We start from the raw sequence: 142,938 nt of genomic DNA, 5'->3' as shown, positions 1-142,938 counted from the left end.
CTCATTCTCTATCTCGGTCAAATTAGTCAGTGAGACTAATTTGTGACCTTTAGCTCGGAGCCAGCTTGTTACAAAGCTCTCAACAATATCTTTCTCCCCCACACCTCTCCTTCCATGACTGCCAAACTGCACCTTTGACAGTTCTTTCCTCCAGAAGCTGAATGGCACCATTTTATTTGGGTGAGGAAAATAAAGGAAATGTTCTGGGATACCTTCATCATCACCATCAACACAATGAGCTGCAAATCAGTTAAATGGCATCAACAACTCAGACTGTGGACTTATTTCTCAGAGTGCAGCACTGGCTGTACTATCCCTTGAAACTGCAGATGTGCTACAATATTTAAAATCAGTTTGATGCAGACAAAATTTGGAGTCAAGCATAGCAAAAATAGGTATTTTGCATTATTTCCCCTGGTGTGTAAATAGAGATGGTGTTGCAGCAATTACGTGAGATTCTGGGCAGGACAGGCTCCCACTGCCCTTAGAGCCACTGCCCCTTCACATCATCCTTCTCCCAGAGAGCAGCCCCAGCCCTGCTGTTCTAGAAACACAAATACAGGGAATGCAGCCTGGCATTAGCAGGGAAAGACATGTCAGCTTTTCGGTGCTCCATCCCTCTGCCTTAACATCCTTACATACTTCCTGTGATTTTAGACCCTCAAAGTTTACAGGTTTGGATTTTCTTGGATGTAAAAGAAAACTCAGTGTGATCCCTGGGATGGGAAAGGGAAAAGCACCAATGTTGTCCCTACAAAAAAGAAACAAGTTGCTTCTGCTGATGATTGTGGAATGTGAGCAGCTGTGAGGTTCAGATTTCCTCCCACAGTTTCACGTCCCTCATTCACAGAATGAATAGGCAGTCACACTATTTCTTTAATAAAAACCAAACCCTGGCTCTCTCATAAAAACCTGGTTTCAGTTGTGACCAAGGTAAATGCAGAAATGCATGGAACAGAAAATAGTCTTGGAGTTTGACTCAGCTGTATGGCCAAATCACCTGAAAGCAAAGCCCTCACAACTATTGTAGGCATTTGGAAACGTGTCTGTTAACTTAGAAATTAATAATGAAAAAAGTCTATTTTCCTAAAAGGACAGTTATATTGTCATGTAATAAAGAGCAGATGTCAAAAAGGATTTCAAAGACTTAGTAAAAAAAACCTTGGGAAAACTGCACTGCTCTCCCTGACTTCACCAGAGCTGCTCCAGCCCCCCCAGTAAACATGACATACACGTGTTGTCACTTTGCTTTAATTTGGGAGCACAGTCCCTGGGAGCTGAGGCATGTTCTGAGCAGGGAATCTCTTCCCAGCAGCAGGGAATTTCCTGGAGTGCAACTGGCAGCAAAGGGCCAGCTCTTCTGAGAGGGAATGGCAGGCCAGATGTGGAGGGAAACTCATCGCAAGGAATAAAGTGTGAGGCACAGCCAAGGACATTGGGCAGCGCCAGACGTGGGCTCAGCCCCAGCTCTGCTCGTCCTCATCCTGCAGGGACACCAGCCAGGACAGTCCCACAGAGAACCAAGAGGGGGATCCTCAGCAGATGCGGCACAGCAGCCTTGCTTGGGCTTCAAGGAGTGTCCAGTTTACGCTGCTGAGCAGCCAGCTCATTTCTTAAAATGTTTAAAATACAGCACTGAGTTCAAGGGTCATGTGCAATTTTATTAGAGCACAGACTTGCAGCCGACTGTTTATCTGGTGTCTGGCCTAAGTGCTGATAAAGACTTGGCTGAAATTTATATAATCTGCCATTAATAAATGCAATTTATTACAGTCTCAGGCAACGACCACTGCAGGCTCTGTTAGTGGTGCACTCAGCACAGGCCAGGAATTTGGTTTGAAGAGACAAGATTTATTTCATTTCTCGTCCCTAAATGCCTGGGATACAGGTCAGGCCCAAGGCAAAGGATGGTGTAAATCTAGAGGCTCAGAATGTCAGAACTTTCAGGCTTTGCTAATATGAGCTCAGGGTTGTATTACTTTAATACAACCCAATAGTGCACTTTGTAATCCCAGCACCACGTCTAAAGCAAACTCTGGCTGCAGTAACCACACTGTAGCCCAGGGACAAGCCCTGGACATGACAAGATGTATGGCTGAGCTTCACTCTGCTCACTGGGAGAAGCTCTGAGGTGCAGCAGGACAGAGCACAGCTCACAAACACCTTCTCAGGACTGGAGTCATGAGATCAGACACACACAAAAACTTTCACAGCAGACAGTCCAGGACCCTGTCTGCTCACCCTTGTCCTTGTGCTTCCCCTTTGCCCAAAGCCCAGCTCAGGGCCAGCCCCAGCCACAGATGGGGTGGAGGGGTCTGTGGCGAGTACCCTGCTGCAAACTCTGCAAGGACAAATGTTTGCCAGCTACAAAAAAAATACACATACAGGAATAACTTTGATTTCAATTCATGTCTGATCAGAACAGAATTAATTCAAGGAAAACAGTTTATTTGGCAAATTCTGGCATATTTAAAACCAGCATAATATAAAGGTGAGGCCCTGGCACAGGGTGCCCAGAGCAGCTGTGGCTGCCCTGGGATCCCTGGAAGTGTCCAAGACGAGGTTGGACAGGGCTTGGGGCACCCTGGGACAGTGGAAGGTGTCCCTGCCCAGGGCAGGGGTAGCACTGGGTGGGCTTCAGGGTCCCTTCCAAACCCAAACTAATCTGAGATTCTGTTATTCTATAATGCACTGCCTGTAACAGATTTTAAATTTACACTTACAATTAATGCATTGTGTGCAAACCTGATCCTTAGGGAAGCTCTTCATATTTAAAAGAACCTATATTTAAATGTACATACACTTTGTAGATCCAGTTCCTCCTTTGAAAAATTCCATGGTCCTATCTGAAAACCAAGGGACATTTCTTTTCAAGATCTGTGATGAATGAGATCCAGACCTGGGACTGTTTCATAAGGTATCATCGATGCCAAAATCCTCATCCAAACAAAAATTCCAAGAACAATTATGAGCATTACAAATATCTAATACCTAGTTCTGCTTCATTTAAACAAAAGAGAAATTTATAAATGCATGGATAAATCACTCAAAAAGTATATGTCAAAAGATATTAAAAGGCAGACACCTAAAATAATTTCTAAAATATTACTAAATGAGTGCTTTTTGGCTTATCTTTTCAGTGTCTAAACAGTGCCATTGTGATTTAGTGCTAAAGGATCCCAATGCATTTACTCATCTTAACCTGGAATTTCATCATTAGAGTTGAAATCCTCTGGAACCTGACCTCCCCTGGCCCAGCTCCAGCCGTTCCCTGGGTGCTGGCTCTATCCCAGGCAGCAGAGATTGGAGCTGCCCCTCGGGAGGAGCTGCAGCCTCTGGTGAGGTCTGACCTCAATCTTCCTTTCTCCAGCTGAGCAAACCAAGTGCCCTCAGCTGTTCCTTGTGTGGCTTCCCATCAAGACCCTCCACCAGCCAATGCTCAGCTCTGAATTTTGCAGAGTCTCCCAGGGTTGCTCTGCAGCCCTCACGGCACTGAGCAAGGAGCTCGGGTGTTCACTGTCACCTGGGGCAGGGCAGCACAGCTGCCTTTGGGCACCAGTTCAGCTCAAAGCAGAACCTGAGCATATGGCAGCGCTGTCACAATGACAGGGCAAAATACAAAAATCTATCTTATCCAAGATGCAGTTAAAGCAACGCCCATCATCTGGATTTCACACTTGCAGTAATTCATTTCCCCAGCAATAATGAGGCACTGTCCTCCAGTGGTTACAGCTCTGGGCATGGAGTGAGGAGCCCCCCCAGGCACCTCCTGCACAGCCCTTGGCCACTCAGAGCAGGTGTGCTCCAGGAAGCCACCGAGGTGCTTAACATGCCCTAAAATAGGCCGAGAGTGCCCAAATATTTTCAGAAATTTGGATGCCTGTCAGCACATTCTGATGTCCCACTTGCAAGGTCAGGACCTTTTCTTTCTTTAAGAAGCCATGAGGACACAGAGACACCTCCCAGTGTCAATACAGCGTTGCTGTGGGAACAGGACAGGCATGGACAGGTTTTCACCACATGGAGAAGCTGCTGGGAGGCCCAGAATGTGGAATATTCTAACTCTGCCCTCCAAGATTCTTTTGAAATAAAAGAACATCAAGCCACTCACTGTGAAGACTGCTGAAATCAGCTCAAATTGAACACATCTAGAATAAGTGGGGTCTAAGGGATCCAGCACATCATAAACTTTGCCTTCAGCTTCTTTGACAGGGATTGAGAGGGAATTTGTTTCCCTGATCATCATAAATACTGAATACACTGATACTCCATGGAACATTAGTGCCCTTTTTAATATAAAACTACTGTATTATCAATGTCTTTGGGCAGGTAAACAAATGAAGAGCTTTTTGGTTCCACATGCAAATCACACTGTACTTTCAGCTGAAAATGAGTCATTAAACAATTTATTGGAATATCTCTGAACAACTTAATCAAAAGTGCCAAAGCCAAGAAAGGTCTGGGTGAGACTTCAGCCCTGCTGTCAGCCAGAGCACAGGGCCCTGCAGGTCTTACCTTGGCTAAAGTGAACCTTTCTGTATTTTCCCCAGCAAAGTGACAGTCCATAATGAGACCAGCTGGACACAATTCTCCCAAAGGTTTGCTGTAGTAAACTGAGACACTATTGAGTCCCAGTCAGCATGCTCACCACAATATAACTAGGTCAGGGATTTTTAGGATCTCCTGTCCTGTCCACAATGTTTTGATTTATGCCAAGTGCACTTCTGAAGTACAGCCCATTTCTGCTTCAGCCCAGACTTAAGTGGCTGGATCCTGGATATACTATCCCAGGTTAAGCTGATTAAAAATACTGTAATTAATAGAATTAGACTAGATAACTACTCAGTGTAACTAAATTAATCTCACCCAAATCATGTAACACAGAGTAAAACAGGAGTATCAACACAAATGGTGTCTGAAAGCAGAAGGGATGGAAATTGTTTTAATCCGACCTCTCTACCTAGAGAATGTCATCCGGTACATGTAACAAAAACTCTCAGCTCATTGCAAAGTTGGTGGCTTTAAGGATTGTGATACATGGAGACATGTTACCAGGAAACTTGATCAAATGCTAGGGTTGGGAGAAAATTTTTTGGCCTGGCGGGAGTCCTGGAATTTCATAGAGCATTGCTTATCTGGAGCTGCATTTCAGCCAAAAGCAGCAGGCCAGCCTTCAACATTAAATGGTTCTCCAGAGCACTTATATCCTCTACAGTGGAGACAGAAAACCTAATCACATTTTAATTGAGCCACATCAGAATTCCAAATGCAACACGCATTCAAGAGACATTTACTCCAATTACAATATAAACCCACTAGGCCCTTCTGCATAAGCAAGGAACTCAGCAAGGACAGAGTGGAGGGTTTAAATGTGACCATGCACACAATGTCAACGCTTCATCTGACACCATTCCCATGGAGAGGCTCACTGGCATCTCCTTCTCCTCGGGGCACTGCATTTCCCACACCAAGGTTATGCAATCCCACCAAAGCAGCTGGAATTCCCATTAGCTGCTTGTAAACACTGGTCAAGTTTCCCACTGTTTTTTCACTCTTTGCTTCAGGGAGAGCCTGATGATGGTGAGATTGCCACAGGACCAGAGAGGAGATTTCCTGGAAACAAGCCCAGCCACATAATTATGTTGCATAGTGAAATGGACCAAGAAAGGGCTCATGGAAGGATTTACACAGTAGCTCACCACTTGTTCAACTAAGCACTTGTGGGTTGTTCATTGGAAAGCACTTAATCTGTTGTAAATGCAATAAAATTTTAAACAACTTCATTTGAATACCACATCTCTTACAACATTACTGCACCTGTTCAATAAACCTGCACTCTGTTATGAGGTGATGCTGATCCAGGACTGCACATTCCTAACAGGATCATCCTTCTGCTTGCTCCTGCTGCAGCTGACAAAAAAAAAATTTCTGACTCTCAGCACGCAGATCACCCCACACAGCTGAGGAATAAGGAACACTTTGGTGGGAGCAGGTTTTAAGCGGGTCACTGGAAATTGAACATCTGCTTCAACACAATGTAACTGAGTTTCCCTAATTCAAAATCAAACTGGACAAACCAGGAGGAAACCTGTCTGAAACCAGTCCTGCTGACCCCTGGCAGTCACTGTCAGCAGGACTCTTCCCTGTGGGCTCCAGTTTGCAGTGCTGCAGATGGTGATCCTGAGCAGAGCCCCAGGACTGCTCCACAAGCTCCAACACGGAGCAGCTCGCTGGCCACAAATTCCCTTAGCATCCCCCTCACACTTTTAACACCCCAAGCAGCACCCAAAGATCTTTTTTTACCCCAGGCTTAAGAGATATAAAGGCAACAGTGATAATTATTGCTTTAGCTGTATTTATTCCAAGTCCTCATTGCACCCAGGGATGATTCTGCACTATTCTTGTCCTATCAAAGGCTCTTCCCAGTTATTTCCATGTTTAGTCCAACACAGAGAGCTCAAGATATATTTCATGGCAACAGAAGAACCAAAATGGCCTTTTCCTGCCACGTTTCTGTATGACGTGAGGTTGGAAAGATGTTTTTATTACATGCTGAACCTCATGCACTTCAAGGGCAGGCTGTCCCATGGAGCACCATGGGACAGTGGAAGGTGTCCCTGGTGCTCCAAGCCCATGGTAGGGAGTGGCACTGGATGACCTTTGAGGTCCTTCCAACCCAAACCATTCTGGGATTCTGCAATTTCAAACAGTGTCAAACAGCTCAAAAGCAGAAACACTGATGATGCTGCCCCTCACTTCTCTGTTGAAGGAAAAGGTGTGGGTGTGTCCAAGACTGAGTCATGCTTACAACTGGTCTGACAGTGCAGCGACCACAAATCCAATTCAGAGTCTGATAATTTTTTTATGAATTTGACAAACACTTCTATCTCTTATTCTAGGCCTGTTTAAAAAAGCCTTTCTAAAGAGGAAAAGTGCAATCCTCTTCTCAGTGACTAATGGAACCATGCCCTGTAGGCAGCAGTGGTTTTAAGACACCCAACTTTGCCCTCAGCTTCTTTGATAGTGGTTGAGAGGGAATTTGTTCCCCTGATCATCACATGACTAAGTTTAAAGGAAATTTATCATTTGCTTCAAGTAGAGCATTGCTATTTCCTCTATGGAAATGGAAACACTAAATCATACATTTTTCTCACATACCGTATTTTGAAAGGTCCGCATTCTTTCATGTCTCAGCCTCAAACGTTCCCACAGCTAAAGCTGAATATGAAGGTATTCAACTCTTAAAGTACTCCCACCTCCAGCAACTCAAAAGACACCCCAATTCTACTTGCAGCCTTGTTCAGCCAATATAAATAACTCAGGTTGCTCACTGGAGATTTATTATCTTAATATGCTCATTTCACTGCTGGCCTTGGCAGACATCTCCAGGTTTAGAGTGAAAGATCGCAAAACTCGACAAACCTTAAATCCCAGTGTTGCAGAATTCTATTAGGTAACAGATGGAAAAGATAATTAGCTGACAACTCAACCATCACATGCTTCATTAGGAGCCTCATTCCTCTCCAACACATTCTCTCCCAGATTTATCTTCAGGACAATAAAGGCTATTGTTTGACTTGAACTGGCAAAAAACAAGGCAAGCTCATGATACTGAAGGAGGAACAAGCCTGTGTTCCTCTCTAAATTCAGTGCTGTGCTTAGGGACTTCCAGCTGTAAACTGGCCTGGGAATGCTGGGTTCAGGATATTTAGTGACAAAAAGCTCAAGAAGTTTCCTCACCAGCCTCTCTCTGCAAGGAAGAGTTAATACAATACTTGGTGCCAGGAGAAACCTGTTAAACCACCACCACGCAATGCAGAATAAAGAGATTTACACATACCAACAGCAATGGTAGCTTCCTCTTTAACTCTCACAAAGTCAAACCCAGAGTTTCACTGCCTCTGCTTGTGTTTGTAAAGAAATACTGAGACTGTGAATCTTGGCCATCTGCAGCACAGCTCTGCACTTCATGAGAAAATACTCAAAGCAAATGTAAACAGATGAAATGGCTTTTAACACTAAAATGGTTTGGTGAAATGTGTATCTTTTTTATATAGGTTAAACAAATTTTCCTCTGGAAACCTCTCGCAAAAAAAAAAAAAAAAATTTCTAGGATTTGCAGCCTCCCTCTCCCTCCAGGAGTTATTTATTGGTAGTTCAAACACTCTCCAGCTGTCAGACTCCAGGCTCCTCAGCCCCTGACACCTCTCTAGCTCCTGTATAATTTTTGTGATGGTGTCCATGACCAGCCATATTTACAGTCCATTTATAAACAGCTCATGATTAATAACTGCATCTTTTGAAAGCATGGTGCACTGATTTATTCATCTAAGAGATGACTGCAGCAGAGGAACCAATTAAAGCACAGAATACCATATACATGTATATATATCTGCTAAGATACAGGAACTTTTAAAGATAAAATTACACACACAGTGTTCTTCCTTTTCTGTATTAAGGCACCAAATTCTTGAAAATATGAAGGAATGGTGTGTTTTCCAGCTGCAGCTTTACAATAACACTGAAATGCAGGCAATGTGTCTGCTGCTTCTCAGAAATTTCACAGGTGAGCCTGACAGCCAGCAAACTCTACTGCAAACATTGGGCTCTCTGAAAAGACTGATTTATAAAAAGCCTCTAAAACTACTGAAGCCTTATCAGAAGCTCAGTTACCAGTTTAACACCTCTAATACTAAAATACTTGGATTAGGACTTACAAGGTAGGTAATGAAATAGAACTTGGAAGTTAGAAAGTGACTTTAACCCCTTTTAATAACAATAAAAAGTATTTGGACACAAAACTTACAAGCTCTCTTCAAGGAATCACCACAGAACTCTCAGAGAAGCTGTTGACAAACCTTGTACTACTCACCCTTGAGACTCTTGTAGTTCCAGACACATTTAAAGTATGAAAAATACATCTTCTTGTCTTTTCAATAAACTGCTCCAGTCAAACTTTTTGACAGCCAAGATCCACATGAAGTGACAAGAAGTCATTCAGCATTGTTCCACATAATTTTAATCTCCACTGAGGGGAAATTATAAAACATGTTAACACAGACAGCAAATGTTTGGGGAAAGACCATATGGTGCTATGACGGGGGTTTAGTTCATAGAAATGTAATCTAGAATTTTATTAAAATTATATGAAAGAATAACAACATCTTTCAGTAATGTCAGTATATAAAAAATAAATCTCAACATTAGTCATACTCTGATGGTCCTTCTAGTAAGAAATTTAAAAAGTGCTCTTTAATCCCAGTGTAGCAACTCAAGCTTAGTGCAGTAGGTCAGATCTGGTTTAAAGCAGGTATTTATAGTAGTTGTGCAATTCCTACAATAGACAAACTCCATGATCTAAACATGAACACTAAATGAGGTAAGTATTAGAATTAAACATTCCTTAAATAGCTTACACAACAACTCCACTACAAGGAAAATCCTGGTGCTCCCTCACAGGACAGCTCCAACCTAAACACAACATAAAACTTGTAGTACAAATCAGTGACAGTTATAAAAGCTCTTGCAAAATATACAGTTTAGTACATTTACAACCCACTGCTACAAACAGTACCTAATGCAAAATATACCAACTTGAATAAAGTCAAACTTCCCAGGTAGTGCAACTGAATTTGCTTTTGTTTTGTTCCCAAATCCTCCAAAAAGCTCCATATAAAGTTAGCACATTATCTTAATGTAGAAATGTCACTGCATTCCTTGATGAACAAGAAAAATGAAGGATTTTCTTACCAACTACGATTGCAACTAGAAGTACCATTGATCTCTGAGCAAGTGAAAAACACAGCACTAGCTGGGGAAAAATAATTTAAATCTACTCCTCACTGTTTTATACATGGCAAGCTGGCAATAGTAAGACAGCCTATATTTCTACATAGTTTTTTCTGCAGGGTTGCTGAGAACTGTAAGATCAGCTTTCATTGGACTGTAGTTTCTCTGTCTGTGAGTTACAGTGCATAGGAACTACTGCCTTTCACATGCAGAGCTCATTTGGAACACCAGACTGGTAATGGTGAGCCCTTATGGCTCATTTGCATAGAGAGCCAAAGGTGTTTCATATTCTATTTCACAAGGTGTTTATGAGCAAGATTTAAGTCATTATCAACAACAGGAATAAACTATGAATTTACAAACATTCCTTCTAACTGTCTACAGCTTCAAAGCCATAAACAAACTGCCCTGGCTTTTACAGTATTGCACTTCCCTTTAGTGTTAAACTGACAGTTGAAGTCTGCACAGAACTCGTTTTATGAAGTATTTCAATTTAAAAAGCAATAAATAAAATGCAGTATTTTAAAAAACCCCACAAAACAGTAGCTTTAGTCCATATTCCTCCTACTCCAGACCATGCTGCACCATCTGAACCAGGTCTGGGACAGTCTTTGGATACCAACTGCATAGTTCTTCCAACATAACAGACCAACCCCGCCCCGCTCTCCCATACCCATACTTCTTTAATCAGAGAAGCAAATTAAGCTTTCTACAGCAATATTAGACACAAAGACAGTACCCTTGAGTGCATATCTCAATTAGTTTAAAAGGATGCGTTGCCTTAGCTCAGGATGAATTCAGCAATTAGACAGAGTTACTCTGTACTGCTGCTGGGTTATGTGACCAACACTGAGTGACCTGTCACTGCAGTGACAAGTTGCTGAGGTCCTTGGCAGAGTCTGTGACCATCTGATCCAGGCTGGGGCTCCCAAGAGCACAGGCTGGCCGCTGCCTGCCCAGGAGCCCCAGGCTGTGCAGGTTGAGGATGGAGTCGGCGATGATGCGCGCCGTCCTCTTCTGGTACCCGCCGGATGTCACCATCAGCACGGGCACCCCGCGGCTCCTGGCAGCCCTGAACACCACCTCGTCCCTCTTCACAATGCCCTGCAAGGTCACCACAGCAAAAAAATAAGTGATAGCAACACGATGCTTCAGTTCTAACCTGTGGTTTATGGAGTTAGAGTATTGGATGCTTGCTAAGTGTTTAAGCCTTACAGCTTACAGCAGCAATTAAAAATTTATTTAGAAGTCCTGTTACCTGGTTTGCAAGCCTCATCATTAAAAACAAACCAAATCACACCACCCCCAAAACACCCAGCAAATCAAATATCCTTGGCTTGTTTTAGAGGACACAGCAAATAAAAGTCTTTAGTACAAATTCCTGCAAAAAATTCTGATTCAAAGGTCATAAAGTCTAAACTGATTGCAAATTTTACACCTATTTACCAGGTGAGGAATTGAGGATAGGAAGGACTATCTGAATTCACAATGCTTTAATTTGTGCTCAACTTGTACAGCACTGTCTGTCAAAAGTTTAGTAACTTGATCAAAATTTCACAATCCTACAGAAAAGCCCAAAATTCAAATCAAGTTTTACACATTCATAATCACTGGCTGAATCTTAAGTCCCAGTTTCTGCAATAAGAGCCTGTGATTAATGCCACAAGAATCTATGGCTGAAGGAGAAGTTGCAGAATGTAAGCAATGGTAAATGCATAAAAAGAAAATAAATTCTAAGTAATTTCTTACTAAGAGAAGGGTATGGGATTGAAAAATAACAAAGACTGCTGACCAAAAGGTGCTGAACTGTCCTTGAACCAAGGCGAGAGCAGAGTGTGAGTCTTCTGGGTTTGAAATAAGCACATGAGGGTGAAAACTACTTCAGGAATGAGTGAGAATTAAAATCTACTTTTGTAAAAGCAGAGTTCCAGACACATGCAACTCATTAGAACTCCTCAAAAAAAAAAAAAAAACCACAACCAAAAAACTTGCAACACAACTGACAACAGCTTACAATGGATAGCTCAAAATAAATAACTGCAAAGCTGGTGAAGGGAAAAGGCATCACAATGCAATCAAACACAAAAAACTCAAGAAGCAGCAGAAGTGTTTCAAAATGAACATGCACTTCCCAGGCTGGTTACAGGAAAAGTGGAAGAACACCAGAAAATAACACCCTGCCATTAATTTGACCACAAACAGATGGTAAAGGGAAAGAATAAAACACAAATGTAGCAGGAAAAAAGTATCTTGTAAAACCATCCAATAATATTGCTCACTGCACAGTCTGACACAGTCCTGGGAAAGAACCAGGAATAACAAAATGAACAGTATGACAAAGGAAACTGAAGAATTCTATTAGAAACAGATCCTTAAAGGAAGCAACAGAATTACAGAAGGAGCTGCAGGGCCCTGGGGACCCAGCAGAGGATGCATCACTATTATCCCAGACCAGAACTGGAAACAACCCCTGCTCTCAGGAGCCTCACTGCTCCAGGAGCTCCAGGGAGAGCCTGCAGGAGCTGAGGGGAAAACATGGGCTTATTCCCACATTTCTGTGGAAAACAAGAACCTGGCACAGCTCCCACTTGCAAACAAAGGAAGAGGGACTCAGTTGATTCACCACAGGCTTTTTTACAGCCTCATGAACCAGGAAACCATCACCCAGAGAGCCCCACTCTGGGCACAACTAACACTGCAGCAGGAGCTTAAAATGTAAGTGACATCTTCAGGAGCAGAAGTGAAGCCTGCACTAAGGACCTTTGAAGAGAGGGACTGTGTAGGCAAGATGCCTTTCCAGCACTGGGATTTCAAGCCTGCACACCAGACACAAGAACCCTGCCCTCAGAGCAGACACTAAAGCCTTGAGCTCCCTCCAGCTGTGCAGAGAATGCCTTTCACCTCTCCTTGTGGCCAGGGAAGCTGCTTTACCTCTCTTCCCCCATCCTCATTCTGTGTCTGCACAGAACCCAGCAAGCTACAGCAACTCATTTTTCATGGCAGTTAACACTGCTCCTTATCAAAGTGCAGAAATTTGGGGTATTTTTTAGAGGCAAATCCAAAGTATCTCCCTCTGACCAAGCTGCCACTTCCCTTGGTTGCCACTGCACTCCAGAGGGCTCTGCCTGAGGTGTGAGGTGGGGTTTGGTGAAGCAATCTCCTCTCCAAGGTCCCAGTCAAGTCCAAGCCCCTCAGCTCTTCCTTCGTGCAAGAGAACTGAACAGAATTAAAACTGAACAGATCAAGTGGTGGCTCAAAGAGGGCAATCTGAGAGCTCACAGATCAAACAAGCACTTTTCTGTATTGATCTGGTGGCCATTAAAGAGACCTAAATGTGAAACAGGAGAGAGATAGCACAGAGGAACTGTCAGAAAAGGAATTGCCAAAACCCACAAAGGAAATAAGAGGACTGTAAATTTTTGCTTGTTTTAAGAAAAGCAGAAAGGTGAAGACTTCTATGAAACTTTACAGAATAAACCAAAATTTGAGTCTGGTAGCAAAATGGGGAAAGTAACTGGTACCTAAAGAAAAAGATCAAGAAAAGGAAAATAACTGTTCATTTGCTGAGAATACACAGCCAGGCTGCACAAAATTGTTATAACCATGAGGGTAATTTAAAACAGCTGGGAGTGCTACAGGAAGAAATTAAGCGTAAGATACACACTGAGGGCAGGTGACAGAAGAAATACATTGCAAAATGGGTCATGTGAGGTGAAAAAAGAACCAAAGAAAGAACAAACCAAGCAGGGAAAATAGAAGTCAGGTGAAGTGTGAAAATACACCTATCTCTCTGGTTTACTGTTTGGGTGTTGGCAATCAGTGTATTTTAGAGAGAAGAGAATGGTACTGGAACAGGAACCAGAAGAACAAAAATATTCAGAGTCAGGAGAGGGAAGAAAGAAGAGAAGGGTGAAGGGGCAAGGGAGATGTGTGTCTGTGACAGGAGAGTGCTGCTGGAGGCTGACACACCTGGGGGGAAATGGCCAGGCCTCCCAGGGGATCCCCATCCAGAATGTCAGTGCCAGCGTTGTACACAACGATGTCAGGCTTGAATTCATTCAGGGCTCCCTCCACGTGGGTCTGCACCTTCTGCAGGTACTCTGTGTCCTCTGTGCCCCACTCCAGCTCCACTTTGCGTTTTATGGCACCTGAGGGACAACAAAGCAAGCGCTGCTCAATAAACAAAGCATTGCTTTGAAAGAAAATGCACAATTGAGGTAAGCAAGCGAAAAAAATTACATTTTTGGAAGCTCTCTCGATACATTGCATTTTCACAGAAACATGAATTAAAGAAAACTATTCAACTGCTTGTTTTCTCAGCAAATGCAAAGCACAATGACCTTGAAAAAATTCCAATGAAGAGAGAAAATTAGATGCAGGACAAAAAAAAAATCTGAGATGCAAATGGAAAATGTTATTGAAAAATAGCTGATCTGCAAGTCCAGTTACCAATCAGCAGAGAAATCATAAAGAAAATTATTAACTTAAAAGCAACCTAAATCAGGTGCAAAGCAAAGAAAACACTGAAAAGCTATTGCAGAGGAAACAGCTGGGGGAAAAACAAGATAAATATCACTGAGAAATTATGAAGATGTTTTATTTTTATCACAACACTCAAAACTTCACAGCAAGGGATCATGAATTTATGTGAACTGCTTTATGAATGTATAACAAGATTCAGCTTTGCCCCAAGCATTTTCAATTTAATGTTCTTACCCTGTAATCCTACCAGAAGAGCACATATCAATTCTTAATTTAAATCAAATTATTTCTAATGCTTCTAATAAGGCAATAGAAGTAGAAAATGAAGGCTGAGAAGGTAAAGGAAAGAAACCCAAGGTTATGCAGCTGAATTTTGGGTGTTTTTATGGAGGGATGTGTGACTCTACCTCTGAATTAATCAAAGCCATGCCAGAGCTGTTCCAAGGCATGACTTCTTCCTCACACTAAATGATGTGGATCTCACATCTTAAACATTAATTTGGCCCCCACCAAGTGTGCAAGAATGCCCTCAACACAGAATGACAATTACTCTTGTGATTGCTGCATTTTGTTCTGCTTTTCATCTTTGTTCAGCATCAGTGAAGCTTTTCTTTTTCATCCTCTTATTTTATATTGCATCAACATTAGTTTCAAAGATTTTTGCTTCTTTACAGTTTCTCAGAGTTTCAGCCTTTCCTGCTTACCCTTCAGTGAACCAGTCCTATTCTTCATCCCTCCTTTCTCCTCCTAAGCCTAATTCCACACTGCTTTGCCCAGGAACTCAACATGCTTATGGCTTAGCATTGGCAAGGTGAAATCCTCCCTTACATCCCCTCCCTACTGAAGCCCATGGGGCAAAAAATGTGTTGAAGAGGTTCCTGCAATAAAACCTGGAAAAGACGGGCAGGAAGTCCAAGGAGACAGTGATCAATTGGAGTTTACCCTAAGGATTCAAAGTCTCGTGTTCAAGCCTCTGCCCCTCTACAAGGAGATTCCCGCTGTGATCCCATCTCTGCCTGGTCACCTATTGGAAAGGGTTTAAGGGACTTAGCCACAAAAATCCTATTTAGACATTCTTGTGCAAAGTGCAAGGAACTACATGGCTTTGGCCCAGCCCTGTGCACCTCATCCTTCATCTGCAGAAAGGGAATGCTGGAACTCAGTGGGGTACTGCAGCTCAGTGCTTCACACTTGCTAACAAGAACTGACTCTGTTTTGGTCTTAATCCATCTGTTCAAATGCTGCTATATGAATAAAAGGATGCTTTTCTTGGGGGAAAACTCCCCATATTTGTCTGCCTCCAGACATGGTGTGCTTTACATGGTCATTTTTTAGCTTACAACCTTGAAGTACTACAATTCTTAGTATCTTTACTAGTCAAAAGACAGCAGTGAAATGCACTGCACCTAACTCTTGTCAAGAATCCAAATGAAGTAGGTTTTTCAGAACAACAGCATCACTGAAGCAATCCAACAGCAGAACAACTCCCCCAGCAACCCCTGACACAGTGAACAAATTAAGCTTGTAATAAGTGACAGTGTAATAGAATCAAACACCAAATAAACTTGGGGCTTTTGCATTCCAATTTAACCATTACCGAAGCCCCACTAATGAATTGTGGCAGGCCACAAGACACAACAGACACATCACAGCAGGGATAAACAAACCACAAGCAAACCAAATCAAGCACCAGCTCTTAACATGGGGATGACAGGGAAGGGGGAAGTCCCCATCCCTGCAGGGACTGAACAGTGTGGATGTGGCATTTAGGGACACTGGCCACAGGGCTGGAGGAATGGTTGGACTCAACCTCAGAGGGACTTTCCAACTTTAAATCCTATGGTTCTGTTCCAGGACTTGCTTTGCTTCCCACCTTGTGCCACATTCAGATGCAGATTGTTTCCCTCATGCTTCTCAAATTCTACTGGCAAGGCAACACCTGAATATGTTATAACTTCACTCTCAAAAGAACATGAAACCTTTTTACTCACTATCAGCTATTCCTCTCATAAATATAATGTAAGGGAAAGATGAAGTTCTAACAACTCTCTTCAAATCAAAGGATTATTCAACTTGCTGCTCCAAGCTCTGGAATGGACTGCCAACAACATCCACTGACACCTCCCCACACCCTGCACTCCAAAATGTCATTCCTGAAGTGAGGGAAAACACTACAGCATGAACACTATTATCATATATCACTGTGAGCAGTGAAAATTATGTGAAATTAAAAATAATAAAAGAAAAGAAGTCTAGGTAACAGTGTTGCAAGGAAGCTTTGCAGTAAATAAAGGAGTTAGGTAACAACATAGTAAGTCTGGTACATTTGGGAAGATGAATTTCAATTATACTCACGTTTAGCAAAACCATCACCTGGGTAAATATATCTATTGTATGCATCCATAATATAAACCCGAGGATCATCCATAAAGTCCCTCTCATGGCCATTTCCCTGAAGGAAATTTACAGTTAGCTATTCCTAGCATGGCAACACAGAATTAAATACACTGCGAATTCTAAAGTAATTAACATTAGAGGTTCTATTCAGAACTCCTGTGTCATTCTCTTATTTAATAATAGTCCTGGAGATTATTTTGAGGTGTGTAGTTTTGGGGGGCTTGACAGGATCACGCTGAAGAGTGCAGGTATTACCACAAATAAAATCCTTGTCTCTCTGAAGGTAATTTGCATGGATCTCATTATACATGTAAGAAAAATAAGCTAAAATCAGAAGCTAATTGTCCTCAGGAGCATAACAAAAGCAACTGTGACCACCAAACAGATCTATTATCTTCCAAATGTGCAAGAAAAAGTCACTTTCAGCTGCTGCAGGAATAATGAATATTCTTACGTAAGAATTAATAAATAAATAAAGCAGACTACAGCTCTCCTGATAACTCCAGCCTTGGTGAGGTAAGTATTCCATGGAAAAATTACAAACATTAATAATCCAACAGTTTAACACTGGAAATTCCCTACAAAAAATTGTACTGGATGTGAAGAGAGATGCTCAAGAGAAAATTCAGGTTTGGAATAGTCCCCCCTCCCCATTTCTGAATTTAAATACTATTCTTTTGGCTCTCACTTATTTTCACTAATATATAAATCATTTTAACACAGCAATCGCTAAGATAAAATTATTTAAATCAGTGTATCATAAAGGACTACAGCCTCTCTCCCTAGAATTTCACCTGAAGTACAGAAACAGACATTTCCATAGATACATCTGCTGTAATTCAGTTTTAATGCTTACAAATGGCAACTCTATTTATTTCTTCAATATCTTTGGTCCACAAATAAACAGTTCATGCACACAAGCCTAGAAATATGAAAGCCTCTAGGGGAACCATTTCCTTATGAGAGGTGAAACTCACCACTGCACTAAGAATTGGAACAGTCACAAGATGAGAGTACCTGCATCCTTAAACAGGATCTGCTGAGCTACTTCAGACACCTCTCATCCCCCAAAGAAAGGAAACAACAGGTGTTTTAATGTGCACACTGAGACTACCAGCACATCTGAAAACCAAAATACATTCCAAGAGTTTCTCAAAACCAAACTATCCCCACATAGCACAAAACAAATCCATGGCCTCACAGAGAGGCTGAAGAGAACCATGAACACAAAACAACTTTCTACCACATCATCTGTGTCCTGCTACCATGGTGATTTTAGGACACGTAAGAGAAATGAGAGAAGATTAAAAACTTGCAGCCATTAGGCTTCCTCAGTGCCACAGAACTGTGTAAAAATGGTTTATTTACACATAACAAATCACCTGAAATGCCTCAGCTTGGACATCACTTTGTGCATTAACTGCCTTTCTAAAAACACTATCTCTGGCCTTTCAGGATTTATTTTGCAAATCCCACCAAAGCTGAGATTTGATCTCAGTACCACAGTAAATCACTCCATCAGCTGAAGAGGGACAGATCCTTTACTTCATTAGCCTGAAGCTAGGCTTAAAATTAAACCACCGAAGGTCAAATCCCTCCCCTGCCGAGGCTGCTGCAGTGACCAGGCCTTGGGAACCAGCTGGGATTGTGTCTGGAGAGATCCTTGTTTCTCATGGGAGTTTTTACATGCAGCCACATGATGGAGCTGCAACTCAGGTTAATTTTATTAAACTGGCTTAAGAGGCTTTTGGGCCATAAAATAATAGAAGAATCAACTCTTTACAGTTTTTCATCATGTCTGATTAACTTTGCATTCTGTGATTTTATGTTTGTGTTAAAAAAAGGTATTTATCACACACTTTTTTTAAAGCAAAACTTGCACAGCACTGGATACAGGTAAACGACTCACCTGATGGGCATCCAGATCAATAATTGTGGCTCTAGACACTCCTTGTACTCTCTCAAATAAGAACTGGATATATAACCAAGGAAAAACATGGAAAAATGTATCAAGTTAGGTGACAGATTGAACTGGAGGCTCTAAGATTGCACAGTGCATGACTGAAGGAATTTGAATGTAGGGCACATCTATTTGTTTCAGTCACCAAAGAAACTGAGACATGATTCTTGTACATTTAATGTAAACATCTCATTATTTGACATAAAAAGATATTTTTTGTTAAAATAAACCCTATATATATTTCAACCACATAAAAGAAAGAGGTCAGGCCCACCCAGGGATCACAGAGCTGATGATGACAGCATCCAACTGCAACAGCCTAAAATTCGGTGTTTAAGAAAAACTGCTGTAAGAACTGTGTGTCTTAGAGCCACTTTTAGTGAAAGCATTAATTTCTTATTCTGTCTGGGAAGAAAAAAGTGGCTTGTACTTCTTTGAGTCTTAACTTTGCTGCTAAGTTGCCACCTTTAATACAGACATGGTAAACCCCAAGGATTTTGTACAAACTGTCACCCACTGTAATTTCTCAATCTGTATTTTAATGGTAGGTGAAAAAAGAACACTGTGGATTACTTTTCTGCAAATTACCATGTACAGAAATTAGGATGTTATGTCACAGGTGTGCTGCAATCATTAGAGCTCTTTAGTGTTTGATTATTACTGATAGTTTATAAAGATTCTAGTATACAAATATACCATAGCTCAATTGATAAAAATAAACCCTAATTGCAGAAGGCTCTTACTTCAGCCATTCAACAGCTAAATACTAAATGTATTCATTCCCATTTGGTGATTATTTTGGAGTCGCTTACATTTTTATTTATGAATCTGAACCAGTCTGAGCCCTGTAGGGTGCAGTTTGATTCAGAGAGATGGTTTTTGTCTTGACTGTCACCACTGAAATCAATGTGGAATGCCCAGCTTCACCTGCAAGGCCAGGAGAATTATCACTGAGGATATTAGAAATCCATCTGGTTTGATTTGGAGTAGTTTTCGCAGGACAACATCATCAATGCAATTACAGTGATGCCTATTTACATTGATAATTCTGACCCCTGCAACTCTTCCCTTCCACTTTGCAACTCTCCATATCCCTACTCCTGCCCATCTGGAAACAGCTTCATTTTCTCCTCTTAAGATGTAAATTACTTCTTAGGAATTTACATGGATTTCTCCTCCATTTGCACAAACAGCAGAAAACACTGGATTAAGAGCAGTTCTTACCTTGATGGCCAGTGTGATATCAGCATATGCACAAAATCCTCCCCCTTTGTCACTGGAGCAATGATGGAAACCACCCCCTGGACAGGAAAGTTGAAGGGGTGAAAAGCTACAAACTAAACACAAGCCAGACGCTAAAAACGTTGATGGGCTTTGCAAAGAGATGTAAATGAAAATCAGATGCTCTTAACACACTATTTAGGGTATCACCAAAATTGTACTCACCCACGTTGATGGCCCAGCCTTTATCCACAGCAAGCTTTCCTGCCTTAAAAAAAAATTACAGTTGGAATTCTACAAATGAATGAGGCAACACTTACATTCTGCTTCCACCCCAAATCACTCCTGGCACTCCGACAGGCCCGTGGAATTTTCAGATCTTTTGCCACTGAACCAGATCCCTGAGTACAACCCTTAACAAAACAATCTTCAGTGTAAGGAGCTGAAAGAGTATTTGCTATTCATCATTTCCTTCTCTGGCAGCTGGAAAAGGGAAAGAGCAGTGCTGGCAAAAGTAAAATATTACAAAGAAGCTCCTGATGTCCTTCCTGTTCATGCACTAGTAGTGGAATGTAAGCTCAAAATCCTGGAACACAGACATAAAAAACCATAATTCCAGCTGGGGAATGGGACCAGACAAGTGCACCAGTGTGGAGTGTCCTGGTACTTTCTACTTTTTATAGGATAGAACATGCAGGATATAGGTTATTACTGATCTTTTCCCCTCCAGTACAGGGAAACTGTGCCTGTACCTCTCCTTTAAACTCAAGTGACACTCAGGGAGGGGAAAGTATTGACAGAAAAGAGATACACAAGGCTTAAATTATGGAATTTTAACTGAAAATCCTGATTATTTTGGCCAGGAAGAGTCAAACAAGCATTTAAGTGCAGCATTCCTTAACTGGTCTGTTAAAAGTAATATTACTTTAAGATATTATTAGTTACAAGCGGAAAAAAAAATGGGGAGACCAAACATTTAAAAATTGATTCTTTTTTGTCTATAGTCATGGAAAGAAAAAATTACATATCATATCCAAAATAAAGTTTGGATAGTTATGAAATCTTTATAACCAATATTTACATTTGAGCAGTTTTAATTCAGCACTAAGACAACTATTGGCATGGTAAACATGATCCTGCTATGATCATGCCAACTTACACAAATTAGATCTTGGGGAAAGATTGCAGTTTCTGAACTATAAAACCCATTAAGTCCCAGGGAGAACACATTAGCTCCGATTTATCACACTTCCTAGGGATTCCTCACCAAAACCCAATCTTCCCATATTGCTAAAATATCATTAAAAAGTAGAGAAACTCAACAGGAATTTTTGTAATAAACAGGCCCATCAGGAATAGCAGAAAATTGCACTTCTGACTTGTCTGACTTGTACCATACAAATTTTATTGTCTGATGAATCAAAATTGCTTTTAAAGTACATTCCTATTTCCCCATAATGAAAAAAAAGAAAAAAGGTAAAAATAAGAGCACATGGCCTCAAGATGAATCCCAAAGTGCATCCAAAGTGCAAGATGAATCCCAGGAGTGGCACCTCTGTTTCAGGAGCCATGAGAAAAAACGGATCATTGGTAGGTGCCTCCTCTACCCGAGCACATTTCTAACTGGTGAACACACACCTGGGAGTTGAAGATAGCACAAGCACAGTGAAAAACATCACCAAAGTAGAGAAAAGTATTGCCTAGCTGGAACCAAGCTGAAAGAGGCTTCACACACACTGAGCTCCTGTCAAGAACATCCAAGGCAGAGCATCAGGAAGCTCTAAACTCTTCCCAAGCCTTCAGACCACTGCCTTCATTCCTGTGACAATCTTGCAGTGACAGCATGGCTGTAATGAGAGGAAACTCTGCAGGCCCTGCTCAGTAGGACTTGCTCTGAGCGACAACCAAATATTTTTAAGCACCTTGAACTACATGAAATTCTCTTTCTCCCTCCCCATCTCTGCTTTTGCCAGTTCATGCCTACCACAGGAGGCAGCACTTTTGTTACCTGGCCTATCGCCACGATCTAAAGACTTAACCAGAACCCAGCAAGTTCTTTCAGAATTCAAATCCTTAAACAGTCCTTAAAAAAAGTTGGTTTAACCTTTGTATTTCCCAGCCTAACTCACCTCTGACATCTAGGACCTGCAATAAACCCTGTTCCTGTATCTGGCATGGCAGCACTGTCCAAGGCTGACAATCTCAGTTACAGAAACACCACAACTCCCAGGTTTACAGTGTTTGATGAGCAAATTTAAACATTATAAAAGTGGACCAGGAGCACCTTACCATTATTGTTCCTCCTGTCTGAGTTCGTAGAGGTTTCAGAACTTTTCTCTGAACAACAAAATTGGGAAGAAAGGCAACTGGAGGAATTTCTGTGATTGTAGCCACAACAAATGACCACTGCAAAGGGGAAAAAGAGAGTTCCAATTAATGTATTGTGGTTTGATGATGACACTTAGCTCTCTCATTAGTTATTTACTGAAAAGGTGCTCACAGGTCCTTAGGAAGAGTTTTATTATTTTTAGATGGGAGCAACCACACCAGTTCTTATTAGTGACCTCTAAATAGGTTCATGCTCAAGTTTTTAACTATCAGCATCATCGCTTTTCAGATTTTAATATCAAACTGTATAAAATCAGCAATTTTCAGGAAAGTAGTATTTCAGAAAATATAATGTGCCTCAGATTGGGAGGAAGAATTGTAAAATGCCCTTCAGCTACACTTGATATATTGTTCAAACCTAAAATATCTATTCCTCTGTGGAATCAAAAGGATATACCAAGGAGAAAGCAAACACAAACAAACAGACAACTGAACTAAGAAGTTCAAACACTTAAGTGAACACACAGTACAAACTTTAGCATGGAGAACTGATTAAAATTTATTTAGCATATTAAACACTTCTGGAAAATGTTTGAAGGAAACGTTTTGTTCAAAAGTCTTCAAGGTTAGAACACAAAATATTTGCAATATGGAAATGCTTTTTTTTGCAAACACATTGATTACTTCAAAGAACTCCCACTAACACTGCTACCAGTGATAACACTGCTAAATATATTTCAAAGCCTAAGTCACAAGCAAGACTATACCTGTCCAACCAGTACTGAAACACTGAGGGACTGAGGATTACAACTTGCCACCATGTACAAAGAGTCTGAACAGATCCTGTTTTCTGCAGCATTAGGAACAGTAATGAGACTGAGGGCATTGGCTGCCCCATTCTTGAGCTGTTCACAGCTGGCAGCGTGCACAGCTGAGCAATTTGAACCAAAGGCAGTCACATTCCCATCTCAGGGTCCTCTGATGCTCAAAATAACTTTCCAGTTAGCAATATTTCAATCACCAGGTACTACTGGGTGGGTGAAGGGGTGGCATTGTTCATGAAGTGCCAAAGTTTTAACTATGTTTTGCCAACAGTTAATTTCAAAATCTCTCTACTTTTATATTTACAAGACATTATTCTGTAACCATCTTATCAGCTGTCCATCACAAGGTGCTTTAATTATTTTTTAGTACAGACAATCTTGATAAAGCCCCTTTGCAAGACATTTTAGCTTTTGAACAAACACATTATTAAAAACTGAATTCAATCCTGTTGTTCTAAAATGGAAATGAAAAGGTCACATTTGGACAAAAAATAAATCTGACCTCAAATGTGAATGATAATCATGAAGTTTTAACAAAGTTTAAAGTAAGATTAATATCAACAGGGAGATGTGGGAGCCATCATGACTCAAACCAACAATTAGGCAGCTGCAGGTTTTTAAGTGGAGGCGAGAAGTCCAGGTGTGGTGGGAGTTTTGGAGTTTTGGCTCCCAGGCTCACTGGGCACAGCTGGGGCCATTCCTGTTGCCACTCACTGCCCACACCTGGGCCTGAACTGGAATTAGGAATTCCCAACAGGGGGAGTCCCCAACTGGGAGCAAAGTCTAGGGGTTCAAAAAGGCAGCTACAGGTGAAGGAAAATACTTCTCCGCTTAGTAACTGAAAATCTGTGGAATGTTTTATGCTTTTTTCTTCAGCGTGCTGGTTATGTTTTCCAGCATTCCCCACAACAAATTCGCAGACCAGCTTTACCCTCAGCATTTGCATTTCAGTGTTTGCTCACGTCTGTTACCACAGAACTTCTCATAAATAAAAAGGGAAAATCGCAGTCAGAAACTGGCTCTAACCTGATTGCCTATCTCCTTCCCAAAGGCCAGAATGCTGACACTCAAGAAATTCATTATTTCACATAACACTAGAAAAAGACAGCAAGTGGAAAAGTACTGCAAGCAAACTACCCACAGTCCAGTAGTAGTCCACCTTGAAGATCCAAATTCATCAGAGGAATAACTGAGGGGGAATCACCTCAATTCAAAAGGCCAGAATTTGTTGTGAGGACTGAGCAGGGAAACAGGGAGACCCTTCCTGCAGACCTAATTTCCAGCAGCAGAAGTACCTTGTGCACACCTTTTTGTTTCTCTTCTGCCAACACTCAGCTGGCCTTTCATCTGCTGCTAAGACACCAATCACCACCTACTCTTGCAAGTGTAGGCTATTTCCTACCAAATTCAAGTTCAGATTTTAAATGAACACTGAAGTAATCCATTATTTTAGGAAACCTAGGCATTCTGAGAAAGGCAAGCAACTTTGTAGTCTTTCCAGCTGATCTAATACAAAACTATACCATTTATACCTATTTGTTGGGATTTAAAAGAAAAACAGCACAGTAGACTTTGGATAAGGCAATAAAGAGCTTTCACAGGGCTTTTTCATGTCTGGGACATAATTTTGCTTTTGCAACTAAGCACTTTCATCTTTGCTGCTTGGCAGGAATGTGCTGGTGTGACCAATACAACTTCTCCCATTTCCTATACTTGCAGGAAATAGTCTCTCAGGAAAAGGGGGAGAGGAGACATCCAGTTCATTCCATCTGGATACACACAATAGTGCTGGACTTGACCACAAGACACAAGTTATAGAAGTAAAGCCATCCCATAGGTACTAAAAATATTATTATGGCATTCCAATCTGAGCTATGCACATTAAACCCTGCTTCAAAGAAGTGATTCAGGAAAAAGAGGTGGGTGGTTCTATGGAATTAAAAGTTCAATATCAAGAATAGCTGCAATAATATCAAATCTAATGATGCATGAAATTGCATGTAACTTCATAGCACAGAATGAAGAAGCATAAGAGAATTCAGAAAAGCAGTTAAGAGTGAAAAAGTTCACACAAATAACAGATCACTTATACAGAAAAATAAAACATTCCAGAAATAGCAATCCAAGGACTCTTCCACTGTGGAAGGGCATGGGTGACTCAAAATAACTTGTTTTGAATTATGAAATGGAAGAATTCTTTTTTCTTACAAATCCATTCTCTGCCCTCCAAGCAGAGCTGCCAAGCAAAAGTAATGTCATCTGCACTCATCTACTACCCAATTCCACCCACAGATGACTGGATAGGTTCAGAACCAGAAATCTCACATGTTTAAGCTTTAGAGTAACACCGAAGTTAAACAAATGGATGTTTCCTTTAGAAATATACAAGGAATGTTCTTCATCCCCCCTGCAGTCCTGTGTGAGCTGGCTCTGGAAACCTTCACAACAGAAAATGTGCTTGATTATAGCCTTATGTTGATATTTCAACTCTCTCCATGTTCCACTGATACAGGCAGTGTCTGACTATGAAATCAGTACTTCCCCCCCAACAGACTGACCACAGAACCCTTACACACATGCTCTGTCAAGATTACATAACCCCCAACCCCATAAAGGAATCCCTGCATTAGAAAATATCCAATGAAGCACTCTCATGTTAGTGGTTTCTATTGTATTTTCAGTTGCAGAACAGTATTTTATCCGAGTACAAAAAAACTTACACTGCTCAACACTAAAATCCTGGCACTAACAAGAATATTACTGACATCTCAGACATTCTAATTTTGCCTATGTTTAATTTCCCTGAAATATCCTTTCAGGTCACTTATTTAACATGGTAGACCTTCTTTCCCCTCCACCCCTCTGTAGTGTGAACTGCCCAGTATTTCTGTGGTTTTCTTTCAGTATTCTCAGTAATAATGTTATTAGTGTGATCAACAGATACCACTCTATATCTGTAAGGCTGATTTAAAACAACTGTAAGAGACATCCACTGCCTTTGACACTCACTCTGGACAGTTTTCTGGAAAAACACATGAGCAGGTACAGCACCTTTAATTTATTAAGGTAGCGCCTGGTGTGGACAACCAAGAGATCTTCATCAGTCGCCTCCCGTGCCTGCACAATCAAGTCGTCTGCAATTAGTTTTTCTTCTGCAACAGGAGAGAAATAAAAATTGGTACAGCACTGCTTAGCTCCCCATGTCCCCCCTCCAAACACTCTGCTCTGACCTCAGTTATTGCTGGAAGGACTTCAGGTTGCTCAGAGTTTGCAAGTTTTCCAAATACACCCCCTCTGTCACAGGTAAGCTGTTCAGGTAGTGTGTGTTTGAGAAATATTGTGTACAGAAAGTTTTCAGAGTGTGCTAAGATCACGGGAAGTTCTCCTCTGAACTGAAAGAACAGACAGGTAATGACAGAGGATGAACACACACTGGAATCACACACCTCCTTCACAGTTTAAGGCTTGGTGTGCTAGGGAACTCTTGGTGCTTGTACCATCAAACAACCACCATTATTTGAACATGCTTTAAGAAATCACACCATTTATACTACGATTTAATCCCCTAAATCACAGAAGAGTAAAGTAATAAATCAAAATTCAAAACAAAGTAATAGCTTGGATGTTCATGGAAGCAAATAAGCTTAATTAGGATATTTCTATTACCCCCTACCTCAATCTAATTTCAAGAAAAAACAAAGAGCAGCTATTAATTCTTTTCCTTAGAGGCTGAAAGATTATTTTAAAACTTCATTTTATAAGAGCAAGTTACTCCAAGAATTCAGAATGGGTGCATATGATCACTACAAACAACAATTATAAGGAATCCTGCTGATCTTCCCCGGCAAATTTTGATATTTAATTGTTGCACAGCTGTAGCCTCCTAAGCCTGTATCTCTTCTTTAATTTTATACTTGGAGGAGGGAAAAAAAAACTCCAAAAAGCAATAGATTTTGCTCTGAAGTGTTATACAAGAACAGCACCTGCAACAACATTTGTTTTGGCAAGCTTCTGTTTCTCCTGACTGAGGCTTGAGGAACAATTCATTCATGCACTGGTGTCAACAGAGCCAAACTGCTGCCAGCCTCTCTCCAGGAGGAAGGGGCTCTCCAAAGATGCTCACTGCTGACCCACACAGTGATAAGGCACAGGGGAGGTCAGCTGTTGCCAGGAATTGCTACACAGCTACAGCAAACCTAGTGCTCTGGGGCATCCTGGGGCTTCTTCCTCCTTTCAAAGGACAATAAAACAATTGGGAAAATGAATTTTCTGTGAAAGCCTGAGACACTTGAGAATAGACATGTCACAGAAAAAGAGCTAGAGGAAAAGGCTTTTTCACACAGAAGAAACAGAAAGGCAAAAGTTCTGATTAACTAAGAAAACTGTTGTGGAACCTAAATTTAATTTAAGGTTAGCAAAGGAAAAAAGCCAAAACTCAGCTACTAAGTTGTCAGAATATTAAAATTATTTGACCTCAGCTAAAAGGATACAAGTCAGCCTGCAGTGGGAAAGGCAATCCTGAACTGCAAATGACCATCAGCTGAAGGACCACAAAAAGAGAAGAGGCCTGGCTTTGGGACAACCAACAGCCTTTGTACTGGCAAGAGAAAAAAACCCCTTTTTTTTTTTTCACCTTTGATGAAAGTTCGTGCTTTAAATGAAGAGATTTAAACAGGGCCCTGTTTCCTGCCCCGGTTCTTACATTTGCATCTCCTTAAAGCATTGCTACTTGTATCCTACAAATGGTTTAAACAGCAATAATTAGAAGCATCATAAAAAGCTCTGCCTGTACCAGAGGGGCCTCAAAGCTCTTTCCAAACATCATGAGAGCAACAGGATGAGGCAGCTAAAGAATGGACAAAAGTGCTACAGCTGCACTTCTCCCTCAGCCTGAGGAGGCCCTGTGTACAGCCCAGGTTGAGCAACCAAGTTACACCTGCAGCAAACCATCATTAACAGCTGGTGTTCCACCAGCCACAGGAATGCCCCAGCTCCTGCCACACCAGGTGTAAAGGCAGGGAAGCACAAGGCTATGGGAAGCCACACACTGCAGTTCAGGTCTGGTAAGCTCAACACAACTCTGTACTAACCACATAATTTTTTTCAGGTTTTGTGTAAATGTTGGCTTAAGAGGCACCTTCTGTTATGTTTTTACCTTTCAAGAAATTGATGACTTTCCCCCATTTCCCTGCATCAAAGGGGTGCAGCTTCTCAAGTCCCATGAAGGTGATGTTGTAGTCTGGGGAATACACAATGGGCCAGCATCCCAGTGGGGGCTCCTCGTATAGCTCCGTCCTGTGAGGCCTTGGCAAGCAAACACACACCAGTCACCACTTCAAAACCCATTTACCACTTTTACAATGAAGGCCCAAATTACAAACTACTCCGAATACCAACTTTATAATTCTTAAAGATTATTTCCAACAGAAAAATTGAAACATTTGGTTCTCTCACCTTGTCTTTCCAGGTGTGCCAATCAGCACCTCTGCCTTCAAAGGTGCGCCCAGTTTGCAGACAACATAACCTTCATTACCTGCACAACTAGACTCCTATTTTAAATTCTGTATCAAAACACAAACCACGATGCTTCCAACAACAGAAGCTTGGAAAGATTTCTATGCTCCTTTCCTAGAAAGCAACAAACTATGCTGTGACCATCTGAGCAAACTAATAATAATAAGCCTTAGGTTTTTAGTTGCAGAGCACAGAGCCAGAGGACATGCTCTTAACTCCAGATATCACACCTATAACCCTTAACAAATATTTTCCTCAGCCTCCTCCTCCTCCAAATCATTGTATTTTCCCAACACCAGGAAACACAGCAGAGCCAGCTCACAGCCCTCCTTCACAAGCCATTCACAAACCCAGCAATGTTTATCAAATGCTCTGTGTTTACAAACACCAACACGGATTGTTTGTGGACACCTGTGTGCACACAAGGGTCAAACCTGAGATGGGATTCTGTGTTCACACTTAGCCTATTCCACCACCTGCTGGTTGCCTGAACTCCCCGTCACTGACTCATGCAGAGACCTCTCCTGCTCCCCGAAATTGAAACTCTGGAAAAGGCTATGCAACGCACTGTGCAAGACACAAGGGTCTTTTGTCAGGTGAACAATACAAACAGAAGCACACTTATTTCCAGCCTGAACATGCCCAAAAATACCCTTTCTAAACCCTGTTAGAAGCAAACCAAACGAAACACGAGGACAACGGCGGTTTCTCACCCTTACCACCAGCCCGGCGCCCACACTGCGAGCCGGGGCTCCGCAGCCCTCCCTCGCTCCCCGCGGTACAAGGCGGGCTCTGCGGAAGGCGCAGGGACACCCGCGGCTCTGACAGCGGGGCTGGTGCCCCGGCCCTGCGGCAAAACAGGGGCATTTCTCCGCAGCCCCGGTGCTCGCGGGGCACACCGCCTTCCCAGCGGGACAGCCCTTTCCCAGCGGGACTCCTCCCGCCAGGGCGGGGCCGGGCCGGGCCGGGCCGGGCCAGGCCGGGCCCGCAGGGGCTCCGAGCCCTGCCGCAGCCCGGCCCCGCGGCCCCGCGGCGGGGCAGCGCAGGCCGGGCGCTCCCGCCGTTATTGTTGTTCCTGTTCCCGGTGCCGCTCCCCGCGCCCCGCTGCCGTCCCCCGTGCCCGTACTCACATCCCCGCCTGGGCCGGGCCGCGCAGGGAAGGGGCGGCCCCGGCTCCGCCCGGCGCGGGGCGGGCGCACGGCAACGCGGGCGGGGCTGGCTGCGGGGCCGCGGCCCGGCCGTGCCACAGTGTGCTAACACCGGTTTGTAAATGGGACGGACGGGCTCTGCGCCATAGGCGGTGTAGTACGGCCTCTGACGGCGCTCGTAAAGGGAGCTGGGAGGCCGCAGGACAAGCCGCTGGTCTGATGTTGGGGGTTAGAGAAACGCAACGTCAGGGGCCTCAAGGCCATTCCGCGCTAACGGTATCTTTGGATAGGAAAATATGTTCCTCGCTGTAAAATGAAATTAACAGTTCGCACCAGCAGGTCTACAGCAAAATGAGGAAAGCAAAGCTGAAATGGTGATCCTGCCTAACAGCAGCGCAACTGTTGGTGATTTTGAGTGGTCAGGATTCACCCCGGGGACAACATCACTGAATTCGGGCACACAAGAAAAGAGTTTCAAGTCAAAACCCCACTTCTAAGCATAGTTAATTAATCCTGCTTGAATATATACGACAAGCATTTCTTACACAGTTTTACAGCTAAATCAATAACATAATGAAAATGGTCCATCAATAGAAGCAGTATCTATGAATCCCAGGATAAATGCCCAGCAGCACCTTTTTCACTGGAGGAGAAATGTCTGTTGATGAGAGTCTCTGATAATTTTTTTATTTTTTTTTTATTCTTAAAATATGCTGGCTTTAGCTTGGCATTCAGTTTTGATGGATGCGTGGGATTCACCTTGGTATTTATTTAGCAGCAGGAGACTGTTATACCATGAAAACATTCTATTGCTTTGACATTGTCTTTTAATTAACATTTATTTTGTTCTAGTCCTTTGTGTGCTCACCTCAGTATTCCTCCAGCACATTTACCTTTTCTGCCTTTTTCCTGACTTCTTAGTACTTGGGACTTAATTAGAGTTTGAGTGTTTGGCTAACAAGCTACAAACATACCTTGTTAATGTTTCAAGCCCTTCACGGGGCTAAATTTCTACTATGTTCTTATTTCATTTTCATTTATACTATTACTTAAATTACAAATCCACTGATAGACCAGTTTCCATGTTTCTTGGATATCATAAATTGTTTTGGGACACTTCCAGGGATGGGGACTCCACCACTGCCTTGGGCAGCCCAGTGCTTCACGACCCTTTCCATGAGGAAATTCTTCCTGATATCCACCCTGGACTTCCCTGGCCCAGCCTGAGGCTGTTCCCTCTCCTCCTGTCCCTGGTCCCTGGGAGCAGAGCCAGAAGGGCACCCCTGAGCCTCCTTTTCTCCAGGCTTTCCAGCTCCCCCAGCCTCCCCTGGTGCCTCAAAACCCTTCCACAGCTCCATTCCCTTCTCTGGACACGCTCCAGCCCCTCGAGGTCTTTCTTGTCCTGAGGGCCCACTGCAAGAAGTTGTGAAGTTCTGTGATGGTTAAATCATTTGAATATGATGAATGCTGAAACAGGATAAGGGATTTTCCCTATCAAGAAACAGTGAAGTTACAGGCTAAAGCCAGTGGTAGCAAATTCATGCCACGAAGAAAGTTGGGACTCTGGATCACTGACATAACCTCTGGGTTGCCTCCTGCAGATGAAGCAGAGTGATGCCAAATTAAGAGCTGACGCAAACCCACAGCATTACTTCCTTGAAAATTCCCACTTAGTGCCTGGAGCTGGAATCCCGCAGGAGGCGGGATAAGCCCGGTGGATCTGATCAGGCCTGACATGTGCAGCTCTCCTCCTCCACTGCACGGAGGCAGCTGAGCTATTTCCAAAGTAGTTCTGTCCTCTCTTGTCACGACAGCCTGTCCTCCGTAAAGGAAAAAAAGCCAGCTCCAAAGGGAGCCGTAAAGGAATCAGCTCCCTCTGGATGAGATGCTGATTACATATCATTAAAGGGCAAGGCACCCTCAAGACTGACATAAAAGCCGTGTCACTAATAGTTTGCTTTCAAACCTCTTTGAGTTGAGGCTTTTAAGACAGGTAACATCAAGAAATCTGTCGATAAAATCAGCAATGAAACATTTGTAAAGAAATATATAGAAAAGGGATTTTTAAAATTTACACTGGAACTTGATTTTCCTGTAAAAAAATTTGAACAGTAACTCATTACATGAATTTTTACAGTAATATAATCGGTGTTTTTCAAACAGGAAATAATATTTTGAGAGACCATGCTACTTTAATCTCTTTGATCCTGGGGCCTTTGATCTGCCATGGGGTGACGCGACTGAGATCAGGCATTTTCTTTGGTGATGTGTTGAAAATGTGAAATTACTGATTCCTGTAATCCAGCAGAGCAGAAAAAGGTCTGTGCTTTTTATAGCTCAGAAACTGATACAGCTTTCTTCCCTTGCTCAGAGCCACTGGAAATGTAAGGCCTGAATATTCCTTAAAGATAAGATTCTTTTCCTTACAGTGTTATCTTCACTCTAATTAGCCTAAGGCCGTCTCCCTCTCTGAATTACACCTAACTGAAATCCTTACTTCTTAACGATTTGGCATGATCCACAAACTACTGCTCTGTGCCTTCAGTGCTCTGCAATTTTCAAGATGAGAGACATGGGCTATTGCAACAGAATTCAGATGATACAAACCCCAGCAAGGGTTTCTCCAAAATAGTCTGTAAATGTCCATTTCAGATCCACTGGAGGGACTCAGCTCTGTGCCTTGAGCTGATGGCTAGGGGAGGAAGCCATGAGACTTGATTTATTCTCATACACTGTAAACATCTGTTCTTTGACATATCTGACCTATTCTGATCTTTAAGTACTTTCATAATCTGAGTGATATTTAGTCTGTTTATAATATGCAAGTGTTGAAGTGCAATGCACATTTCTGCCCCGCCTTTTCCAAGTATATTCAAAATAAACACATTGACTCAGCTGATGGGAAAACTAATAAACACTGGGAAAATGGTTAAAAGTTCACTATTATACTACATAGACTACCAGGAAAACGTTAGATCTCAGATTTAATTACATTTTTTTTTCTGATGGCCTCCTGCATCTTTCCTATTTCCCACTGCTACACAGGTATTGGACTTGATGGAAGTGGGGCTGGGGAGGGAAAAGCAGTTTTACGTTCTAAAGATATCACAGACTGGTTTGGCTTGGAATGGACCTTAAAGGTCACCTTGTTCCAGCCCCCTTCCATATACTGGGATATCAGTCACTGGATCAGCTTGCTCAGGGCCTCATCCAGCCCACTATTGACCACTTACAACCAGGAGCAGGGACTTTCTGCTACCAGCAGCACAGTCATCACTTGCAATGACTTGGAACACCTCTGCTGCCCCAAGAGAGGCCCAGGGCTCAGGAAATGAGGTGTGGCCTGTGGGAAGAACCAACATGACACAAAACATACTCAACACGTTTCCAAATCCATTACTGCTTTTCACTATTTTCTTATTTCTATGCTAGTTTTAGATTCATAAATTGCACTCTAACAATGCCTCCAGAGATATTCTGGAGGAATTTCAGTCTCGGTGTTCAGCTGAGCACAGCTGAGAAAGCAATGTGAACCAGTGCTAAAGAACCTGGAGTTATTCCAACCTTTGGAGTTTCCTAAGCTCAGAACTATTTAGAAACTCCTTCAAAGGCCTTCAGCTAAAATTCCTCACTGGCGCCATGAGGTGCTCACAGGTGTAGATAGGGATGTCTTGTGATAACCAGATGGGACATTTTACTTGTTCTCAACTATCACAGCACAATTCAGGCACAAATTATCAGATAACTGGCTTTATTTATTGACTTTATTACTATTGAACCAGAACTGGATGTAGTGGTCACAGAAATTAGAGGGAAGAGACAGGATTCTGCCACTCTGCTTTGTGCCGAGGACACTCTTGAGGAAGCCAGGGATCTGTGAAGTGAAGGTAATCCCCAGCAGCAATAAAAGGAAGTGCCAAGGAGCCCGCAGCTCTGAGTAGCTACAGCAGGACTCTGGTGCGTGGCCAGAGGAGCTGTCAGAATCCACCCACAATCTGGTTGTGACACGTATTGCTGCACTCCCACATGTGATTTGTGTTTATTTTCCTGAAAACAAGATAACATTTCATAGTTGTATTGCAATAAAAATTCCTACTGGTGAAGAACCATGAGATAGATAGAAATATGCATATATTTATATATAAAAATAGTAGAGGTGGTATCAAGAAATACTTGCTTTTTAGAAAGCGTGATAACCAGGAATCCTTCATAAATTTCTGATAAAGCTGATCCCTTCTGTTTTCCTCACCATCTTCCATATGTCTAATAAATGCAATCAAAACAAAAGAAAAACATGTTTTTCAAGCATCTCAGGAAAAACTCCTCTTAATGTGTAAGGAGCAGCTCATTTGTTGTTTTTATTTCTTAGGCAGATATTTTGATGAAGAGGTTCTGATCACACAGCAGTACTAAACCTCTCTCATTTCTCAGGCTAGTAAGCTGCTCATCAGCTGAAGGGTGCCAATGACCAGCAATTAGCATCCTTCTCATTTAGGAACCCTGATTACACCTTCTAACACCTTCTTGTGTTAGTGCTGCATTAAGGGTAGTTTATACCATCTTGATTTGGGGTGTGAGGTGATTTAAAGCAGCAGCAGGGAGCAGAGACTTGTCTTACTTTTCTCAGTACCTAAAAAGTCACCAAAACAACAGGTAAAAGCAATTCATCTCCCTGCCTGCTCACCTGCTGAGTATTCCAGGCTTCCATTTCTGCTTCCCCAATCAGGCTTCCATTCTAATCAGTACAATTCAGGAGAGTATTTTTTGCTCCCTCCAATTTAATTATTATTATTTTCTTATGAAGAGATTAATGTCAAAGTGAGTTAAGTTCTGCTGTGACAGCTTGGTCTTTTCTACTGCTCCAGTTAGAATTATTCACTTCTATAAAATCCACACTGTAATGTCCCAGCCTGCTCCATGTTTGCTCCTGGTGGGTTGGGGAAATAAGAGCAGCTCCATGGAGCTTTATTTCTACCTGGCTTTAAACCACAACAATGATACATTCATGGAAAGGGTAATTCTTAACAAAAACAAAAATAATTGAAAGTAAAAATAGAGGGGGTGGCTGAAATATAAAAAAGTATGGACTGAAAATTATGAAAGCAAATTCAGATGCTTTGCATTTCAAAATATGGAAAGTGCCTTTTTGTATGACAGTGTCTGTCATATAATATACCTGGTTAATTTTTATAGTGAGAGAGGCAAAACCAGATGGCAAATTAAATGCCATGCAGTCACTAACTGAAGGAGTTTATGGGCGTTTATTGTCTGTGGATAAAAGCCATTAATTTCTGTGGGACTTGAGAGCACTGTAGCAACTCAGCATAAGCACTCCCAGACAACACCTGTACCTGTCAGTGCAGATGGAAATCAGAGTTTCTGCAGTCCAGTGGGGAAGGGAACTGTTTTTCTTGCTTTCTGAGCCACCGTTTGACCACGAGTTTCTTCATCAAGGTCATGACCAAGTTTCATTTCCTTCACTATCAGTGTCTTGTGTCACTGGCTAAATTTGAGGTGCATCTTGACTTCTCATTGTTCTTGATGAGCACATGCAGTGTTGTACTTGTGCTCTTTCTGATGTTTCTTCAAGTGACTGGACAAGTGCTTCGCTGTGATGCCATCGTTGATTTAATTCATGGCATCCAAATGGTATCCACTGATAAGGACAGCAGAACAGCATTTCACTCTGAAATGGACAGTAGAACAGAACAGCATATCTTTGGAGAAATAGATGAAGGTATAACTCAGTCAAACAGAAGTCAAGCAAAACACAAGCAGGACGCCAGCTCAGCTCTGCGAGGCTGACCAAGCAGAAGTATGTGCAAAACAATGATACTGTGCTTATTCAAAAGTGGGAGTCGAGAAACAGCCCTCTAAAAAGGATGTTGAAGACAGACCTCAAAGAACCACATGAGAACTTCCACTAAGGGGTATGACTATGTAAAATAAACTAATACATATACATCAAATAAGCAGACAGAGCTAATGAATATGTAATCTATGTGGGAGCTGGGGTTGTTAGCCTGGAGAAAAGGAGGCTCTGAGGTGACCTTATCACTCTACAACTTCCCCAAAGGTGGTTGTAGTCAGGTGGGTTGGTCTCTTTCTCCAGGTAGCACTGACAGAATCAGAGGACAGAGTCTCAAGGTGTGCCAAGGGAAATACAGGTTGGATATTAGGAAAAAGTTTTCCACAGAAAGACTGATAAAGTTCTGGAATGGCCTACCTGGGGAAGTGGTGGAGTCACCATCCCTGGATATGTTTAAACAAAGCCTGGATGTGGCACTTGGTGCCATGGTTTAGTTGAGGTGTTTGGAAATGGGATGGACTCAATGATCTTGAAGGTCTCTTCCAACCTTGTGATTCTGTGAATTCTGTGTGTGATAAAAACTCTTTACACAACACTCGGGGCACTTGATTAGAGGGGGAGTCCTCCGAGTGACCACAGCACTGCAATAAACAGTGCCTACTTTCTAACACTCAAACTGTGTTGGATAGGCTCTATCTGGTCGCTTTCAGTATCACCACAAGGAGAGACCTCTATCACAAGGATTCATCACTGCAGCTCAAGATTCACATTTTGTGTTTTGAAGATAAGAGATGTACTAGTAGAAGATTACATATATATTGAAACTTCTAATTGCCAATGTGTGCACTGGCTTTATTTGCAACACAGTTGATTGAAGCCAAGTGGAGTCGTCTACCAGTCTGGAGTGGGCCAGGGGTCACTCTACCGTTATGGGGCAGGCCATAGGTCAGTCACTGTCCCCTCTTTAAATCCATGACCCACAGAAATTGTTTGGGTTGTTTTTAAGGCAGACCTTTGATTTCTGTGCAGCAGTAACAGCAATCCTGCTGACACAACCCAACTACCCCACAGGTCCTCCACATGGCCAGAGGTTATGAGCACAGAGCCGCTGGGGCAGGATGAATGCCCCCAAGGCAGGGGGGAATAAGGAAACGGACATTAAGGTCCTTCAAATCCAATCCATTTGTGATTCTCTGATACTAAATCAGAATTCAGAACATTTACCATCTGTACCAGATTTCTGGAGATTCAAGCCTGCTGAAGCAGCATCACTCAGTCTGGAGAAGGATTCTCTCGACTTCACTCTGTTTGCAGTGGAACCTTCTGTCCTTTGTATGTTGACAATGTCTGTTCTACCCAGAACAACAGATATTATGCAGGAGTAGCTCCAGCTTTGTTTTATCTTTGAGCCTTTACTCTTTTTTGTATAATGTTCCTCATTGGGGCTCATTCAGTTCATGGGCTCATGGGAGCAGGGGTCCCAATGGGGCTATTAATTTTTCTGAGCATGTATCTGCCAATGTAAAGGTCATTTATTTTTCTTAATTGATTGAGAATAGATTTGGGGATTTTGCATTCAATGTTGAATTTCCCCCATGGTCACTTACTGCTTGTTCCTGACTTTTTTCTCCCCTGAGAAGGAGAAGGGCTGCTGGGAATGTGTCTGTTCCGAGGTCCAGGTGTTATGTCAGTTGAAATGTCTGAGTTTTTCACGGAACTAAACAGTGCCAGCTCAGGCCCAAGCCCCGATCCTTTCCTCTCCAGCAGGAGATTTGGTGTGAGCCGACAACAGCAGTTTCAGTACCTCGTACTGGTACAGGGACGAGAGGTTTTTGTTTTAAAAAATAAAAAAAGCAAACCCAAGCAATGAGTAGTGAAATCACTGAGCGAACGCCTGGGCTGTCCTCACAAGCCAGGGTTTTGCCATCGCTGAGCCCCCGGCCCAGAGGGCTCCACGGCAGATTCCATGTTCTGGGAAGTGCCCGTGTTGGACACTGCGAGATCTGCTCAGGGCAGAGGCTTCCCCGTCGGAGCTCCAAAGAACAGAGAACGCCCTCACAAGAAGTTTTTCCCTCAGCAGCTGGAAGCGACCCCAGCCACGAGGCGCTGACTCGGCACGGCCGCTGTTCGGGAGGCGCGGGGCGGCGCGGAGCTCTTCCCTCAGAGCTGCGCTGCTCCGCCTCAGCTCGTGGAACAATCACCGCTACAGTTTCTAACAAAGTCCAGGCTTTATCTCTGATGTGCTTCGGCACAAGTGTGTGTTCTGTCATAAACAATTTTGTGTTGTAAATCGCCGCCGGTCGGGGCAGCGCCACAGAGCCGCTGAGGGGAGGCGGCCCGGGACAGCAGCTCGGCCAGGGCCAAGCAGAGGGGGCTGTACAGAGCTTTCCCCCACCTTCTTCTTACTTCTCATTTCTCGTTAAAATGATCTAGTACAGGACGGGGAAACCCAGAAATACCCTACTGTGTACTTTCGAGTTTTTTTAATCTATCAGGCTTGGAGTGTGAGGAGTCATTTCAAAGACTCAGGTGTGATCAGCAACTGGTGTCCATGAGGGTTAAGGATGAAAAGGAAACTCCATCTTTAAATGAAAATGCTTGAAATTCTGGGCAAGTTGTGTTATTTCTGTTGAGGGAGGGAATTGATCACTGAGGGAGCAGGAGATGTCACCTCTCAAAAAGGCACTGTGAGGAAAAAAACTCAGAAACCGGGTACTATTTAGAATTTGAGAATGCTGCTGCCATTGCTGAAATCTCTCTTCTAATCATTAAAGTCAGCCCCAGGCCTGCTGTGAGTCTCTGAGGCAAAGCTATGGAAGGACAGTCTCTGCCCATCTCATGCTTTTTGGTCAAGTAGCTCCGATTTTTCTCCTGGTTCCTGTATCTGAATCACAGTTACCAGGAGGATGCTCACTGGTGGCAGCAGATAGAGTGCTGAGGAAAATGGGACCATTAGTTAGAACTAGAAGTTAGAACTGTACATTCCCTCATGTTTTCACTGTTAGCTGATGGAGGGGGTGAGGGGGAAAGTCATGTCTTCCCTGAGCACCAACAGTAGTTTGGTTGCCAGAGGCTGCAGGCAGAGCAGGGAGTGCATAATCTTAGTATTTTTTCCTCCACTGTTGAAAGGGGATGGCTTGAATAGCATTACTTTTCCTCCTTGCCGAGTTCTAAAATCAGCACAGGCTCCATTGTCCACTGGTGCATTTAGTAGTATTAACATCATTACTCCTATAACTATGACTATAACTACCCAGGGTGAAACTCTGCAGGCAAGAGTTTGGAAAGCTGTGTTTACACTGACCCATCTTACTATTCCTCCCTCTTGCATAATACCTGTTATTCTAATGCATTTTTTGTTATTACAACCATCAAGTGATGGTACCCCTGGCCCTACTCCAGTCTGGGTTTGCAATTTGTAAACACGAGCCTGGGAGGGCCCATGGGATCTTGTTACCTGGGGATATGGATATTCTTGTGTCTCCACAAATGCCAGGAGTTTGGTGAGTGCCTGCTCATTGTGTTTGGCCTGTGTTGGATAACACCCCTTGGAGCCCAGACCTTGCCATGGCTCACCTGGCTTCCTGGAATAGTGAGAATGTTTGGGTGACCCCACTGCACTAAACCAAACAAAGTGGCGCCAGAAACTGAAATATTACACTAATCTGAAATATTACACCTGCTGGGTGTAATACTTTGATTTATCAAAATCACACTGCTAGGTGTCAGCAGTTAGGTAGAAATCAAAGCAAGCCAGCATGTGGCTTGGCAAAATCCAGAACACTGCATAAAAATCTGGTTTTGCTTTGTAGAGACTGAGCATGGCCAGGAATCCCCAGCAGAACAGTAGGGAGGCCTTGCACCATTGGTTAGGTGTGGTGATGCCCAATACACCACTCCTTGTAAACCACACTGCACACCACAGATTGCACAGAGCACTGGACACACTATCAGTAGATTGTCACCATGACATACATTTGTGGAACGTATGAGAACACATAGCTGCTAGCTTGTTTCTGCACTGGCCACTAAAGTAGATAGCGTTTGCCACACTGCCTCACAAAACTACACAGCTATTGATTTTTGTTATTATCCCATGGGCATGTGTGTTGTGTGTGAAAAATTTGATGGTATGTGCTGTATGAATTTAAAAGATTAATCAAAATCAAGTCACAAACGCATTCAAGAATTAATGGAAACTACACAGGAGATACCTGTACCAAGTTTGCTGTCTTGTCTGCAAAGGGCCCTGCAGAAAATGGGAAACACGGCATTTGTGGTTGAAAAGCAAAAAAGTGGAATTGTAGGAGAATAGGAATGGAGAATAGGGCTACAGGCAACCTCGGCCTTGATGAGTTACAGCTGTGTCTTTGAATAAGACAAGTAAACAGCTTTGAGGGAGAAGAAGCATGGAATGCCAATGTCTGTTGACATTTGATGTTGCAATGTGTTTCTCTAGGTTTTATTAACAAGCCCACTGTTTATTTGTGATTTTATAATTCCTTTATATTGTCCTCCCCCTACCTTTTGGAGTGGTGCAGGTTCCCCATTTTGTATCCAATGTTCTAAAATTAGGCTTGCACCCTCATTGTTATTCAGTTGTGTTAAGTGTCAGTCCTCCTGTTTGTTACCCAGCCACTCCTTGCCAAGCTTCAAACTCATCCCTTTCCCAGCTGTCAATCTCCCCTATCCCTACCCTTTTCCTCAGAACCTTCCTTGCTCCTCCTCCCATTAGATGTCAATTATTCCCCAAACCTGTCCTCTCTTCCAGAAATTTCCCTGTCAATTTTGTATCCCTTAGAACCCTATTGGTTTACTTAAGTTATTCCCCTCCCTGGTGTCCCTCCATTGGTTCAAGCATAAAATACCCCACCTCAGGCCCCTCCCCAACCATACCCCTACTGGTTTGTTGCCCTAAACCCCTCCTCCCGAGAAACCATACCCCTACTGGTTTGTTGCCCTAAACCCCCCTCCCAAGACATGTCATTAAAAAAAAAAAATCTCTGTAACCCGTGAGTCTGGGTCTTGGGTGTCTTGGAATACTGGTTTGTTGCCCTAAACCCCTCCTCCCAAGAAAAAAAAAAAAAAAAAAAAAAACTCTGTAACCCGTGAGTCTGGGTCTTGTGCATCTATGGAGGCTGCTACCAAATAAAACTACCCCAGTTCCACCCCGAGACCCATGTTGCTGTTTCTTCGTTCCCATGCCGGACCATCATTAATAGCTGGGATCTGTGGAGCTTGCACGAGGGTCTGTTGCGCCCGTGTTGTCACCAAGCCGGGTCACCTTGACCTGAGCAGCGCACTGTGACAATTTACACCAAGAAACAGAGAAATTTATGACCAATTACAAAAGAGTAGAAGGCACGTGCATGTAGTTTGTTAGCCAATTTCCATGCAAAAACGAGCATGTATTATGCATGTAATATAGCAAAAACGTATAAAAAGTTGTACTGAAGGATAATAAACTGCTGATGCTTGCCACCATCTCCAGTGTCAGTCTTTTGGCCGCCGTCACACTAAAACTTTTTCTGGCTTGCAGAAATGTTGAGATCTGTTCACCAGTGGGGAGTCTTGGATGGGTGGATGTGACAAAAAAAGAAGTTAATTATTCTTCAACAGACCATGGTTTGAATTACATGCAGTAGATAATGTTTCAGGGCACACTCTTAAATAATGAGGAGAAGACAAACTGTGTTTTCTAGCAGCCTATCTTCTGTCAAGCTGTTACTGCTTTATTTGAATATCTGCACGACTGAACAGTAGCATTTGGAAAAATAAACAACTTAAATAGCGTTCTGGGGTTTTTTTTCTGAACAGATTTATAAGGAGATAAAATCCATATTTCCCTCTTCACAGTGCCAAATTTACCCAAATTGGAAACCACCTTCACATAATCCCATCTGAACACTTGTAGTATGTTTAATTTGTTTAAATTGCCAAGACAACCAAGCCTTTGGGGAGGCACCTTCTTCACAGTTTCAAGTGTGTTTCAGCTGAAGGCCAGAGGCATGACATCAGTCATCACAGATTACTTTTATTCCACTGTAAACGCTCCATTCATTTGGTGCGATGCCAGCATCCTCCAGAGAGTTGCACGAAACTTCCCTGCATGCTTTGGATTTGAGATGAACTAACAGATACCTGAAGTTACAGATCATTAGGAACAAACTCCCTATCAAATACCTCACTCCAGAAATAGAGGATTGGGAGTTACCCTGCCTGGGTTTGAAAGCAGGTGCAGGTAACATTGACAGGGATTGATGCTGTCTCCTGGCAGTGCAATACTCTTTGGGTTTCACTGTCCTTGCTCTTTGCCTCTTCCTGGAGTGCTTGGGCAGAGCTGCTGCCAGTGATGCAGGGATGCAGGGATGGGGACTGTTTGGCCCTGGCATCACACACACTGATTTGACCTCTCCAGAGGCTGGATTCATTCAGAACAGTATTTCCAAAATGCCAAGCCTTTACTGTTTAAAATGCAAGCTTAGGCAGGCTGATGTGAACTCCAGGCCATGCATCTACTTCAGATACACTCATCTTACAAATCTGGATGAATTTACAGCAAAAGATCAGATTTAACTATGAGGATTTGGAGAGCATGCAGTGTCCAAGGATAAGGACATGCATAAATGTGCTGAGGAGCAGAGCACCTGTAATTGGAAAGATGCATTTCGAAAAGAATTTAGAAAGCTAATAAAATTTTTAGATCCTTACAGCTGCTCGTTGCACTGAAGGAGTATCTTATGCTCCACCAAATTAGTTTTTAATTAAAACATGTCCTTTATAGGAAGATCTAGGATTTTAAAAACAGCATAGTTGAGTGACTGAGATACTACTTCACATTTGAATTCTGAAGCAAATACGTTTTCTTGCAAATATTGTTCTTGCCCACAGTCCTGCAGTATCTCATCTGTTTTGTTCACTGCATGAAGAAAATCAGACATAAGCTGGAAAGAAAAACCCTTTATGGAGTTTTCAGCATAATTTTTTTAGTGGAATAGAATTACAGTCCCTAAAGCTAAGCAGGTCCAACATCAAATCTGAAAGAGAACTCCAGAAAGGTCAAACAGAATGTGTTCTCAGCTCACAAACAATTACTCCATCTTATTGCAAAGCTCTAGAATGGAGAGTGTAGGGTGGGGGTTTTTCTTGTTTGTTTCCTTGTTTGTCTGGTTTTTAATTTGGTGTTTAAATTTTAAAAACAGGGCTATTCATTATTTACACAAAAAAATCTCATTTGTCTTCTGCTTTTCACCAAGTGCTTTCCAATTTAGAAAGGGTCACTTGATTGTAATTAAACCAAATGCTAGTGAATAATTCAGTACCTTTTTTCTTCGCCCCATCCTATTCATTAGTTAGAGCCAAAAGGCTGCAATTTTCAAATAATAACAAATCTTTAGTCAATAATTAGTAATAACTAAAGACTCAAAGCTGTTATAGCAGCTAGTTGGGAACAAAGAAGATTCTGTTTGTGAAATGGGAACTAATATGGAAAAATTAATTTCTCATCAACTTAAATATTTCTAAAAATGTAAGCTTTCATACAGTACTCCTGGTGTACTCCTGGGAATCTCTTTGTAATTTCATTTGATAAACACAGAGCTAAAATTGGCATCCTTGTAATTAATTTACACTATTACATACAAGTATGGGGAGAATAATTCACAGAGAGAAACTGCATGGTGCAGAGTTGCTTTAAAACTTTTTTTCTCTTTCTATGAATTATATCAGATATGTAGTTACATAAGTCAGAATGGCACTTTGGGGGCTCTTACAGTCTGAGGTGCTTAAAAGATTTACAAATTTTAAGTAGAACTCAGTGATTGTAAAATTAGCCAATGTTGGGCTATATGGAGAATCTTTTTTTTTTTTCCCCTGTATCACATAACTTTTCACAAACCTCTAACATGAGGAAAAAAAATAACATTCTACACTAAAAGTAAACTGAAATGAGGAAAAAAAATTACAAATGGCATGAAAATCTGTTGACAAACATTCTTCTGCTGTTTTGGGTCTGGGTCACTACCAGAACTGTAAAGAACTGTTTGGCACTTCCACTGGAGGAAAAGTTTAAATTGCAGTTTTCTGCTGGAGCAGAGTTCATCTGACAAAAATCTTTAGTCCTGTAGGATTCCTGTGCTTCCAGTGTAACTGAGCCTGGTTCCAGTCTCAGCGTGGGAGATGCTCATGACCTTCTAAGGGGATCCTCCTGTCTCTTCATCACCTCCTTAGCAGTGCTATGCAGAGAACTTATCTGAGAGTGACAACTTACTCAAAAGGACCCACAACCAACAAAGAAGGCCAGTGGGGGAGAAATGAGAACACAAATATGTTCCCAGGATCCCAAGAGGAAACATTTCTAAACAACATAAAACCTGGTGGGGCCAAGCTGTCGGCTGGTGAGGAGAAATAGCAAGGCAGATGGGTAGTATCCCACATGGATGAAGGAGAGGCTGAGATGCCTTGGGAAGATAGCATGGTTGAGTTTATGGGCACGCCTTGGAGCTTTTCCCCACAATTCTCTGGATTTTATGTTAATAGCACTTGTGATATCACTCTCAATCCCTATCCCAAGTCTGGAAAGGTCACTGTTCCCTATCACCCCATTGGTCCACATTGTTGTCACTCCTCCCCTGTTCCCTCATTGGTTGTTCTCCCCTGATCCCGCCTTTGTACCTCCCCTCATCCTTTCAGTACCTTGGTCTTCAGATTGTTACACCCATCCTACTCCAGGGTGGTTAAAATCCTGTGTCGTGCCCAAGCCTGTTTTGCTGTCCCCGGACCCCTTAAATGCACCTGTCAATTAACAGCCACTGGAACCCCATACAGAGAGCCTCTCCTTCTTCCTCCTGTTGGTTTAACCTCAGCAACGGGCACTACAAGTGTCTGGTGCTCATCTGGGCTATCCATCTTCTCGGGGCAGACGCTCTTGCATCTGCTGTGCAGCCACACAGATGGATGTCAGTGTGCTCAGGGAGATCACACGGGAGTAAAAGCAGAGTGATGACACCTTGGGGAGAGCAGCACATCTCTGGGTGAGAACAGTCACCCCAATTTCCCTGCCTGCACTGATCTCCAGAATGGAAAGCAAAGGGAGGCAAATAACCTTCACAGGTTCCACACAAGCCAGCGTGAGTTCTGACAATGGGCTTCCTGCCTCAGCAACAGAATACACCTGACAATGGATTTAGGAAGAGAGACATGGCCCTCTCCCATGGTAGATCCCAGGTTAGCGGGAATAACCCCGGCTTATTGTGAAGTTCAGGGGAAAACAGGAACAAATGTTTTCCCAATGTATTTTCAGTCTTTTCTAGGCTATTTCTTTTTGTATTCCAGCACCTTATTTAGCTTTTGAGTGCTGCTGGGCATTGAGAAGAGTCTATAATTGTGCTGGGTGTTCTTTTTCCCTTAGCAGTTAGTGAGAGTTAGAACAGGGCCCTGGGTACAGGCAGTTCAGATTTGCCAATCTCCCGTACTCTCCCCTGCATTTGTCAATGTCTGAGTTTCACCAACTATTATACTGCAAGTTTGCCTAGTTTTGTTCCCATGAAGTTCATCACAGCCTTCTCTTAGGAAGATAAATAATTTTGTTATCTGCAAATCCTGCTGACCTTATTTTTCTGTTCTACACCTCATTTCTGCCTTTCTGGATAAAGAATGAACATATTAACTGCTAACTACAGTCCAGCTCCTTGGGACATACTAATATTAACCTCCTGCTGAATTGAAAATTGACAGCCTAATGAATTAAAACTCCTTGCATGAGAACAGTGTTGACAGAGGGAAAATCAGGATGACTTGTGATTTACTCCTAAGCTGAAAAAAAAACCAAACCAAAGCCCCTCCCAAAACTTTGCAAGTGCTGTGATTTTCACTGATTTAATTATGGGTCTTGGGGAAAAAAACAGGCTATGTGAGGAAAAACCAAATCTAATTTAAAAGTGGTGGGGGGGAACTGTCTTTGTATTCCTGTTTCCTTTGCTGTTTATGGAATCCTTGAACTACATTTTCCCCCTGTGAAACTGCTAAAAGTGCCTTGGCTGGAATATCCTTGGAACATCAAAGCTTGTTTAGGTATTTGATCCAGAGGGGACAAGGTAAGCATTTATAGCTAATCAAGCCTGAAGTTAAAGATGAACAAGATGAACCAAACTGATGACTACTGTAGCTTTAATCATGCTGGCAGGACATGCTGCCTTGTCAAAGTCATTTAGATTTTTCTGGATATCAGAAAAATTCCGGCATTTTTCCGACACTTTGGTACAGTACCTATAGTGGATATTTCTGATAGCAAAAAATATATTTGGAACAAATATGACCAAGCCACATAAAAGGGCAGTTTTTTAGTGTTCTGCCACTGTTACAAAAACTAATATATTAAAACTTACATGTGTTATAAACTTCCGCAGAAAATCTAGAGTTATTCCTGGAACTACGATACTTCAGCATCTAAAAAGTGAGTAATTTATACAGCAGCTTTAAAAACTCTAGTTAGTGTCTTCCAAGTACAAATAATCTTGTTTGAACTTTGTCCCAAAGAAGAGGTAGAATACAAAAAAATTAAATGAATATTCACATGCTTTTGAAGTGAACCTCATGAGCATTTTGAGGACCAAATTTTCTTAGCACAAAAAGTGTGCTACTTCATAAAAAGTTTGCAAATGTAATAATGCATTTAATTAAAAATTTATTGAACTAAACCTGTATTACTAAATTAATAGGCTTTTCCATGGGAAACCATAATGTTCTTTGGGAAATCTGTCATGTTTTACTAAATTTTTCAGTAAGTTCTATCAAAGCACATTCTTTTACTCAGGTTAGAAGACCTTACAAAATGCCTGACCTTTAAAATCACTGTCCTATGCCTCATTATCTGCAATGAATTTGTCTCAGGGACATTGTATTTAACCTTTATATTTGCTACAAATCTGAAGTTGGAAATTCATACCAAAGACAACTTTCTTGCTCCATAAATTAATCCAGTTTTTCAGTGTTGAATAGTCCATTCCTCACAGTAACTTGATTGGTAGGTGGATTACCTGGAAAAGTGACCCTGAAAGGATTTTAGGAGACAAACTAGAAATCCGGGCACCTGGGTGCAGTGTGCACACAATCTGTTGTATTCTGTGGTGTATTACAGCACCTCCTGGTTTTCCACTAACATTCTACTGCAGGAAGTGATGCCTCCTTTGAAGGACTCACTGTGCATGTAATAATTTAGGTTTCTTTAAGGTTGGCAGGAGGAGTTGAATTTTTAGTACGTATGTATATATTAGAATGAAAAATAAATATTTTTAGTGAAGAAATGCAATTTTACAGTTTAAATGCACACTTTCTAGTGCCTCTGTAGATGGAGAAGTCTGAGATCCTTGTTCTTTAGGCACAGAACCCTCTAGATCACTGACAGTGCTGAGATAAATAAGATTAGAAGACTTCTACATGAAAAGAATGGGAAAAATAGAAAAGATGATGGGATTTTACATGTTGTCCCATGTTGGTGTTTAATGCATAAAAAACAGCAAACCAAGAAGAGTGTTAATGTTTAAAAAATATTTAGAATTATTGTACTGGACTGCCTACTTAAGATTTGTGAAGTGTACATAGCATAATTTGCAACCAAGTAACCTTGAAAAGATTAAATTCACTTTTGTTTGTACTGTTAACTAAGTCATTAAACATATTCACATGCCTGCTCATAAATTGTATTCATTGTTTTCCAGTTTTAAGACTTCTGTGTTCTGCTGAATTTCCCTGATGTATTTAAAGCAGAAACAAAGGTTGGGATTTTTGTTTGTTACTTGTCTCATCTTGTGAATTCTCCTCACTCCTGCATTCATTGAGTTGTTGGGTGAATAGCTCATTAATGTGATTTCTATCTGTGTACAAAGGCACAGGGCAGAAGCACTGTTATGTAACAGTTTCAAAAGACACCTATAAATAACCTCCTTTAATAACCATAAATTTACATGAGAAAGGTAGATAAATTCTGAAGTGAAAACTGTTTATTTTTATCTGATGCTGCTATTTCATAATCGCAATGTTATCAGACTCATCCTGCATAAATTAGTGAGGTTGGTTTTATCCCATCTGGGAAAGTCTTGCATATCGAATGGATTTATGCAACAGGAACAGGGATCTAAAGAGCTGCATTTCTCTGTGAGGACTCAGTTGCAACCTGGTACACATTGGAAAACTCCCAGCATCATCCCTGGCAGATGAGGCTGTGCAAAGAAAGCAGGCTTGCCTCTCATTTTATCCATTTTCTAAAAACACAAGTGCTCTTGTCTCAATAACCTGAACTAACTCAACCTCGATCAATTTTGAATATTCCTTCCTTGACACCAGTAACTGCCTCCCTTAATTTTGGACATTTTTTGAATTTACGCCTTCCTTTGGCCTAACACCTTGGAAGGAAGGAAAATCCTGGCAGGATAACCAAAATGTTCAGTTTTATATTGCTGTCAGTCCATCCTTACCCCTGTAGAAATCAATAGTAAGGCTGAGAGGATGTTCTCATAAAGCCTTCCATCGTTGTACGAAGATGCAAAAGTCTAATACAGTAAATTGAACGTGATTGCTGGTGGAGAAAGTGATAAAAAAATAACTGGGAAAGGACTCTTCCTGTACTCTGTAAGTCTCCAATACCAATTGTGAGGTAACGCAGTGTAATGGCTCCTCTTACAGCTCAATTTCTGCAGGCAGCAGGAGCAGCTGAGCACACACCTGACCCCGAACTGCTCCACGTGCAGCTGGGGGCAGGATCAACGCCAGGCTGGATGGGGCTTGGGGCAGCCTGGGGTACTGCAAGGTGTCCCAGCCCATGGTGGGATGGGATGGGATGGGCTTGAAGGTCCCACCCAGCCCAAACCATTCTGGGATTCCCTGAATCTTTTGCTGGCGCTAAGGGACACCAGCTGAAGTGCTGCTCCTCTGTTGTTGGGTTTTAGGTACTTTTTAATATATTGGATGCTTTACGTACCTCTTTGACTGAAGTTCCTTTGGTGGAGATACTTTTCAAGGATTTGCAGCTTTTGGGGTGGAACCAGGAAGTGAATTAAGCAAAAAAAAAAGCCTAGCAATGACAGCCCTTGAGTTGTTCAGTTGGGAAATACATGTACTTGAAGCTCAGTGATGGGTAAGATGGACAAGGGGAGCAGCAGCCTGCCAGGGAGGAAGGAAGCTGACCATCTTTCCCAGTGATTTTTAAAGGATGCTGTTCTGTTCTGCAGCGTAAACATATAAACCATCAGTCAAAAAAAGAGGCCCATCACTGTTATTCTGCTCTAAAGTTACTATTCCCAGACCACCTTCTTTGTCAAGTCTATTGACCTGCCCTTTTCATCTCCTCCTCAGCATGGTGTAGGCAGCTCCACATTCTCTTCCCAACCAGAGCTGCATCCCTACAGGAACAGGCATTTCACTAAATGTATTACTAGTGCTTGTCAGTCATTCTTCAGCCTTTAAATCAAATATTATTTTATTTGAGAGGTTCAGGAGTGTGATAATGGAGAGTGTTTTTCATCATTCTGCTGGGTGAGCCCTGATTCTTTCAGCTTAATGAAACTGCTCTTACAAGTAAATTGTACCTAATGCATTAAGCTGCCGAAGCTTCCCAGAGTGGCCTGCACTGTTAACACACAAGTACAGACATACCTGCAGGGGGTAGGATTAGAGCTGGTTTGGGTCAGCCTCACCTAGTGCACTTTAAAGTAACCCTCCATACCTTGTTGCCTTAGCATTTTGCTGAAGTTTCACCTTCTAAGTTGCTTTTATTCAGAGTTGGTTTTGTTGTTTAGGTTTGGGTTCTCTTGGGGTTCTTTTGTTTTGAAGATGAGTATTTAAACTATTTTAAATTATTTAGACATTTAAAAATATGAAACGCCTGAAAAGTAAGCCAAGTGTTTATTGTCCAGATGGTCCTTTTTCACTGTGCCATTCAAATACTTCTTTTTCTTGAACAAGGATTTAAAAGTATTTCACTGCCAACAGATCACCTAATAATGTATTGATACACATTTTATACACATTTTAGCTTTATGAAAAATATATTTCCCTCAGAAATAGATAGATTTAAAATATTTGATCAGAGTACATGTTTCTTTGGTTCATTGGCAGTGTTTTCAGACCTTCAGACCAGCCAAGTGAGTTTGTAAAATCTTCCAGTAATTCTCTCCCTTTTAGTTTCATATTCCAGTAGAAACATGGTCAGCACCTGTTGTTTTGTTATTTATTGCATGTATTTTGATTGCCTCTGAAATCCCTTGAAATTCTTCCACACAAGGCTCAGCTCCTTAGGGAACAACCATTTATTGTTTGCCTATCTCCCTCCTTAAGCAGCTCGTTAAAGCACTCCCTCTTATCGCTCTGTAATCGCATTCTTTGTGACCAAGACATTTCCATTTGTGTTCTTTATCAGACTTACTCCGGCGTACATTGAGATGTCTGTAAAATCACCTCACATTCCTGGTGCGTGTATCATGTTCCCAGTCTGCAGCACACCAGGTAACCCTGAGAGGAGGTGTTGTTCTGGGAGGAGGGATGTGCTGGCTCCTATGGATCTCACAGCAGCATGGAAGGGGAAAGCAGAACAGTGCAGCACCGCTGCTAAGTCAGCCGCTGATGTTTTAGTGACTCCTACCCCCGAGTCAGGGTCACCGAGCACACACTGCACTGGCTGCCTCCCAGCTCACCCTCCTCTGGCCAAAAGAAGTGCTAACACAGTGCTGCAATGCATGACTTCCAATTCAAGTGAGCACAAAATTCACGTGGTAATTTTCCCATATAATGGAAACTGCAGATTTGCTCATCAGTGTCTCCTGCCTTACTCTGCTCTTAAAATTGCTCAGTATGCTCTGAAAGATGTGTTGGATGTTTACTTGCAGTACTTCACTGTCATGTTTCATCAATAAGCTTTAAGTAACTAACTGCACCCTGCTGGTCCTCATGAAAATAACTCTAAGAAGTGTTTGTGACTGGAAAATTATTGTTCTCGCATTGAATACTCATCACCACCACTGCTGATGAGAGAAAGGAAGTAAATTCTGAGATTGCACACCCTGCTTTTAAAGCTAGGAAGTACTGGGATAAAGATATTTCCTCACCTCATTCACAACACAGGATGCAAGGTACTCACTATCTACCTCTTATTTACTCAGTTGTAATTGTACCAACTGTAAACACATTGCACTCTGCAATCGTGGGCGATTTTATCAAATTCCTCCCTAATATTCCAGTCTTTACTGAACTTATCTTCCTAACATGCCTACAAAGAAAGGTTCCAACTTCAATGAGAGAAAAAGTAAAGAAAATAAACAACCCTCAGTATTTTGGGGAGCAATTTAAAGTGCAGGGGCTTGATTTGCCAAACCTTTAACATTACACATCTCTCTAGGCCCAGCTCCTATTGACTGAAATTGCAGCTGTAAAGTTCAGCTCTTCTCTAAATCAGACCACACAGTTTCATGATGTGCAATCAGAAAATGAGTAATACACACACATAAGCTGCAGGGAGAAGTGAACTGTCCAGGACTACACATTCTTCTGGGACAGAAAGTGGAACAGCATTGCTGAGGTACTGATAAATAAAACACGAGCTGAATAAATAGTGCAAAAAGTGCTCCTATGTAAAGAGAACATCCTGTATAAGTTTACTTGCTTAGCATAAATGAGAACTGGTTAACTTCGATAATACCACCTAAATTAGAGCTGGGTAAACTCTTAGCTGGTGTCCCTGGACAGGAGCTGACCTTCTGGGTAGGATTTAATGATCTTTACTCCAAGAAGCTTTTGCCCTTCCCGAAGTCAATTTTCCTGATGCATACATGTACCATCCCTCTGTCATAGGTAAGGACAGGTGGATCCTCCACACATGGAGCATCTTTCATACAAGGAAAAGCTGGGACAATTGGGTTTGTTCAGCCTGGGGAAGCTTTGGTGTAATGTAATTGTGGCCTTCCAGTACCTTAAGGGGCTGACAAAAAAGATGGGGAGAGGCAATTTGCAAGGGCCTGGGGTGACAGGGAAAGGGAGAATGGCTTCAAACTGAGAGAGAGGTGTTTGAGATTAGATGTTAAGAAGAAATTCCTGCCTGTGAGGGTGGGCAGGCCCTGGCACAGGGTGCCCACAGCAGCTGTGGCTGCCCCTGGATGCCTGCAAGTGTCCAAGGCCTGGCTGGATGGGGCTTGGAGCGGCCTGGGACAGTGGAAGGTGTCCCTGCCCATGGCAGGGGTGGGAGTCGGTGAGTTACGGTCCCTTCCAACCCAAACCGTTCTGAGATGCTATGACAATGAATGAACCATAGGTTAGTGGGGCTGTTAGCACCCGTGTGCCCGGGGAGCACGAAGGGGGCCGGGAAGGCCAGGGGCAGCAGGACTAGGGCCGTGACCGTCCCCCCTGTGCTGCGCTCGGGAGAAGCCAGGCTTCGAATCCTGCGTTTAGCTTTGGTTCCCCCAGGACATAACAGCCATTGAGGTGCTGGAGCCTGTCCGGGGAAGGGTCTGGAGCACGACTCCTAGGAGATGCTTGGGGTTAGGCCCGGAGAAAAGGAGGTTTTTCAAACGACCAGCGCCTCGCAGTCGGCGCCGCTGGAGTTCCCCCGAGGGAGGGCGGTGCGGCCCCGGAGGGCGGAGGGAGGCCCTGCCCCCGGGCCGCCCTGCCCGGCCCCGCCGCGCCGCTCCCGCCGCACTTTCGCGCCCCTCTGGGTCCCGCCGGCGCGCAGCATGGCTCTGCCCGCGCCCGGGGCGCTGCCTCTGCTCCTCCTGCTGCACCTCGCCGCCTCCTCCAAGCTCAACACCCCCAAGGTGCTGCTCCCCTTCACCCGCGGCACCCGCGTCAACTTCACGCTAGAGGCCAGCGAGGGCTGCTACCGATGGTGAGTGCAGGTGCCGCCGCCCTTTGTCCGTTCCTCCCCCCGCCGGCACCTGCGGCGGCTCCTCGGCCCGCGGCGGAGCCTGACGGCTCCCGAGGCAGCCGGGCCCTCTCTCAGCACTTTTACCTCGCTGCGGGTGGGTTTGGGCGGCCCAGCAGTGCCGGAGCAGACAAGGAGATAATCCCTAAGGGGAAAGGTTGATTGTTTTGCGCAGTGTGGGTTAAACCCGCTGGAGGAGGGCAGTGTCTGCAGGCCGGGCCCTGAGCAGAAGGTCCCTGCTTGTAAAGGAAGCTTCCCGCCATGGCTCCGTGCCCGACATGTGCTTCACAGCCCGTGTGCACCCACCCGCACACCCCGTACGTGTCCACCTGCTTCTGCTCGTTCCCCGCACACACGCTCCACCTGCTGCTCCGTGTACCCTGCCCACTCTGCCTCCACGCACCCCCATGTGCTCGCCCTGCTGCCCTGCGTTCCCGCAGTGCCACCCCACACACACACAGCCTCAGTGCCACCCCACACACACACGGCCTCAGTGCCACCCCACGCACACACGGCCTCAGTGCCATGTGGGGACAGCAGCCACTCTGCTGCTGGTGTGGAAATGGCCCTTTCCTTGCAGTAGTTGGTAATGAAGGTCCTGACAGCTTTGAGCTCAGGGTGTGGACATGATTCATAGCTAAGTCAGGAGCCTCTCAGTGCTGCTGTAAGTGTAGGTAACAGCACCCTTAAAGACTTCACCTGGGGACAGTGAAGTCAAGTTTTAAAAGTGAAAGCTTTCCTGGTTTTCTGTGTTGAGCACATGGGATGTACTCCAGGAACATCTGGCTGGGAGCCCCCTTCCTGCCTTGCACAGGGGGGAGGACTGGGTGGTGTTGAGCACCGAGGCTGAAGGCAAATCCCACAGCATGTGCAAATTTAGAAAGCTCACGGTAGTCTTCATGTTAAACAAATGTTGCCAACTCCTTTCCATCGAGCTCCAGAATGGCAGCTTAATCAGTAATGAGAAGGAGGTACCCACCTGAAAAAGAAGCAGCAGTCGAGGTATGTCTAGGATGATACTTCCATGTGTGCCAGATGGATGTGTGTAGCAGTTTGCAGTTGTTCTGCATGTGGCAGTTACTGAAATAAATCCTAATGGGCTATATTTTGATTCTGTTTCTTTGCTCAGTTGTACATTTCTCATCTCTGGGCTGGGTATAAACCTTTGGTCTGTTACAGTTTATATATTTGAGGGTGCTTATGCAGAAGAGCAGTAATTAATTTTATTCAGAAGTCAACTAAATGAAAGTTATTAGATGAGCTGTCTGCTTGTGGTCGTGTAATTTAATTTTTAATGGATCACTTCAGTGAAAATCTCACAACTGTGGGTTTTTTCTCTTTCCTTACTCAAATTTTTGAAGGCTGCTGAGCCTTTAAAAGGGTTTGGTTTGTGAGGTAAATTACATTGCATAAAGCTAAACCCCAAAACTCATCAAAGCACTAGTAAAATCTGGAAGTGTTGACTCCCTTTCCTGTTTGCCAGCGAGCTGTGAGGTGATGCTGGGTTGGCTGCAGCCATTCCTGCACATGCCAGATGCTATCCTGCTGTCAGAAGCATGGAGATCGTTGCTAATCTCACTGAAGTCTGCAAATGAAAAGATGTAACATTGTTCTCCAGGGAAATGCCATATTTTACCCACATTCATATCTCTATTGGAGGTGATTTTTGTCACTTCAGAGTGTGTTTGCCAGTATGCAATGACTCATATCCCTCATGGAGACAGGCCTCAACATCCTTTTCCATCCTTTTCCTCTGCCCTTCAGAGATGAATTTTGGTTGAGATTTAAGGAAATTACACCCAGTTCACCTTCTGCGTGCTCTTATTTTCTGTGGCTTGTAAATGGGCATTTATTCACTTCTGCTTTGGAAGGCCTGGCAGGATGTGGGTTGTGAAACTTGAGGTGTGCTCAGCAAACCCCCTGGAGGAAGCAGAAGCTGTGTGTGTGTGTGTGCCTGAGCAGAGGCAGCAGTTGCATCTTGGCTCTCTCCCTCTGCATCCTTGTCCCACAGGCCTGGAGCTGTGGGGGTTAGAAGGAAATGTGTCTGGAGGAGCAGCAGCACAGCCACTCGCTGACAGGATTCCTGCCCTTCCTGTCTGAGGGAGCTCTTACTGGACAGGGGCTGTTGAACTGAATGAGTTTGGAAGTACCAAATGCAATGGCTTGGGAAGGAGTGACTGCCTCACATTTGGGAAATAATGGGTGTGTGTGTGTGTGCGCGTGAAAGCAGGGATTTGAATGGAAATGGTCAGATTCAGGCCCTCTGTGTCTGGAGAAGGGACTGGGGGTTTGTAACATGGGAGATTGGGGTGTTAGAGGTGGCCTATGAGAGCTGTTCTGGTTGTACAGCAGCATCTGATGGCAAATGACACCTTTTGAAGGTCTGCATTACTCATCTCAAGCATTCAGAATTCAAAGACAAGTGTCCAATTTCCCAAAAGATCAGTCTATAGCATGCTGTGACCTTCTTTTTTTCCCAGTTTCCCTTTCAGCCTTCAAGTTTAGCTCTGAAAGTAGGATATTTTCAAAGCGATTGTAGTGGTGTCTGAGAGTTCCACTGATTGAGAGGGAAAAGGTCAAGTTCTATCATCATCCCAGCAAACTGGGAGTAGTGGTAAAGTTACAAGCATGGCTCTAAAGTATTTTCTGATTTTCAAGATGCTCATGCCTTCTGGAGTTTGGGTTGCCTTTATATTAAAATTAATTTTTGGGTAAAGCTTTGTTTTCAAAGCACACTGTTTCTATCTGTAAATATTCTATGTGGTAATATCTTCAGGCATAAAATACAGTCTGTGCAGGATTTATATTGCATCTGTATTTGTCTTTTAATTACCTTAATCCAGAAATTACGCCTGAATGAAAACAGTCAGAAGCAGAATTTTCTCCTTGAAACCTGCCATACCATAGTAACACTTTTGTGGGGAGGATGGGGGCACACACACACAAAATACCCATTTCCCTGCAAGGTACATTCTGTGGCTGGGTGTTTGTAGGAGAAATTACCTTCAGTGTACATATATGTTTACCTATGTCATTATTTCATGGAGTGTAGAATTGAGATACATGGTGAGGGCTGGTGGAAATGGAGAGGAGTTTATTGCCACCGTAATGAAAGGTTTGTGTGTGCTACTGGTAGCCCTCACTGAGAGGGTTGTATTGAGGTAACTGCCATGGGAGAGGAGCTGGTGGCAGAGTAGTAAAGGGAGAGGTGCAGGGGCCAAGTGGTGTTGGAGCTGTGGGATGCACAGATATTTCCAGAGAGCCCAAACCCACTGCACAGTGTTGCTGTCACAGTAGTTGGCTGGCAAAGCTCATTTTCTAGCTCCTTACCTTATTGTGCTTTTGCTGTAAATTGATCTTATTTCTCCATGTGCTGGCTTGTGTGCTTTTAAAAATCTGTATCAGTAGTGTTGTTCCTTGAGATCTGTTGCTTTGCTCTGAGACCAATAGTTTCATCCCTGGTAATCTGGAAATTGTGTTGCTTCCTGGATCACCTGCTTTACCACAGGTCTAAAAATACCTGTCTGACTCTCACTGAAACATGTTTTGTGTGAGATACTGTTAACTTCCATATTGTGAAGTGACATCTTAAATGTTTATCCCCCTCTATGCCTCTCACCTGCTCTGTGTTTCCCTCTTGTAAGGCATTGCAGTGGGCAGCAGGATGTTATCCCTCTCCCTGATACCTGGCTGTGCTTTCCCAGCAGGGCTTCAGGCTCTTGGAAGTGGCAGCAGGAGCTCAGAATTGGTTTGAGGTGTGCTAGGTGGTAAAGTGAGAGGGGCTGTGCTGCTGTGGCTCAGGTGTGTGTGTGTTACCTGAGAGTGTTGGCTCAGAAACAGAGCAGGGGGTGTGAGTCTGTAGCAGAAGTGTTCTGACAGAGCCCAGGAGGCACAAGAAAAAATACTGTTTTCCTTAGCTGATGTGTGAATATCAGTGCAAGTTTACTTTTGAAAAAAGCTTTTTCTCAGTCTGAGCATCACCTGCCTGCAGACAGAAGGATTTGGGACTTGTTGATTTTGGGCAACATTTTACTGCTGAACACTCATGAAATAAATGTTTTAGACTTCTTCACTTTAGACTTCTTAGTTCCAAGAGTATATAACTATATAAGTCCAATCTTCCCAAACTCTTGGAGACTTTTACTACCCAGTTTCCCTCTGACTGCATACCAGCCCAAATGCCTGGTAAAATTCTAAAAATCAGATCAACTGACAGTTGTGGTGCAGCTCCACAGAGGTGGATTTTTGCTGACTCAGTCAGCTGAGTTTAGTCTGAAGAGCTGGCAGAACAGCATAAAACACTGGAGCAATGAGAATCAACAGAGGATTGCCAGGGAGAGAAACAGGAATGGGTGCCTGATCTTTGAACCAGCTGATAAATAAATGAAGTATAATCTGGTGAGGTATTGATATGTGGTGTTACAGAGCAGTCAATGAAGAACACAGGTATGGGTTTGGGTAGATGTGTGGATACAGTCTTGGCACATGGCTCTGTCTGGGGCCCTGGAGGGGAAAGGAAATGGTGAATGAAGCAGAAGTTGACAAGAGGACTGGCAGCCTCTTTGCCGGTGCCATTCATTCCTCAGCAAGGAGGATTTTGCTCTGAGGGAAATACAAATTGGGGAGTTTTGTGAGCTTTTTTCCTCCTTCCCTCCTCACTCTTCTTTCAAGTGCTTCCTCCCTGCCTTACTGTTTCTTACAGGCGCTGGCATGGGATCCAGAGCAAGTGCCAGAAATGCTTCCCATTGCTGTCTTCTCAGGATCTAATTTTGCCTTCTGACAAGCCCAGCTCTCAATGTCACACGCTGACACACTGCTGAAGAGCTGCTGTAGTTGGCAGGGGATATAAATTGCGGGTTTTTTTCACTTAAAGCTGAAGTTTCTTTTTCTTGCCGATCTAGGACCCAATAGTGATCCCAGCATAGTGCTGCTGTAATGCCCAGCCTGGCTGATTAACGCCTTTGCCTCTCTGTGCTTGGCCCTGCATCCAGGTAGCTGTAAACAGAGTGTGCTTCTGATATTGCTGAATGATAGAGGGGTCATCAGATACTTCCTGTGTTCTGCTGGAAAAAACACTACTCGTGCAGATTGTTTTTAAATATAAATCAATACAAAACCAAGCCTCAGAAAGGCCCACTTGAGTAAAATTTGTATTAGAAAAAAAGACATTCAGCTGATATTCTACCTCTTAAACTACTGCTAGAAGCCAAATGGTGTCTAATCTCAGTTTCTTTACTGCAGTGTACTGCTTTTAGCTGTAAAAGTTTGAAAGTTCCTTTAAAATTGGGGAGTGTATGTATGTTTACAGTTACAATTTAATTTTTGTTGATCTTTCTTCCTCCCTTTTTCTAGTCTGAAAAGTATCCTGTATTTAGATTCCGTTTTACAGCTCTGCTATTATGCAAACCACAGTGGTTTTGTATTACAATTCATAGCCAGATATTAAAAGAACAAATACAAACCACAGTGAAACCCCTGTTGTGTTGTAAACACAATCAATACCAGACTGCAAGAATGCAAAATCCTCAAATTAATAACAAAATATCTAATGGCAGAGAGCATTAAGCAGTGTAAAGAGCTAAATAAAAGTCAATTTCCTACATACAGTACTTATTTAAAAATACCTGCATGCAGACTAAGTCAAATGCACATGCTCAGCTTCAAAAGCCAACCAGGCAAGTACAGGAAAGCCTTACTTGTTGTGAATGCTAATATTGTTTAAAGAAACTTGCTCAGTGTTAGAAAACTGTTTCATGGTTGCCTGTGAACAGCAGAACAGCAGGAAAATAACTAATTGCTCAATTTTAATCTCTAAAACATATTTTAATTTTTTTAAGCTGTATGCTGCTAATACAGAAAACTATTATTTTAGAAACAGTGTAACCCTACTATAAAAAATATGCACATTATTATGTACATTGTTTAGGTATATAGACCAGATATAAACAAACAATTTTCAGGTTTAAGCTTTTAATTGGTGTTTAAATTGCTCATTGCATACTGCTGTGGGCTGTTTTTTTCCTTGATCAGATAAAGTACTTTGAAATTCTGGGTCAGCAGTTGGTATTGTTTAAAAATCCTCTAAAATTACTCCTTATGTAAGCAAAATACTATTGGGAGCTTAAGGTTCCAAACAGGATTTGCAGTTTTATTGCAGTGGCTACAAGCAGAAGTCCATGCTCACCTGGGCTGCAGCTGTTAACTCTCATATAATTGAGTGCAGTGTGAAGTGTTGTTTTTCAATACATACGATTTTAGTTAAGGAGAAGTTCAGTTTTATGCTGGTGTGGATTTATTGGTTGTGCCAGTAAGAGAAGGAGGTGAAACCTGTGACTGGGGACTCAGTCATACATGACATTGCTGTTAGTTTGGATCTCCCATCCTGCTCCTTGCTGGGTTACAGAATTTTCCCCACATATCCCAGATAGGCATTTTTGTACATCTTCCAGAAAAAAGGTCCAAACCCATCCACCTTCCCCATCTTTACCAGGGGGGATACATGCCCAGATTAGGTTGCATTTACCAGATAGCACAGCGTTTTCATCAGTTGCTGTCATCATCTGGAGAAGCAATTCCCGAGCAGCTTTGTCACCCATCAGTGCTTGCTTTCATTGTTTTAATCCTTCAAAGGGCCCTTGTGAGTGGATCCCGAGCACACAGCGGGGGCTGTTTTGGGCTGGGTTCCGGCGCTGCCTCCCTCCCTCCCTCCCTGCCCGGCTCCGTGAGCGCTGCCGGGCAGCAGCAGCCGGGACCGGCTTGGGGCACGGGGCTGAAGGCCCGGAGTCATTACCGAGGGCTTTGGCTGCTGGAACTTTTCACTGCAGTTACCCCTCAGATGTGTATTGCTGCTGGCTCAGATTTACTTTCAAGAGGCTTCGTTTTTAATAACTCTCCAACTTTTGTTGTTGTTTTATCTTGACGGTTTTGGTGCAGTGGAAGGGAGAGCTGGGCTCCACTAAGTAATGCCCTGGCTTGCTCCGTGGGTTTAGGGGAAGGTTGTTTGATTCTGTAGTGGAGATAATGCTGAGCTTGCCTGCCCTGCCTCTGGCCTAGGCTTTCCCTGTCCTCAGCCCACGCTTGCCTTGGCTGGGGTCCTCGAGGAGCTGCTGCCATCCAGCTTTTCCCAAAGCCAGCTGCTGACCACACAGCACGTCCCAGGTGAATTGCTGGGGCAGCTTTGAAGGCAGAGCTGTGATGCCTGTTGAAATAAGTGGGCAGGAGATCTTTCTCCTTTTTAATGCCTTTATTAAAAAGAATCAGCAATCGACGGGTCGCGCCCACGCCGCCGGTGCTCCCAGGAGTGGCACGGAGGAGGAGGAGGATGATGCAGCTGTGTCTGCTGGTCTGCAGGCAGAGCTGGGGATTCCGTCCTCATGAGAGATTAGGAGATTCCGCCTTTTCGGTCCAACACCTCGGGTCCTCTCTCTAGTCAACATCCTTTCAGGTTAGGGTGAAAAGCAAAAAGGATCCAAGCATGCACTGGACTACGCTCCCATCCTTAGACATCGCTTAGGTCACTCAGTTCTATGTTGGCTTGTAATTTTTGGGGGTTTTCCTGGAAAACTGCAAAAATTAGTGCAATGCATTTCTCATCTGCATACTAGCTCTGATGCCACTCCCATTCTCCTGGTACTTGCAAGGGTCCCTGGCAAGCCTCAGGGGGACAATGGTTAATCACCAGCCATTAACAGGTAATTGAAGAAGAACTCTTAACAATGAAGCTAACTTAACAGCACTGGTCCAATTTGTTTTAACTCTGCGACCTTAAAAAAAACAGATAACTTTTTATTCATTGACACCCGTGCTGACAGCTCCGCACCCGCAGGTCGTCCACGCGGCCGGAGGTGGCGAGCATCGAGCCGCTGGGGCCGGCCGGCTGCCGCTGCTCGCAGAGGGCGCTGGTCCAGGCACGCTCCTCGCAGCCCACGCGCCTCACCGCCATCATCTCTGCCGAGGACACACGTGAGTCTGAGCAAAGCACTGCCTCTGCGGGCATCCTGCCGGCCTCCGGCAACACAGCCGAGACCTAGAGGTGCACAGGCACATTTCAGTTCCTATGCACAGTCATTTTAGACTTTCTGTGGGTGTGGTTTGTAGCTTCTGTTTGCCTCAGAGAAGTGTTGATGATTGTAATGATACACCGAGGAAAAAAGTAATTCTTAAAACCTCCAACCCCCAAAATCTACAAATAGAGGGGGTGAGTGAAATATAAAAAAGTGTTTAATAAAAATGACTAGCGCAAATTCAGATGCTGCACATTTGAAAAAGGTGGCAGTTGCTTTTGTGTCAGTCATACAATATACCTGGTTAGTTTTTATAGTGACAGAGAGACAAAACCAGATGGTCAATTAAATGCCATGCAGTCACTAACTGAAGGAGTTTATGGGCGTTTATTGTCTGTGGATAAAAGCCATTAATTTCTGTGGGACTTGAGAGCACTGTAGCAACTCAGCATAAGCACTCCCAGACAACACCTGTACCTGTCAGTGCAGATGGAAATCAGAGTTTCTGCAGTCCAGTGAGGAAGGGAACTGTTTTTCTTGCTTTCTGAGCCACCGTTTGACCACGAGTTTCTTCATCAAGGTCATGACCAAGTTTCATTTCCTTCACTATCAGTGTCTTGTGTCACTGGCTAAATTTGAGGTGCATCTTGACTTCTCATTGTTCTTGATGAGCACATGCAGTGTTGTACTTTCTTGTGCTCTTTCTGATGTTTCTTCAAGTGACTGGACAAGTGCTTCGCTGTGATGCCATCGTTGATTTAATTCATGGCATTCAAGTTGTGTCCACAACGAGAGAGCTCTACCTTGAGGATTCACCACTGGAGCTCAAAATTCATGCTTTGGATTCAGAAGGTAAGAGATCTGTTTTTAGGAAATTAAATATATATTGAAAGTTCTAGCTGTGTGATACATGCACTAGCTTGATTTGTCACACTGTTGATTGTTTGAAGCCAAGTGGAGAATTTTAAGGTGTTTCTCTGGATAATACGTTGTGAAGTTGAGTGTTCTTTTTTCTTTTTTTTTTTCTTTTGAGCTGAGGTAGTCTAAAGAATTTTGCAAAAGGATGTTTTTGTGAACGGTCAGGTATCTGACAGCAGGTTCAGAGGTGATGTTTGAGACCAACCACCTATTGTTCAATCTGTTTAATTACTACACAAACACTCATTTTTGGGACACACTATTTGGGCTCATAAGAGTCAGTGCATTTGGACTGAATGCATTGTTATTTAACAGGAGCAGAAAACTTCTGCTTTTTGTAGTCTGTAGCATCAGAAAAAGAGCAATGATCTGGTAAGAATTCTGTGCTTTCAACAGTCAAGTTTTGTGCACACATAGCACTCCAAGCAAGGGACTTTTAGGACAACTACTGAAGGGAAATAATGTGTCAAGCTGCTGTAAAAGGTGGAATTAATTGTTTTGGTTATTGTGCCCATCCCACCTGTGTTTGTAAACCATGAATGCCAGGTGAAGTATGGTGATATATTAGTAATGAAAAGTAAATTTGTTTTTATCCTATATATAGTGCTGGATTCATATAGTAGCAGCAGTCCCCTGACAGGGAGTAATGAGCATTGACTCCATGATTGCAGAAGGCTGATCAATTGCTTTATTATTACTATACTATACTATACTACGCAAAAAAACCCATTACCCTTGCCAGACAGGGCATGGATCCAATTGGTCAGTGAATCCAAAACACCATCACCAGAGTCCAATTAAGAAATCTCTCTTTGGTGAATAAACTCCATAACACATTCCACATGTTCACAACAACAGGTGCAGCAAATGGAGATGAGAATTGTTTTCTCTGAGCTTTCATACAGCTGGATTCATATAGTAGCAGCAGTCCCCTGACAGGGAGTAATGAGCATTGACTCCATGATTGCAGAAGGCTGATCAATTGCTTTATTATTACTATACTATACTATACTACGCAAAAAAACCCATTACCCTTGCCAGACAGGGCATGGATCCAATTGGTCAGTGAATCCAAAACACCATCACCAGAGTCCAATTAAGAAATCTCTCTTTGGTGAATAAACTCCATAACACATTCCACATGTTCACAACAACAGGTGCAGCAAATGGAGATGAGAATTGTTTTCTCTGAGCTTTCATACAGTTTCCCAGGAAAATCCTGGGAGAGAATTATGTCTCTCTCTGTTCAGAGGATGTGTGATTACCACTGATTCGTGCCTTTGTGTTGTGCAAACTCGAGGGTGCTTTATGGTTCTTCTTGTAGGGGGAAAATAGAGAAATTTCCCAGGGAAATAACTAATGGTTTATGTTCCAGGAAGACTCTGTGCTTGGTCTCCATTTTTGTTTTAATCTAGTTGTTTGATTTGTAGGAAACACTTTCAGCACTCTGGCAGGGTTGGTGTTTGACTGGACAGTGGTGAAGGACCCAGAGGCCGATGGCTTCTCAGACTCCCACAACGCTCTACGGTAAAGTAATTTCCTTTGGTCTCAAAGGTTTGTTCAGTCTGATGTGTAAAAAATACTTCCCCACACCTAGGCAGTTTATTGAACGGATGCCTAAAATTATAATGTTACGGGTCAGTTGTTTCAGGTTGGGTTTTTTTAACCTACTCGACAGCCTGGGCACTTTGCTTAGTTTAACTGATAGTGAGCAGCTCTGGGAGCTCTGATGCAATAATTAGAAATAAACAGATGTGATTGTTGATCTTGCTGAAACATCTCATGCAAAAAGAAGATTTATCAGTAAGATTATTATCTCAGGATTTCAGCAGACTTTTATTTTTAGCTTTTTAAGGAAAAAAAGTCCCCTTCCATTTCAGAAAGGAGCTCTCCGAACGTTAAGAGTTTCAGATGTCAGTGGACAGCTAGTTCTGGTGTTGAAATAGGGGGATTCCTTGTGGGGAAACCAGTTCTTCTACAGAGCAGAATGGTTAACAGCCAGCTTCCATCCTCATACTGACACTCCAAATACAGTGCAGGTGGAGTGGGGGGAGCCAGCAAGACTTCGCTCCTGGGCAAACACAAACTGATTTTGCAGCCTTAGAGAAGCAGCACTGGCTGGGGAAAGCCTGCTAAGCCCATAATACACCTGAAGCTGCTCTCTCTGAGTGAGAGCCAGAATGAATGGCTTAATGGGACTGGATATCCCAAGTCCTGGTACATATTGAGCTTTTTCTTTCAGTATAGGTACTTGCTGATGTGGTTTTAACCAAACTAGTATTGATATATGCTCTATTGTTAGCATAACTATGATTATGCTTAAAAATGTTCTAAAGGTGGTGCAGTTTTGTGAAATAAATCATAAATTGTCATGAAAGTGTTAATATCCGTAACTGTTCTCCATATGGTTCTACTGGTTTTTCTCTGAAAGTGCACATGAAGCCAAACAGGTCATGTGCATACAGAAGGTGACACCCTGAAAAACATGCTCCGCTTTCCAAAATTTCCTGTCACTTACCCATTCATGGCGAATTCCTTCCCTCTCTTCTGCCACTTTTCACTGAAATTTCTAACAGTTACTACAAGGTCTCTCTTTGTAGATGATTTTCGTAGTAATTTATTAAATACATCCTGGCTTCTTGAGGGAGGTCAGAGTTACGTTCTGGGTTTGTTGAGCTGGTGCTTTTATAAACATAAGCTTTGGGTCTTGCACATCAGTTCTTCTACAACATGGAGAGTTTTTGCAGTCTCACCTACTGAACAAACTGGAGGGGTCATTATAGACAACATGTGCAGTCCTCTGATAGCTCACAAGCAAGCTTCAGACAAACTTATCTGTCACAGAAATTAGCTGCAGATATCTCAAAGAATGAGTAAAATTTGGATATCTGGTCCCAAGCAAACATCTTAAATTGGCTTAGAAATGGAAGTGGCTGGGAGTAGATGCTGGTGGTGTTTCTCTGTGGGTTTAAAAAGGTTGATTAACAATTTTCTATTCACTTTGTGATTCACTTTTCAGTATACTCAAGTTCTTAGAATCCACTTACATCCCACCTTCCTATATATTGGAAATGGAAAAAGTTGCCAAGCAAGGAGATACCATTTTGGTGTCTGGAATGAAGACAGGGAGTTCTAAATTAAAGGCAAGACTTCAGGAAAGCATCTATAAGGTAAGATTTCAGCTTGTTGGGGAGAAGATGGATTTCTAAATTTCTGAATGAGCATCTGTCTCAAGGTTTTCTGTATTCTCCAAACTGATCTTCATACCGACGTGATTTTTTTCTTCATTCTTGCACTGTGTGCACAGAGCAGATCTCTGTACCATTCACTGTCCCTTGCATTGCCCTGTTGTGACAACAGTTGGGATGAAACTAAAGAGCCAATTGCAGCAATGGTTTTCACTTCCAGATTCTAAGTTCCTGCTGCATGGTCTGTTTCAAACAAATGAGCTGCTTTTAATGTGGTTACTTTTCTTTTCCCCTCTGTCAACAGGATGTACACCCTGCAGAAGTTAGATTGCTTATTTTGGAAAACATCCTTTTAAATCCAGCATATGACATTTATCTTCTGGTAGGAACATCAATTCAGTACAGAGTTCAGAAACTGAGGCAAGGGAAGATCACAGGTTTGTTCTGTTCTCATTCAGTTTTATTTTTTAATGCTTTGTGTGAATTTTTAACTGCTGAGAAATTTTAATTGTGTTTAAACTGCTTTGTTAATGTTTAATACTGTTTTCCTAAGGCACACAATGATACAGCTGTGTAGTTCTTTCAGTAAAAAAAAACTAGTGAATGTTAAGAATATACTCTTGCAGATTTGTCAAGGATGTAGAGACAAGGGTAACTTAAAATAGGAGCTAACACTGTCATTTTAGAGTTGACAGTCACTAAGGAACTGACTTTCTTACTTAAATCAAATTTATATTAGTAACTTTTCTAACAGAAAATGTTTTATTGGCAAATGGATTTGCTTCACAAAGTAAAGCCTGAATAAATGTGAGTGAGCTGGCTTTATGCCCATTTCAAAATGCAGTGCCTTGAGTTTTCTCTCCTCTCTCCTTTTTTCCTTTTTTTCCCTTTTGTCTTTTTTTTTTCCTTTGAAGCTGGAAATCAGTTGAATGTTAGGTCTAAATACTGAGATGATATTAGTTGGGAATTGCAGTTTCACAGACATCAAATTTGCCAAGAAGCTCTTTTTTGTGTGTGTGTGTTGATGTGATGACAGAAGCACTATTTTTACAAGACACTAAAAATATTGATTTAATATGTGCACTAAGCATCAATAAAAAATAATCACCAATAATTAACAACAGCTAAACATTGCCACACCTGCTTTTATTGTTTCCTGTGTTTTGTTTCACCTCCAGAAATAGCAATGCCATCAGAGCAGTATGAGCTGCAGCTCCAGAACAACATCCTCCATCCCAAGGGAGATCCCTCCCGGTCAGTTGCCAAGCTGGACCAGGCAACATCCACTGTGACTGCATTGCAGCAGGGCCAAACCAACCTCATCCTGGTGCACAAGAGTATCCTTCCTCAGGAATGCCTCTCCAGCCACCACTTTGTGGTAGGAGAAAAGCTTTCCACCCTTGCCAACACAGAAGAATCAAGTTATCCTCATTTGTACTGAGACTCTGGAAATCAAGAGCCATGGAAAGCAGTACTGCTGTGAATTCAGTCTCAGCAGAGCTGTTTGATGCCTTGGAATGTTTTAACAAATTAGGTTGGCAAAAGATCCCTTAAATCCTGTCTGTTCCCCTCTGTCACTTTAGAAATGTATGGGGCTTTATTTAATTTTTATATTTCAATCATTATATTCTCTAGTGAGATCTCTCCAAAGTGCTCACTGTCTTGCAGTGAAGTGGGGATAATGTTTATTTGCAGTGTACACTTAGCTTTAAAATAGCCAAGGAGGCATGAGGAGTCCCAGGAGAATGCTGATCTTGATTGTGCAGAAGCTGTGTGTTCCTTGACTGAGCCCTCAGGTATCCGCATGCAGGGGGTGTCCAGGCTGCCCAACAGCACTGTCTATGTGGTACCTCCTGCATATTTGGGTTGGTATTGCTGCAGTCTTCCTGATTGCTTAATGCAATTTCTGGCCTTGTTTCTGATTTTCACGCTGTATCTCCACACTTCCCGTTGAGTGTTAGTTTTCACAGAAAAGTAATTTTATTCATAAAAGTAGCTCAATGGGAAATAGGTTTTATGTACTTTCTTTTATCTCTGTAGTCAGCAGTTTAAAATAATGAATGTTCATCTGCAGAGTGTGGGCACCAGACGCAAAATGCTTTTCTCCATTAGATAAAGAGGCTGTTGGTTTGTGCTGTTCAATATTTCCTGTTTTGCAGGATTTACAGTTCATCCAGGTGACAGATGGGTCCTGGAAACGGGCAGGCTTTATGAAATTACAGTTGACGTGTATGATAAATCAAGCAATAAGGTGTATTTATCTGATGTAAGTTGAAATGTTTAGATACTTTTCAGTGACTGTCTCCTAAATCCTGACTTGCTTTGGAATTATTTGAGTGGTTTCTTATTTACATTGAGACAGGACAGTGCAAAGCTTGTAGTTTCTTGCCTTTTCATTCTTTCCATTTGTTTTGTTGTTGTTACTTTTTAAAAATAAGGCACTCTGGGTGATTCATGTGATGTTATTGGAGTCTTAAGTGCTGTAGGAAAAAAATGGAAGTTAGACAATGTATGTCAGGTTGCGTGGAGCTTGGAGCAACCTTAAATCATCCAGCGCCACCCCTGCCATGGGCAGGGACACCTTCCACTGTCCCAGGCTGCTCCAAGCCCTGTCTAGCCTGGCCTTGGGCACTGCCAGGGATCCAGGGGCAGCCACAACTGCTGTGGGCACCCTGTGCCACAGCCTGCCCAACCTCACAGGGAAGAGGCTCTTCCTAAATTCTATATACTAGGTACCAAATATATATAGTTCTTAAATTCAGAAGAAACTGAATTTAAATAGTTCAGTTGCAACAAGAAAAATGTTATTAAATTACTGCTTTTCAGAGTATTGGAGCCAGGGGAGTATTATTTTATTTGCACATAATTGCTTTTTGGGATACAAATCTGAGTTTCAGCTAGAGCTCAGCAGTGTGCTGTTGAGGCAATATATTAATGTGTTCTTTCGTGTGAAGAAGGAAAAAATTAGAAAAATACTGTAAAATATTAATTATTTAGTGGTATTAATATGAGTACTTTAATGTTAAATTACATGTTGCTGATAGTTTTAAAAAAAACTTTCTGTGGAGTTAATGTTACATCTAAAGGTAAAATCTTACTGAAAGCCTGAAACTTCCATAGGGAGAGTTCTGATCAGTTTTAGCAGCGTGTCTTTGAACTGTGTTATTAAGCAGTGGTTTGCTCACTGACTTGTATGTTCAGGGTTTTCTGTCCTCCATTGATGTCAGTTACCTGTGGCAATTTCTGTTTCATGTTTTGATTTTAGAGTATCCGAATTACTACAGAGCTGTCCAAAGAACACTTTGAGGTGCTGCAGTCCTCTCTGAATGGGTCCTACCATTATGTGATGGCTGTGAAGGCAGGTCAGACCACGATTGATGCTGCGCTGACATCAGTAGTTGATCAGGTGTGTCTTTGTGAAAACTCCTCTGCTTCACTGGGAGGCCTAAAAATATTTGAGCTGTGCAGTAGTAACTTCCTAGCAAAAGGAAACCTGAGAATTACACGGGTCTGAGCTGTCTTTCTTTGAACAGATTAAGAGCCAAATTCTAAAATCCTTTCTTCATGGAAACTGTCAATTGAGTCAACAGAGGATTTGCTTAAATTAAAGACTGTGGGATTTTCCTCCTGAGCATGTGGCAAACTCCTGTTAAGGCAGTGGTGCACAGCACTGATTTCTTTTCTCGTGGCAGATCCTTGTGCTGGGCAAGGGGCCTCTCACAGGCTGAGGGAATTTTACACTTTATTGTGGTAGGATCCTCACTCATACCCTGGCCTTGTTCTGCAGTCAGTTACATTGGGGAAGTTTGCTATCAATTGGTAAGTGATCTTAAACTCTGGAATGACAATCTGCCAAATGTATTAGCCTGCACATTTCTCCAAATTAATATTTATTAACTTTCTGCTGGTTGGGCAGGCTGCTGAATGTATGGCTAACTAGGGCACGTGGTGTGGAAGTGAGTTAGTTGCTTTTGCTTGAAAATTCAACACTTCAGCCCATTTGCTGTGAAATCATTTTAGTGATTCCTTGAGCAGGATTTAGTAGCTCCTTCAGTGTGATAAGCCACGGTCATTTTCTGTGTCAGAGATGTTCTCTTCAGTGGAAAGGCATCCCCTGAGAGCTGTTTTTCCCTCAGAACTGCAGTAACAGTGTGTTGTGCCAGAGGGTTGTGGCACTGCAGTGATAGCAGAGCTGTGAAGGCCAGTGTTTGGGGGGCTGAGCAGTGGCTCTTTCAGGCTGAATTTTGTACGCAGTGGGATGAGCAAAGAGTAAATATAGGTGTCAAGCCTCCAGATTGGTTCTCCAAATGAGGTCTCAATATAGGACCAGTGAAAGAGGGTATTTCTTCTTGCTTTTAAATTATTGTGGCCACCTGGATCTTCATAGCAATAGCACTCATTTAATACAGTGCTCATTTAATACCTTGCTGCCAGGAGCTGTTTGCTCACTAGGAGCTCTGTTCATAGGTGGTCCTAAAGAGTTTTCCTTCCTCTCTGAGGTGTTTTCAAGGACTTGTCTGTACCTAAGGACTAAACATTAACTCTGGGAAGCTCTGTGTCGCCATTTATAACACTGTGCTTTTGCACTTTGCAGGATGGAGGTGTTCATACCTTACCAGTTCCAGTGCAAAACCAGCAGGATTTGGAGATCTATGTTCCAATACTTCTTGTACCCAGCATTCTGATGTTTCCTTGGCAGCCAAAAGCAGGAGTCTACCAGTACACCATCCAGGTATGCCAAAGAAGTACCCAGGTGCAGGGAGTGTAGCTCAGGCAGGCACACTGGGGCCTGATGCCTTTGAGCTAGGGTTCACTTTGGATGCTTCAGGCATGGTGACATCCAAAATGTAACTTGGAGGAACTTCATGGGACATTAATTACAGGAATTAATATACAGTTCAAAAAAAGCACCAAGAAACCAACAAACAAAAACTCGTCTGCCTTCCACCTCTGGTCTTCCCTTCCTGTCTCCCTTTCATGCATGCACCACACACCTATGCCTGGAATGGTTTGGAATTCCAGGAGCATCTTATATCCAAAGATCCACAGCAAACATTAGAGGCTGCCCTTTGCTGGCAAGGATGGGAAATATGAATGAGTGTGTGAAGTGACTGCAAAAAGGGCAGGGCAGGATTAATTAGCAGCACTCTGCCAGCTTTGGACATCAGTATTCCTCACTGGCCATACACCTCGTGCTCCTAATACAAAGTTCCAGGGAGGCAAAGGCCACAGCTCGTTTACAGAAGGGATGATTTCCATGTTTACTAGGTGTGTCTGCTCCCAAGGTGTCAGTTATTCCTTACGCTTCACGAAGCAAATGGTTTTTGTTCCAATATCCAGTATCTCCAATCTAAGTAGGGAAAAGGAAGTTGTGCTTTCTCAGCCCAGACTCTTATCCCAGGCCAGTGATACCCAGATCCTGCACTCAGGTGTTGGATGCACAACTCCTGCCTCTCTCTTTTAGCATAAGTGGTGTTCAGTTTTGGATCTGTGTTAAGTAAACCATATCCAAACAGGCAGCAGGACACTTGGTGCCAGGGTCTTCTCCCAGGTTAACAAGGGACAAGATGAGAGGAAACATCCTCGTGTTTAGATGTTTAGACAAAATTTTTTCACAGGAAGAGTTGTCAAACACTGGCACAGGCTGCCCAGGGCAGTGGTGGAGTCACCATCCCTGGAAGGGCTCAAAAATCATGGAGTGTGGCACCTGAGGATGTGGTTCAGTGGTGGACTTGATAATCTCAGAGGTCTTTTCCAGCCTTACTGATTCAGTGACTGCCTGGAAAGAATCAATCTCACAGGATTAAACTGCATTCTCAGTGGAAATCTAAGAGCAGCTTCATTGAATTAAGCCCTGCATCTCTGGTTGTCTGTTCTGTGGGATTGTTTGGTTTACTTCATGCTATTCCTGACCACACCAGCAGAGTGTGGTAAAATTTCTTAGTATTAAATCTGCATTTTCAGTACTTCATAATTCTGCTGGAGTTTTACCAGTAAGGGAGAGGAAATGTAGTTTTGTTTCCTACCTCTCTCACAGTTCTATTCTCACCTTATCTTGCATATATAATGAAGTATTTCACTAGAGAGCATTCCTTCATGGTGCTGCAATAGTTGTGTTGCTGTTCTTACTCTGATCTTTTTCTATAAAAACATAGAAACATTTTTCTCCCAAGATTAATATTTTGCTGAAACATTTCTTCTGGTCTCTACATCCCACAGTACCAGTGGTCAACAGCATACACACAGCTCAACTGTTCCTGCCTCTCCCTTAGAGTTTGGCTTCCCCTCCATAGCTTCAGTCAGGCTATTTCAAATGGGTGGATGAAGTTTTTCTGAAAATAAATCGAAAGGGATTTTTGGATCTAGACAAATTGTGTTTATAGCTGAAGTAACTCCCTCCAGATGGTATCAGAAGGCCTGGCAGGTTTTCCTTTGGCAGCTGTCTGGTTTGTTGGGGGTTGCTTTGTTCATATTTGTGCTAATGAGATGGTTTGTGTTGCCTTCCTTCCATTCACGCACGAGAGGTGCAGTGCCAGCTGTGTGAGGCTCAGCATGTGGAGGTTCCTGGGGAGGGCATTGCTCACAGGTAGCAGTGTGGAGCTCCCTGCCAGGCTCTGGGTAATGATGAGACTGCAGGGGAAGTTGCTTTACCCTTCCCCTCCTCAGTGCAGACTGACTGCCAGAGAGAGAAAATGTAGTGAGGTATCTGGGGTTTATGGCAGGGACCTGAGACTTCATACAGTTATTGAGAAGTGGGTATTTCTGTTTTATGTTTTCTGCTCATCTCCCTGTTTCATTTAAAGTACCTTTACAAATGTGCTGAGCTCTTGGATTCTTTTAGCCTTTCTCACCACATCCCATGCATCTCCTGTAACACATCACTACCTGTTTATTAATTTGTCTGTGTCCTTCTGTAATCAGGTTGTGCATGTGCTCAGAGGAAGGAAGAAGGGAAATTACCCTCCTCTTCATCTTCTTTTTATTCTCTTTTCCTGGTAAAAATTACTAGCTAAGCTCCTGCATAATTTAGATTTGTTTGTTTTTCACACTGTCCCTCTAGACAAGATTTATCACCTTGTTCATTTTTGATTATGAAATAGGTTAAAGGAAATGTTTAGGAAGTTAAAGAAACAATATGCATTAAAAAATAAGTCCAGAGATCACCTGTGTTTTACTCTGATGGAACTTTTGATATTTATTTTGGTGTATGAAAGAAGCTGAAATTAAAATGAATGAAGGGTAGAAATCTTCTCATCTCTCTCTTGCTTATGAAGTTCTGAGGTGTTATTTTATTTGTATGTCCCATTCTCAGGCCATTCTTGGTTTTCATGCAAGATATCCGAAGCTGTGGAATGTGAGAACCGTGTACTTGATTAAATGTTTGAAAGATTTTTCTCTCTGTGTTTCAGGCTCAGGGTGGAAGTGGCAACTTCAGCTGGTCCTCCTCTAGCCAGGCAGTAGCCACAGTGACAGTCAAAGGGGTGATGACCACGGGGAGCGATGCTGGGGTCAGCATTATTCAGGCACTTGACGTGCGGAACCCCCTGCATTATGGAGAAATGAAGGTAAGGGATTCATTGTTCAGTGACTGTTCTTGAATATGGGTTTTGGGAGCAGCAAAGGCACTGAGAATGCCATAGGCATTCCCCTTCCACTTCCTCCCCTGCAGCAGGTTAAGGGTTTAGTTTCAGTTTGTGCTTCAGGGCACCAAACACTGTCCAGTGCATTAACTTTACTCCCATTTTTGCCCCTTCCTGATTTAGGTAAGTCTTTTTCCCTGATGGAAGTTTTAAGTGCAAGAAGGAAATGGTTATGGACTCCAGGCCTGCCCATCTAAGCAGACAAGCCAAACTAAAAATTCATTCTGTAGGGTGATAGGTAGATGTTCTCCCTTGATACCAAAGGGTGACAGTTGTTATCAGGATGTGCAAGGAAATTTTTGTGTGGAGAAGTGACTGAAGTGAGCACAGTGCTGCAGACTGACTCCAGAACCTGAGCTGGCCAAGAAAAAACAGTGTTTTATGAAAATTAGGAGAAAATGGCAATGAAAAACATAGCTCCCAAGGGGAATTTTGTGGTGTCTCTGCAGACCTGTTCTTAGGTCATGGTGGTCACTGTGTGTTGTGGAGTGAGGAGAATGCAGGAGCAGTACATCTGGTGGCCGCAAAGAGAGGGGTGTGACATTAATTAAAATTTGCTCAGAATTAACCTTACACACTCGCTCTGAAATAATTCTCTGAACAACCCAGGATGCTGCTTTTTAGCAGTGCAGCAATTACCAGCTGGTGACACAGGAGTGAAGATTTTTTTCAGCTAAAACTTCTTATCCTCAAACATAAGTCAAAGCCTGAAGACAGAGAGAAACCTGCCCATGTGAGCTTTCAGAGCAGTGTATTGCACAATCTGAATAGGTTATTTTTAATGCCTTTGTTCCTGTGTTAGGAGCTGCTTTCTTTGTGGAACAGCTCTTCAGAGTTATATTTACTGACCTCAGTGAACAAGTTGTTAGTAGTAGTAGTTTTAGGAGTAGTTAATCCACACAGATTACAGCTTTATCTCTGTCCCATATGGTTTGGTATCCTGAAGCCAGTTGCAGAAGATTGAGTAGTTAAAAGATACTGCAAATAAAAGCTTTCACAATAGCAATCACAGTGATTGCTATGAAATCTGTGGTCTGAGGTGGATTCTTTAATGAATGCTAAACCTCTCCCAGCTGGTGATGGTACCTCCTGGAGATAGCACACAACTTAGTCTACGCTTCAAAGTGTGTAAAGCAGAAGAGAGAGATACAGGAGCAGCAGTAAATGGGAGGCTCACAAGCTGCTGTGGGCTTGGGCTGGTGTGGGAGCAGAGCACTGACCCACCCTGTTCCTGTTCCTTCCCTGGGGCAGGTGTACGTGAGCGAGCCCAGCGCCATGGAGTTCACTGCCTGCCAGGTGGAGGCACACGTGGGGCAGGTGCTGGAGCTGCCCCTGAGGATCAGTGGCAGGACCAGTGGGGACAGGGGCGAGCTGGTCCCCTTGAGCAACTGCTCACAGCTGGAGCTGGCCGTGGAGCTGGAGAACCCCGGCGTGTTCAGCCTGCTTGAAGGTGCTTAAACTCCCTGCCTGGGTTGGAAGTTAAGTTGGTGACAGGTCACACCTTTCCCAAGTCACCACGTCACACTTCTCCCTTAAATCACTGATTCATAGCTCTGTACAGTATCCCCAAAGTGCCAAACCTCAGAAGGGAGGGGGGTCCAAGTAGTTTTATTTTGAGGATATATTTGCTTTTTTATGCAGAATGGTTTGAGTTGAAGAGACCTTAAAAGCTCATCCAGTCCCACCCCTGCAATGGGGAAGCACACCTTTCACCTGTCCCAGGCTGCTCCAAGCCCTGTCCAGCCTGGCCTGGGGCACTTCCAGCGATCCAGAGGCAGCCACAGCTTCCCTGGGCACCCTGTGCCAGAGCCCTACTGCCCTCTCAGCCAAGAATTCTTTCCCAGTATCCCATCTAAACCTTCTCTCTTTCAGTTTGATGCCTTTCTCCCTTGTCCTGTCCCTACATGTCCCTGTAAAAAGTTCTCTCCATCTTTCTGGTAGGCTCCCTTCAAACAGCCGTGTTGAATTTGATGAACATGCCTGGGCATTTCTTTCTAAATAATTTCTAAATAAAAATTTTTTAATTTATCTGACAGGAAGACTTAAGCCAAGTGCTGATTTTTGCAGTGGACTGAGAGTGAAGGCTGAATTTCAGGGGTACGCCAGGCTGGTGGTTGTGTACGCCCACGGGCACGTGCGCCTCAGTGCCAGCATCACCATCGCCGCTTACCTCCCTCTGAGAGTGAGTCTGCTTCCTCTGCTCCTGGAGAGATCCAGGATCCAGCACTGGGACACCTTGACATGACAGGGAACTGGTTGTGTAAGGAATAGGTTTGAAAAACCGAGGTGGGTGGGTTTACGTTCCAGCACTGGCTGGTTCAGTGAAGAAAATAAGAAAGAAGGTGAGTCTGGGGTCAATAGATGGAAATAAAAAAGAGGTTGCTTTGTTACCTCATCTGCAGAGGCCTAGCCCTGACTGCAGGCTGAAGTCTGAGTATTTCACCATAGCTTTCCCTCAATATGGAAAAAATGTTAGTGTAAATCCTACAGATTTGTGGTTATAATGATGTAATGTGATGTTGTGAAACACGAACTGGAAATGGTTTTTGTGTACTAAATGTTAGGTTAATTGCTGTGGTGGTGAACAGCACAGGTTGTCCAGGAATGCACATCAGTGTAGAATTTGTTAGATAGGTTTGAAGTAAAACTTGTGTAGGAGAATAACTACATACACAGAACTGTTCTGGAGAGAGCACTGTCAAATGAAAGTACAATTTGACATAATTTCATTAACTTTAAATACTTCTTTAAAAGTGTAGCAGAATACTATCTCTCTGTGCTCAGAAGAATATATTAAGGGTCTCCCTTTTGCTGTAATTCTTCATGAGAGAGATGTGATTAGAATGCAGCTAAAACTTGTCTTTGGATCTGTGGCTTCCTTTGAATCTAATCCAGCTGGACAGAATCCTTGTGGATTTTGGTGCAGCTCTGTTTTTCACTAAGTGTGCTGACAAAGCACTGCATGGGAGAAACCACAGCCTTATCCAAGTGTAGCTGTTCCATTCACAAGGAAGTTTATTTTGCAGAGCACAACCAAATGGTGTAAATAGATGAGTAATTTTTGATTAATTAATTGATTACAGGCTATTGATCCACCGTCTGTCGCTTTAGTGACTTTGGGTTCCTCTAAGGATGTGTTGTTTGAAGGAGGACCAAGGCCGTGGGTCCAAGAACCTTCCAAGTTCTTCAGGAATGTTGCTGCTGAGGATGCAGAAAGCATTGCCCTGTTTTTACTTGAACCTCCCACACCTCGAAACAACAACCAGCACTGGGTTAGGGTGCTGTGCAGGAGCCTGGGAGAGCAGGTGAGTGCCAGGAGGGCTCGCTGTTGTCCTCCATCAGGCACTGAGAACTGGCTCCAGACAGATTTATGGTGCCATATGCCTGTTATGTAGCTAGATGTTTTTATAATGAGCCAGTAAAGAACTTGGGTAAGTACATTGTTTATGCATTATGATGCAGATTTTTAGAGTGAGCATTTCACAACACTATGTTAAAAAGTGGTTTATGATGGGTTTATTGCAGTATAAGTTCCAAGTTGTGGAAGCCTTATGTGGTGGGATGTATTGAACATCCTGATGAGTGCAGGTTCAGTTTGCATGAACAGGATCAGAGCAGAAGTTACTGAGCTAGCTGACTCCTCTGTCTGACCTGCTCCTCTTAACTATGTTACTTTCCAGTGTAATTTTCTTTATCCTAACAAATGGCAGCCACAGGAATTGACTCTGCAGACTTGGTGAGCATGGCTGTGCTCATTCTCCACCTGATTTCGTGGTCACCAACATACAGAAGTGATTTCTCCTGCTTTACTCGCCCTCCTCAGCCCATGAAGCTTTTAGCTTCGATGTAATGTTTTCTTCCTGCAATTCTGCAAGGCCTAAGCATTTTGGTTGGGCTGCCAAGTTCCACTGATTTCCTCAGTGGACACATTGCAAAGTGGAGCTGTTTCTGTATGTTTTGAATCTGCAACTTCAAAAGGAGTGTGTTGATGTGCAGGTCTGTGCAAGGCTGGCTGTCCCAGCACCTCACAGGTGCATGGCTCTGCCCAGCACCAGTGCACTGGGGGATGGGGCAGAGCTGCTTCAGCCTTCTCTGGTTTTGTATCCAAAACTTCACTTTGCTGAAGGCTAAAAAAGGAGTATAAAATAAAAGATGAGATGTTTTTAAACACACTGAAGTGACTATAAATGTTGCCTTTGGGCTGTTCTTTTCTCACTCTGCAAGTGCACCTGCTGTTTCCTTTTTCAGTTACAAGAGATTTGTTGTTTGAATCAAATTTGATAGTAATGAACATGAACACCGAGGAAGAGTTCCCAGGAACAGTACTTTCATAGAGATAAAGACCTGTTCTTGAAACATGCTCCCTCTTTTACATCTTCCTGTGTCTTAATAGTGCTGTAAATCCCCAAGAATTATATTTTTGCTTTTCATTCTGATATCACAGTGTAACTGAGACCTGTGGAAATACAGCATGCCTGAGCTCAGCTCTTTCCTCATTTGCTGTTTTCAGGTTATTACCTTAACAGTTGGGAACAGCCCCACAGTCACCAACCCTTTCCCAGTGGTTGAGCCTGCTGTGGTGAAGTTTGTCTGTGCTGTCCCTTTCCGGCTGACTTTGATTCCTGTTTATGGCAGCCCTCAGCTGGATCTCTCCTGCCCTTTGCTCCAGCAGAGCAAGCAAGTGGTAAGCCTGGGAAGTGTCAGGAGAACAAGGTGTTGTTACCTCTGAAATATCAGTGTTTGGAGCTCCATGTGTGAAATAAAGCATCTGAGCTGCTGCAGGAGGACCACTAACTGGAGCTGTGGCCACACTGGTGCCCTTGGGAGCTCCTGCACAGAGCAGGCTGGGGGGTCCTGCAGTAAATGTAGATTGTAGATGTGTAGATTATCAGGCACAAAGAACTTTCTCTTTTTATTCCTGATGGGTGTGTCATATGTTGGCTGCTGAGTAAACCACGTTTTGTCGTGTTAATATTCCCAGGCAAATGTAAAAGTCATCCTCCTTCCCTAAAATGAATCATTTTAAAGAGCTTCTATGTAATAGCAAGAGGAGAAGGAGACTTTTGTGTATTATTAGCCGCCTCAGAGCTCACCTGCTTTTCTGGCTCCATTATGTGTCAGCCTACCTTGGCGCACTGCTGTTGCTAATGCATTTCACCAAAGCAACACCAGAATTTTGAGCTTCAACAAACAGCAGTGTTTGTCATAATTTCTTTGAATTCTAAAAACAATTTCATTGAGCTGTGGTTCAATTTTGTTGTTGTTGGTTTGGGGGTTTTTGTTTATTTGTTTGTTTTAAGGTAATTCACTGGCTTAAAAATACCCAAACCCATGGTCCAGTAAAACCTCCTTAGAGTTCAGAGATTCACAGAATGCTCTAAGTTGGAAGGGACCCACAGGGGTCATGGAGTCCAACTTTAAATGGCCCAAAAAGGACTTGAACCCACCTGGTGTAAGCAGCACCATGCTCAGACCAACTGAGATAATCTCAGGGCTGTTGGAGCACAGCTTAATGCCTTGCACTGATGGCTCCTTTTAGTGAACATTCCTCATGTATTGATGTTGTAACAAACCTCATGGAACTCAGCATATGTTTCCTTTAATGATTAAAAAATCCTGTTGTATCTGTTCAGTTCAAAATATTCCTTCTTTTTCAGGTCCCTGTTTCCAATTACCGCAATCCAATACTGGATTTGGCTGCCTATGACCAGCAAGGCAGGAAATTTGATAACTTCAGCTCTCTTAGTGTTGTGTGGGAATCCACAAATAAGGCCATTGCTCGTATTGAGCTGGAGCTGCCAATGGAGCTCACTCTGAAGGAAGAGGACAATGGTCAGAAGAAAATGCACGGTATGAGCGGGTTGAAATGAGCATTTCATTGTTTGAAGGTCAGGATTAAATCTGTTTGGCAATGTCTCATCTTGATTAAAGAAATTACTGTAATCTGCAGTCATACTTCAGTTTAACATCAATGTGCATTTTTTTAGTGTGTGGTATTAAAGAGAGGAGAAAAAAAGGAACCAAGTCCAGTGCCTAGAACCTGTTTTGAGAGAGAAAGTTCTTGTCTGATGAGAATGATCCTAGAGGAACTGAGTGTACTTTTCATCTTTGTTGCATTCTAGGCTTACAAACTGTGGTAGTTGACCGTGAGTTTGGAACTGCTGCCATCTCTGCCACTGCCACTGGATTCCAGCAGCCCCACCTGAAGGCAGCCAGAGCCAAAATACCGGTAACAGCACCCGGGGGCGGGGGGGGTTTGCCATTTCCCTGTGGTTAATGCCCAGTGTTCTGGTGGCTTTATTTCCTCCACACACAGCACTGTACAAACGAGGCAGCTCCCTGGTGGAGTCTGGTTCGTTCTGCAGAGGTCTGATACTGGTTCATGGCTTTCCTGCTTTCCTCTGCACTAGGTGCTGCTATCCACATCAAATCTGTCTAAGTCCTTGGGAGTTTTTTAACCATCTGAGCAAGGGCATTACAGAAAAGGGTTTCGGTTGGTTTTGTTTCAGTTTAGGGTTTTTTAATGAATTGGTGAATCTCTGCTGCTTGTCCTTCACTAAAGCAGCCATGTGCTTTGTGCAGCTGTCACTGGGGAAAGCAAATGGGTTATTGCCCCTGCAAAGCTGGGTGGGAAAGTTCTGCATGAGCAAAGCAAAAGCTGACTGATTCCTCATATGGACCATATGTTCATCTGGGCTCTGACTAATGCTGTCTTTTTTTTTCCTGAGAGACTCCTCCGTTATACAATGCCTGCCATAAGCCCAGGTTCTCATTTTCCAAGTCATTAGCCACTCCCTGAAATACCTAGTGTGTAGATACTCAACCTAGGGCAGAAAAACAGCAAAAGGTAGTGATGATCATCAAAGAGGGCACATGTAAACAGATGGCAGTTTTCTATTTATGTCACTATTGTAAGCTGAATGTAAGGGCAGTTTTCAGCCTGTGGAATAACCTGACATGTGCAATAACCTGGTCTTAAAATATTCTGCTTCCTAACTGGAATTTCTATTTAATCTTGTTAAACAAGATTTAAGTGGGTTTGAACTATATGCAGTACCTTGAAGACAACTTGAGGCAGAAAGAAAAATATGCAATGAGAGGTCACAGGATTTAACTCAAAGCAGGTAGTAGATGGGCACCAGTAATGTGAAATACCCTGTGGGCGAGGTTCTTCTCAGCATGGCCCAGATGTGGCATCTGCTTAGGGAATTCTTTGAGAAGTGATCTTTTTTGCCACTTGGTTCTTGACTTTTCCATGAGGTTTCCACTCTTCTCCTGTTGGGAAGTGTGGTGCAGATGCATTTCCCCGAAGAATTTGACTACAGCTTAGTGAGAATTACTGCTGCAGGAGTTACTTCAGATATTTGGTTGTGTTTATTTTTTTCTCTCTTAAAAGTTGAACTGTAATATGAATATGTTGTACAGTCCTTTTGTAGTTCACTGTGCTCTGCTTTGTTAAACCAATATTACATATTCTTTCTTAACTCTTAGAAATAAAGTGAATGCTCTAAACTTTGCAGAGAACACTGGAGTTCTCTTAAGTTCTGTTCTCTGTGTTTAAATTTGGGGGGACTCTGGTAGCTGTAGATGCTAGTCCTTCTACACTTTGTGGGCTCATAAGTTGTTTTTTTCAAATGAGGTGACCTGCTTGCATTTTTCAAGTACATCAGCAGTGGGCTGCTCTGTTCTGCTTTCAGACCTGCCCATTCTCCTTTCTTGCAGCCAAAAACACAAACAAAGTTCTAGTAGATGGGATATTAAGATGTCTTGACTGTTGTTCCATGTGGAACAACATTTAAGTGGAACACCTTATTATGTCATTAGGGAAAGATCACATCCTTTCTACATCAAGGAAATAATTCTACTAATGAGGTGAAATGGGTACAGAGTAGTGACTTCCTCTAGAAACCTTTTTCCTTTTCTGAGCTAATGTTGTTAGGAGTGAGTGATTAAACCTTCGTTTTGTCCAGTGTTCATATACTTATATTTAAGGAAGAATTTCTCTTGGTGGCCTGCTAAGTAGAGTCATGAAAAGATGAGTTAGAGCTAGAAAACTTTCTGTGTTTGCCTTATCATTCTGTATGAACTTAGGCCATAGCTCAGAGTTAATACCCTGTCTGTGCTTGTCAGACATCCTTCACTGATCCTGCAGTCCTGGGCCCTTGTCCTCTGCCTTGGCCAGGGGTGCAGAGCAGACCAGCCCTGAGGATGCCCTTCCCTGTGCAGGATGACTGTCAGAGTCCTCTGGATCTTGTGGGCATCATCCTCATCCTGTGCCCTGAGCTTTGGCTGCCTGCTTTAAACATCCTCCCTGCACACACAGGACTCTGGCAGTGCTGTGCCTCTTTGCTGTAACTGCTGACATTGTTCTTGCAGCACGAAGCTGTGCTCCCAGGGCCTGCCACCATTGAACTGATGCTCGTGGAAGATGTGAAGGTGAGCCCCACTGGGCTCTCCATCTACAACCACCCTGACGTCCAGGTGAGGAGTTCTCTGCTGCTTTCCACCTGCAGGGAGGAAAACATCACACATTACAGAAGGTGTGGGAGGAGACAGCTTTGCTAGAAAGATACAGTCTTAATTCTGGATGCTTTTTTGGTTTTGCAGGCAGAACTTCTCATCCAACAAGGTTCTGGGTATTTTTTCATTAATACCAGTGTGCCAAATATTGTAAGAGTGACACATGAGGAGACTGAAGGCATTGCTTTGGTGAGTGCAGTATTTTGTGGTTTTACACCTTTTTGGCAGCTAGGTTATGGTTCTGCAGCTTCAGCACTCCTGGGCATTTTGCAGCAGGTGTGGATAGAGAGGCAGTAGCTGCATTTTGGATGCGTTTGCTTGTCACAGTTGTGCTTCAGGCAGGAGATCTTTGCACTGGCCCCTTCAGGCATAGTCTCAGGTACAGGAAATTGTTTCAATACAGATGTGATGCACTTGTGTTCTCTGTATAAGATAAAAGCCAGTTCCAACTACTTCACCCATTACAACTTTGCAGTAAAATGTTCCTGATTTCACAAACACACCATGAAGAATGACATGACAATTATTCAGAAGCTATGCAGAAGATTAATTGGTTTCCAAAGCAATACTGGAGTATTTGCTGTGGGCCAGTAGTTCTGAAGGCTTCAAATTTTTTCTATCCTATAGTGCTGTTTCAGGGTATTTTTTAATCACAGTATTGCATTCTGATTTTGTGAATTAATATCTATTCAGTCATTTATTCTGATCTCCATATGAAGTTTCTAATGCACTTTTCCACTAGAAGATGCCACTAAAGTGCAGGTATGCTGGACTTCATCAGGCCCAGGATATGAAATGCATTCTGCAGTGAGCGCCAGTAAAATTGTGTGTTTGCATTGCTGCTTTCATAAGGCAGGAACTTGAAAGGAAACATGTTGCTCTAAAGAGTGGTTTTTATAAATGTATAATTTACAGATTTGCCTTTTAAGAAGTATAAAAGTATAAAGTTAGTGAAATAATGATAACTAAGCTGGAAATACAAATAACAATAGAATTTGTGAAACATTTTGGTTGTCTGTAACTGTTCTAAGTGTGAGGTGAGAATATTTTTTCCAACTAGGCACAGAAGTGAGAAAAAAATAGAGATGAGGGGTTTTTTTGTACATAGTACACTGTTCAAACTCTTAATAGTTTTTTAGTCAGGTCTCCCTGATGGGTTTAAGTGATGTACATGAGATTGGTTCAGTGCTCTCGTCTGGAATTCAGGAGTGGAGCAGTGACAGCAAGATAGGCTTTGTGAAGTGTAGGAAGAGATTTAACTGCCTGTCAGATTAAAGGAGAGAAGAGTCCACTTTAAACACTTTTTTTTTTTAATGCAGCCCCACACACATTTGGCAGGTTGCTAGCCCTGTGTGCTGTGCTTGGGTTAAATCCCAATACCAGCCCTGGGTTTCTTTCTCCATGGAAGCAGCAGAATGGCTTGGGGAATCAGCAGGCTCTGTCAGGCTGCTGCTATGGCAGGTACAGTGCAGCCAAGTTGATAGAGGATGAGTTGGCAGTACACTCTTCTGAGAAACTAAATTCAAGTGATCTGGGGCAGTGATTCCCAGACTTTTCAGTGGGGCTGCCAAGGAGAAATTCTGTGCCTCTCCCTCTGGTTTTGACACAGCAGCTTCTCTGGGCATGGGTGGGTGGTAGCAGGGGAGGAGTGAAGAGTGGTCACCAGTGCAATATACCTGGATACTGGGAGCCACTGGACACCTCATAGGAGAGGAGAACAGCAGAGGTGGCTGAGACAGGAAGTGTTTTAAAAGTTGCAGTAGCCCTGTTTGCCCTTTTCCCTGTTTGCTTTCTCTGGTCTCACAGCCCATCTGAGCTCCATTCCAGCTCCCTCCCCTGGCCACATCCCCTGCCCTGCTGCTCAGCCCCTGTATTAGCCACCCTCTCTGGGAACTGCTGCTGTTCTAGAAGCTGACCTTTATTAAAACTTCACATCCCTTTCTATTTTGAGGCAGAAACAGGAGTAGTGCCCTCACAGAACAAAATGTCAGATTTCCTCACTGCTCTGCTGCTGACTCCTGTAGTGCTGCTGGGCAGTGCTGAGAGTTCACTGAGCTCCTTTGCACTGGGGAGTCTGGCCATCTCCCCTTGTTCAGAGTTCAGAGCACACAACAGGACACCAAACTTCTCTGCTGTCCTGGCCAAAGGGAGGAGAACAGAACAGGGATTGTCCTGAGGTCTGTGACAAGGTCAGGGAGTTGCAGGAGAACTGCAGAGCTGATGTGAGCAAGGTGTGGATGCATGGCCTTGGGAGAGGGGACTTTGGGATGTGTTCTTAGTTCTGAGGGTTTGTGTTTGTGATCAGAGGTCTTTTTCTTCATTGTTTTATTCTCTTTATCCGTTAAGAAGTGTAACATTCTCTTTTGTTTAAAACTAATGGAATAATAGTTTTATTAAAGAAACACCTGATCTGCCAGTTGTCCTCTTACTTGCCAGGATCTACCACCAGGTTTTGGATACTCAAATGAAAAGCAGTGACAGTAGAGTACAAATCTTACAGGAAGCAATAGCAATGCTTTACAGGCATAATCTTTGTCCTCGATTTTTTTTTCCTTATCACTTTGGTTTTCACTCTACTAAGAAAAGTTTTGTTGCTCTAGATGATTTGTGTGTTTTTTCTCCTGATGGTGGGAGAGTAAGGATGCCAGACTGTTCCTGATGAAGAGCTGTTAATTCACTTGGTGCCTGGGGGCTAGCAAGTGAATTAGCTTTGCACTAGCTCAGTAGCGTGATACTTTTTACATACATTTTGGAGCTTGATTTTTATTTTGGTGGAAGAATTCTCTGTGTCTGAGCTTGGAGATTTCTGCATCCAACTGCTTCTGCCTTGAAAGTGATACAAATTTATCCTGTGAACAATAAAGAAAAGAAGTGCTATAATGCAGTTTTCTTTTGGCATTGCAGGTGCAGCCTCTGCTCCCAGGATCAGTGACTGTAATGATTCATGACCTGTGTCTGGCTTTCCCTGCCCCAGCTGAAGCTGAAATTCATGTATCTGATATCCAGGAATTGTACGTGCGAGTTGTTGACAAGGTCAGTGCCTTGGAAGCAGCATTAGGGGCTGATCCAGCCTGCCCTGACTCCCTGTGCTGGTCCTGAACACAGAGATCTGACGTGGACAAGGTGCTACAACAGAGAAACAACTACAACCGCCCTGTGTCTCTGTTTCTCTCTCCCAAATTTATCCCTTTAGGTTATAAGTGTCTCAGAGTATCAGGTATCTGTTCATGTTACGTGTGGCAGCAATCTCAACTTTTACATTTACACAGCAGTATTATTCCATAATTTATATGGACATGGTCATTTACATTTCCTCCTGTTTAAAGTGCATGTGAACAATTCTTTTAGGAGTAGGTTTTGCCCCAAGGTCATTTTCCATATGTCAGGTTTTAAAACTGAACAGAAAAAAGTCCAGTTCATTGCTCTTGCCAGCTTGGGTGCACCTTAAACAAAAGAAGTGTTGATATTTCTGGATGTTTTAATTATGCCCTTGCCAGCTGAAGGACCTGAGTTCATTCATTTCATCTGACACTAACTCTAGCTGGCAGGGATTAGTCTTTAAAATCAGTGCTAGACTAACCTTGGAGCTCTATCTCCACTACCCTACTACAAGTGTAATACAAAATAAATTGAAAATATTTATGCTAATAAATAAGCGTGATTTGAATGCAGAATGACTGGATGTGTCTGTTTCAGGTGGAGATTGGAAAAACAGTTAAGGCTTATGTCAGAGTTCTGGATGATTCAAAGAAACCTTTTCCAGCAAAATACTTCTCTGTCATGGATCTCAGTCTCAGAGCAGCATCTCAGCTTGTCTCACTTGTGTAAGTTAATGGATTTTTAAAATTAATCTGTGAATAAGAATTGGTAAAAAATTAATAGAGGTATTAGGTTAAAGGCACGATAATACACAATGGCTGAGATTCTATTTATTTTATTTTTGTGAGTCTTAATTACCTGGTAAAAGGTTAAAGATTGTAATTTTTGAGGGAAATTGCCTGAACTAACCTGAAATAGCCTGAATGTTACTGGCTGATGAATGAGACTGCATTTCTTCAGTGATGATGAGGAAGCTTTGTGCATCTTGGAAGAAGTGACGTGGCAAATAATGTCAGGTGAAGAGTGCTGTGTGAAGGCACATCTGAGGTTATCAAACTCATTGTGTCTGCTACTTGTTTCATTTTCATTTCAGGTATTTAATGTTACAGTAAAGCATGGGTTGCAAAGAGCCATCATGTGCGAAAATGTGATAATTTCCTTAACTTTGCATCAGACAGAGTCACTTAGCCTTGTGGTAAAACTGCTGGGCACTAAATGAGTCCTTTGTTTTGCTATTTGTAATTTACTCAGTAATTTATTATCCCTTGAATGGATTTCTTTGCAGCCCCCTGAGGGAGGCTCTGGATGACCACACTGCTGCTTTCCTGGTGCGTGGGATGACCATTGGGCAGACGAGCCTGATGGCAACTGTGGCTGACAGAAGAGGACAGAGAATCAACTCTGCTCCACAGCAGATTGAAGTAAATAATTTCAGATAAGATACATCATGCATAAATAAAGTCTGTGCTACAATGGAACAGGAATACATAAATTATGGTTACAGTATGGTAATCAATTTGCCATAAAATTAATTCTGTCTGGAAGCTGACCTAATGCCGGTCAGATTTCAGTGTTGTTTAACTGCATATAATGAGTTAAATTTCTGCATGCTCAATTTACTGTGATTAAGCAACTAAAGACTCAGTTTTACACTTGTACTGTTTTGTGGCATAATTTATCTGTCTGAAGGAGCCTAAACACAGGTATTCATACATCTGTTTTTAGGTCTTTCCCCCATTTAGACTGCTGCCAAGGAAAGTGACCCTAATTATTGGGGCCATGATTCAGGTGAGGCATCTTCTTATATATTTTCTTTACTTGGTAATTTCTGTTGTAAAATGAATCTTCATATCTGTATTTTCAGCAGTACATACTCAACTTGACATTTGTCTGCATTCACACTGAATGGTCTGACAGGATTGGTGGAGAGGGACTTTGGGCAAGGGCCTGGTGTGACAGGGCACAGGGAGTGGCTTCAGCCCTGACGAAGGGCAGGGTCACATGGGATTTTGGGAAGCAATTGATGCCTGTGAGGGTGGGGAGGTCCTGGCACAGGGTGCCCAGAGAAGTTGTGGCTGGGCTGGATCCCTGCAAGTGTCCAAGGCCAGGCTGGACAGGGCTTGGAGCAACCTGGGATAGTGGACGGTGTCCCTGCCCTTGGAACAAGATGAGTTTTGAGGTCCATCCCAACCCAACCCATTGTGTTTCTGTGATGAATGCTCCCATGAACAAGAACAGGATCTCATTCTTGAGCCAGCTTCTGTTTTGCTCTATTGCTGGATCAAAGGATTTGTATTTGCTTTTGTCAGTTGAGTGTCAGCTTTTCTGGTGTTAAAATACCAGCACAGCATGAATAAATCTGCCAGCTCCATGAAGTTAGGCATAGTGGGTTTGTTGTACACACTGAAACAGAGAGCAGAGCTCTGCACCAGGGTGCTGAGGAGAAGGGGAGGTAAAGTTTACTGAAACTTTCTGGAGTGGAGGTGGCATGAGCCTGTGACACTCTGTGAGGCACAGGGTTCATTGTGTGCTTAGCTCACACATTTCCCAGGCTGACATCCTGCTAGGACCAGGGGGAATAGTCCTGGAGCTGTCCTGGGAAGGTGCAGGCAGCACTGAAGTCACTGTGGTGCTGAGCAGGGAGGGTGTGTCCTGTGGTGACTAGAAGAACTAACTGAAGGATTCTTGTGCTGTTCTGTGTGCTGTTTGACAGATCACTGCTGAGGGAGGCCCTCAGCCGCTCTCCAACATCATTTTCTCTATTGACAACGAGCACATTGCAGCAGTGAACAGCTCTGGGCTGGTCAGAGGAGTGGCCATTGGCAGTGGGGTGGTGACAGGAGTGCTGCAGGCTGTTGATGCAGAGACAGAGAAGCTTGTGGCTGTATCCCAGGTAATGTTTGTTGTGCTGTTGGGGGCTGAAAGGGGCTTTCTGACTCATGGCTTTGGCTCTGAAAGGGGGCACAGTCTTTATGCATGAGCAGTGTTACCTCATGCACTCCTCTGGTTTCCTGAAGAGGAAAACTCAAGAGTTCCTTCTCCCTGGCCCGTGAACTTACACAGGTGTTGGCACAGGTAGTACTTTGAACAGGTGGGTAAATCTTGCTGTGCCTTAAACCAGAGGCTCACAGATAACCAGGGAGGCTTTTTGACCAGTCTGATATCTTCAGGATTGGTTAATGCATCTAGAAAAGCCCACCTAAAGAAGCCTTTCCAGCAGAGCAGAAGGTTGTCCTTGTCTGCATTCCCTCTTAGGTCAGGAGGATCCAGAAGGTAGCTGTTGCTGAAAAAAAACACACATTGTCTCCTAAGCTGCAGCAGCCTGTATAGAACACTCACCCCTTGTTGTGGTCTGAACCCATCTGTGAGGTGCAAATAGTGAATCCCTGATATTCCCTCAGAGTCTGTGTCCTTAGATTTTCCTGCAACTGAGTGTGAGGGAGGTGGGCAGGCCTGCAAGGGAGCAGAAGTCCCTGGGACTTGCATGAGATTCAGAGCAACAGAACTTGGGCCAGATCTTATGACTTCCTTCCTTTGTGCTCAGGGCAGCACAGCTGCTGTGAACCACAAAGCTCTGCTGCTTGAAAGGTGTCAGCATGCTCCAGAAAGACACAAAGTGAGTTTTTTAAAAAAATAAAATATCAAGAAATCTCTGCTTTTTAATGTATGGGCAGCAGTCTGCCCTAATGGTGTGACAGGAGGCAAAGTGAACTTGAAATGTCAATCTGCTGCTCTGTGAGGCCCAGGTCTGACCTTTCCTAACCCAGTATATAGCAGGAATAAAATCTGTCAGGAGTGCCTGGATATATTAAGAGGAGATATCAGAGTCAAACATCATCCTTTTATTCTCAGTTGTCCCATTAAGTGCTCTACAATCCTCATTTCATTCTAACTCCGCATCATGTCTTCCTTGACCCCTGGATTTCTTCATCCCTCTTCTGCTGGGGTCCCCTGTGATCTTGTCTGCTGCTGTCTCTCAGCTCCATCATTCATGTCATCAGTAATTTTGAGCAGATTTTTTTTCAATTTAGGGGGCATTTTTAAATGCTTATCAATCAAAATTTAATCCTTTTTAGTTTTTTACAGTCCTACTGAATTTGTCCATCTATGTTTCCTCTGGCAAGTCATGCTAATCACACAGCAACAGTGATTAGATAATGGCAAAATAGTGTCTATAGAGCCTGAAAGTGAAATCTGGTTTCTGTTTGACAAGTGCTTACAGTGACTTCCCTTCTTCCCAGGACAAGGTGGAAGTTGAGGTGGTACAGCTGACAGCTGTGAGAATTTGGGCACCCATCACACGAATGAAAGCTGGTACTCAGGTGAGCTAGTTTGGGATTGGCCTTTGTCACCTTCACATGTTGGAACTGCATCTTGTGCTCATTGCAGTCACATTGTCTGGTGACAGCACCACTGCTCTGGGAGGAACCATTTTGTTTGTAAGAGGCCCTATCCCTTGATCAGTGAATTTTAATTCCCTTTGCTGTGGGCAGGTGTTTGGTTTGCATGCTGGCAATACCTAAGCAGGCTGGTTTCTCTCTTTCCAGATGCCAGTTTATGTCATGGGCATCACCAGCACTCAGACTCCTTTCTCCTTTGGCAATGCTGTGCCGGGGTTAACGTTCCACTGGTCTGTCACCAAGAGGGACACTCTGGATGTCAGGACAAGGCACAGTGAGGTAAAGTGTGTACGTTCCTCATTGGGGCTCATTCAGTTCATGGGCTCATGGGAGCAGGGGGAGTCTAAAGTAACTCAGGTGAATATGGGGTTCCCAGCACTTTTTCCCTTGAGAAATCTTACGTTGTCATGCTGAAGAAAATTCCTGAACTTACTACAAGCCAGTTTAGCCATAACCCTGGAAATAAATACTCTCACAATATCTTGTAGAAGGTAGTGGCTCTTCTATTCTCGAATAGTCATGTTCAGTTGTCTTATTTTACCGTATGTATTATACAAGATAAGAAAGAGAGTTATAGCTCTGTTTGTGTTTGTTTGTTTGTTTTGAAGATTAAATAAATAAATTACTGTCTGCACACAACAGTGGGCCAAAATGCCTCTTATTTTCCAGGTGTTTGAAAAACTTCATCTAGTCACTCCAGAGGCAGAAGCAGAGCAGATCCTCATGTCGCCAAATTCCTTCATTAAACTTCTGACCAACAGGTCAGTGCTCAGTTTCCATACTGTGGCTTGTGTCACCCGTTTATCCCAACCATAGGGCAGTTGTGTTTAATGGAGCTGTTTCAGTCTCTCAGCAGCACTGTTCATCTATTTAATACACAACTTACCTGCTGGTTCATGGTATCTTACTGTTCTCTTGGGTTTTGTCAAATCTTGTATTAGATTGTGGCTGGAAAATTCATTCAATATTGGGAACTTTCAGATCCTTTTTTTTAAAGCAGCTGAGCCAGTTAAAGCAGTATCCTGCTGCCTGCTTCCTGTAGAGGTTTTGATGGGTGATTGAGGCTTTGTGGAATATAATTCTGTGTATTTCGCACACAGAGGTTATGGCTGGATTTTCAGATTAAAATGTCATTTCCAAATGAGAAATTCTTTTTACATAATCTGTTTTCAAAGACTGACATTTTAGACTCATACCAGGCTTGAAATGTAGTTTTCCTAGCATAACAGTGGCCACATAGAGACAGTAGGATGCACACTGAGGGCAAAGCTTTAGAGGCATTTACATTTAAGGGGGAGAGAACCTTTAGTTTCATGGAATCACAGAATGGTTTGTATTGGAAGAGACCCTGAATAAGTTTTTACACATTTAAGGGGTTCCTTACTTTGTTTTGCTTCAGGGACCGAGTGGCCTCCCTAAGTTACCGTGTCCTGGATGGGCCAGACAAAGTCCCTGTAGTGAAAATCGATGAGAGAGGATTCCTCATCTCTGGGTCTGTCATCGGATCCTCAACCATTGAAGTGACTTCACAAGAGCTGTTTGGCATCAACCAGACCATCATAGTTGCTGTTAAGGTACTTTCTGCTCCCTTCCTTTGCAGTTTCCTCAAGTACATCTTCACTGCTGCAACAGGGTTTGTTGGCTGCACTTCTTGAATTTCACTTCTGAGAAATGAGCAGTGTAGGAGTTAACAGTTCTGAGCTTTGAACTGTGGGACACCAGGGAATGTAAGCCCATCATTTTTGTTGAAAAACTCCTTGAGCCAAGAACTTTCTGCATCTGGCAGCATGAGCCTTGAGATACCCACTGCTCCACTTCCTCCTATCTCTTTACTGTCAGCATCTTCCCTCTGTCCCAGCTAAAGGAGAAAAATGTACAATTGAGAGTTTTAAGTTATTTCTAAGTTTAACTCCTGTAATCACTGTGAAGGGGATTGGTGGATTTTTTAATTTGAATTTTGGTATTTACCATGATGTTCAGTTTTGCCTGTAGGACATGGTGTGGATCTATCCTCCAGGGTGGGGAATGAAATAGCAAATGGGGCCCAGTGTCACTAAAGCCACCTCTGCTGTGAGGTGGTGGCAGTGAATTCTCCAGCTCTGTTACTGATGACCTTGTTTCTTCCCTTTAGCAAGTGAAAGATGTCTGATGAGTTTGGGGTGGCTCAGATGCCATTTAGTCAGCACCCAGTGGGACTGAAGTCAGATCCCCCTGTGTGAGTTTGTCCTGTACACAGGGTGGTGATACAAAGCTCTCTGTAGTAGAACCCATCTCAGTTCAGCACCTTGTGCAGCTCATTTGTTTTCCTGTACTCACTACAACTGTAGTGCCTTAATGGAAATTATATTTTTAACCTCGGGAGGTAACACAGTTCATTTTATGGCTGAAGAGCTGAGAGAGCTTGAGAGAATTTGCCGAAGGTCATGTCAGAAAACTTGTGACAGAGCTGGAGATGAGCTTGAATCTATTGTGTCATTCTAAGGCAAAGCTCTCTCCTTCACTTTGTCCTTCTGTCATAAGGTCTGATGTTGTCTGTTTACAAGTGTACACAATTAAGAACCAAACTGCTGCACCAGCATCACTTGACACTTAGACCTTGAACTTGGCTCAAAGAAGGGCTCTTACATAAGGGTGGGGGAAGAAGGAGTGATAGTGAGGTTAGCATGGGGCCAAGCTCAGCACTTGCCTGGACCTGCTGCACTCAGTATTTTATTTTATTTTTTCTTGAATTAAAAAAAAAAAATACATCAAAACCTGAGATGCTTTAACAGTAAAAGGCTGTTTTCATCAATATTAAATTTAGCAGTTGTCCCTTGTGGGACAGTTGCTGAGATTTTAAAGTAAAGCAAGCTTGATAATCTGTCAGGGAAATGGAGTTTTTGTTGGCTTCTAACCAGCTTGTTGGGCAGCTATCTCTATGCACAAAGATTTTAACTGATGAAACCAGCCTGTGGAGCAGACAGTGGGATATACTAATGTTATAGCCACTTTTTTCTTTTTTTTTTTTTTTAAGGATTTACCAAATATGTATTTTGCTTGAGGCCAAATTTGTCCTTTCCTTTTTAAGTTCTGACATGTACATTTTCAGATGGCAGGGTTTTACGTTTTAGCTGAGCCTCTGAGGTCAGGAAAATAAAGGGATTTTTCTACAAGATAAGCTTGAGGCCTTCTTTTAAAATAGTTTTCTCAATATATTTGAGGGGTTTTGCTTCCTCTGTCCATCTATTGTTTATTTTCCATCAGCTTTAACAAAAAGAGCAGCTATAGTTATTTTTGTTGGGTAATTTTGCTCGTTAACTTAGGTAAGTTAATCAAAAATAGTAATATGCTATTTAAAAGCCAAAATATTAGGTTGTCAAGTCTTTGTCTTCAGAAAACCTTTCTTGACTGAAGTGTTACTGCAGAAATGTGGGGGTGTGCACATATGGTTAATGGAGCAGACTCTCCTGAGGAGTTCGGAGCAGTTCCACCTTCTGTCTTGGCTGAGGGGAGGCACTGAGGGAACTGAGCCCCAGGGTTTGTCAGCTGCCAGCTCTGCCTGGAACAGCTTGGCTTTCACCTGCTGCAGGGTAGCTGGGCAACAGTGACTATTCCATCCCCTTACATTGTGAGTTACCCTTCTTATACCTGGGCAATGAATTGCACCTTTTATTTCAGGAATTACTAGGAGACAGGTCATGGGGCTGCTTCTTCTCTTGCATAGCCAGGGAGTCCTAACAGTTTGAGTTGAGAGGATAGTAATGTGTTCTCTGGAGTCTGATGTGATGTATGTTTCTGCATGGCTATAGCTTGTTTCAGTTCCCAGTGATACTAGAAAAAAAGGACTAAGAAATGTCAGCTGTGAGGGTACAAAGCAGACAGGGCCAGGCTTTTCTCTGCCATGGCAGGACAAGGGGAGCACACAGGAGCCACAGTGTGAACATGGGACAGCAGGACAAGGGGAGCACCCAGGAACCACAGTGTGAACATGGGACAGCACTTTGTACTGGGGTGGCTGTTGAGCACAGAGTGCAGGAGGCTGTGGAGTCTCCATCCCAGGAGATGCCCAGCGGCTGCCTGCACGTGGTCCTGGCCAGCTGGCCCTGAGTAACCCAGCTTGAGAGGGGGGCTGGACTGGACAGTGTCAGAGGCTCCTTTCAGCCTGTGAAGTGGAGATACTGATAACAACAGCTTCATGTGTTAGTCCTGGCATATGGCTAAATGCAAATGACTTATAGAGGCAGCTCTGGATATTTACATAAAAAGAACTCTTTCAGATTATTTTTACGGGCATCATAAAAAGCAATTTAACTTTCCTTCTCACTGCTGATGTTTTTCCAGGTCTGCCCCATCTCCTACCTCAGGATCTCCATGAGGCCTCTTCTGCTGACCCAGAGCAAGGAGGCACTGCAAGCCCTGCCCCTGGGTGTGACACTGACATTTATAGTCCATTTCCACGATAACTCTGGAGATACTTTCCATTCACACAATGCTGTGTTCAACTTTGCCACCAACAGGTAGGTGTCTGTCACGGGTGATAATTACAGAGAGCAAAAATAGGCCAGACACTCAGAACAAAGATTGTTCCAGAGATACCAAGTGAACATGCAGCTTGGGCTGGGATTAGCAAAGCAAGGGTTTGTCTCTGTGGCCTTCAGAGGCAGTGGCAGGAAGGAGAGTTGCATTTAGCAATCGATATTCCCTAGCCATGGAAAGCTGCCCAGATAAGCATGGTCCCAGCAGGGCCTGCAGGAGCTGTGCTCTGCTCTGAGTGACTCTGAATCATCCCCCTGCATGCAGCAGTGGCCCAGAGAGACAACTGATCCATCAGCATCTGCCTCTCCCAGTGCTGTGTTCCACTGACTCACTGAGGGTTTATGTAAGGTGGGGAATGTTCTGGATCAGGGGCTGTCTCCTCATATAGTCTTGTGCAACCTTCCCACAGCAGGGACAAGCCTTTGGTCTCTGCCTCCCAGAATAAATGTTGTGAAGCAGCCTCCTGTGCTCGTCAGTAAAATAACACTAATGCTGTTACTGAAACACGGTTTGTTTTCTGCAGAGCACCTTGCTCAGTTTGGTGAATACCAGAACTGGCAATCCAATGGCATTGTGTCTGGGAAGTTGCATATTGGTGTTCAAATTTCTTGGCTTCCTAACTCCCTTGAGAAAAGGGAAAAGAGACAGATTATGTCATTCTAAAGCTCTACAATTCTCACAATTAAGAAGTAGTTTTCATGCATAATTACAGTCTTGGTATTCCCTCGGCATAGTGGTGAACTGAGAACTGTAATTTGTCTCAGTGGCACCTAAATAATTTTTATAATTTCCTTACTTTGCTGGACTTCATCAGACGACTGTTCCTGAAAGCAAGCAGTCAGCCAGCTGAAGGGGTTGATACCTCTCTAGTTGGACAGACAGTGCCATTCCCAAGCCTTCCCTCATGCAGCAGCACTTGTGTTTGTGTGCAGAGACGACTTCGTGCAGATCGCCAGGGGAGCCACCAACAACACCTTTGTGGTCAGGACTGTGAATGTGGGGCTGACCCTGCTGAGGGTGTGGGATGCGGAGCACAGTGGCACTGCAGACTACATCCCACTGCCTGTGCAGCCTGCCATCTTCCCAGAGCTCCCAGACGTGGTGGTGGGGGATGTCCTGTGCCTGAGGACCTTGCTGACGGACCAGGAAGGTGAGTGGCCTCCATCCAGCTGTGTGGGTTAGCAGCTGTTCCATGGGACACCAGTCTCAGCAAAACCAAATGCATAATTTACCATGTTTGTTCAGAATAAAATGTCACTGTTCTTGTTCATTATAAAAATAGGTTTGATCAACTCCTCTAATTTTAATTGCACCATGCAATACGTCTCTTGTTTTGAACTCCTGAGCATCACACTTCAGACATTTCTATTCTATTAGCTGTGAAGGCTTGGTTCTGTGGGACTCCAGCAGAGTCAGGCCTGCCTTCACTCACTGTGTTTGACTGTTGGTATTGCTGGGCTTGTGCCAGAGTAACTGCTGGGCAGTGGCACTCTCAGACACCACAGTGGTTCCTGGGCACGGGGGGGGTGTGCCCTGCCTGGCAGTGGCACTCTCAGACACCAGTGCCCAGGAAATGCTGCAGCTGGCAGCAGGGTGTGAGCAGTGCCCCCGTGGTGTTTTCCAGGCCTGCCAGGTATGTGGAGCTCCTCCTCAAGTGCTCTCCTTCTCATGGACTCCAAGACTGGTGTGGCCCTGGCAAGGGACTCTGGGATGGTCACTGTTTACTATGAGATCCCTGGGTTACTGAAAACCTACAGAGAGGTGAGGCACTGTTCTGGTCCTGCTGAGATTGGTTTGTTTGAATGCTCACCAAATTGCATTCTGTGGATTTTTTTTTTTTTTTGTTTTAGAAATATTTAGAAATGTTCTTTTAAAAATGCAGATGGTTGGGAAGTATTTGGTACGTGGCCAAAAACATAATGTTTTTTTAAAGCATCTGTGCTAAGGAGGTAAATGTAGCATAGCAATTTTGATTTTTCACCTCTACTGTGCTTATATTGAACATTTTGATTCCTTTGTTGGCTGAGTTGTTTCCAGGTGCTAACCGATTTTTGAGTATGGCTGCTGTTATGAATGAAACTTCAGTGCAGTATGAGATGCCAGCAAGAACTTGCTCAGGTGTTGTGCCATGCATCACTGATCAGAAGTACTCCATTAAATTATTTTGTTTATCTGCTATGCAGTCGTACTGTTGACACAATTCACTGCATCAACCAGCATAAACACTAGACATTCTTTTAAAATTAAATTTAGACATAGAGCTTTATGCATATTAACTTCTAGGGGCTGGGCAGGAAGACAAAATGTTTTTGCTCGCTTAAATTGCTTGGAAAGGCAGTTTCTAATATTAGAGAAATGTGGGATTTCAAAGAAAAACATCACCTCACCTCCTGGAGTCTTTCACAACCAATCCAGTCTGGTTTTGCCTTAATTTTTATTTGTTGAAGCACTTTTTGGTAACAATGGGCTTCATCCTTTTTTCAGATCTTGATTAATGCACCTCAGAGGACCACAGCAATGCATGTCAGTGGCATGCAGGCAAGCTTGCAGGGAGTGGCAGCCTCAAAAGTCATAGTTTTAATTGGGGAAACAAACAAAAACTTGAAAGGTATGATTAAAAACTACTTATGCTGATGTTTATTGTGTGTGTGTGGATTAATGATGCTTTTGTTTGTGTTATGGGGTTTTTGTTTGTTGTTTAAGGGTAACAAGATCCCCAAGAACCTCAAATGCCTTTCTAGAGTCCCAGGAGCTCTAGGAGCTGTGGGATGGAATTTGGAAAGTGTTCTGGAGCACTAGTAAATTTCACAACTAAAAAAAATCAGTAGATTTCAATGGAGGTACCATTCTTAATCATATAAACAACAGTTAATGGGCAAACAGCTAATTGCTAGTATGTTTAATTGCAGTTGCCTTCTTGGAGTTGTTACATTTTCTTACTTAGTTACCATCCTTAAATCTTTACAGAACTTGTCACCAGTCAGAATCAGTACAAAGATTAACCATCACATTGTGTCCTCTATTCAATGTGCTGTATTTTGTGTGATGATAGATACTTTTAGCTTCTAGTTTAACAATTAGCACTTCTACCAATAGTTTTTTATTTTGCCTTTTCTAAATTATTAGCCTACCAAAATACCATCTCACCAGATACTAAAATCTAACTTGAGGCTCCCAGGATCATGTAAGTTATTCAAGAGACATCTGAGCAGAAAATTCTGTGCAGCTTATTCTTTCCTCTAAATAAATTATTCCTGTAAAGAAAACCCCATAACATATAAAATTTTCATTGCTGTCTCTTTGGGATTAGACCCTGAGCAAGGACAGCTGTCAGTGATTTCCAATGATTTTAATATCCTCTTAACCTTGTGAAACTATTTCAGAAGGTGGTAGAATAACCCAATATTACAAATCATGATTTTGCTTTCAATTAATTCAACTTAATTAGTTACAATTTTATTTTGTAATGAATTATAGATGAATTGTTTCCTTCCTCCTAGGGGAGTGCTCACCTGCTCAGACTGAAGCCATTGCTGAGTTACAACCCCAGTCCATTATCAGTTGCCATCTTGATTTCAACAGTGATGCCTTTGACTTCCCAGCACAGGATATTTTTGTGGCAGAACCTGGATTTGATGCAGTTTCAGGTAAGGTGTGACAAGATGCCACGCTGCAGACAAGCACAAGCTCTTTGGTCCAGCAGATTCTACAGAATCCCAGCATCATGGGTTGGGTTGGGTTGGAGGGATCTTAAAGCCCATCCAGTGCCACCCCTGTCCTTGCAGGGACACTTTCCACTGTCCCAGGTTGCTCCAAGCTCCCAGCCAGGCCTGGGACACTTCCAGGGATCCACAGCTGCTTTGGGCACCCTGTGCCAGGGCCTCCCCACCCTCACATGAAGGATTTCTTCTTAACATCCAATATAAACCTCCTTTCTTTCCTTCTGAAGCCTCTGGGCTTTGCTGTGTAGGAGCTCAGGCCTCAGTGAGTTGCTCACATGGACACTTCTTGTTTCAGTGGTTTTTCTGCCTATGACAAAATCCTGTGTTGGTTTTCAGAGAAGGCCAGAAGTCAGTGGTGGCCCACTTCATGTTTTGTAGGAAGTGAAAGAAGCAAAAGAGCACTCAGGTGACAAGTATTCCAAAAGTGGAATGTACCCCTGCCAAAACGTCATGAACTGGGTCTTAAAATGGGGGGAAATTGCCAGACACTGTGGAGGAGGTGGAAATAAATTTGTTAAGTGTACAAAGTGTAAAAAGTTTTGAAAGTATAACGTGATTTAAAGCAGCACCAAACTACAATGGACTTAAAGAATATTATTTATCTTTTAGATTAATCCCTGAACCCATTGTGTAAACCCCTATTCTGCCCTGCAAATGCCTGTTTTACTTAGCTAGGGGAAGAAAATAAGGGCAAAACATGCACCTGGCAAGTTCTCCTTCTTACTGATCCTTTTTATCTTCTATTCTCTGGGAAGTTTTTACTACCTTTACTGCTAATTACAGATTAATTGGTCCTATGTGAGACTAGAAACATGATGAATATATAACTTTGAAAGGATCTTTTATAAATAAACTACATCTTCACGGACTTGATGATGGTGATGGTAGGTGGCTAAAATTTTAACACCAGTTGAAAAGAATATGAAATAGGATTTTCAATCTTGTTTTCAGTAAAGCTTTTCAGTGCTAGTGAAATGGAACTGAGTCTCAATAGCATATTAGAATAAAATATGACTGGAAGTTACCAGCATAATGCTTTTTTCATGACGTTCAGTTTGGGACAAGGAATAATTCTGTAGCTGTAGTGCTGGGATTGTGATGTTTGACTCCACAGACACACTGTCCCAGTCCATCTGTGCACCCTCATCACTGCTGGCTGAGCTGTACCACCTTTTCTAGCTTTTCTCTGAAGGCGCCCCAGCAGTCTCGCCGTGCATGGAGAAAACCCTCAAAGGTGAGCAGCACACAGCCCAAGCTGTCTTGTTCCTGCAGGCCACTACACGTGCTCCATCAGGATGCACAGCCTGACCGACAAGCAGCTGAGGCACCTGAGCAGGAGCCAGGCCGCGCTGCGGGTGACGGCGGCGCTGCGGGGCGGCGCGGGGCCCGGGCAGCAGCTGGGCACTGAGGTGCCCTTCAGCCGCTGGTTCTACGCCGACCAGGCCGAGATGCTGCTCAGCAACCAGGACGTGAGCTCCGTGCTGAAAATCTTCGGTGCCAGCGACATCCTGGATAGCCTGGAGGTGAGTGTGTTCCCAGGGAGCGTCTCAGCACAGCTGAAAGCATTCTGAGCTGTCACATGCAGCTTCCTAGTGCAAGGCGCTCCCTGCCATCTTCACCGTGTCAAGATTTGTTCCTGAGATTATTTGGAAATGCTCATCTTGGAATGATGATTCTTCCTCAGTTTTCACTTCTCACGGGATCCCAGAGTGGTTTGGGTTGGCAGGGACCCAAAAGCTCATTCTGTTCCAATGCATTGCCATGGGATGCCCCTCAACCCATCCAGCCTGGTCCTGGGCTTGGGGCAGTACAGGTGTGTCAGGCTCACCTGGGCATACAGCCTGGCACGTGAGAACCATGGGTCAGGAAGCAAAAACCTGCTTGAACCCTGTGGTGGGGGAGTCTTGCCCAAGTATTTGTGTGGCTGACTGCCCATAGCACACACAGCCCATTGAGGGTCTGTGGGTTTTGTTTGGGGTTAGCCCAAACCTGTGGAGGAGGCAGGTGAGAGGGGGCACCCTTGGCAGTAGGCAGGGGGAAATGCTGCCAGTGTCACTGTAAGGGTACACCTGACTCCTCTGGAGGGGGGAATTGCTCAGTGTTTCTGTGGAATCCCCCACTGCTGGCAGCTGGCCTGGAAGAGGAGCTGTGCTGTGCTGTCCCAGCAGTCTGTTCCAGGTTGGATGTTCCTTGTGCAGGTGAAATGCGAGTCCCCAGCAGTGAAGGTGCTGGAGAAGGAGAAGTCCTATGGGCTGCCCAGTTACGTGGTGTACACTGTGAGCCTGGCTGATCCCAGAGTTCCCAGCCAGGGCTCCCTGTCCACCACTCTCACTGTCTCCAGTCCCCTGACAGACCAGTCCATCACCATCCCAGTGACAGTGATCTACCTGACTGACAGAACCACTGCACCCGTGAGATGTAAGTTTAGCTCTGCATTCCATATGCCAGCAGGAACCTTTAGCTTTTCTGATGTTTATGAGGTTAACTCTTAAAGCACATTGGAGAAGATGCTCCTTTTAATTCAATATTGCCTCCTCTTAATCAATTCTGCAGATGAAGCCACTCTCTTCCAGCAGTTTGTTGAATCTTACCAGGTGATGATCTTCACACTCTTTGCACTCTTAGCAGGGACAGCTGTTATGATCATAGGTAAGAGAAGGAAAGATTGCACAATAATTTTTTTGCATAGCTTCTTACAGTGTGTTAGCTGTAAGATAAAAAGGAATGATTGCCAAGTGAAATTATTTTGTTTTGTTTTGCAACTGTCTTGCAGCCTACCATGCATTTTTCTCGCCAAATGAGCAGCACAATCAGCCAGTGTTCCACCCAAAGACAAGTCTTCCGCACACCCCTAACAGTAAGCAGCTGTCACCCAGTTGGAAGTGAATTAATTGATTAGTCTGGCCATTGCACTGGAATTGAATGTAGGAAGGTCTGTAATCAGGAGTGGTAATGAAAAATCATTCACATTCTTACAGATGTGTCCAAGTTACAGTGAGCTGCAGGCCTGGGTGTAAACACAAGTGCCTGATGCTTCAGATAAAATGAGGCAAATTCAAGTGAACATCACTTGCTGAGGGGAAATGTATTGTGCCCCCCTGAGACTTAAGTCCTGAGCAGGAAAACCCACAAACTTTTGATACTTGCAGGATACCTTTTGAAGAGGCACTGAGCTACAGGGATGATTTCACTTGGGATGGATCATCAGGTTCATTGCCAGTTTTCAGCAGATGATCAAGAGCAGTTGTTTGTTCCGTCTCCCACCATTCCCAAGCCTGATTGTTGTCTTCTCCTTCCCATGTTTCAGGCTCCATCGTGTCACCTGCACATTCCTTCAGCTCCCAGGCCTCCAGCAGGCAGAGCAGCCCCTCGTCCCCGCTCTGGAGCACGGGCTACGCCTCTCGCTAGAGGCAGCACAGCTCCTCCTCATGGCAGAGAAAAATAAATGTACAACTCAGTGCCTTAGCAAGCTCAGCAGCTTCAGCAGTCGGATTGTAATTCAGGTTTGCTCTGGAATACAACTAGGTCCTTAATTTATTTAATTTTTTTACTATTTAGGGCTCTTTGAGTTTATTTTTTTAGGCCAGTGCTTCAGTTCTCAAAAGCTTGTTTTATCTGTTGTCTTTTACTGCCTGCACAAAAAGCAGAGTTTATGCTAGTCTGGCTTTCTTGCACTCTTCAAGCAACAAGAAGTTATATCTAAGTTAGAGTGACAACAATTTTTTATTTACTTTTTATAAAAATTAGATTTCTTTCTAATGAACTTTTTTAAGAAAAGGGAAATGAGAAAAACAAGTGAAATATGAGCCAAAAATTTGAAGGATTGTATATTTCGAAGAACTGGTTTTTATTTTGCGTTCCAAAAACTCAGGAATGTATTGCACTGATAAGTGTTCTTATATTTAGCCTTACACTGGGATTCACCAGCACAGTATGCTGGTTTAGCATGAGGAATGCTGGAACAACTGTGAATAATTTAGAAGGTTTTTTTACAACAACAATTAGAAAAGGAAAAAAAATAAAGCCCAGAACTTAGTGTGAGTTCCTTTGGGTACAACTGCAGTATTCCTTGGTACTGTAAGCACTTTTCTGAACTGGGAGTGTGAAAGCATGTGCCTTTTAAGTGCACCTTTCTTCTGGTAGGAATCCTTTATTTTGAGGATATAATCACATCCCAGTCATTTGTATTTGTAAGCAGGGTTTTGCAGCTATCAGATAAGGGGTTTGTTTACATATAAAAAACATCCCAGTTTTAACTGTGAATACTATTCTGGCTGTCTGAACTTTCCTAAGGACCATATGGAAAGTGAAATAACAAAGTACTTAATGCAAAATACTTTTGTGTGCAGAACTATGCAGGCAAATAGATAAATGGAATGCAAACCCAGTGTATGGCAGAGTTTTGGTTTCTCACAGTGTTAAAAACAAAAGGATTGTTACATGTAATTGTACTGAGTCTTGTTTAACTTACTGGCTAGTTCTGGAGAAATTGTGCCTTAAGTGCTAGTACTACTTACAAAGGTCAGTTTGGATGTAGATAATAATTTGAATCTGTATTAAAGACTTTTAAGACTCCTTTGTTTTGAGTTTTCTTGTGGTATGGCTGTTCAGAGTCTAGAACTGGACTATATTATTTAAATCTGTGTTATTTAATAAAGCTTTTAAAGATTCCTTTATTTTGCTGTTGATGGAATTTTCTGTGGTTCAGCTGTTCAGAATTTAGCACTGGGATGTTGTTTGAACTTTCCTTACTACAGCCCCTCAGTGTTTGTAATCATGATTTTCCAATCTTAATTTTCTCTTCTGTTGACAACGTAATGTTTTTTAATATTTGACAGTTTTTGAACTAGTATTTGTCGTCAGGGATTTCTCCCAGGGTTCACTAAGCATCTTCAGTTCCTGCTGAAACCAGTGATAACTGTAGAAGCAGCTCTTAATTTTCTAGGTTTGTTGAAACTTCCCATTTTGCTCATTTGGGTTTTAAAGGAAAATGTGATCTCTTTTCCACTTGCATTCAGCAAGAAACCAACGGGCTGTGAATGTGTCAGTGCTACTGTGATAAGCTCTTCAGAAATGATTAAAGGAGAGATTTTGCTCTCCTGTTGTTTCTCTTTCCCATTCAGCAGTCTGGCACTGAATGTTCTGAAAAACAAACTGCTCCAAGTGGTGGGAGTACTTCAGCAAATGCTCGCTGTTTATTTCATTTCTTTAGGCAAGTAGTTGCAGTCTCCTGGCAAGAAAAAGAAGAAGTATGAAGTAGGGAGCTGGTATGACTCAGGAGCCAACCTCCTGCAAGCAACAACCAGACTTTTGCCTCCAGGAGCTCACCTGACTTGTGGGGCCATTCCTGGGGCCGAGGGCATTTGGGAATATAAATTTTTCTGAGCAGGTTGCTGCCAATGAAAAGATTTTTTATTTTTTAATTTAATAAAGTGAGATTTGGGGGTTTGCATTTAATGCTGGCTTTCCCTCCTGTTCACTTAGTGCTTGTTCCTGACTGTTTTCTCCCCTGAGAGGGAGAGGGGCTGCTGGGAATGTGTCTGTTCCAAGGTCCAGGCCTTACGTGAGTTGAAATGTCTGAGCTGTGCCAGGCTGACTTCTGCATCCAGAAAATCCCTGCCTGCCAACAGCTGATCAACAGGTGTGTCCCAAGGAATTACTCAATTAGATTAGCAAGGCTAGGTTAGTGTTGCTCTTCAAGCCAATCTGCTGCCTAACACAACATCCCAAACACAGCCTAATCTTTATTTCTCCATCTGCCCCTTCAAGGAGCAAGGCAGATGATGAATGAAACATTGCACACACCTTTTCAGCAAAGAGCTCTTTCTGGTGGGCAGCCAGGGTTATGGTGTGCTGCTTCAGGGGAAGGTTTTCCTGGCAGCATGTTAGCTGCCTGTTTCAGTTTCTATGAAGGATTAAAGTTCTCCAGGTGTCAGTCCACTCTTGGCTAACCCCTGCAGATAAAGGCATTCTTACCTTCTGTATTTGGTTGTTGATTTGGGCATTTATGAGCACATGTCAGTCATTCGTGAACATCCTCTGACCATTTTTTTAGTACAGGGCTCCCCAGGAAGTTGGGGAGCTTCCCCATCCCAGGTTCCCCTGTTAGAGACACAGCTGTGTTGGGCTGTGTCTCCTTGTGTCCCTGGGATTGTAGCAATCCTCCCCAAGGAGCTCTCCTTGGAGCAGCCCTGGAGACAGATGGTGTTTGGTTAACAGGCAAGGTACGTGCTCTCCAGTTAATTCCTCTTCTTTAAAATGCTTTTTTTTTTTTTCTGGGAAGGCAACTAGAGGCATGTTTATGTATTTAGCTTTATGAGTCTGTAAGTCTGTTGTAGTATTGGTGATTTGATTAAAACCATTCCTTTTCAGCTGTTACTTCCTTGCATCAGTTTCAAGTTTAAGGTTATAGCTGGCCTTAAACTCCAGCCTGTGTTCTCCACAGCACAGCCCCTGTGCTCTCATAGGAATGCATCCATTTCTAAGCTGGAAAAAAAGGCATTTAGCAAGTGATTACTATCTGACATAAGGTCTTTGGGTGCTACTAAATATTCTATTTTTATTTGTTTTATTGGCAAAACTCAAAAACCTCTGCTTTATTTTCAGTTTGAATAAAGCTGGGTTCACTTTTCCTCTGTCAACTTCAATGACACAACTTCTCCGTGTAAATCTGGCACGTGGTTTCCCAGGACCTTCTCCTGGAGCTTGCAAAATTAAAACAAGAATGGGAAACTAGTTTTTCTCCTTGATTCATAGTTCTCACCAGTGCACTGAGCTGTAGCTGTACCACCAGCAAGCTGCTTTCCACATCTTCCCCCACACCTCTTGTCCTCTCTATCTCCAGAGGAGTTTTTAACCCAGGTGCTGCATTCACCTCTGCAGGTGGCCTGCTCCAGAGCTTTGTGAATTAATAAATTATTATTATTAATAAATTATTTCCTGCCATTTCTACCATCTTCACCCTTCAGCACAGCCTGGTGGTGCTGTGCTCTGTGTGCTGCTTCCCTCTTGGTGCTTTGCCATAACCCCCAAACAGATTGGTAGCTGCAGTTGCTGTTTTCCATGGAGCAGACGTTGTGTACATGTTTGCAATTCACCCAGTCATGCATTCTTCCCTTCTCACTTCTTACTTGCCACGTTGTGTTTGAAAGTGCTGTTCTCATTCTGCTCAGTTCAAAGCTTTATCTCAGGCCTTACTTTTGCCTTTAGCATAAATAAGTTTATTTCAAGCTGTTGTGCTTATGAATATGCCAAGGTCTCTTTTGTGACCCTTTTTTCATTTTTTAATTTCATTTCCAAGCAAGCCAATTCCCACCTAGGGACATCCTTTCACACTTTGGGTGGGAAAGCACCACAAAACTTCACTGAAGAGTCAGACCAGAAATCCCTGCAATGGAGAACTTGAGGCTGCCTATGCCAAGGGCAGCCCTAATAAATAATTTTAGGCCAGCATGTGCTAATGGCTTACAGGGACCATCTTTAAATCAAACGAGCAGTATTGTCTAGATAAAATCTAGTGATTGAAATTTAGTTTACTGATCAACAAGTTCGGAAGTTCTGGAACTAGTTTTAAATAATTGTTCTATTTCACATGTATTCATCTGTGAGAGAGACAAGAGGTGGGAGATGCTTTTGTCTTTTGTGGCATATGCTTTACTTAGAAAATAAAGTTCTGAGACTCTCTTAAGTAGTAGGAAGCTGCCCTTAGTAACAAAGTAGTGAAAATTGTCATATTTTATCCAAAAGGAAGGGGAAAAAATAATTTTCCAAAGTAATAGCTTGTAATTTGACAGCATGAGTCACTTGTGTCATTATGAGTGAGTCATGAATAGAAGAGGCACCAAAAGAATTATTTTTCAAAATGTACAAAGATAACAGAGAAACTGCGTCTCCCAAAATGTTGCTAAGAAGGCACCAAGCCCTTGAACAGGCTAAGCTTATTTGAAATACTAGCTCACCAAAAGTGCTCTTTAATTTATTTTTTTTTAATAATAGAACAGGCTGCTATCAATTATCTTTTTCTGTAAAAGCCAATTAGCTTGTCTTTAGTGGAAGGTGGGTCAAAGCTCTCCTTAGAAGAATATTAAGAATCCTGGAGTTTCAGCATTATGGTCCAACCTTCACCAGCTCCTGAACTCTCTGGCCACACACAGGTTGGTCAAGTCACCAAACACAGCCAATAAAGCTGATTTGGCCTCAGTACTTTGTCATTCCTCCTATGCATTTTTACCTCTCCAAATTTTCTTTCCTCACACCTCACTGGTCATCTTTGGATCTGAAGCTGTGGCCATGTCCTGGTGGATATTTGGGGGTTTGTTAGATTAATATTTCATTTCATGCTGGGTTAAGACTGGGCAATAGAAATAAATAGCCTTTGATTCTAGCACAATTAAGGATCTCTTGTGAAGAAAAAAGAACTCTGTTGTCTTGAACATCTGACCCCAGCTGGTGCATTCTCTCTGCCAGCTGGTTCTTGCATGGAAGGAAAATTAATAAAATTGCCAAACAAAGAAGTATTTTCAGCAAGTCCACAAACATTGAAGGCTAAACATCCTTCTTGCAATGCCAGAAGTGGATTCCAAATAAGCAGCTGAACTGAAGGATTATTTTGACAGTGTTGTAGAAATATTGGTCTACTGGAGATATTTAAAGGTCAGCTGGAGTGTTTTGTGGGGGTTTTGTTGCTGTTGCTGAGTGGTTTTGGTGCCTGACTCCTTAGTTCTGGGCATGCTACTTTCATAAGGCGTCACTGACACACTGGGCTCTAAGAATCTGTGTTACACAGATTATCATCACCATTGCTGCAGCTTCCATATTCCTCCTCTGCTACAAAAAACATGACCTTTGTGTGATTTTTGTGTGTGTGTCTGGTATGAGATTTCACCTCCTTCCGCAGGAAGAGATCGATGAATTGAGATAATTGAAGGAGTAGACAGTAGTTGCTACCACTCTCAAATGATTTCATTAAATTATTAACAATTTGCTCAGAGCTGTCTTGGGAGTGCTGGGAGAGCAGAATGTAGTTTAGGCATAAAACATGATACAGCAATTTCATTTTAGTTCCAGCTTTACTGAATGTGCTTCTGAAAGCAGACAGGTACAGATCACACTTCTGTCTGATTTTTAGATTTCGGGTTACAGTGACAGTGGAAAATGTCAGAATTATGAGTAAGTTAAAAAGCAGTTCTGAGTTGTAAGGTCACAGATCCCTGTTAGTGCTCACTCCATTTCCTGACTTAGCAAATCACAGCTTCATATTCTCGGTAGTGATGGCAGAAATCACTCCCTCTGCTTCATAATATTCTCTTCTTTTATCCTGACTCTTTCAGTTGCTGTTTACAAAAGGTCTGAAGTGCTTTGTGTCCTTGACCCAGGTGACTGACCAGCCTGCAGGGCTGGGAGAGCTGGGTACAAGTGTAAATACAGTGCAGATGCAGTGACTTATCAAGCAGTAGGATTGACATAAGAGAAGCTATTGTTCCATGAAACACAGTAAAAGCAGGGTGGAAATACATCAGGTGTTTTCAAAGCAGTATTTCCCAAGGGGAATCCTGGTCCAGCAGTGAATCACAGAAGTAGGTTGGAAAGCACTGGACAGTGAAGTTTCCCTCCTAAACAAAGGAGGGCAGGGAAAGGCAGCCCGTTTGTGCATCTGGAAATGACCCTAGGCCCCAGTTCAGAGTTTAACTGTGGAATGTTTGATATTGATGAACTTCAGATTTGTGACTTAGATAAAAATTATATTCACAGAATCCCAGAATATCCTGAGCTGAAGGGATCCCCAAGGATCACCCAGCCCAACCCTGGCCCTGCCCAACAATCCCACCCTGGGCACCCCTGGGAACTCCTGGAGCTCTGGCAGCCTCGGGGCCGTGCCCATTCCCTGGGCAGCCTGGGCAGTGCCAGCACCCTCTGGGGAAGAAGGGAAGGACTTTTTCCTGATCTCCAGCCTAAGCCATCCCTGGCCCAGCTCCAGCCCTTCCCTGGATGCTGTCCCTGGCCAGGGAGCAGAGATCAGAGCTTGTCCCAGTCTGGAATTTCAGGAGGCCCTTGGAGTGAGCTGTTTTCCTTCCAAACCGAGCAGGATTTTGGTCTCTGTTCTGCCTGTGTCTGGCCTCCTGCCCAAATTCAGCATCTCTGTGTACACAAATACTCATCCTCTGGGCATTGCTCCTCGTGCACCTGCCAGCAGCACTCTTCCCTCTGCCTTAGCAGGTGAGCTGATCTAATGATACAGGAGCACCTGGTTCCCAACCCTGCAAATTCAGGGCTTTCTGGCAAATAGCACTTCATTTAGGTAATGACACTCTTACAGCCCAACAATGATGGCTTTGTGTCCTTCAGACTTATTCAAATATCTCTGCAACCTTATTCAATGACTACACCTTGTCATTCAGACCCCAACAGAGGAGTTTAACATTTTGTTAAAGGAAGCTTTCTCTGTGCTTTGGTTGATTTGCCCAGGAGGTGGAAGTGCAACTATTTTGATAGAGCTGGACTGTGTACTAGGATGAACACATATTTTCATGAAATCTCTCAAATGTCATTTTAAAAGTCATTGAGTGTGCTCTTCAACAAAGCAGGCAGAATTACAGAGCAGAATGCCTTTTGTGAATGCTATTGTAAATGTGTCACAGCTCATTCTGGCTTTTGCATGTGGGCTTATCTTCAAATAGCATCCTGCTGTTATGATTAGTGATTGCTATCGTGAATAAAATCTCTTTGGTTTCTGCAACAAAATAAACCTCTTTATATATAGAACCCACTGTTGAATAGGACCCTAAATATTTATTTTCCCATTCTTATTGCCAAATAATCTTCAAGGTGAAGCCTCTTGTCTAATGAAACAATGTCAGCAGTAAAACCAGGACTTGAGGCAGTCATGGTCTAGAAAGGGCAGGCAGCAGCAGAAAGCAAGCTCCTAATGTTACCTGTCTAAATGAAACATCCTTGGAACCCTGTGAGCTTGGAATCAGGCAACTGTGTTTTACTGGGACGAGCTTTGTGGTGTCCCAGTGTCCACCAGCATCACCTCCTGCTCCAGGTAATTGGTAACCCCATGGGAAGTGCCCTGTGTCACCTGCTGCTCTTCCACAGAACTTTCAGTCTTGCCACTTTCTAAATTATTCGTGTCAACTTTGAGGCTTTTGTATTGGTAGAGCACTCACAAAAATGTTTCTTCATGTGATTTGGCATATACAATATTGTATTACATGATACAATATTGTATTATTATATATCATAAGCTATATGGCAGGGATTTGGATTAGAGGATCTTTAAAGGTCCTTTCCAACCCACACTCTTCTCTGGTTCTATGATTCTGTAAAATATGAATAATCTAGTTGTACAGCTCATATCTTTCCAAATTAAATTCTGCAAGAGAAAGCAAAGCTTTTTGCCTCTTAGGCTCACTAGATTAAGACTTTTTAGGCTTGTGGAGGATTGGAATAGTTCCAGTTAAGACTAACAAGCCAAAATTTAGAAATAGCTGGAGCTAACCTTTGATGAGAGAGGAAAGAAAGAGTCTCCTGAAGCAAGTTCCTAAAGAATTCTCATTTAGGTAATAGTACATGAGAAGGCAAAAATCTCTGAAAGTGAAATAAATTCAGGGCTTCTGAGAAGAAGCCCCAGAAGCACAGCACTGGAGGTGTTGGGCAATGCATGAAAATGAGATACAGAGAAGTAGGAGACAACTTTCACTACATCAGTGTGTTTGCATAACACAGTGAGACTGGCAAAGGGAATTATGCCTTCATTTCCCAGTTTTATGAGAGCCTGCATGTGTGGAATAAAGCTCTGGGAGAAGACAGCAAGGAGAGAGAGGAAGGTTTCCTGTGAGTAATCTAACTTAAAAATTGGAAGTTGTCTTAAATTGTGCATCATCTTTCAGGGTGAATGGTGAATCTTTGTGTCAGCCAGTTTGTTTTGCTGCTGGAATCTGACCATAAAGTTCTTAGACACAAGGTCTGCAGTACTGTGTGTTCAGTTGTGCTTCAGGAGTTCTCTTATCATTATGAATGTCTCTCATTCCATCTGCCTGAACAGATAGGGCTGTGCTAAGTCTGTTATTAATTTTTTAGGTTGTTTCATTCCAGATGAATAAAATATTTAAAGTGAATATTTTTTCCCAGCACCTGCAGCTGCTCAAAACCCCAGCACATTATGCAGCTGAATTTAAGCAATAAAGACTACTAACTTAAAACACTTCTGGTGCCAATGAGCTTTAGGAATGTTGTCTGTGAGAACAGGTAACTGCTAAGTCACTCTTTGAATACTTCAGATCCACAGATATATTGATGTACTTGTACCTCTTGTGAGTGACTAAATGATCTATTTATATTAATTTGCTTATCATCTTGATTAGCCTGTTGTTCAGGCTTCTAACTGAGCAGATTTTCCATTGGTTTAGTGTCTGCACTCTCAGATAATCTCCTTTTTGCTCAGTCACTGCTGCTGTCCACAGCCAGGCTGGACAGGGCTTGGAGCCACCTGAAGGTGTCCAGGATGAGCTCTGGGGTCTCTTCCTATGACATGGTTGAGAGAGAAACGGAACCAGAAACAAGTTTCAAAAGATGGCCTCACAAATAAGACTAGATGCTTTGGAGAAGTAGAACTATGAAAGATACATTGTAGTGAGACCTACAAATAGTAATTTTAAATAACTGACTTTAAGGCACTTAAAACATAGTATAGCAAAAGCTAATAAGCCAAAAAAATACTTATAATTAGAAATAGTTAGCTTCTAATTGTAGTAGTGTGAATTATAACATCTGTATTATCTCACCCCTCAGATAAGACTAAAGATAAAATAAAAGTTTTTAAAACACCTCTCAGTTACCCCATCTCTGAATCAGAAAATACCTTAATCCAACATCTTCCAACCCAAACCATTCCAGCCCTCCAAGGTTCCATGACTCTGCTTGCTGGCTGAAAACAATCAGTAGCAGGAATTCGAGTGTTACACTCCCAAGCTAGCACAGCCCTTGCAGAAAGCTGCACCTGCTTTCCAGGGATGGATTTATGGGGAGCTGCATCTCTAGAGCCTCCAACTCCTCACATACTAATTCTCCTGAATAAAGTTTTAGTCTGGTGGTGTGGGGTTTTTTTGGGGGGTTGTGGGGGTTTTTTTTGTTTGGAGTTTTTTGTTTTGTTTTGTTTTGTTTTTTGGTGTTGGTTTTGGTTTTGTGGGGGGTTTTTTGTTTTTGCTTTTGTTTTTTGTTTTTTTTTTTCCCCAGCATATCTTGATTAGTGTGGCTGTGTAAATCTGTGGGTACATTTGGTGACTCAGTGCCATTACATGGATTTACATGTGCAAGGAGACAAGTTTGCTGCTGGCATCATGGGGCCTTGATTGCCTGCAGCTGTGGAATTTGCATGTGCTTTGGATCCTGGTCACTGGTAAAAATGCAGGAGCATTTATTCAAAGTTCATAAATAGCTTCTCATTTTAAATTTAATAGGAATTTAAACATGAAACCATGAGAATTCATTTCACTAGTGTCCAAAGAGGGCTTAGAGCCTTGTCTCAGGCATTAAAGCAGGTTTTGTTTGCTCCTGATATCCTTTCACTTGGTTTACCAAGCTTGTAACACAGTTTATCTTGCACTACTGCAATGGGTGAATTTTGCAGAAATGTATCCCCAAGAAGAACAATTAGATTTACCTCATGATCCCTCCTGGAACTGGTTCTTTCTCCCTCCTTTTTCACTATGTTTTGCTTTACAGACCATCATATCGCTACTGTTTTATACGATTATTTGCCCTCCTCATAAAGTAAACATCAACATTTGCATATTCTGTAAGTTACATTTTATGAAACAGCAAAACCTCTAAAGCTTCCCAGCTGAGGACCTGCTTGTTTGGATTTTATGTGTGGAGCAGAAAGGAGAGAAGGAGAAGTTGTTTTGGAGCCCACAGCACTATTTCAGTGCTTGATATAGAACACTAAAGTATTTTGAACTCTATTGTTGAGAATCCCCGTGTGATATAAATCAGAATTATTATCCTTATCTCATCACTGGGAAGGTTGCAGCACACAGAGAAATGATTTGTCCAAGGCCCCTGTCAGGGCAGAGGCAGGGCTGAAAACAGAACCTGTGTTAGAGCAGAGCTCAGTGACACCATCAGCAGGAGAAGGAATGCAAACAGGGAATGCTGGCAGAGGGGGGAGTCACACAGGGATGCACTGGGATCAGCTCTGGGCAGCTCCCTGAGGTGCCCTGCTGGCTTCCCATGGAAAAGAATTCACCTGCACTGCTGAAATGTGGCCAGAGCCACTGGGGAAACTCGTTACCAGTCAGTGGTCAATAAACCACTTTCAAACTTTAAAAAACCCAAAACAAACAAAAACAACTCCTTCTCCTTCTCCTTCTCCTTCTCCTTCTCCTTCTCCTTCTCCTTCTCCTTCTCCTTCTCCTTTTTCTTCTATTATTATTATTACTATAACAGATAAAACACCAATTTCCACATGGAACTGCCAAAGTTCAGCTCCAGAAGCAGCACTGGAGCTCTGACACTGCCCTGCTCACTGTGCCTGGCTATATAACTATAATGATAATGATGATGATGATGGTGGTGACAATGATGATGATGATAATAATAATAAATTTTTCCCCCCCTAGCTCATCTGAACATTTGAACACACTTCCAGGAGCCAGGCAAAATCCCCTTTCCTGCTGCTGAGCTGTGCAGCAGAAGAGCCCTGCAGAACCTGCTGGGTTCTGTGCCCAGTGCCAGCCCAGCCTGCAGAGCCCTGGCACCCCCAGGGTGCTTCATTCACTGCAGCCCAGCCAGGCACAGCGAGCAGGGCAGTGCCAGGGCTCCAGAGCTGCTCCTAGGGCTGAACTTTGGCAGTCCCATCTGGAAGTTGGTGTTTGTCCTTATTTCTTTCACATGTACCAGTGTGTCACTGTTCATCCAGTGCAGCTCGTTACCCATGGAAGTGGAAATCTGATTCCACTGGGTACACTGCAGCAGCAGCAGTGTTATGTATTTCAGGTGAAAATATGTTCCTAAATCTGATGTTTGACAGCTTTTCACAATGATATTGAAGTATTGAGCCATTAAAGCATCAAAACTTCTTATCTGGGATAAACTGGTATGTGTGTTTACTTTCTGCTGGCTTCTTCCCCATTTATTTAGATTTAGAAACCAAAAAATGTTGTGCCTGATTTATCCAAGAACTTAAATATATATCTAAAATTATGCCTGGTTAATTAGTTCCATTTAAAGTTTTTCTGCTCAAATGCATAAGCTTTACAGCATGCTGCTGTTATGTACTAGATCAGGGCTTTGGGAAGAGAAGGAGATCCATGAAAAAATACTTTAATTGCCTAAAATTTTAGTCTGTAATTCAAAAGCCTCCTGCTATGTTTAAAGCCCAAACAACAAATATTTTTTTCTAATAATTAGTTGATTTGTACATATTCCTGAAGGATATTGAGATGTTTAATCCAGCAGAAAATTGCTATCTGGTGGACTACAGGGAAAAAGCAGGACAAAATTTTGTTATTATTATTTTTTAAAAATGTAGGCAATTATAATTAGGCAAGAATAAAGCAATACAGTTAAATAATGAGAGAAGCAGAGCTACACGAATCTCAGTGTGTAGCTGAAGTACTGAAGTCATCATTGAAAACTGAGCATTCCTCCTGTGGCCAGTAAAATAATTCATTGAAATGGCATTTTTTATGATTTAAGCAGTGAGAAGAGGCATTGCCTGGTTGTGGGGTGGTGGGCAGGTCCTTCAGGCTGGCCCTGAGCTGCAGGGAATGAATTCCTGGGCAGTGGAGGAGGGATGGGAGGAGATGAGCCCCGGGCCCCTCCAGCCCAAGCAGAGGGGATCCCTGCCCTGAGCAGAGGCTGCTCCCGCGGGATGGAGCCCAGAGGGGACAATTGCAGGGCTGGTGCCTGGCACTGCAGCTCCTGCCCACACCCTGTGCCCAGCAGGAGCTGCCTTGCAGATGGAGATCACGGCAGGCCAGGGCACAGCCCAGAAAATGCCAGCAAGCAGCACTTACATAACAGCTCTCTGCCCCAGCATCTGTCCCTGCTGCAGCCCGCCGGGAGCCAGGACAGGGGGGGAGCTGGTGCTTTGGCTGTGCACCTTTTTTCCCCATTTGGATCAGAGGACAAGACTAGACCAGTTAAAAAAAAAAAAAAAAAGGCAAAACATAGATAAATCCTGGAGTGGTAGCAATGTACAGATTTCAGCAGCCTTGTCTGCAGAACAAAGTGTCTGCCCAGAGGGAAGAGAAGGAATTTAAAAGGATCCCCAGTGTGTGGTGGAGTAGGGTTAATGTTAGTAATAAATTTAATGAGGATGTAATTGGTGTGTTTTCCCCAGTTTGGTTTATGTCAAGAAGGAGATCCAGGTAAACTCTTTACTGCTGTTCAGGGTTTAGTGCCCAGGATCACTGCATTTCCAGCCTGTGCCACATGCTGGGTGCACAGGCTGGTGCTGGAGGTGCCAGCTCTCCCCACAGAACCAGGGTGACAGTGGCAAGGAAGAGGAGGAGGAAGTTGGGCTCTGATTTCACTGCTGAATACAGCAGTTTTTCCAACAGACAACAAACCCACATCAGCTGTCCTTTGGTAAAATTCTTGTGGAGGTTAATCTGACTAGGAATGCAGAATTCTGTCCAGAATTTGCATTATTCAGGGTTGGTTTCTGATGTCCCTCCTGCCAAAAGGGAAGTGAGAGCTGCTGTCCCTCTCAGGGAGAGCAGTGTCACCTGTGCTCTCTCATGGCTGTGGTGATTCTGTGCTGGGCCACGGGCATTCCTCAGCTTGGCTGCCAGCTCAGGGACCTGGGTCTGACCCGATGTGACACAAAATCCCATCCCTGGAACTCCCGCAACTCTTGCTGACAAACCCCCAGCAGCAAGGTGGGTGTCTGGTTGTGCAAAAAGCAGTGTGACCCAGCAGACTCCTCTCAGCTGCACCATAAATCTGTGTCACACAGAGCAGTCTGCAGGCAGCAGGGGACATGCTGCAAACACACGAGCAGCATCGAGCTCCAGAGCCTGACTGTGCCCTGCAGACACTGCCAGCAGCTCCAGCCCGGGTTGTTATTTGTTAGATTGGGAGTTGTTATCTCTGCTAACCTTGGAAATAATTCCAGCACTGGGGAGAGCTGCTGAAAAGGACCCTGACAGAAAATATTTGCTTCCCACATGGATATTGTAAATACTAAGGCACAGATAAAGTAACCTTAAACGAAGGGTAAAAGTCTGGCTCATTGTAAGTCAGTGATAAAACCTCCAGGTTGGAATCTCACAAAATAAGTTTTAGGGCACTGCATAGAAATGATAATATGAAGAGAAAACAATTTTTAAAAAATAAATGAAATTCTGGAGCAGTTGATGAAAAGTGTTTCAAACTAAATGCTGTGACCTTGAGACACAAAATAGTTAAATATCTCATTTCCAGAAATACTCTCAGAGGTCAGTCTCAGGCTGCAGGGACATAGGCCATGTTCTCTGGTCTAGAACACATGGCATAACTGGACATTGAATTTGGCAAACTGGGGAGGTGCAAAATGCCATCCCAGCAAGCAGAGTCCACGTAGATGCAGAAATTGCTACCCAGTCTCTGGCAGTGATGCAGAGGAAGCTGATGAGCCTGTTCTGTTCCCCTTACAGAGAGAAGACAGCTGGGATCCTCCTTGGAAAGAGGGAAGGACTCCTTGGAAAAAGGGAAGGGCTGGTCCTACGCAGCTGTATTCACAGGCAGCACCCGAATGTCTGGAGAGAACTTTTGTTCAGGAGGCTCAGCCTTGTGAGATCCAGAGGAAGCTCTCCTTTGGTGCCCCCCATCAGCTGGGCTTAGCAAGACAAGACACAAGTGACTGCTTTGCAAACACAATCACCTGCAGGGTGTTGTTTACTTTGGGGGTTTTTATGGTTTTTTTTTCTCTGCTGGCAAAGGTACAAGCCCTTGGGGACAACTTGCTGGTCTGTGATTTGCACTGAGGACATTTCCCTGCGTGCCACTCCAGCCCACAGTGACAGTCCCACTGTCAGGAATGCTCATGGTTGCTGTGCTGTGCCCTGTGCCAGTACATCCTGGTGCTGTGCTAATCAGCCCTGAGCATTACAGAAATATCCCCTGCCTCTTCCTGATCACTGCTCAGAGCTGCTCTGTGAGCATGCAAGGAACAAATTATTTTAATTACAAGGTATTTAGAAAGCTAGTAGGATGAATTGGTATTTGTTGTTCTTTGAACTTTAGAATTATTCTGCTAATAAATGCATTGAATCTTTTTTAAGGTTAGAGAAAGTTCAGACTGTGCAGATGCATCTGGAGTGCCAACACCCAGCCCACAGAGTGCCAGCACCCTCAGTGACACTCTGGGCACTCTGCTGAAAGCTTCCAGACCTGGGGACTGCAAAACAGCCAGGTGGTGCTCATTGCATCAGGGCTCTATTTATATGAAAGCTGTTCCTTACAGGAGAGGAAGGACTTATGTCTTCTTCAGGATGTTAAAGCCAAAGGATGTGTCAGCACTCTCTGATCTCCATGGGGCTGCTACATCAAGTTCTGCTGTGAATGGCCTTTTCTCTACTTATTTAGGATTAATGTAATATAACTTTCATTAGTTTTCCTGTTTGATTTGCATTTATCTTCCTTTTCATCAATGATGAATTTCTGCTAGGGGTTCCATAATCATAATTTTGGTTCATCTAGGTTGGACTGTATCTGGAGCTGGAAGTGCTAAAGGTTGGAGTTGATCATCTTAGAGAGCTTTTCCAGCCTTAATGCTTCTATGATTCTATAAACATTAGGGCTGTAGAGACCACGAATGATCATTTAGTTCTGCTTGCCATGCAGAGGAGGGTAAGGTAAAGCTAGACTGCTCTTTAGAGATGCTTTATTTAAGCTGACTCTTAAAAGGAGTGTGGGGTTAGCCACTGGTGGAGCAGTCCCAGGCAGCAGCATGTGTGATGGGTGTCCCAGATTTCCTGGGACCTTGAAGTGTCCCTGGCTTGCTTAGCTCATGGTTAGACAGGAGGGGAACAGAGGTGGGTTTTCTGCTTTTGGAGGGGATGGGGCTGGTCTTGAATCCACCTTGTGTTTTCTTCTGTGGTACAAAACTCTCGCCCTGTTCTTTTGAGTTCTTCTAAGCCTTCTGATGTTTACATTCTTGTAACAAACTTTCTCGTGCACTTTTCTGTAAATACTTACTGTTTTGCATTCTTTTCTGGAGGAGGAGAAATTTGATGGACTGTTGGTTTGTCCGGTGTCATTGGAGAGGTGGCACTTTCACCCTCCAATCCACTCTCACTTTTGGAAATCTGTAAATGTTGGAGTCAGAATTAAACAACCCTCTTTTTTGCCTTGGAGAGTCCAGTGTCTGCCTCTTTCTGTTTCGTGTCCTAGAGTGACACAAAACTCTCGTGTAGAACAGTCCATACTGCATTTACTGAAGTGCTTGGAAAACCTGACTTTGGTGTTCTTGGCCCTTCCAGCACAGCCCAAACTCTTTCCTTGGTTAGGATTCCCAGCAGTGAATGTTTTCAGCCACAGCCAAGCCCGAGATGCCGTGCTCCAAACGGCGCCCTACCTCCACAAAGTAAACATGGAATAATTGCTTCCTATTTCATGTGTATGGATCTCCTCTTAACACAGTCTGCCATCAGATGCTTTACTCTGAGCTGCCAGAAACTCCGGATCTATTTTTCCCCACAGTGTTCTGTGAGCACTTAGTCATAATTTGGTATTTCCCATTTGCAATATTTTTTTTTTGTGGTGAGTTTTATTTTAGTAACATTAAAGCATCTATAATGCATGAAGTAAAATGCAGTTTTCTCATTAATATCTCAGTGAAAAGAGCTAGAAAGGAAAGTGATGAGGGTAGGTGACTAGAATTCAAGGTGTTTCTCCGACAGAGCTTATTTTTTTTTGGGAATCAGTGATGGAATTCCTCAGCAATCAAGACTGGAACTGGCAATCCATGAGTTTTGTCCCTCTGCTCCTGTCCTACCACTGTTCCCACACAGCTCAGGCAGAGCCGTGAAAGAGCTGGGGTTTGTTCAGTGGAGCTTCCTCACTCACAGAATCCCAGCCTGGTTTGGGCTGGGAGGGATCTCAGAGCCCATCCAGTGCCAGCCCTGCCATGGCAGGGACACCTCCCACTGCCCCAGGCTGCTCCAGCCCCAGTGTCCAGCCTGGCCTGGGGCAGAAAATCCCTTCACATTTTAATTTTATTGTAGTTAACAGCACACCACTGACATTTCCATAACATGACATTTCCAAGTCCATGTCTGGACTTGTCACATAAAGCCCAGTGCTGTGGGAAGATCCTGGATGTCTCCTTGTTCAGGTACAATGTGCATAAACCCTGCTCATGCACTGAAACATCTCTTATAAATTATTAACCTTTCACAGCTCTTACCTTGCTGCTCTTAGAGCAGAGTGTTTCTGAGCTTTGGCACCAAGAGCCTGGGATTTGTTTTTACAGTTGAGATTTGGGAAGTGAAAGAGCCACACTTCCCTGTCCACTGTGAAGGAGAGAACAGAACAGAATAAACAGGTTTTCTGAGGTAGAAGTAGGTTTCATGTTCTGATCTGCACCTGAAACTTATTATATCATTATCTATAATAATCTATATTTCACATGCCTACAATTTGAGATTTGGGAAGTGAAAGAGCCACACTTCCCTGTCCACTGTGAAGGAGTGAACAGAACAGAATAAACACGTTTTCTGAGGTAGAAGTAGGTTTCATATTCTGATCTGCACTTGAAACTTATTATATCATCTCTAATAATCTATATTTCACATGCATACAACAATAATTATAATATATTTGTAACACACAATTCTACACAGGTCGGCACACAACATCAACCTCTTGGCCTCAGTTAGCTGTAGTCCTGTCCAAAACTGCTGGAATTCTAATTAATTTCTCACTGAAATCCATGGAAATGTTTTCATTGATTCTGATTGAGCTGTTTCAAGTGAAAGCATCATCCTGTCTGTGCTCATTTGCAGATGTTTATCCAGACATTTCCTTAACGTAGTTTTCTGGGGTCTTATATTTCCTCTGTTTTGATTTTGGGTGTAAATGTTGTGCGCTTTGGTTTTGATTAATTTTTTGGTATGTGTCAGAATTGTGGAAGTTTCTTCCTAACCTCACTTTCCTAATGATAAACACTGGAAGGAGATCAAACCAGCCCTGTATCTTTAGAATGTATGGCCTGCCTTGATAGCAGCCTATCAGAGAATGTCAAGAACATAAAAAATTACAGCACTGCTCTCCTGCACGTCAAGCAGCTCGCTGGGAAATGAAGAGCCAAGAGGAATTTAAATGCAGTCCCTCAGTGAGCAGCTGAGGCAGAGAGTGTTGGGAGGGAGGGGAATCCATCCTGACTGGGAGAATCCTCCTCAGTGGGAACTGCTGATTCACAGGCAGGCAGCAGACAGCTGCCAGGGTTTGAGGCACCAGATGTGCCCAGCTGTTAATGGCTGCCCAGCTGGCACTGAGGGCTGCCCGGGCTGGCAGGGGTGCCCGGGCTGCACTGCTGGCACTCCCAGCACAGCCAGCACTGCTGCTGCTGGGCTGAGCATTCAGCACCCCCCTGGGCTGTGGGTCTGTCTGCCACCCTGCTGGCAGAAACCAGCACCAGCCAGAGAGCAGCAGGCCCTGGCAGCTTCTGACAGTGCTGCAGCACCAGTGACAGCTCATTCCTGCAGCGTGGCCTGCAGTGGGGTTTTCCAGATAAACACGGCTGCATCCAAGTTGGGACATCAGGGTCTGCAGTCCAGGGACCAGTGGTGCCTCCCCATTTTAATGTGGCCCTACAGCATGGAAAAGCAAAACGGACCCTTCCCAAAAGCAGGACCTCAAGCCAAAGGTCAGTTCTTTCAAATGACCAAAAATATCCCGTCCTAAATGCATCAGTGAGTGTGGGGTCATGGCAGTGACATCCAGGTGACAGGCAGGACTCTTTCAGATGAAATGGAATAACAAAGAAAGGCATTAAATTGTTCTGCCTTCAGATGGGAGTTCTGGTAGAAGTTTTAATAAAACACCTGTCCCATGAGGCACTCAAGCTCTTCTTTAGGCATTGAGTCTTAAGGAGCAAATTGAAGAAAAGATTCCTGTTACAAAGAAGAACATCCAGAGGAGGCTGAATGCCAGGGAAACAGGGCATCCAGCCTTTGTGACCTGCTCTGCAGCCCTGCTAACATCAGAGGGGCCAGGGACACTTGGAAATGATGGTACAAGCTATAAATATTCCACCTGCTTCCCTGAGTCTTCTAAAACTGTAATTCCTGCCTTGGGCTGCTCATCTGCTTCAGAAAGCAGGAGTCAGTGGTAAACACCAGCCACTTGCCAGAAAGCATCTTGACTGTGGGAGGAACAAATGAGACAGACTTTAGCAGCTATTGTCCCTGGGTTTTTGTGTCTGCCACTGTGACACTTGATTTGCAGCTTGGGAACTTTGCTGTGGTGACAAAAGTCTGCCTGTAATGAGGAGGAGCTGGGAGTTTTTCATCGGTTATTCTCTGCTGAGAGCTGGCAGCTGGTCTTGCTGCTCCCTCGCTGTGCAGAGCCAAGGCAGAGCTGAAACCGAGCCAGGTCCTGGCTTTGTTTTGTGGTGCCTTTTCCCCTGCAGGTACTCTGCTGAGCTCATTTTAAACTATCCTTTGTATTATATTAAAAATAAGCTGGAGTTGTGGAGATTCTTCCAAACGTCATCTCCCGAGTGCCAGATTTCAGTATAGTTTGTTTGATGTAGAAAAGATCCAAAGTCAGCCCAGAAACAAACTGGGAGGTTGTTCCCAAATCCTCTGTCCCATGAGCATTCCGTGTGGAACCTGCTCTTCTCCCTTCCCTGGGACCCTCAGGGGGGCTGAGGTTTTTGGCTGTCCTGAGCAAACACAGCTTCATGGGGGATGTGCCTGTGCCCTGTGACAAAGTGAATTTGGATTTTAAATGTGCCACCTTCCTGCTCCTGGCATGCCTCAAAGGGAGCTTTTCAGCCATGGAATGAGGCAGCACCTTCCAGTCACTGTGGGCCAAGTAGAAAACTCTCAGTTTTCTGGGGGGTTTGTACATGCATTTTTCATTTTGTCTCTCTGAAAATTGTTATTCATTTTGTCCTCTGTTTCAAAGAGCTGCGTGGGTGACACCAGATGAGGAGACTGAGAGGGGCCCTCAGCCCTGGGTGTCCCTGTCTGCAGGGAGGGCTCTCAGCAGGGCCCAGGCAGTGGAGGCAGAATTTGGAGCCAATGCTGCTCTCAAACAGCAAAAGAGCAGCTGTCTGGGTGAGGATATATTATTATTATTATTATTATTATTATTATTATTATTATTATTGTTGTTGTTGTTGTTGTTGTTGTTGTTGTTGTTGTTGTTGTTATTGTTGTTGTTGTTGTTTGAGGATATACTATCTTAAATTGTTTTAAAATATACATTCTCTTAAAAGAGAATATATATTTTAAATATATATTATCTTATCTTGCTATTATATTATATTATATTATATTACTATATATGATTCTTAAAATATATATTCTCTTTAAAAAGGATATAATCTCTTAAATTAACCCTAAATTCTTCTTTTTTTGGTCTAGACCAGAAGCATTTTGGTCTAGGACCAGAGCTAATTCCAGAAGCTGTTATCCCCTTGGACTTCCCTGGGGATGGAAAAAAGAGGAAATTTAAAAAGAGATCAGGGAGAGGCCCCTGGAGGTGCAGGAGCTGTGGAACTGCAGTCAGGCATGGGGAGCCCATGGAAGGGAAAGTTGTATAAAGAGAAAACAGGCAGAAAACTCTGCTGTGCTTTGTTTTGACTCATTATGGGAAAAGATAAACAGCAGGATGGAAATGAGAGACCACAAAAATCTTTATTTTAATATGAGTATTGGAATCTGTGTCCAGGATGTATAAGGATAAATTCATTTAGTGCCAGTGATTACATAGGAAATGAAGGATCACTTAACTATTTTAAAGTTCAGGATGTTGTTAAAGAGAGGAAAAGGAAAGTTCTCTCCTCTCCTTGGAGTTTTTATTTTACGAGGTGGGAGGACAATAGTGTAAATAAAGATTTTCTTGGAGACAGACTCTTTCTAAGGTGCTTTATGTTAAACTGAATTGTATTTAGTAACTTCAGGTATATGAAGGAATATAAAATTTAAATGAAACATTAATATAACAGGCTTTTGCCACCAGAGGCTTTGCACCACAAAAAGTGCAAAGGTTAATGGCATGAGAAACAAAGGGCTTCACATCCTGATCAAGCCAAACCCTCTCCAGTCTGTTTCCTGCTCTCCATGGGGCACCAGCACGTGTGATCTGCCAAGGTTATGGCCTTTGTTCTTTATTACCCCTTGTGATAAAAATATTCCACTGCTCTTGGGGATGCCAAGCTCCTGGTGAAGGCTCTGGGAATGGTTGGCACCCAAGTTGCAGTGTCGTTGTTTGCTCTATTACACTGGAATTAAAATCCAAAATATCAGAAGTAAACTACAGTGGACTTCTAACACAAGTGGTCAGGAACCACAAACAATAAAAGAATACAATTGGTAATGGTAAACTGAGCACTCTGGGTGATTTGTTTTTAAAAAAATCAGGTTCTGCTTGACTGCCAAAGTAGGGACATTAACCTACGTGGTACAGCAAGGGTTTAGTTGACCATAGAAATTTCTTTGACAATTCTACATGAATAACATAAGTCACTGGTGGTAAAAATATATTCTGAAAAAACTTCTTTTTTTTTGTTTTCTGCTATAATTAATTAAATAATTCCATAAATCAGTGTGAAAAATCTGAAGGCATCTGATTTATGTTTAAAGAAAGGACACTTTCCAAACTCTCTTCAGAAAGAAGGGGAAGCTAAGGGTACTTGTGTGAAGAAATAGTTAGCTTTTGTCAGGCACTTTCTGTCAAAAGATTTACAATTTCCCAGAAGAAATGGAGTCAGGGAAATGAAGTGTGCCAGATGTCTCAGTCACTCAGTGACAAAATCAAAGCCACTTTTAGCATGTAGTACCTGAGAGTAGGGCTGCAGATGATTATAAATACATGGATAAGTCCAAATGATCTTTCGACTACTACACTTGACTATTCAGGAATACTCTGTTATTAATTCTCTATAAGCCAGTAATTAAACTGATTCTTCTTTACTATTCCTTCAAGGTATTCCAGTTCTTGGCTTCCTGAGGTGCCTGTGGATAACCCTTTGGTCTGCCCAGCAGAAATCTGAATGCTGATGAGGGTTCATGTTTTGGGAGAGAGCGCCAGCCATGGGGGGCGTGCACTGGAAACCTCTCCAGGTGGGTTTGTGTTGCAGGGAGGAATGAACACATTCCCAGAGTTCCTCTGCATGACAGCAATCAGATGTCAGTTTTTCCTGATTTTTTGGGTGAAGCACAGAGAACCAGGGACAAAGCACAGCATTCTGAGAGCCTCCAGGAGGTGACAGTGAGGAGAAGAGGAAGAGGAATCACTGGTGCAAAGCACCCTCAGTGTCTGCAGCTCCATGGCCCAAAAGAAGGGATTTCAGGTTACTTTCCTGCCCCCTTCCCCTCTGAGGTTTGCATACTCTTAAACTGTGGGGGTTTTGATGCTTTAATAATGTTCTCTGTCAGATTTCTTTCTGGAGGGCATCGCTCTGTCTCTGTGGTTTTCTCTGAGCTTATGGCAGCTCTCCATGACAGAAACTTCCTTTTGTGCCATCTGGGCACCACAGCAAATCCTCTGCAAGGAACAGTCCCAGGCATGGGGCTCCACGGATAGGGAAAAATAACTGCAATAAAGCTGGAGTGGATACAGATCCAGCCAGTGCCCACTGGGGTGGGGCTGTGGGCTCCTCTCAGCACACAGGGGTGCCAGGCTGGAGGCACTGGGAACGTGATGGGAAGGTCTGTGAAATGCTGCTCTTAATTCAAACAGACCTTCTGAAGGCTCTCTCCAGCCTTCCAGAGGAGGAAGGAGATCCACTGTGGGGACAGGGGGAACAGATGCTGGGTGCAGGTAAAATCTGAGCAGCTCCTGAAAGCTCCACCAGCACAAATCAGTCCCCACCCAACCTCTGCATCCCTTCTCCTTCTTTGCACTGCTCTGTTCTCTCACAAAAATATTATTGCATTGAAAGCAGAACAAGGCAGGGGACAGAAATACCTTGGCTCCAGCACAGAGAAGACAGATTTGCTCTACAAGCTTTGTCACCTGGAAAAATTTGCAGTTTCCTTCGATAACAAATAACACATGGAGCAACAGGAAATCTGCCAAGCATGGCAGAGGCTGTAAGTCACCACTAACAGGGACACTTCATCAGTGGCAAGTCATGAAGAGAAGGAAACACAGCCACTGTGGCCCCTCTGCATGAGAAGTCAAAGCTTGAGGGACACTTGGAACCCACACAATTCATGAAGATTGAGAGCAATGTGAGACAGCCAGCAACAGCTGAGGCGATGAACGCCAGGTTATTCCAAGGCAGGGCCAGGAGAGCCTGAACAAAGCAGCCAGAATTCTCTGCCCAGTTTGGGAGTCGTGCTCACAGTGCCTGTCAGCCCATCGTGGGTGCCACCAGAGCTGGGCTTGCCCTGCAGACAGTGGGGAGCACTGCAGAGCAGGCGGTGGGAAGGCAGCTGGTGAGATGGGGAGCAAAAGGCAATCCAGCACTGGCAAACTGGGAATTTCTTGGCTCTTAGGGTGATTACTGGGGCTTAGAGCAGCAGTGGTGTCAGGATGGAGTTGCTGCACTGGACCCATTTAGAGAGAGTCACCAGGCAGCTCTTTAAGTTGGAAAGAACTGGAAATTCATAATTACTTTGGCTTTATCCAGAAGTGTAAAGTGTTTAATTCTTTCCGAGTGCTGGACCAGGCAGTCAGTAATTACACTAATAGTGTTATCTCCCTTATTAAAGAATGTCTTATCTGAGTAGTATTGCTAATTTATATGCATCTGGTATAATTTGAGCTTTCAAGACTTTTTATGATCATATGTATGGTTTTGTCTTTCTTTTGATTCTTCCTGACTCCTTAGACATAATGTCTTTTTTGGTTGACAAAATGCCATTTCTATCTCTAGGTTTAAACTGGCTTTTAGCAACAAGGGTAAGTTTTAATTCTAGCAGGACTGACCCAAGAGTTCTGGCCCTCCCCTTATCTCTGCTAGCAAGGGTGAGGCTGCTCCAGCTGTAAAATATCCTCACGTGGTGCTCCCAATATTCCACTTCAGGCATGCAGGCAAACAGTGGTTTCCATATAAGCTGTTCCAAGTTTGCTTGGAATCTTAATATTTCTCAGACTATTTTTTAAACAAAGGAACTGTTGTGACAGCTTGTACTAAGCTATCTACAAAAAGCTATTTCTCTTTCTCTTGAGTTTGCACTTGAATTTCCTTGTTGTGCTGCTTTGTGACACGTTTGGGTTTAATGATGACACCATGAACTTGTCACCTTTTATCCAAGAATTTTTCCTTTGTAGCTTTTTGAGTGCATTTACTGAACTGTGAGATTGAAATTTAAATTACTTCAATGCCTTTTATAACCCTTGTAAGAATGAATTATATTTCTTAATTATCTTTTCCAGTATTTAGGCATTTCACAGGTTGGGAAACAGATTCTTCAAAAATATAGTCTTGATTATACAATACACTTGGTGTTTCTTTCTCTGCAGGAATTTAATTTTTATTGAAGTCATTAAAACTATTAATTTTTGGTTGCAAAAGCTACACTTGGGCCTCCCAGAAAAGCAAGACCCCTGTCTCCAGGGAATTAGAGGTGACATCTCTCATTTGCCTGTTTTCCCAGGGCTCTGGCCACTCTTTGGGTGCCAGGGGACACTGGCACAGCCTAATCCCAACACCTTTCCTTTGAAGGTATTACTTAAATCATTGTAAACAATGTAAACCATTGTAAGCAATGATTGTATCCATTAACAATTCCTCTTAATCTGCCGGATTCTCTCCAGGAGTGAGGCTGTGTACTCAAAATGCTGCAGCACATCCCCATTCCCATGGCAGCCTGCTTGCACTGGCCTGATTATTCTTTACATGCAGCTTTTAGAGCAATGTGTTACTCCAGTGAGTATCTCCAATTTTCTCAAGTGAGATCTGTCTTTTACTGTGAGAATTTAGATAAACATTCACTGAGTAATGAAGTACCCACAATTTTCACTGGAGCAAAAGGACTACATTTAGTCATAATTATGCTGTACTCTGGGCTATGTGCAAGATCCTGATTCAGTTCAGAGCGTGAATTAAAGTGGAATCTTTTGCTTTAAAAAGAATTGACCCAAATTCCAGATCATTCCTTGGGAATGCCCCCATTCCCTCCCATCCCATTCACCATGAAGAATATTGAAGTCAGAGTTTCATCCTGCTGAAGGGAAGAAGAGGGGAAATGTTTAGGATCAGAGGAAATTTAAAGGATTTGGAGCCAGAGAAGGGGCACATTTCCCATCAGCTCAACAGAAAATTCTGATAGAAATTGCTGAAGTAAAAAATGTCAGGGACCTTTGGGGCAGGCCAAGACCAGTAGAGGAAGGGCAGCAAGTGCAGCACCACAGATCTGAGGGGGTTTCCAGAATTTCTAAACCCAAATAGTGTTGATGAAAAGCCTCCACGTGGAGGGCTCAGGGACAGCTCTGCAGGAGCCCCCTCCTTGTGCAGCAGGGAGCAGGAGCCAGCCTGGCACTGCCACAGCCCTGGGGACATCCAGGAGAGCTGCCCCTGCCCGGGGGCTCTGCTGAGCTCCAGCTCCAGGCTCCGGGAGGGAAATGACATTTGCTTCACTTGCTCATCCCTCGGGAAGCCCTGGGGACTTGACCTCAGGCACCCGAGGCCCAGCACATCCTTCCTCTGCAGATACTGGGCTCCAAACCTTCTGCAGAGACAGGGAGGACAGCAACATTCCATCTTCTTCTGTAAAAAACAGGAAAAGTGGGCTTCCCTCTGCTGTACCAAGGGTTTCTTGTCCTGAGGGCAGGAATTAGCTTTTCTGTGTCTGATTTTGCCTCTTACACAACTGCAAATCCTGGGGAGGCTGAGTTACATCTCTAGAGAAAGGACTAATAAAAATGTGGGTTTACTTTTAACAGACAGCAGTAGTTTCACTTTTCCTGGGATGCTGATAGCCTGTCAGTGGAAAATGTAGGCTTGGACAGTCTGGGTATGATTTATCTTCCTATGAAACCTGGCATGAATTTCCCAAACACTACTAGTTCATGATAACACATCTTCTATTTCACTTCCTTCCATTGTTAGACAGAAAACATCACCTGATGAGTGGCCACAAAACACAGCATGAAGAGTCTCCAACCCAACTTTTACTATGCACAAGTGAAAACAACAAGAGGTTTATGAGCTGGCCCATGTTGAAAATATTCATTTTACTTGTGTTCCTCAAAGAAATGGCACTGAAACCACCACCTTCAGCCTTGAAATGTACCCTTCTCAATGCTCTTCAGGATCTGCAATCACCAAGTGTTCCCTCAGCTCTGACAGCTAAAAGGTTTTAAACAAGAGAATAAACAAACATTGAAGAATTAATCATTCTGTTTAATTAATTGAGAACTTACCACCACTGTATTAAAAAAAAATTCGAAAAAACCCCAACAACCAAGTATCTGAATCCCAGCATTTTTGATTGCCACAGGAATGATTATAATGACCTAGAAATTCTAAAGTTTTGAGGACAGAGCAGGAGTGTATTCTTAAAAAGCAGCTTCCATCTGTTGTGTGTGGTAGTTGCTACAGACTGCACACAAAGGCCTCAAACACCAACTCACTAACCAACCAAAGAATATAAACTAATCTGCATAAATGAAAAGAAATTCAGTGATGCCTCGTTCATTCCAAGTTCCTGGGTGTAACAAATTTTCTCCACATTTGCAGAGCTCAAACCCTTTTTTATTTATCTTACTTTCATTCAGCCAATCATAAAAGCTGGGATGATACAAGACAATAAAATGTACAGGCAAGGTGGAAGGCAGGCATTCCCTGAGCTAACATTTGGAGATCCTGGCTGAAGAGGGCTGCAGGAGCAGGGTGTGTCACTATCTTAGCAAAGGAAGTTGGTTTTGGCAGCAGCTGTTGGACTCTGAGGAGGCTGATGATGACATTCTGCTCTTGAATACAGAAAGCATACAGAACCAGCAGGTCAAATTACCCTATTTCTGTTAAAAGGAAGGTTATGGAAATATTCCTGTTACAGCATTTCCAGTGGCCATCTCTGCAGGGAGGAAGCAAAGCTGGTTCAGAGTGCTTGGAAAGAGGAGCTGAGAAACCCAGAGCAGCTCCAGAGCCTGCCTGGGATCCATTAAAAGAAACATGAGCCCAGCCACTGAGCCCTGTCTCAGGCAAAGCTCTGCCTGCAGCCACAGAACTTGGTAAAAATGGGAAATTGTAATGCCAGGTCTAATAGTGCTTGTTATATTATCTACTACATTAAATCCCTGACAAATATTTAATGGGATTAAATCTGTCTTCTGCTCTAGATTTATACAGCACTGCCAGGGCATAAACTTCATTAAACTCTGTGTAACAGATATTTGAATCCTAACTAGAAGTCTCATTTTCCACCATCACATCAGTTTTAGCTTCTCTATTTTATCCCTATTCAGTCATCACTTCCCATTAATTTATGTTTTTACTCACTTCCCTTGGCTTTAGCTGCTTCTCAGGTACTTATTTCAGCAGCCCTGTGCTCAGGTCCCAGCCCCATGCTTTGTTCCAGGACTCACTCTGTGCCTAGCAAGGAGCTGGTTTTCCTCAGTAAATGTTAAAATCAATGAGTCCTGACAGATTCAGTGCAAAAGGGAACCGTGCTTCTCAGGATTATATTCATGGAACACAGATCTCTGTGTATGAGTTTATGGTAAGTGCAAACAGCTTTTCCTGTAAAGCTCAGAAATAAGAAGGAAAACTTATCTCCACTTCCTTTCTGCTTTAGTCAGCAGCATCCAGCAGTAATCATGAAAAGACACATGCCTCCCTTCTCTCTGTTTCGTTCTACTGAATTAATAGATGCACCTATTATGGTTCTTGCCTAAGTGCAAGCAGACAAGGTGCCCTCCCTCCCCTGGGCCACGCTGGAGCCCAGCTCCTCTGCAGGTGCATGGTGATCGTGTGGCTTTTTGCAAGCAGCTGTTCCCTCCTCTGCCGTGGAGCCTCGAGCCAGGAAGGGAGCACTGAGCTTGTGCTCAGGAGCTGGATGCAAATATTCAACAGATGCTTCAGCACTCTGGAGCCAAACTGGCAGTTGTGCAGCACTGGAACAAACATGCCTGGGAAAATCGATGCATAATTAATGGATTTGCTCACTCAAAACTTCAGTGCTGATTGCAACAGCCCCCAGTCACGTAGATTTTTTGCCACCAGCTGTGGCTTAAATGAAATTAGTTTGGCCCATGTGAATATATATTATTTACAGTCAGGTCAGGTGCTGTGCTGTGGATTCACCTCCTGCAATCCCCTCATTCATTGCACCCTGAACTGAAGGAAAGTTTTTCCCTCTTATGTTGAATTTTTCTTTCTTTCTTTCACCCAGCCCTCTCTCAGCTCCTTTTATCTTCAAGTTTCATCCTCACATTTAGATGAAGTTTTCCTGTAGCTCCTTCACTGGTTGGAAGTTACTGGAGATGTAAAAGCACAGTAAAAGCTCGGTGATGACCCTGAGATGTGACCATATAGGAACTCACTCTGTAACCACTAAATAATCACAATAACTGCATATATCAACATATGGCAATAGAAATGTGACATTTCCATCTTTTTCCATGGTTCACAGCACCTTTTTTTTTTAATTTAAGTGCAGAGCATAAGCTTCAAACACACCAGGCTGCACAACATTTGTACTGATGCTGCCAAGCCACCCTCTAAAATATTTTATGAACCATGAGAACATTTTAATCTGTTGCATTTCCTTAATTAAGACAGTTTTACTGCTGCCTGGAACAGAGGTGTTACATTAGCTGAGGATCTCTGCACTGGGTAAATGATGGCATCTGTCTTCTAAATAGAAGTTTGCATTAGGCATTGAGGAATGAACTGCTGTGTATTTAATTCAAATGGATGATCAGAGTTTTTTGAAAATTAATATCTACCTTTCTAGGACATTTCCATTATGTTAAATTACGTTTTTAAAAGCCCATTGCATGAGTAATGGTAGTGCATATCAGTTCATAACATTAGCATTTCCTGCCACAATGGAGCCCTTGGAAACGTCCACTGAAAAAACACAGATTGTTTAAGATTTACTGCTTTGTTGAAATTCTAAGAAATGCTGCTCAGGTGGAAATATTTTTTACCTTGATGTGGCAAACTGCACAATACAACAAATTCATTTGCTGTGATTGTATATACCAGTGGTGAGTTAGGTCAAATTATTCATATATATCACATATATAAAATTTAATGACTCTCAGAATCTTGCATTTTCCCATAATAAACACATAAATATTAAACATTCCCACCCTAAGACTGCTTACAACAGGTAGAGGAATTGTTCTGCAGAAAACCACAGTTTCATGCTTTTATAAAGGTGTAAGAGCTCTTATATGGATTATTTTAAAAATAAGAATGAAGAGGTGATTTCCAACCCCCTGGAATTGCTATGGATATAGCAGTGTATCCATACAGCAGATATTGGGGCTGAGGAAGGGTCAGGTTTGGAACTATTTATAGCAGAACTGAGAACTCTTAGCTGACAGACAGCTTATAAAGCCCAATCATTGATGATTTCAGCCCTGACAGAAGTGTGTGTGCCCTTGAGCAGCTCCTGCAGGACAGGATCAGCAGAGACACGGCCAAAATGTTGTGTTAAAAACCAGTGGCTTCATCACAGAAAAGGTCAGTGCTGTTTTGGGAGGGCTTGGAGGTGTTCAGGTGCTGAGGACAAGCAGAGGCAGCAGAAGGGAAAGTCCTGAGCCTTTAATCAGTGCTGGGGAGTGCAGGAAGAGCTGGGGCTGCTCAACTCTGCACCCACAGCTCTGTGTGCTCCAAGCACCCCCTGGGAGCCCTTCAGAGGAATGGATGTGTCCCTGTCAGCAGCACAGCAGAGCTGGGACACAGCTGCACACCTGGGCTGCAGGAGGAGGTTCCTGCTCTCAGGAATGGCAGGTGAGGGGATACAGCCACAGAATTCCCTCTCCACAGGAACAGTTTAATGTCTCTGATCTTGTAGGATGCCAGGCCTGAAGCTTCAGATTCTCACCTAGGGAAATCTTTCAAAACTTTCAAGCTTTAAAAAACTTTCAAAGGAAAGCCTCAGTGGCTTAAATTGCTTAAAATGCTGGGATTTCCTTGTGTTGTCCTAATCTTTACACCTTGTTCTTTTCTCCGGCATGGGAGTTTCACTCTTCCTGCCCTCTCCTTCAGTATTAGTGCTGGTGCTCATTGTCATGGACAATTCTCTCTCAAGGCATTCTCATCAGGGCTGTGCAAATCCTGTATTTCCTGCAGCATTATGACTTTCTCAGCTCAGAAAATAAGCACAAGATTTCACATGAGTTATGGCTTTACCTCATTATGGGAGTGGACCAAACCCACCAACAAGTGGGTGTGGCACTTCTTTGTGTGATTTAGTGGCCATGGAATACCCAGTGGAAGGTTGGACATGATGGCCTTGGAGGTCCTTTCCAGCCTTACTGACTCCATGGTTCCATGACTGGGATTTGAGTGGAGGAAGCTGTAGCACCAAGGGAGCCGAGGCTGGGTGGGTGCAGGAGCAGGACTGGGATGGGTTCCAGTGCCACCTCCCTGCCCCAGGCGTGCCTCCAGCAGTGGGATGCTGCCCTTGGAGCAGCCTGTTGGCTCTGCCAGGGTGCCCAGGGATGGGGAGTTGAGCCAGGAGGGCTCAAGGATATTTTCTGTGCCAGGTGCCCCACAAGCAGACCCTCCCCAGCCCCAGCCCTCTGTGACTCACCTGTGGTACCTGTTGGCACTTACGTGTGAGTGATTCAGCTCAGTGTGCTCTCCTCCCTCTCACTTGTCACTGCATTGAAATTGGACATTCTGCATGTGGAAATTACAGGTTCCTGCCTCTGAGGGTGATTCACAGAACAACACAACAGGCACTCGTTGAGGCATCCAGGGATGACTTCATCCCTTGCTGTTGTTTCAGCAGCTGAAAGAGGCTTTATCTAGGAGGGTTTCTCATCCTTTACACAGATTATTTTTTATCCTTTACATCACACTTGCCCATGATAATAATTTTTTGATTGTTTCGAATCCATAAAAGCATGGGACTAAGAAATAGTTTGCACCTTCAATTTTCCACCAAATGCTGGAGGTCACTTCTATTTCCTTTGATGTTCTTGGGCCAGACACAAATGTTCTGAACCAGTTTTGCTTTGTACCATGGTGTGGAAAGCTGGAAGTTAATATCACCTAGGGATGGGCCAGGCACACAGCTGACAGACTGGGATACAACTGCACATTGTCCTGAGCAGTTGGGAACAGAATCCCAGGATGGGCATGGCTGGAAGGGGTCCCCTGGTCCCTCCAGTGACAAACTAGTGGGGTGGGGTGAATCTCTGGTGTGGCACAGAGGCTGAACATGTTGGGTCAGCCCTGGGAACTCAGGTGGCTTCAGAGGACCAAGCCCAGGGCTGTCACCCCTGTGCAGTGCAGGGAGGGACACAGGGCAGGTGACACAGCTTTGTGTGACACCAGAATCCATTCTGCCTGAGAAAAAGCTGCTTGATGAAATGGGTTGAGCGCTGGCTCTGCAGACAGAAATGTTTCCAGCCAGAAGAGGAGGTTTTCAATCCAAAATGAGGTTATCTTCTCAATGGGGTGTTGTTTAGTGACCCAAAGTGCTTTGCTGGGGTGATTTCAGGGGGGTTGTGTACCAAGGGAGCTCTGACAGGACTGAGGCAGCTCCTCTGGAGAGCTGTAACCCAGCAGCAAACACTGCTCCTTAGTCAGGACCTCAAGAGCTGACTTCCAGAGACGAGGAGAAAGCAAATCCTCCTGATTATCCAGTGCTCTCCTCCTGAAGGCATCTGGGAACAGAGGAAAGGCTGCCACACAGCCCCAGCCTAAGCACCCCTCAGTGTTAAGAAAAGATCATGGGACATGTGTCTTAGATCCACCTTACTGACACCACCCCAAATTTACCTGGCTGCAAGAAACTCTATTGCCAGATATGCACAGGCACAGGCAAAATACCCCAGGAAAACATTCCCAGGGAAAAAAAGTCTTACATTTACCTTGAGAGGGTGGATCTCAAATAGCTCTCCCAAAGGATTTTTTACCTTTTCATAATTGCAAAGCAATGATGGTTCAAGCATGACATTTATTAAAGTCTTGGCTCCAAAACCTGAAGGTTTTGGGTATCTGTAAAAAGCTGTGGGTACCAAATGAGCCTCTCCACAGCACTGAGCAGTGCAGTAGAGTCCTGGGTGTTTTCCAGGACTCACTTTTCCTTTAGTGAGGAAAAGATGCTCCTCCCTGCAAGAAGGCATTGAGGAGTCCATTAGCAAAACTCCCTGAATGGGGACAGCTCAGGGACAGGGACAGGAAGGGAAACAATTTTAATTTTTAATATAAAATAGAAAATTATTACATTCTAATATCTGTTCTGACATTCATCTTGGGATGACAGCCATGGAACGAGTTATATTTTCCCTCCAAGTTTGTGGGAATCTTTCCAGCCTAGAGTGTGTTACAGCACATATCTCCTTAAGGGAAGTGCAGGGTTAGAGCCCTGTGCATTCTGCTGGGAATTTACCCCTAGATCATTCCCTACCAGCTTTCGTGCAGATTCAGTGTGCTGCTGCCACCAGATGGCCCTTGTGGTGGATTCTGTTGGGAAAATCAGTGCAGGAGCTCTCCAAGGCAGAGCATTAAAATCAATTTAAAGGCAGAACACTGTTTACAAACAAGGATTTTGCATAACAAGGGCCTGCTTTCTTTGCCAGTTGGATGCTGTGAGAGCTGATATGCAGTGTTTCACCAAGCAGCACATTCCCTGTCATCAGCTGAGAAGGAATGCTATGGGTGTGCAGACCTTGTCAAGAATTCTTCCTAATTCTGCACCAAAAAGAGCAAAATGAAGAGCAGAGTGTCTGAATTACAGTTTTACTGACCTTGAGTTCACAAGGTTCTGTAACTGCTCTGAAGTGCAATCTTGATGAATAATGTCATCAGCACCTTTCTGATGCAAAATAAAAGGGAAAATTAAAAAAAAAAAAAGTGGGAAGAGAAAAGGGGAGAAGGGAAAGAAGAAGGAAGGGAAGGGGGGAGAGGGGAAGAAAGGAAGGAAAAAGAGAAAATAAAGGAGAAAAAAAAATCTCTTGTCAGGTTACAGCTGTGGCTGCAGCAAGCAGAATGAGGCTTTGTCTGTTTCACTTCTGAGTTTGAATATGACAGAGACACATCCCTTTTCTCAGGAGCTCTCTGAAATGGGAATGAACACCGGGCAAAGGCCTGTGTGATTTCCTGAGCTCTGCTTTTGCTTTGGAGCCTGTTTGTTTTGGGTAAATGCTCCATGCTTGCCCTTGTAGCAAGTGTGGCAAAGACAGTGGCAGAAATTCTAGGAGATTAAAGGGGAAAAAAACCAACAGACAATAACAGAAGCCAAAAAGGAATGAGTTGAAACCTGCTCCCAGTCGTAGCTGCACCTTTTTGAAAGCCCTTTTTGTTTCCAAGGATGCGTTTATTTCATTCGACATCAGAAATTCCTCGAGATCTATTTCAACTGTCAGCTTATAGCCAGCATCAAACACAGAAATGACACAGGGATGACTTTTTGACAGCCAGTTTTTGAGAAAATGTAGCTGCAAAGTGAATTTTTTGCAATGTTAAAGTCTTTCCAGGCCACGCATTGAAGTAATGGCAGAACTATGTTCCTCAACAGATCTGAGTAATACAAACACAATTATGAGATCTTCTCTTTACATTCCTTTCTGGAAATATATCTTTTTCAGGTGAAAGTCAGAGACAAACATTAATAATGCATCTTTTTCATGTAATAACTCAGCAAGTAAATGCAGTGAGAGACTTTAAAATGCAGGATCACTGACAGACAAAACTGAGTTCCCAGCTCTGCCACAGAATTCCTCAAAGATAGGTTTCAAGATCACTCACCCCAAAGTATTTGATTAGTGCCACTTGTGTGCTTCAGTAAAGGGCTACTCACATGAATTAATTCAAGATACAGAGGATACTTCTTGATTACATGGGGCAGTGGAACACAGAGCTCAGTACACTGAAAGGCTTTATATGGGGATCAGGATTAGCTTTTCCTAATGGGAATGGATCAGATTTATCACATAATTTAAACTGCACCTTCTCTGCTAAGAAGGCATTTCTGAAGATAGAAATTCACTTTGTTGTCCGCACAGAGAAAAGAAAGTGAGCAGCTTGAGCAGCTCGAGGATCAAAACTTTTACAAAGGAAACTGAATCAATACCCGTTCAGAAAAGTGGGGTAGAGGTTTTAAAAGCTCAGGCACCTCTTCAGTCCAAGCCCTCCCCGTGGGTTGAGCCCCTGGGGTGTCACAAACACGGAGGCCCCACACGTGAAGGGAGGAATCTCCCACAGGTCAGATCCTGCAGATTTTGCTGGGGTTTGGTCCTGGCTGAAAGCACAGATGGATCCCATTTCCCTCTTCTCCAATATCTGGGTCCTTATGGACCCTTGCTGCCCTGGATTTTGCAAACACACATTTCCACAGCTCCTGCCTGACTTGGATGGAGGACAGTCCCAGGCCCTGCGTTTCTGCGCACTGGTCCCACGGTGTGTGGCCTCTCGGGGATCCTCCCCAGGGCTGCCAGAGCAGCACAAACCCCGCAGAGCCAGCAGCTGAGGAGCCTGAGCACGGCAGCTTCTCTCTGTGGGATTGCTGCTTCTTGGGGAACCTGCTGGGGCGAGCTCCCTCAGAAGCTGGGGCTCAGGAGAGCCCTCAGCAGTTTGTCACCAGCTCCCAGTTAGCCCATTCTGTGTGTTTAACAAGTCTAAAACCCTCAGTCCCTGCCGAGGGACTGGGAATAAGCTGCATTTGTCATTTGTACTAAGGACTTGTTTGATCTGGAGTTCCTCCTTGTGTTCTCAGGGCCTGCCCAAGGGGAAGACTCTAAAGAGCTGATTAACACTTTGCTTCTCTCAGGGCTGGTTCAGATCATTATTCTCCCCTGGATAAATGACACAGATTAATTCTGACAAAAGAATACGCATAAAGAGACTTATAAAAAATGTAGCCCTTTCTTTCTGTGCTGCATTTCCAGAACTTACATCTCCATCTCTTCTTTGTAGCAGCAGTACTATCCCTTTTCACTTTTCCTTTTGAGTAGAATTCCAATTCATCTTTAGAGTGAATCAAGTTGCTTTTGCCTGCAGCTACTCATTGGCAGGGTCAGTTCTGGAAGATCCTCTGTCTTAGAAAAGCTCTTCCCTCTGCCAGTCTGTAATCCCCCATCAAAGTGTTCACTGAGCACTTTGCTGCCACGCTGCTTTGTCATTCCCTGTGTATGTTAACTTTCAGGCTGTGGTAGAGCCTCCTCTTGAGAGAACCCCAAAGCTTCCAAAAGCAAGTACTTTTTAATTTTTTTTTCTTTTTTCTCTTTTTTTTAAGCATTTCAGCTGGAAAAGCTTCCAGAAGTTACTGCATTTCTAAAGACAGTGGGATCAATGCTTTTCAGGAGTCCTGATCCAAGTGAAACCTCGACTCACAGCAAGAGCTTTGTTGGTGTGACCAACCACCAAGAGGCTGGGGCTGCACCAGGTCCATGTGAGCATTTTAATTGTGAGCTCTTAATGGTAACAGGAAATGTGCAACAAAAGCTACACACTCCATAAGGCCAGCACCCCCTTGGGCTGCATTCCCCCACTCTTCACAGCGTTCCGCTGCCCTTGCTCATGCAAGACCAGAAAAAAGGCAATATTTGGCAATCAGGAGGTGGCAAATCCATTTTTTCATATAAGCTTGGAAAGAAATAGCTGTGTCACCCTTCAACATTCCACAATTGAGCAGAGCTTAACTCCTAGCTCTGGGGCTCCCCAAGCAGCTGCAGCACCAGGGAAGGAGCGAGGCTGGAGCTGCACACACCAGCTCAGCTCTAAGGGACCTGCTGGGGCTCCCAGGCTGAAATTGTAAATACAGACTGCTCCTAATGATCCCGCACCTCCCACCCCCTCCGTGAGCCTCTCAACAGCATGAAAGAGAGGGATAAAAAAGGGATAAGGAAAGGTTGAGCCTGCCTGACCTCAGCGTTTTCTTGTTCAGCTTTTCATTTCCTGATTTGGAATCTTTACCTGAGACACCTTGAGGTTTAGTGCTGTTTCTTTGGGCAAGAAGCAATTGGAATTGATTTGTCCATTTTGTGATGTGCTTTTCTTTTTTGAAAAAGGATAGAAGAGTTTCCAGTCTGAATTTGCAAATCTATTTTTAAGCCTTGCTGCAAATAAAATGAAAGAACTTAAATTTCCCTCAGCTGTTGTCAGCGATAAAGCTGGGGGGTGATTTTTCCTCCCTTTGTACAAATGAAATGTTATTTCTCCTTCTCTTCACACGTGTATATTTATATATAGAGTGATATATTATGGGTTTCTTTCAAGAACAAAAGGATATGGTGGAAATCTGAACAACTGCAGACTGATAAAAACAGTGAGTCAGAGCAAACCTGGGCTGCTCTAATTGCACTGGCACAAATATACCTTAATGACCACAGGATCAAAAATACACCCCTTTAATCATTGCACAACTTTATTAGCTCATGCCCTGTTTTAGTTAATGACTGCCTGAATTAACATTGCCCTTTTTCTACCTGCTATGATACACTAAAATGTTGTGTTTTTGTGAGATGATCTCATCAGCAGATAGTGCAGCTGTCCTGGGGGTGCTGCACAATTGGAAAAATTGATAAAATGCTCCACATCACCATTTAAACCATAGAAATATATCCAATAAAAGGTGGTCTGGGTGCAGGAAAGGTGGGGAACCCAAGCCTGCAGAATTTATAAGCTGCTGCAATTCATGTGAAATGAGTAAAATAGGATATTTTTCCTTCAAGTTTTGTTGATGACAAAGACATGCACAGTATGGTGTGCCCTGCTTTCCAACTGTGATTTTATCCATTGGATTCAGATGGAATGAACAGGATACATACTGGAACTATGATTAGATACTGATTTTTCAGGATGTCTCACTTTTTTAAAATTATTTTTTATTTAAACTTCTCTTGGAAGGCAGAATTATTTTATTATTTTCCTAATGTAAAAAATATTACTGTGCCATCCAAGTGACTTTCTGCTCCTGGAATTCTTGGAAGCAACATGCCAGTTACAGATGTGAAAAGAGAACAAGAAATTAATGACAAAAATCCTTGGTTTTTACCAGTGGAGGTGTCCCACTTAAAATGCCAGTGGGTGAACTTGGACAACGCTCTCAGGGATGCACAGGATGGGATTGTTGGGGAGTCTGTGCAGAGCCAGGACTGATTTGTGGCTCCCTCCCAGCTCAGGAGATTGTCTGAAATATCCTACGATTCTATGAAAAGAAATCCGTATTTCTGAAGACTTTGTACTTTATCACAGTTGCTTGGTCCGACCTTTCTCTAATTTCTGTTCCCATGGATGTTTAAAAAAGAATGGAATATGATCTGATTTTCATGTTTCCTCATAATCTTATTCTGAAAAGCAGCATTTGCTGAAATTTGCCAAGATAATTCAGTCTAAGCATGGATATGGTAAGCATGGAAAAACTGACTCTGACCAATTAAAGCACAGAAAAATATTAGAATGGAAATGTATGGAATCGAGAGGAAATAAAACATCTTAAAATGGAAAATAGTGGGCGACTTTGGCAGCCTAGGTAATTAATCATTTAAATAGTGTTTTAAAACAAAACCCAGCAAAACATACATGAAAACCTCTGACAGTTTTCCATAACCAAGTTTGTTTATCAAGTTTTTGTTCAGAAATGACTTGATGAAAACTTTGGTTTGGGTTTTTATTTTCTACTGAAATGCTGCTATTTGATATTTTATTGCTTTATAAGCTCACACACACTGCAGTGAAATCATGGAACCACAAGGAGTGGAGACAAGACATGGAATCAGCTCTTTTAGCATTGTTACTTCTTCTTGCTTTCAGGGAGTTTCTGAAGCTGTGATTTTCAGAGAGGTTTATTTGTTTCCTTTCCTCTTTCAGGATTCATCTTCCTACCCTGATGCCAAGGTTGTGGTTTTTGTCCCTGTGCTTTTCACCCTCATGAGATGGGGCATGTTTTCTTCTGGTATTTTTCTGCTCTTGCCCCAGGTACTTGGTACCACAGCAAGAATTCTTCTCCTCCAGTCACAGTTTATCACACAACTTAAAATATGATGTGTTCATAAAAGGTGTCCTTGATTCCAGCTCTGGTTTGGCTTCAAGCACCAAGCAAAATTTTCTGCATCATTTATAAAATAACTTCTTCAATTAATGCCGTACTCCAAATTTCATTATATTTATTGCTAAACTAGAGTTATAAGTCCCATTTAGTCCCTTTTATAAAATTACTTCCCAATTTCACAGCAGAATCTGTTCTGTTCTTGTTTGATTTCCCTCTGGAGAGCCCCAGAGCCCCGAGTATCAGCCAGGTCCCCAGCACTGTGTGAGCCCTGCCCTTGGTGTCACTGCCACCCTGAGCTTGCCACTCCCCAGGGACAGCTGGGACCATTCCAGCACACCCCTTCCTTTAAAACCCAGCACTGAGTTTTCTCCTTTCCCCAAAGAAGCAAAGTATTCCTTGCTAATCTGTCCCTTTTATATCAGGGATGTATTTATATCGTTATTATTTATCCCTGTTAAATGATCACTTTTATGTTTGAGTTGTTTGATACCTTACATTAACAGTGCTTTTTTTTTTTTTCCAGGACACAAGGACACAGTCCTTTCCCAAGGACTTTGCACAAGAGGACACGTTTGGTTTTTCCTGCTAGCATTCCCTGATATCACTTACCAAAACAAGATAGGGAAGCAGAAATCACAGAAACCAACAAAAGCACAAAGGAAATCTTTTATCAAAGGCTCATTAGAATGAAGGCTTGGTTAAAGCTGTGTCCTTAGATGGATTAGTTATGGACCACACTTTGCAGGCAAACCTCCAGATTCAGCTACAGAACCTGGAGGAGCCAATTTATAATTTCTTTCATAAATCAAAAGGCAATTCCTACAAACAGTAATGATCAGTCCACTCAGGATCAGACATAGAAAATTAAAATTGAACTTTCTACTTCCTTGTGGAGATACCTTAAAATATGGCCTGTAATTTTATCATGCTTAGCTTGGGATATTTCAAATGCTTTAGGAGCTGGTCAGGGTGAGAACAGCCTAATTTTCCAAGTGCCATCCAAGCCAGACAGGCACTGTGGGGTGGAGCAAGCCAGGAGGCCCCTGAGAGTGGGCCAGGTATTCTCCCTTTTTAGAGGAGGGGTTGATGTACGTAGATCAAGCCTAAATGCATTCCGTTTAACTAAGAAAAAAGTGTAATATGATAGTATTTTACAAGAGATTATAATGAAAAGGATTTGTTGGAGCAAAAGGCATGAGGAAGTTTCATGCCTTTAAGTAGAAATCAAATAAACTGTTAAGAGAAATAAGATATCGGGTCTTAAAAGTGGGTTATGTTTAACCAGGAGAGGGAAAAAAACAGAAACATCACCGTTCCTAAAAGATTTCAGGTCTTGATGGCTGTGCTTTCTCCTTTTCCTTATTTAATCCCTCAGACTCAGGTCTCATCTCCCAGGCATCACTGGGTTATGGGGGCCGTGGTCCTGGTGAGCAGTGGAATTCCCATTTCCTTCTTTTCCCCAGGAACCCCCGAAGATTGCAGCAAATGGGCCCCCCAGAATGTTGGTTTTCCTGGTGTTATCCAGCTGATCCATGGAGAGGAGCAGGCACTGCTGGGTGTGTGGAGAGCACTCGGAATGAGAGCAGGACTTTTGTCCTGCCTTGGGACACCAGGAGGGGACACTCCTGTTAAATACAGGGTGTGAAATACACGTCTCTGAAAGAGGAGACATTGGGATGAGATGTTAGGAAGGAATTCCTGGCTGTGAGGGTGGGCAGGCCCTGGCACAGGGTGCCCAGAGCAGCTGTGGCTGCCCCTGGATCCCTGGCAGTGCCCAAGGCAAGGCTGGATGAGGCTGGGAGCAACCTGGGCCAGTGGGAGGTGTCCCTGCCATGGCAGGGGAGGCACTGGAAGGGCTTTGAGGTGTCCCTGCAACCTCATCCATTTGTGAGTTCTGTGACCTACATATAAATTCTAACAACAGGATAAACTTGAACAGCAGGGTAAAATTCCTCAGTGTCTGAACACAGCAGCAGAACCAAGTGAGGCAGAGATTGAAGGGGGCTGGGAGGGAACTAGGAGAGAAATGCACCCAAGAAAGAAGGGGCTTCGAAGAGAATTTAAAAGAGAGAGATGGAGGGCAGAGTTAAGATTGAGCACAAATCACTGCATGACTTCTGGATTCTTGGTTTTTTTTAATATTACACTGACCTAATTAATTTTACATAGAAAAATATGTATCACAGGCTTTTTCCTGGTCTTATCTTCCTTTGCAAAAAATTATTTCAGCTGTTTGCTCACCCATGGCATTATTAGCCACACCAAACCATTTGTGAAACACTGGCATTTTGTGCTCAGCCTTTACACAGGACTGTAAATTTAACTTGGACAAACCATTCAGGGTGGGCAGCAAGTGCAAGAGCCAGGCTCTCAGAACAGGACAGGCAAACACAGAACAGGGAGGGACTCCCAAGGATCCCCCAGCCCTGCACAGACACCCCAACAATCCCACCCTGGGCATCCCTGAGAGCCTTGTCCAAACCTTCCTCCAGCTCTGACAGGTCAAGGACCAGCATTGTGCCTGATCTCTGGTGGGCATCAAACAGCACAAGAGCCTGTGAGCACCAGGGATGTGACTCTGAGTCTGGACCAGACACTGAACACTCAGAAAGGATCCTCTGCAGGGTATTGATTTGCCAGAAAACACCAAAACTTGAGACACTTTAAGGTTTTTCCAAAGGGTAATGGGGTGTTTTAGCAGGGAAGTTGGACTGGATAACCTCCAGAGGTCCCTTCCAGCCCCAACCTCTCTGTGATTTCTCTCTTGCCAATAATAAATGAGTAAGAGAATCCTACTTACTGAATGAGCAACGTTCCCTTTCATATTTAAATCTTCCCTGGCACTTTCCCAGGCAAGAATTAACCATGTGCTGCTTATGGAAAGGGACTGTCTGAGGTAGGATGTTAGCAAGTAATAAGAATGTTATTTTGATGATTTTCATATTTTAAAAGGTTAGGCTTGATGTCACTTAATTTTCTAACCGAGCAAATCTGAACAAGCTGGGGCTGCTTTTACAATCTGTGTCTCCACAGATAGAGATTGAATATATTATTGATTCTATGAATATGCTTATCTTCTAAGTTTACCCCTCCTTGTTAACTCACGGAGCCTGGTGGAGCATACAGGCTTTTGGAGGGGCACAGACGATCCCTGAGGCACAGAGTCCTCCTCCCTCTTTCAGCGCTTAGCAGCAGCAACATCCAGAGCACACCAGGAGCACGCTGCGGGCTCCAGGCGCCAGCCCCAGGGCGCATCTCAGGGGTTCACGTATTTTTCAGGCTAATTCGTGGTTTGCTGTGGAGAGGGCTCCCAGCAGGCTTGATTTGCTCCATGTCCTCTGTGGGAAAGCAGGTGAGGGTGGTGGGACCCCCCGGGAAAGCCCCAAGCCCGGCAGAGCAGCCGGTCCCTGCCGGAGCCACCGCCCCTGCCGAGCCTGGCACAGCTTTCCGGGGACGGAGCCTTCTCCCTGCAACCGGGACAAGAAAGCAGGAAACTCTCAGCCTGAACGCGGCTCCTGCCTCCCTCAGCAGTGCTCACGGGTCCTGCGAACTCGGGAATTTCTGCCTAAAAAAGGCGCTTCAAACAGATCTCGCTGCAGGAGCTGTGCTGCTCCACTTCCACAGTCCTTGCTGTGAAACGCTTAATAAGCTTTTATTGTCTGCACTTACTTTAACGAGTTTTGAGTGCCTTACTTTGCATTTTATTTTGCATATAAGAAGCAAGCACACTTGCTTTATTTATTGATTTAACCCCTCACAAACACTCTGGCTGCCTGCTACCGAGCAGGTTGCTTCAGTGAGATATCGTGACAAACATTTCTTGCCACACAGAGCAAAGTAAACTGCACCTTAGCAAATACATTCTGAACGAACAGTATTCATGAAAGAAATATTTTCAAGAATTCTAATGAAAAATACTAATCAAGTTCCTGAGAAGGAGGCTTGGTCTCTTCAGAGAGCAGCTAAAGACGTGTCTGTGAAGTCAGGATCTCCACTAGGGCTGGAAATTAGTCTTTCATGCTTCAGCCACCTCGACAGCCACAGCAGCCCTCCGCTGCACTCGTGTCAGAGCAAAAGTAAGTTTTGCCAGGAAGTTATTTCTGCCTAAAGCCGGAGTGCCCCTGGGAGCTGCCCGACGGGTCTGGCTGCGGCTGCAGCCTCCCCGCACGCCCCTTTCCCCCTAGTGACTGCGAGAGGCAGGGGACAGGGACAGGAGCTGGGACAGCCAGCCTGTGCTTGGCAGCTCCGTTCCCAGCCCCGCCGGGCACCGATGGGGACGAGGAGGAGCCCGCAGCTCCCCGGGAGCGGAGCCCCCGCGCCCTGCGGCTCCTGAAGCAAAGGCGCATCCTGGCAGAGGTGAGGAGGAGCTGAGTCCACCACGAAGGGTAGGGGCGTCAGTGACAGCAAACAACCCCTCTAAGAAAATTTTATTTATTGTAAGCTTGAAAAGTGGAAAAATGGAGAGAAGAGGTAGAAAAATTAGGAAAAAAAATAAAAGAGACATAAAGAGGAAGGGAGGAGAAAAATCACGTCTTCAGCTTCCTATCTTCTTCCTGCAGTATCTCCCCGTTTCCCTTTCCTACTCCCGGTTCTCACAAGCATTCTCAGCACACACTTGGGATGATACAGGACCCAAAACCTCAGCAACTTTTCTCGGCTTGATGCAGCCTTAGCGGCAAGCAGCGTTTCACCAACAGAGGTTTTAACGCCAGGGATGCTGACGGGAGAGGCGGAGGGCTCTGATACCCGACTTGGGGCGTGCTGCTGGGGCGCCCGGCTCGGGGCCACCCCCGCCACGGGAGCCCGCTCCCCAGATGTGGCACGGACAGCTGTGGTCCCGCAGGCCGGGTCCCCGCCCGCCTCCGCGCAGCGCGCTGCTCCCCGCGCCGCCCCGGGGCCCCGCTCCCGAGAGCGGGGCCACACCGCTCCCGGGGCTCTCCCGGGGCTCTCCCGCCGCGGGAACGGGGCCGGAGCCGCGCCGGGATGGGGCGCGGGGATGGGATACAGGGATGGGATGCGGGGATGGGATACAAGGATGAGATGTGGGGATAGGATGCAGGGATGTGATGCGGGGATGGGATGCGGGGATGGGATGCAGAGCTGGGGATGCGGTGCGCGGGTGAGGCGCTCGCCGAGCCCCCGCCGGCCCCCCGGAGGAGCGGCCGCCGTTACTTAAGCGCCGTTACTCCCCGGCGGCGGCGGGGGAGGCGGGAGCGGCGGGCCCGGCGCAGGGACGGCCCGCGCCCCTGCCCGAGCCCGGCTCCGAG

At 43.5% G+C, this 142,938-nt stretch overlaps 2 protein-coding genes across 4 annotated transcripts; one reads left to right on the top strand and one right to left on the bottom strand.

Moving 5' to 3' along the window:
• Positions 1 to 8,754: 8,754 nt before the first annotated feature.
• On the bottom strand, positions 8,755 to 29,702 carry HDAC11 (histone deacetylase 11). Of its 3 annotated transcripts, XM_039708574.1 has the most exons (11): positions 29,235 to 29,473; positions 28,456 to 28,542; positions 28,157 to 28,305; positions 26,053 to 26,153; positions 22,139 to 22,255; positions 20,075 to 20,117; positions 19,853 to 19,965; positions 18,578 to 18,640; positions 16,627 to 16,723; positions 13,759 to 13,937; positions 8,755 to 10,893 (listed from the first exon to the last, which is right to left on the bottom strand). In XM_039708574.1, the coding sequence occupies exons 3-11, from the start codon at positions 28,221 to 28,223 to the stop codon at positions 10,651 to 10,653; spliced, it is 1,023 nt and encodes a 340-aa protein (XP_039564508.1). In that variant the 5' UTR covers positions 28,224 to 28,305; positions 28,456 to 28,542; positions 29,235 to 29,473; the 3' UTR covers positions 8,755 to 10,650. The 3 variants fall into 3 exon arrangements, with proteins under 3 accessions (XP_039564508.1, XP_039564506.1, XP_039564507.1); XM_039708572.1 differs by lacking the exons at positions 28,456 to 28,542; positions 29,235 to 29,473 and adding an exon at positions 29,646 to 29,702; XM_039708573.1 differs by lacking the exons at positions 28,456 to 28,542; positions 29,235 to 29,473 and adding an exon at positions 29,646 to 29,702 and having other exon boundaries at positions 19,853 to 19,929.
• Positions 29,703 to 52,137: 22,435 nt separating this feature from the next.
• On the top strand, positions 52,138 to 101,056 carry NUP210 (nucleoporin 210). Its single transcript, XM_039708559.1, has 39 exons — positions 52,138 to 52,339; positions 60,201 to 60,337; positions 61,099 to 61,230; positions 62,727 to 62,823; positions 64,316 to 64,466; positions 64,789 to 64,921; positions 65,663 to 65,821; positions 66,281 to 66,349; positions 66,644 to 66,750; positions 67,750 to 67,890; positions 69,079 to 69,216; positions 71,894 to 72,049; positions 73,376 to 73,574; positions 74,161 to 74,306; positions 75,208 to 75,429; positions 76,635 to 76,808; positions 77,782 to 77,974; positions 78,247 to 78,353; positions 80,501 to 80,605; positions 80,732 to 80,833; positions 83,549 to 83,677; positions 84,341 to 84,468; positions 85,029 to 85,164; positions 85,469 to 85,531; positions 86,457 to 86,636; positions 87,985 to 88,065; positions 88,291 to 88,422; positions 88,813 to 88,904; positions 89,543 to 89,717; positions 92,464 to 92,639; positions 93,591 to 93,808; positions 94,283 to 94,419; positions 95,143 to 95,266; positions 96,159 to 96,305; positions 97,653 to 97,903; positions 98,579 to 98,798; positions 98,934 to 99,029; positions 99,154 to 99,237; positions 99,688 to 101,056. Exons 1-39 carry the CDS (start codon positions 52,188 to 52,190, stop codon positions 99,786 to 99,788), a joined length of 5,490 nt encoding a protein of 1,829 aa, XP_039564493.1. The 5' UTR covers positions 52,138 to 52,187; the 3' UTR covers positions 99,789 to 101,056.
• Positions 101,057 to 142,938: the final 41,882 nt, after the last annotated feature.

This window comes from Passer montanus, unplaced genomic scaffold, assembly GCF_014805655.1.
Source record: "Passer montanus isolate IOZ18808 unplaced genomic scaffold, ASM1480565v1 scaffold205, whole genome shotgun sequence".
Classification (NCBI taxonomy): domain Eukaryota; kingdom Metazoa; phylum Chordata; class Aves; order Passeriformes; family Passeridae; genus Passer; species Passer montanus.
This window is presented reverse-complemented; position numbering and strand designations above follow the sequence as displayed.

Excerpts from the sequence above, each read along its gene's own strand:
- HDAC11 (XM_039708572.1), bottom strand. Across the intron at positions 18,641-19,852 it reads ATATCACACTGGCCATCAAG|TTCTTATTTGAGAGAGTACA; the intron begins GTAAGAACTGCT and ends TTATATATCCAG. Across the intron at positions 13,938-16,626 it reads AGGTGATGGTTTTGCTAAAC|GTGCCATAAAACGCAAAGTG; the intron begins GTGAGTATAATT and ends GTTGTCCCTCAG.
- NUP210 (XM_039708559.1), top strand. The coding sequence starts at position 52,188 with ATGGCTCTGCCCGCGCCCGGGGCGCTGCCTCTGCTCCTCCTGCTGCAC. Across the intron at positions 62,824-64,315 it reads GACTCCCACAACGCTCTACG|TATACTCAAGTTCTTAGAAT; the intron begins GTAAAGTAATTT and ends TTCACTTTTCAG. Across the intron at positions 99,238-99,687 it reads TCTTCCGCACACCCCTAACA|GCTCCATCGTGTCACCTGCA; the intron begins GTAAGCAGCTGT and ends CCCATGTTTCAG.